The 142,363-nt window shown below is 42.1% G+C and overlaps 8 protein-coding genes across 17 annotated transcripts in view; 4 read left to right on the forward strand and 4 right to left on the reverse strand.

Annotated features, from left to right (window-relative positions):
* Nucleotides 1-14,954, forward strand: part of LOC146664728 (lysine-specific demethylase RSBN1L-like) — a 19,236-nt gene extending 4,282 nt beyond the window's left edge. The window contains exons 4-8 of the mRNA XM_085411953.1: nt 5,386-5,523; nt 5,655-5,797; nt 5,895-6,062; nt 6,364-6,475; nt 12,464-14,954. Of these exons, the coding sequence (XP_085268079.1) occupies nt 5,386-5,523; nt 5,655-5,797; nt 5,895-6,062; nt 6,364-6,475; nt 12,464-14,149 (2,247 nt within the window). The 3' untranslated portion in view covers nt 14,150-14,954. The remainder of the gene's footprint in view (nt 1-5,385; nt 5,524-5,654; nt 5,798-5,894; nt 6,063-6,363; nt 6,476-12,463) is intronic.
* An 884-nt stretch (nt 14,955-15,838) lies between these two features.
* On the reverse strand, nt 15,839-17,652 carry tmem60 (transmembrane protein 60). The gene is made up of 2 exons (XM_085411969.1): nt 17,469-17,652; nt 15,839-17,249 (listed from the first exon to the last, which is right to left on the reverse strand). Exon 2 carries the CDS (start codon nt 17,160-17,162, stop codon nt 16,758-16,760), a length of 405 nt encoding a protein of 134 aa, XP_085268095.1. The 5' UTR covers nt 17,163-17,249; nt 17,469-17,652; the 3' UTR covers nt 15,839-16,757.
* A 631-nt stretch (nt 17,653-18,283) lies between these two features.
* prr5a (proline rich 5a (renal)) lies at nt 18,284-26,588 on the reverse strand. Its single transcript, XM_085411960.1, has 12 exons — nt 26,571-26,588; nt 25,962-26,133; nt 24,676-24,806; nt 22,289-22,414; nt 22,124-22,204; nt 21,611-21,659; nt 21,434-21,491; nt 21,243-21,334; nt 21,017-21,157; nt 20,431-20,566; nt 20,064-20,336; nt 18,284-19,977 (listed from the first exon to the last, which is right to left on the reverse strand). The coding sequence occupies exons 3-12, from the start codon at nt 24,804-24,806 to the stop codon at nt 19,682-19,684; spliced, it is 1,383 nt and encodes a 460-aa protein (XP_085268086.1). The 5' UTR covers nt 25,962-26,133; nt 26,571-26,588; the 3' UTR covers nt 18,284-19,681.
* A 1,309-nt stretch (nt 26,589-27,897) lies between these two features.
* On the forward strand, nt 27,898-32,847 carry rad52 (RAD52 homolog, DNA repair protein). The gene is made up of 11 exons (XM_085411961.1): nt 27,898-28,187; nt 30,373-30,474; nt 30,598-30,691; nt 30,771-30,838; nt 30,916-31,034; nt 31,126-31,201; nt 31,288-31,520; nt 31,616-31,776; nt 32,194-32,265; nt 32,344-32,580; nt 32,658-32,847. The coding sequence occupies exons 1-11, from the start codon at nt 28,140-28,142 to the stop codon at nt 32,717-32,719; spliced, it is 1,272 nt and encodes a 423-aa protein (XP_085268087.1). The 5' UTR covers nt 27,898-28,139; the 3' UTR covers nt 32,720-32,847.
* A 1,247-nt stretch (nt 32,848-34,094) lies between these two features.
* Nucleotides 34,095-64,879, reverse strand: LOC146664732 (serine/threonine-protein kinase WNK1-like). 3 transcript variants are annotated; one of them, XM_085411947.1, is made up of 28 exons: nt 64,688-64,879; nt 61,700-62,954; nt 48,818-48,990; nt 48,012-48,232; nt 46,190-46,347; nt 44,579-44,667; nt 44,279-44,498; nt 44,056-44,157; nt 43,551-43,893; nt 42,895-43,028; nt 42,508-42,573; nt 42,099-42,134; nt 41,534-41,653; nt 40,360-40,439; nt 40,111-40,270; nt 39,906-40,022; nt 39,708-39,821; nt 39,577-39,625; nt 39,335-39,478; nt 38,278-39,230; nt 38,109-38,180; nt 37,878-37,970; nt 37,461-37,767; nt 37,122-37,299; nt 36,840-37,033; nt 36,586-36,726; nt 36,252-36,481; nt 34,095-36,122 (listed from the first exon to the last, which is right to left on the reverse strand). In XM_085411947.1, the coding sequence occupies exons 2-28, from the start codon at nt 62,483-62,485 to the stop codon at nt 35,760-35,762; spliced, it is 5,643 nt and encodes a 1,880-aa protein (XP_085268073.1). In that variant the 5' UTR covers nt 62,486-62,954; nt 64,688-64,879; the 3' UTR covers nt 34,095-35,759. The 3 variants fall into 3 exon arrangements, with proteins under 3 accessions (XP_085268073.1, XP_085268072.1, XP_085268075.1); XM_085411946.1 differs by lacking the exon at nt 64,688-64,879 and adding an exon at nt 64,234-64,345; XM_085411949.1 differs by lacking the exons at nt 42,099-42,134; nt 64,688-64,879 and adding an exon at nt 64,234-64,345.
* A 2,975-nt stretch (nt 64,880-67,854) lies between these two features.
* Nucleotides 67,855-88,869, forward strand: LOC146664733 (ELKS/Rab6-interacting/CAST family member 1-like). Of its 4 annotated transcripts, none has more exons than XM_085411971.1 (20): nt 67,855-68,035; nt 69,237-70,001; nt 70,126-70,314; nt 73,124-73,415; nt 75,488-75,615; nt 75,728-75,805; nt 75,895-76,050; nt 77,035-77,202; nt 78,723-78,890; nt 78,991-79,128; nt 79,220-79,360; nt 79,635-79,775; nt 79,881-80,074; nt 81,229-81,364; nt 81,482-81,613; nt 82,596-82,756; nt 82,952-83,099; nt 84,250-84,345; nt 85,654-85,839; nt 86,238-88,869. In XM_085411971.1, the coding sequence occupies exons 2-20, from the start codon at nt 69,456-69,458 to the stop codon at nt 86,373-86,375; spliced, it is 3,336 nt and encodes a 1,111-aa protein (XP_085268097.1). In that variant the 5' UTR covers nt 67,855-68,035; nt 69,237-69,455; the 3' UTR covers nt 86,376-88,869. The 4 variants fall into 4 exon arrangements, with proteins under 4 accessions (XP_085268097.1, XP_085268098.1, XP_085268099.1 ...); XM_085411972.1 differs by having other exon boundaries at nt 75,731-75,805; XM_085411973.1 differs by lacking the exons at nt 85,654-85,839; nt 86,238-88,869 and adding an exon at nt 84,544-85,072.
* A 738-nt stretch (nt 88,870-89,607) lies between these two features.
* Nucleotides 89,608-93,859, reverse strand: LOC146664734 (F-box/LRR-repeat protein 14-like). The gene has a single exon (XM_085411981.1). It carries the CDS (start codon nt 92,129-92,131, stop codon nt 90,920-90,922), a length of 1,212 nt encoding a protein of 403 aa, XP_085268107.1. The 5' UTR covers nt 92,132-93,859; the 3' UTR covers nt 89,608-90,919.
* A 25,680-nt stretch (nt 93,860-119,539) lies between these two features.
* Nucleotides 119,540-142,363, forward strand: part of LOC146664735 (genetic suppressor element 1-like) — a 39,852-nt gene continuing 17,028 nt past the window's right edge. Inside the window, exons 1-2 of one of the 5 annotated variants that reach the window (XM_085411975.1) lie at nt 119,540-120,219; nt 141,111-141,290. In XM_085411975.1, the coding sequence (XP_085268101.1) occupies nt 120,183-120,219; nt 141,111-141,290 (217 nt within the window). In that variant the 5' untranslated portion in view covers nt 119,540-120,182. Of the gene's footprint in view, nt 120,220-133,415; nt 133,545-134,356; nt 134,585-139,323; nt 139,481-141,110; nt 141,291-142,363 lie in introns of those variants that run through there. The other 4 variants (XM_085411976.1, XM_085411978.1, XM_085411979.1 and 1 more) reach the window with 4 other exon arrangements.

Below are 142,363 nucleotides of genomic sequence, written 5' to 3' on the forward strand. Positions count from 1 at the left end.
GGCACGATGTAAAAAGTTCAGAAGGGTGCACAACACAAACACCACCAGCTGACTCGGGTGTGTTCATTCACAATGGACTCATCCGAAACTCTGGCTGATTGGGACCCACACCCAGTTTCACACCTTGGCTCAGGCGATTAGAGGATCATCAGGGGGTCCTTTTGTCCCTCTGTGGGGGGTCACTCCCACTAGGTTTATATCTGGGACTCGCCACCATTTGACCTTAGAACTGAAGAAGCTTCTCGGATGAGAGGTGAAACGTCTTCAAGTAACTTAAAGAAGTCCAGACGCTTTTCTTTGCAAGCTCCTTTGACTACGATGACCTGGATGACTGAGAACCTTCACAGACATAAGCTAAAAACTAGTTTTCAGACCCAAAGAACCAATCTAGTGACTGAAGAAAGCTAAATCATGTATTTAAGTTGACAGTTACGTGAAAATTGTATGCAGAAAAAAACTTTTTCACTCTAACGTGGGTTTTATTCATCAGAAATCAGTCAAAAAATCCTCAAACAAAGAAACCGAGTAAAAGAGGAGAGAATACATTGTTTATAATATTATGGCAAAAAAAGAAAGATTTTGTCTAAGATATATGTATGTGTCTGTAAGTGACATGTGCAACAATGTAGCCCACACAACAAATTACAACATGAAAGTTCACAGTAGAGTAAGAAAACACAGAGCAACTAATAAAAATGCAAGCATGCAACATTAAATATAACACACATCAGCGTAAAGTTAATGGTCACAGATCTGGTTCTTCTTTAGCCATCATTTAAGATGAGTTTAGACTTTCTGAATGTCTTAAATCTCTAAAGGATACATATTACTGACAGTAAATTGATACATGTTATATTACCTCAGTGGTGTCAGTTGTAAAACTGTGTTAAAACTGTGCAACAATGTATTGTGGGCACTTTTGTCCTCCTGCCTTTATTTTGGTATTGCAGTAATTTGTGAAATTAATAAAACAGAGAAAATTATAACTTAAGAAATATTATAGAAATGAAATGCCTCTGGTTTCAGAACTTTGATAGCGTGATTAGAGAAAGATGTAAGTGGTTTGATAAGAGGCAGATGCCCGAGGCCAGGAGGTTATACAATATGGTGACGCCAATCTCTAAACCTGCTTACCAGCTCTTAACAGTGCTGCTCAGATTTAATTTAATTGTTTTTTATGCATTTGTCCATCGTTGTTAAACCAAAATGATTCCATTATGTTTGTTACTGGAAACACAAAGAAACTGTTTGTAAGCAGTGTACCTCCTGGTCCAAGCAATTTGTTAGTTTGGCTGCAGAAATGCAAATAAAACTGAAGTGTCAGCATGTGTTTGTAATCCATTACCTGTGTTACACACATTAATGTCATTAATATAGAAGCTAATTTGTCCTTGTGCAATACCTGCTTTAGTGTCTCAAGATGTAGGTTTAAGCCCCACTTTGAGCAGTAATAATTAAACCAGGTCACACACAGATCACCTTCAAATGCTTTAAGATCTTGAATGATACTGTTTCTTACTATTTTACTACTCTCCCTTTTAGCCATAACAATTATTTAATTAGATTATTATCCTCTGAATGTGTCAGTAATTGTTGAGCTGCTACCTCTGTGGAAATTAGAAATGAAAATTGGAAATGAGAAGCTGTTTTCTCCCCCTGATTTGAAAACAGGAATAATGAGAGCTCTTTTCTAGTGAACTGTGTAGGTGATTTTTTTTTTCTTACATACGATTAAAAAATGCTTTCAGCTGACTATAATAGAATAGGAAGCCTTTATTGTCGTTGTATTCATGGCACAGTGAGATGGTGAAGCCCCCCTGAGTAAAGTGAGCGATGTACTCGCGGCCGTGTCGCTGTCAGACATGTCGGAGTTTCTCCAGACACTAAGCTCACATGTGGGAGTAATGGATTGTAGTATTGCACGTGTTTTATTGCACGGCTTGACTTGAGAGTGCTTTGTGTCACAGACCGAGTAGACATGGGTCTACAGTTTACACTTTAGGAATCCCTGTTTTTAGATCACGGTTTATGATGTGACTTATTCTGGGCTCAAATCATTTTACATAGTTAACAAAGTGAAAAATGCATAAAAAATCTTTTAATAAAAGAAAAATGGGATACAGATTCTTGAAGGTTTTAGTGGACATGGTTTTGGCTGGTGAGAACATGTTTTAGGGGAACATTTGGTCTGTTTAGCTATTACACGTTCCCTCATTGCAAATCTTTGCACATTATGCTGAACATTTTTTTTAAACATTTAACACATGTACCTGTAAATGAATAAAAACTCAAATCGTCTAACTCCTGTTGCCTCGGTTATCACATCTCCGCTTTGTGGTGTGATGCATGGAGATGTACTTCTATAATATGCTGTTTTATGCATTTCCATTTATTTTCTGTGGTTGGTAAGACAACAGCAGAGGAGAGATGACAGGAAATGGGTGAAAAGTCCTTTGCTGGTTACAAGCTAGGGTCATTTAGTTAATGGTTTGCGCCTCGACATTGAAACCGCAGGGCTGCGTTAATTGATTGTAATTTCTAACGCTGTTATTCAGCCCTTGCAGGATGTTTAACTGTCTTCCCCTTTGTGTAAACACCGTTTTTCCTGGTTAATGGCCATTTGGTGGTTAACTACACCTGTATGCAAGATTAGGTCCTGTGGAGTTAAAGACGTTGAATCTGTTTTATTATTTGACAGAAATCTATGCAGTGTCCTGCCATTTCTAACTGTCTGATAAGCAGAATGACTTTTATGGTTCAGTGAATAATATTCCAATTAACAAAATAACTTTAAATAATTAATTTATCACCATGCAGCTGATTTTCCTTCAGCTCTGGGTAAAAACTTTCTATGCATAACATAGACACATGCATTGCTGATCTTCTGGGATTTTCCAACAAAACCGTCTTTAGGGCTTAGAGGATTCTTGGCACATTTTGGTCTCCTTAGTAGTAACTAAGCATTTTTTTAAAATTCCACAGCTTACCTGAGTATTGTTACTGACAATATCCAAGCCTTTATGACCACAGTGTACCCATCTGATGCCTGAACATTACAATGGATTCACTGTACTCAAATAGCCTCCATGGATCTTAATCCAGCAGAGCACCTTTGGGAAATGCAGCCAATAAACCTGCAGCAGCTGTGTGATGCTATCTTATCAATATGGACCAAAATCTGATGAACGTTTCCAGCCCCTTGTTCCAAAACCTAAAGCAGTTCTGAAGCCAAAATGAGGTCCAATCTGGTGCTAGTGAGGTGTACCTATTAAAGTGGCCAATGAGTGCATTTTTAGTGTCCTTAAGTATTACAGGAGTTATCAATAATAATGAAATACAGCAGGAAAATAAATCCACTAACAAAGAATAGCATCAAATGCAGAAAAAAAGATTGTTTGTTCCAAAAATCATGTAGAGAAAACCCAGAAAGTGCCGACTTTGTTGTGACAGAACAAATTACATTTTGGTTAAAAAAAGCCCCCCTACAATAGAAAATTAGTGCTATCGCTGTTTGGCTGTCTCAAAGAACAGAACTTAAACTCTTTGTGTGAAATGTGTGTTGGGAGATTACCTGTACTATCTCTGTGTAATGTATTTATCATATAAACATCATCTGTTTATGGTCTGTTGACATATTCTGACATATGTTTACTAAATAAACAAATCTTCTGCTCTAAAATTTCCACCAAGATGAATCCAGTTGGATCTTTTGTTAATGCAATGTGTTATCATTAAAACCTTATCACTACAAACCCTTAATGATTAGTTAGGGGTTAAAATTAGAAGTACTTGCGGTACATTACGATGCAGGAAGGAAACAAACAGCCTTGTGGCAGATTGTGACAAATGATAAAACTTTATGAAGTGCTGTACGTCATCATGTCTGCTCCATTGCATTTTGTGTTACAGATTTTTAAGTCTTCAGTCTGTCAGACTGTTTGTCCTCTTAATACTGTTTGTCTTCTTAATGAGGGCTTTATTAAGGGCAGGTGAAGTGGAAGGGTTCCTCCATTTATGTTATGAATGCATAGACTGTGTTAACCTCAGCTGCTAGATGAACATGCCTATAAAAGGTGTATATAATGTTTTAAAAGTAGGGCTGCCACTATTAGTCGACTAGTCACGATTGCGTCGACTATCAAAATCGTCGACGACTAATTTAATAGTTGACGCATCGTTTGAAGCTTTGCAAGATCCCAAAAGACGCAGGAATAAGTAGTAGGTTTTAAGAGTGTAATAACGGACTGAAACAGAAGATGGCAGCACTGCATGTACAAGGATGCCAGCTGCCGTTAAACCCCGAAGAAGAAGAAGCGGTGTCCTGTATCGTAGCTGTGTCCAAATTCAGGAACCGCATCCTCCTGTGCCCGCATTTGTAGGCCAATTACGTTACAGCGACACGACGAAGACTGTCCAAATTCGAAGACTCCGACAAATGAGCCCTTCGTTTCCCCAAATTTGAAGGATGGGTCGGATGTATACTTCGTGGCCCAACCTATCCCAGAATTCATAGCGCGGCCCTGCTCAGTTTCCAACAATGGCGGCAGCTAGTTGGTTTTAATATTACTCTTATTATTCTTTCTGGGTCACAAAATAAACGTTTAACATATTTTCAGACGAGTATGTAGCTGTGTAAACCTCAAATATCTGCTCAGTTTATCAAGACACCACATATTTTCAAAAGCGCTCCGACGTTTTCGGAGACGTCTGTTACCCACTAGCTCGATAGCTAGCCGGGGGCAATGCTCACTGCAGCCGGTGGGCAAATCGTTTTCAAACCACCGCAGTCTTTCGCTACTCAGGTTAAACATATGGAAGTCACTTAGATAAGTTAAAAATGTTATTGTTTGGCTTTTATCAGTATTTTATTTGTTCCTGAGTAAATCGGTTTGGCTGAGATTAAAGTTATAGTTTTTACACAGCTGAATAACGTCAAGCAGACAACTGATTATCAGAAGTGTGAGATGCTCGAGAATATACTCCGGTGTCCTGTTATACTTTAGATACCAAGGAGCAGACGGCTGAGTTTATTAAACTTCACCGAACAATCTGCAAATTTCATTAAAATGTAATAAACTATCATCTTGTCTTTATTTTTAGTTAGCACATATCTTAAACACTTAAAGCTGTAAACTAATGATAGTTATATAAGAGCAAATGCATGCTGGTGCAATAAGCTGTACGTTTTATGTCCAATGGATGCATGATCTGATTAGTCGACTAATTGCAAAAATAATCGGTGACTAGTCGACTATCAAAATAATCGTTTGTGGCAGCCCTACTTAAAAGCATCTTGTGCAGCAGTAAAACAGCGTGTCAGGTTAACATTTAGATTTATTATTACCTGCTGAGTCTAATCTGTGTCCTCTGCGGCGCCTCCTGCAGGTGAAGCGGACATATTCCCAGGGAACATACCGAGCTGGGGCCATGCGGCAGGTCAGTCTGGTCGGAGCTGTGGATGAAGAGGTCGGAGACTACTTTCCCGAGTTCATCAGCATGTTAGAGAAGTCTCCTTTCCTGGAGGTTTGTTTGCTTGCATCTGTATTTCTGCACAGCACTGGAGTCAGTGGCGTGTCAACATCTGTTTAACTTCTGCCTGTGAAGTGCTGCAAGGTGTTATGTAACCCGACGTTTCTCGTCCTGTGTTTGTGCAGCGGACCCTGCCCTGGGGAAATTTCTCCAGTCTGCGGCTGCAAAGCCCCACAGAGAGTGACGACGGCCCCATCATGTGGGTCAGACCTGGAGAACAGATGATACCTCTGGCAGACATGCCAAAATCACCTTTCAAAAGGAAAAGGTGTGTTCGCCCTGTCTTTAAAGCAGCTGCATTTATCTTTTAGGGGTACCTGCACATCTCGAATTTGTTGTGACTCTTGTAAATAAATGTATTTCAGGTCCACCAATGAGATAAAGAACCTGCAGTACCTTCCTAGAACCAGTGAGCCCAGAGAGATGCTGTTTGAGGACCGGACGAGAGCTCACGCTGACCACATCGGTCAGGGCTTTGAGAGGCAAACTACTGCAGCTGTCGGTGTGCTGAAGGCTGTGCGCTGTGGAGAGGAGTGAGTTCAAAGTGACATCTTCTTATGTTTTTAAGCTTATCACTTAAACATCTGTATAAGAACAGCTGTGTATTATATATTAGACTAACAGAGATGGTTACAAATTTTATGAAGGTAAAACGGCAGCAGTCAAGACAGGCAATGTAAAATACTGACATTTACAGTCAAGGTCAGCTTATTATTTGTGTGCTGTTAATTCCAAATATCATGATATTATATAATAATATGTCTACAGTAGCTTTTGCGTCTTTTTCTTTGCTGATTAGAGATTGATCACAAACGTTGTGTGTATTCTTTACAGCAGCGACACTGCTGCGCGGATCACCAAAGACGTTGTGTGTTTCCACGCAGGAGATTTTCCAGATGTGGTTATGAGGCTGCAGCTGGATCTCCACGAACCCCCACTCTCTCAGGTGGGCCGGCGTTTTTAACAGTGTCTAGGGGTACATGCCAGATATAAATAAATATTTTTTTGTCTCTCAGATCACGTCTTCTTTAAAAAGTGTGCAAATATAAATTTTAAAATGATAAAAAATAATAATTAATAGATTGCCTATATTTGCAGCCCATATCTTTCAACACACTGTATAGTAGGGGTGCAACGATACACGAAATTCACGGTTCGGTTCGATACTTTGGTGTCACGGTTCAATATTTTTTTCGATACAAAAAAAATGTTCATGCCTTTTGAATTTGTCATTTATTAAAATTATAAATATATATTTTAACTCAAAAGTACAGTTTTTAAATTTAACCCTAACCCTTGTGTAGGGCTGGGCGATATGACCCAAAATTCGTATCTCGATATTTTTTACCTAGATGGCGATATAAGATATATATCTCGATTTTTTTTTTTTTTAAAGCCATAAAGTAAGAACAAAAAGAGAGTTCTTAGTCAAAGCTGTGTCCCAGATGTCACACAGGCACTTTTATTAACATACAGCACAGATGTACATAAAATTTACTCAAAAATAAATTATGAGCATTTATTAAATAATAATGCTCCATAAATAAAAGAAAACAATGTTGTTTTTGTGCATAAAAAAAAGCTCACAATTGTGGAGTCAAAATGTAAACTAAAAGACGCTGAGCATAGTAACAAAGACAGATTTCACAGCTGCTCTGTTCCCAACTTGTACTGTGTGACTGACAGCTTTGAGTTTGAAATCCTCTTCGTAACCACGTCTCTTAACAGGTGCCATTTATGGTCCTTATACACACACAATACGGTAATATTACGTTGAAGCACAGTACGTATCTGACAAGCCATCAAGCGGTGCAGCTCCGTAGCTTACCAAAGTCGTACTAAAACATTTTTTGACAGATTGCTGAGCGCTGTGTACCACATAAAATCGGTTCATGGCCATCAAGCACAACCAGAATTCATACATAAGGCGCGCTGTCAACTTTTGAGAAAATGCAAGGATTTTAGGCTGTGCAGCACCTCTGGGCTGCATGGAGTTAGCGTGGTTAGCTAGCTAACACGTTGACGGCGTCCAGCCCCACGCACGGGTCGATGCGCAGTAACTCGTTAACGGAGATTTGCCGTGTTCATCTTGTCGCTTCCTGCAGGTAAAGCGATGGGGGAGGAGGGGGAGTTGTGTTCAGTGAAGGAGGGGCGAGGCCGAGTAACGTAAAGACAAAAGTGGACTAAAGAGAGGCAAACCTGCGGCTCCACAAGTATAGTTATGACGTAACATAGACTATATCGATATAAAGGATATTGTCACATCTTATATCTCGTATAAAAATATATCGATATTTTTTAAAAACTCGATATATCGCCCAGCTCTACCCTTGTGCGTGTTTTTTATTTTGACAGCGAATGCGCACCTGTGGACCACTTATGTGCAGCCCTGGTTATTATTTAGCTCGTCATATTGCAGCCACAGAAATTATTTTGTCCATGAAACTATAAAGCTTCACTTTCTTTTTGCCTTATAGTCTGATTTGTCATAACTTCTCCGTTTTGTGGTAAGCTTTTCTTTGGCTGTCACTTCTTCACCCTGACCTCTCTTATTTGGCTCAGCAGAACTGAAATGTATATCCTGCTGCTTTTACACACGCACTCACATAACGGTCAGCGATTCTCTGCGCGATCAACCTCTCACATGTTTAGCTGCGGGAGATTTCACTCGTCATGTTTGCGTAGTAAGCTAACGATTAATAAGACGATGTCAGAGGAATTGGTGCGCAAATTATCATCACTCACCAATCAGTGCTGTCCGAGCGATTGCAAAGTGAAAGCAAAAAAACAAGCGCAAATTCAAACGCGATTTCAATATGTCACATATTGACAGTGGCTCACCGATGCCAATGACATAATTACCCAGCTACATTTCCGAAAGAATGCAAAAGCATTGACATATATTTTTCCTTCCTACAATAGCCCGACGGGCAGGACAGAGATAGATTTTGGTAGCCCGACTGGAAAAATCGCTAGCCCCTGGACGTCGGGCTAGCGATATTGCGAGCCCTGTATCTGATTGAGGAATCATGCATCTTTGGAAAAGAGAGTTTATTACAGAGAATCAGAATCAGAAAGGGTTTTATTGCCAAATGTTGAGCGGGTTTACAACATTAGGAAATTGCTGCGGTGCTTCAGTGCAAACATACTGTTATAAATTAAGCTTAAATAGACATGAAAATAAAAATGAGAATAAGAATTAAAAGTGCTAAGTAGATAGATAGATATATACATGATATATACATGAGTGCAGGTGGTGATCAGTGCCAAACATGGAATGATGCAGAAATGGCTCTTTCCGAAATAAAAGCTATACTACAGCTTCTTCTGGGCTATATTCTCAGCAGCATATTAAACATATCAGGTCCCCATAAGGAGACTCATGTGCTAACGGCTGTCTAAATGACTCGGGTAAAGTTTGTAGCATGCATGCTTGTTGTTTTTGTACTAGGATGATGTAAATGTGCAGTCATATTCGTTGTGTTCCCACTAGTGCTTTCAGGTTAATCTCGTTGAAATGACATTAACGCCACAACATGGCAAATCTCCGTTAACGAGCTACCCCTGATTGCCCCGTGCATGGGGCTAGACGGCCAACACGTTAACGAGCTAACTGCGCTAACACACTAGTTCCCACACATGTAATTGAGCATTGCGTGGCACATCCAACATACTGTTTTACTTTAGTCCATGACGCGCTTACCTTCAGGGTCATACGTCACATGAAAACCAAAATAATTCCAAACGCCAGATCTGAATGAGGGTGGGGGAGGTTCAATTTGCCATGTTGCAAGGAGAGCTTAACTTCTGTCTCACTAGCTTGCCCTGCGCTCTTCCTTCTGACTATGCTGTCTGTGTTGAGCGCTCAGTGGATCTGCGCTCGACAGTGTAGCCTAGGCGGAGTAGTCGAACGCAGATTCACTGAGCGCTCAACACAGACAGCATCGTCAGAAGGAAAGTTGATGAAATAAATTACAAATTTTGTATTGTTCGATACATATGCGTACCGAACCGAAAGCACTGTATCGAACGGTTCAATATCGATACGAATATCGTTGCACCCCTACTGTATAGCTCATAAAATCAGCAGCAGTAATTTAAAAGGTCGTATAAATACAGAGTGCACCACCTGTTCTGCACTGAACAGCAGCCAGACTTGGTTGTTGGGCTATAAAACACATATGCTGGCTTTTTGGAATATCCCCAATTTTTCCCTCCCCGGGGCAAATGTAGATGTTTTAATTTGCTATTTCAGTGGTCTTCCTCTGGGAGAATTTAACTCCATAAATGATTAACCTGTAAAACACAATTCAGATCTTGCACTAATGGACACTGAGCATCAATAAGTCTCACCCACAGCGGAGGGGAAACAGTTCATAGCTCTCTGTTGGCTTTTTATTGTGTGACGGTGCCTCTTTGTCAGCTGTCTGCTAAAAAACCCCCACTGAAAATGACAAAAAGCTTTCTGTCAGATGGGATGCATTACTCAAAATTATAGAACCTAAAACTAGGCTTTTACAGGGAGTGCCGAATTATTAGGCAAGTTGTATTTTTGAGGAATAATTTTATTATTGAACAACAACCATGTTCTCAATGAACCCAAAAAACTCATTAATATCCAAGCTGAATGTTTGTGGAAGTAGTTTTTAGTTTTAGCTATTTTAGGGGGATATCTGTGTGTGCAGGTGACTATTACTGCGCATAATTATTAGGCAACTTAACAAAAAACAAATATATACCCATTTCAATTATTTATTTTTACCAGTGAAACCAATATAACATCTCCACATTCACAAATATACATTTCTGACATTCAAAAACAAAACAAAAACAAATCAGCGACCAATATAGCCACCTTTCTTTGCAAGGACACTCAAAAGCCTGCCATCCATGGATCCTGTCAGTGTTTTGATCTGTTCACCATCAACATTGCGTGCAGCAGCAACCACAGCCTCCCAGACACTGTTCAGACAGGTGTACTGTTTTCCCTCCTTGTAAATCTCACATTTGATGATGGACCACAGGTTCTCAATGGGGTTCAGATCAGGTGAACAAGGAGGCCATGTCATTAGTTTTTCTTCTTTTATACCCTTTCTTGCCAGCCACGCTGTGGAGTACTTGGACGTGTGTGATGGAGCATTGTCCTGCATGAAAATCATGTTTTTCTTGAAGGATGCAGACTTCTTCCTGTACCACTGCTTGAAGAAGGTGTCTTCCAGAAACTGGCAGTAGGACTGGGAGTTGAGCTTGACTCCATCCTCAACCCGAAAAGGCCCCACAAGCTCATCTTTGATGATACCAGCCCAAACCAGTACTCCACCTCCACCTTGCTGGCGTCTGAGTCGGACTGGAGCTCTCTGCCCTTTACCAATCCAGCCACGGGCCCATCCATCTGGCCCATCAAGACTCACTCTCATTTCATCAGTCCATAAAACCTTAGAAAAACCAGTCTTGAGATATTTCTTGGCCCAGTCTTGACGTTTCAGCTTGTGTGTCTTGTTCAGTGGTGGTCGTCTTTCAGCCTTTCTTACCTTGGCCATGTCTCTGAGTATTGCACACCTTGTGCTTTTGGGCACTCCAGTGATGTTGCAGCTCTGAAATATGGCCAAACTGGTGGCAAGTGGCATCTTGGCAGCTGCACGCTTGACTTTTCTCAGTTCATGGGCAGTTATTTTGCGCCTTGGTTTTTCCACACGCTTCTTGCGACCCTGTTGACTATTTTGAATGAAACGCTTGATTGTTCGATGATCACGCTTCAGAAGCTTTGCAATTTTGAGACTGCTGCATCCCTCTGCAAGATATCTCACTATTTTTGACTTTTCAGAGCCTGTCAAGTCCTTCTTTTGACCCATTTTGCCAAAGGAAAGGACGTTGCCTAATAATTATGCACACCTGATATAGGGTGTTGATGTCATTAGACCACACCCCTTCTCATTACAGAGATGCACATCACCTAATATGCTTAATTGGTAGCAGGCTTTCGAGCCTATACAGCTTGGAGTAAGACAACATGCATGAAGAGGATGATGTGGACAAAATACTCATTTTCCTAATAATTCTGCACTCCCTGTATAAGCTGCCAAACTTAAAAAACAAAAGTGTGGAGGCGACTAAAGTGGATACTGCTGATAAGACACTCACTATGCCCATGAGTGTCACTCTAAAGCTAAAAATTAACTTAAATTAACAGAAAACTAACACTCACAGGGTGCTAAACTTAGCTCTGGAATCTTAAATATTGAGCTGCTGGCAGGTATTTTGTTGGCGTTACAGCCTTCAGTTGCACCTTGTGGAGTCTAATGTTTTCCTCTTCTGCATATGACGTGTCGGCTCTGGCAATTGGCAGATGAAAGGCAGGGTGTTGCTCTTCTCTCCACCTTTAACTGTTTGGCAACTACACCAAAAATTGTATCAGTGATCGTTCACCCAAATAAGTTCATAGCAAGTTTTTTAGTGAGAAGCTCTCATGATTTGCTTCAGTTGACCAAATTAACAGCAAAACAAATCAATGAGTTTGCTTCATTTTTAGATAACAAGTTATTCCAAAATTCCGGTTCCTGAAGAAAATGGGATATGTGAGGTGGGACTAACTCACCTCACCCCTGTGCACACCAACAGAACTGTTCGTGAATATATTTGCACACTCTGGTTGTTGAGACCATATTTAAAACCCTTACATTTCATTTGTAAGTGAAAATTGAAGAGTGTGTTTCTAATCATGCTGTTTCTCCTGGTTGTGTTAAAAGCAAATGTATTCTAATATATTTGTTATGACAGCATTAAAAACTGTTAGGGGTTTTCTCAAAAAACTTTCAGAAAGAGTGCCTAATGCTGCTTTAAGTGTAAGAAAACACAGATCTGCTATCACCGCAGGCATGTTTTCACTCTCTGAGGGGTTGTTGAATATCATGTGCTCCTGTCCTTGCCTCTACAGTGTGTGCAGTGGATCGATGACGCCAAGCTGAACCAGCTCAGGAGGGAGGGGATCCGATACGCCCGTATCCAACTCTACCACAATGACATCTACTTCATCCCCAGAGGAGTTGTCCACCAATTCAAGACAGTGTCTGCTGTCTGTAGTCTGGCCTGGCATATCCGACTTAAACAGTATCACCAACATGAAGAGAAGGAGGAGGAGGAGGTGGTTAAGGAAGAGGAGACATGTTCACCAAGACAAGTAACATGTTATATTAAAAAAGAGGAGGAAGAGGAGGAGGTAGAAGCGACGGAGTGTGACCTTGCTGTAAAGGCAGTGACGAAGCTGGAGGATGAGGAGGACACGGGGAAATGGGAGGGGGCACCCCCAGACACTCCGACACAGATTTTCAATGAGGAAGAGCGAGAGAACAGAGCTGACATGAAGGAGTTGTCAGCGGCACTGTCACTACCTTTGGTCAAGAAAGAAAGAGATGAATCTGCACTCAGTCCCACACTAATTGAACCTCAAGCCGAGGAAGATGTAAAAGAGGAAGGCAAAGGAGCTGCAGACACCTGTCAGACACTGCAGATGGACCACGAGGAGGGCAACAGAGCGGATAGTGCCCCTTCAAAGCCATCACAGCAGATTAGGAAGGAAAGTGATGTGGAAGAAGAGCGGCAGCACAAAACATCAGGACAGGGCCTGAAAGAGAAAAGTAAAGAGAGTATTCTGAGCACTTATAACGCACCCCAAATCAAAAAGGACAAAGATAAAGGCAGAAGAGAGAAGGATGAAAAGGAGAGGGTGAAAGAGAAGGAGAGGAAGGAAAAGGACAGGAGTAAAGAGAAGGAAAAGGATAAAAAAGACAGGGGGAAAGACAGAGAGCGAGAGAAGGACCGGGTGAGAGAGCAAGAGAAAGTTAAGACTGAGGGAGGACGAGAGGGTTGCACAACGACGCAGATACTGCCGCAGATGAAGAAAAAAGAGGAAGAGGAACGGACGAGAGAGGGCGGTAAAACCGCCCCAACCAACCCGTCAGCTCAGAGAGACGAGAAGTGGGCCAAGGAGTGGGACTCAAAAACGCAACCCCATGTCAAGAGAGAGAAGGAGCATGACAAGGACCGGGCAAGCACGCCTGCTGCGGCTCACCCACGGCCAGACAGAGAGGAGGCTCGAGACTCCTGCACGCATAAACACAAGTCTTCCCATGGGAAGAAGGAGAAGAGTGGCCACAGGGAGGGCAAAGACGGCAGCGCGCTGGGAAAATGGGGGAGAGAAGACGGAAAAACTCACAAACCTGCGAACGTTCAGGTTAAGAAAGAAGTAAAGAAGGACAGAGATGTCAGCAGCAAAGAAGAGAAGAAGAAACCTGCTTCTGGTCCTGCCCAACTAGAACACAAACAACCACGGACACTGGTCACCTTTGACCTTTTTAAACCCATGGAGGCCCATCAAACTTTGGCTCTTTCCTTCACGGACAGTAGACCCAAGAGCCACCATCACAGTGACTCTCGAGGCTCCTCGTCTAAGCCTGCATCTGACAGTCGGACTGTTGCGCTCTGTAAAGGACCAAAAGTAAAGGACTCGGTGCCGGGTAAGCCCGGGTCAGCGCTACAGGATACAGCGGCAGTACAGCAGCACTTATTAAAACAGCCCCTGAAAACACACACCCCCCAAACACAGAAAGACTTCTTAATATGAATGTCTAGATGTCTAGTCTGCTTTTCTTTTCCTTTTTTCTTTTTACTGTACAATTTGCGCCAAGGCTTTGGTAAAATATTTCAAAGTGCATCCTTACTTCAGATACCACAAAAGTGAGCGAAAGCTGCTTTGACATTGCCAGACCTCCTGTGACGCAGTGAAACGAGGGTGCGCTCTGCAGGTATTTTAACAAGGTCTAAGAATGTAAGCTAAGTAGCTCACTTCACGTTTGTTAGCAGATGTACGTAGGCTTTATATAAAATGTTATGTGACCCCGTGTGTCAGTGCCTGTGCACTACTTAGCTTCGCTCTTAAAGCACCTATTTTAGGTACTGGTCTCGCCAGTCTGAAAACAACCATCCGTACTCCCCTGCTGTAAGAACGACCTTTGTTCAGTGTTTGAGACATCAAGGAGATCCCTGTGATCTCTCTCAAATCATCTGTTTATCGTTGCTCATGCCGATTTGGAGGTTTGTTATTTTTAAACCTTCATATCAGAGCAAGTAGTTGTTTTCAGACTGGACTGTTGGACTCACACAGGGCTGTAAATGATACTGTATGTACCAAAACTGTACAGTATAGATGTTATTAGCACCAATGTGAGAAAATGTATACAGAAATTGCATATATTTTTTGTAAGACAGGTTTTATTTTCCATAGAACTTATTTATATCATTTACTGTCTGTTTTTATTTGAAACCGATGTATGTGAAAATTCTGTTGTAAATACATTTTATTTCCTAAGAATTGGTAGTGTGATTTATACTCTGATCAGAACCTCTCAATAAATGGTTCAAAATGTTGACTTGGTCAGCGTTAAAAGTCTCGCCTGTGTTTTGTATCAATGAGGTCACAGTCATTTGCCTTTCTGGCTGCTGGGTCAGGCATGCAAAGCAACAGTCAGGGCACAAGGCAGGTAAAGAAGAATGTGGAGGCAGGGGTGGGGCAGAAGGATATTATGATAGTAGTTAGACCTGTTATAATGGTTTGGAGATGGTTTTGCTACATAAAGTCAAGAGAAGAGGTGAAGATGCTTGTGTTTTCACTGGGAGCAACCAGGACAGGATTACAAATGAGTAGTTTGTGTGAGAGGGCAGGATGATAGGTATAGGGTGAGATGGAGGCAGATGATCCACTGTAGGGACCCCTAAAGGAAGGGGCAAAAAGAAACCTCAGATTATGGCAGGATGTATTCCAAATATGCTGTGAGTGTGAACTCTAAGCCCCTCCCACCAGAGAAAAACAGTAAAAATAAGTCGCTGCTTGCTTTTGGCTCCATGTTGAGCAAAACTTGACTGGATCCTAGAAGAGGTGGTACTGTGGTGTTGTAGTCCAGGAGGAATCCCAAATGCGGATAAATTGAAGGGTTACATCAGGAAAAATCTATGCCAAATCAAACATGAGAATCCCAACTTCTTGGAGCATAAGGAAGCAGTACCTTCTTAACTTTAATTTTTATTTTCTCATCTAATACACCCTCCTGACCTGGAAATCAGTATGCCGTGCTGCAGGATCTCTAGGTTCCTGAAAATGCATCTGGAGCATAGGTTTGCTGGACAAGTTACAATAAAGGATACAAAGGTGTATAAGAGGAGTGTGACACACAGCTAGTGTAGTAGGAGGACTCGCACACAATCACAAGTTGTTAGCCAATGAGCGTGTCCAGAAAATCCACATCTCTGTCACATAGACAGCCCAAAATTTACAATTTTATTCAATATAACCTGAAACAGAGGTTATGTCTAAGAATCATTTTCACACAGTCTTTGTAGCATTGGAAGTGCTCTTGCAACCACATATATCACCCCCTGGTGGCCATTAAAAAGAATGCAGGTTAAACGTACTTCGACATCGGCTTCACTTATCAGCTGTAGATATCTCAGTCACTCTGAGATGACTGGATTTTTAAAAAATTAAATTCTATCATGAATTTTATGATAGAATTTCATGTCTCTTCATCCAGAGACACCACAAACACACTGCATCCTGGAATTCAGCCTTTTCCTGCTATGAAGGCTCAAAAGACTTAAATACTGACCTGCAGCAAAGGTTGCACTTACTCTTAAATCTCCCTGGGTCATTTTGTTTGCAAACATGACGTAAAACAGTCGACAAAAGGATGAACAGTGACATTTTTTTTCCTGGCTTTCAAAAAGATGTCTACAGGTTGTACAGTGCAAATTACATTTAATATGAGCAGATGGGGGAAGTTCTCATCTACATTCAAACTGTTGCTGACAGACTGCAGCTAATGTAGAAAAGTTAAGATCAGTGTTTTGTGTAGCACATGTTTGATCAGCCAGACTTTTTACCTGGCTCTTAAGTTTAATCCATTCCTTACTAATGACTAAAAATGAGCTAAAAGGCAGCAACACATGTCCAAAAACATGTCCCAAAATAACACTCTGATGCCGCCTGAAGCAGGTGAAGGTGAAGCAGAGCCTGCATGCCCCAGTGTGTAGATGTCACTAACCCAGTGAGTCTGCACTTACAGCAAAGGAACAGTGTTTTAAATAAAGGTCAGCATCTTCCTTCAGTGATGTATGCTTCGTGACAGATGCCTGAGTATTTCAACAACAACAAAAAAAAAGTTCACATTCTGGCAATTTCAGTCTCTCCTATAGTGGAAGACGCTGTAGCCCAGCTCTATCAGTGCTCCACCCAGCAGCACCCACAGAGGGATGCAGACCACACTGATCCACACTTTTGTGTGCCCCTCCATGCGGGAGCACAGAGTCAGACAGAAGGCCAGCTTTAGCAGCAGGGCTGTTAGGTACCACAGCCTGCTCTTCAAGCTCTGCTCACCCTCCCTGGGGTCAAAGTCTGGCTTGCAGCGGCCTGCCATCTTCACTATCAGCATGAGGATGAGGATACTGTCAAAGGTCCAAACAGGGAGGAAGATTAGAAACCAATTCCAGTGGATTCTGGAGTCCAGCTTGAGGACCAGCAGAATCAAGAAGATCAGAGCAAATATCCATGAGAGGAGCACTCGCTGGGCCAGGGACATCTTCATCTGTGGAGGACTGGCACAGAGCCAGTGTCACCCACACCCAGAGAGACTGAAGAAGGTGAGGAGGAGGAGAAGCACAGTCAAGGTGATCTGAAAACACAGCAGAAGACAGCACAGGCCCGTCACTCCTTAATTATAAACACATGACTGAAAACTAGACCTCCCCCACTAGGAAGCAGACCCTCACGGGTCTTGTAGAGAAATCCATCTCCTGATACTTCCACTCAGTATTAAAGCAAACATGAAGCTAATGTATGTTAGCAAGCTGTAGCTAACTTGTAAAACTGACCCCACTGTTCGCAGTCTTACCGAGTTCAGCAGCAGAGTCAGTTCGATGTCTTTAACTCGGGGTTTCAACGACAAACTCTTCAAACGAAGACAAATACCAAAATAGCAGACAGACTGAAAACAGCGGCGAAGAAATGCGACAAAACGTTAGCTTTCAGCTACATACAGCCGACAGTTACCCTGCATTTCCGGTTAGTCCTTTCAAAACAAGTGCACGTCCTAAATAAAATTACATTTATAATTTTCAAAGCAAAACCGTGATTTTGTCAATCTGTTTTTGGATTGGGGCTTCACCCACTCATAGCAACCTAGTGGGGATCTAACCAAACAAATGCTTGATTTTTTATTTTATTTTAAAGGTCGACTTACTTGATTTCTTCCCTCCAGCAACTCAGCAAACACCATCTGCTGTGCTGATAAAGATTACATGATGTAGCTGAAAGGATTTAATAGTTCCAAGATTAACCCGAGGGGAGTTAACAATAAAACGAAAGCTGACTGACTTCAGCATTTCACTTATAAATATAAAATGTAAATAATGTGTTCTTCCTGGTCTTTTTGTTTGTTAGTTTTTTGTTTTATTGAAGTGGTACAGGTTTAAACTAGGGAGGGGGATTTCTACAATCTTGGTTACAACCTAGATTGCAAGTGGAACTTGCCTAAACATAAATAAATAAATAATTTAATTAAATAAATAAATAAATAATAATCCAGCTTCAGCTGCAGAGCCCGCCCCCCCCCCCCTTCCTAAAATCCAACATATGTGTTGTACAAAGGCAGAGCAGACATTTATTTCTAATAAAATGCTTTTTTAAAACAGAAGAAGATGCACCATGTTTTCTTTTTATATTCCTCAAATGCATTTATTTCTCTTTTACTGGGCTAGTATTACAAATTAATACAAAGTACAACTCCAGAGACATCATAGATTGTCAAAAAAGTAAAGTACAAAACGCTTGAGGTAAAACATCATTGAAAAAGATTCAGTTAAAAAGCCCTTATTAAAATTTAAGTTCTTTTCAAGGTAAATGCTCACTTTACAGCTTCTGGAAAAAAAATACAAATAAAAACAATGCAGTTTTATTTACAAGATAGTGGTGGTGCAAAATACAGTGTGTGAGACAACATTCAGTCAAAATCTTCATATCTTTGTTAAATGTAAACAATAAACATTGTCCTGTTCGCCAAAATGCCGTCACACTGATGTTTGCTCTGAAAAGACTCTACGAGCGCCGCTGACGCATGAGAGCAGAGGAGCTCATTACTACCCGGCAAAAAATATGAAACTGTTCGACATTACACATTTACAAAGCAAATCCACGAAATGGATTGTGTATGAAAGGTTTCTCTAGGTAACTGTGGCAGCTTTCTCCTCTGCAGAGATAAGAAAATCCTTATCATTTCAAATTTTACTCTTACTTAAGAGCACCTCTGTGGGGCAACGGATAAGTCTGATAACACTCCGTAGTTTTATTAGTTTTTATATTGTTGACAAAACCCATCAAGAAAATAAACAGTGTATCAGTCTGGGTGTGACTCTCACCTAAGCTCATTTATTCCTAGACCCAAGTCTTTAGAACCAAGTTACAGCAGAGACGTTATAGGAGCGACACTTTTCTGCAACAGCAAACATGGTGGTAAATGTATAACGTCGGGGGGGAAAAAACTTTTTAAAACAATTTATTATTTAACTAAACTTTTTATGCAGTTTTTAAGGTAATATTTCAAAATAACAGTCTAAAAGATGTGAGTCAATGGTGGCTATGAAATAGTGAGACTGCTCTGTGGTTTCACTTTACATATAATATAAGCCAACACTTCTGTAGTGCATAAAAGTAGAAATGCAAACAAAAGAAATAAGGAACGTTACAGTCCAAGTGTGTGGCTTACTGATATGTTCAAAAAACAATGGAGCACTTGTTCATAATCATCAATTCATTGCTCATTGTAGTCTTTTTAAGAGATTTTTTGTTGATAACAGTGAAAATGTGAAGTACCATCAGATGCATCCTCGAGTCCTTTAATAGCAGTACCACTTATCTAACAATCGTGTTTTTCTTGTTTTTAAGAATGAAAATTTCATTCAAAAGTGAAAGCACTTGGAAGGAACTAGTTAGGGAAACTTATCATACTTCAGCAAAAAACCCAAAGCTAAACAGTAAGATGGTACCCATTCAAAATGTACGATTTCTTGCCTCCAGAATAGGGGGGTGCATCCCTAAAGGCAACCACAGTTACACAGTGCTCTGCCTGCTCTCGTGGCTGAGGCTGAGCCCCATCACCTCTGAGGAGTGAGATGGGAAATCAATAAATATCCCGTCTGGGCCTGAGTCTGCAGACTCTAGCACTTGTCCAATTATGGTTTCAGGGCTGGATGATTCACTGGGCGGCGTAGAGGATGCTCCCTTACTGAGATCAGTCATTGTTGTTGTGGCCTCGGTGCCATGGAGAGCTCCTGAGGAATGAAGCGGGAGGATGGAGGGAGACAGCAGAGGCAAGTCCATGGCACTGGCTCCAGCTTGTACTATACCTATGAAGGAGATAATAGTGGATTATTAAGGTTTAGCATATAATGATGCTTCATAATAATCAACACAGTGAGGACTACAGTCGTACCGTTGAACTGAGAGCCCACACACAGTCTGTTGGAGGAGGAGCCAGACAGTTCTGATCCTGGGGCCAGGTCAGCATAGGCCAGTCCTTGCTCCTCCAGGCACGATGTAATCTCACAGGCCGAGTGACGCCGAATTCCTCCACTGCCAACCGAGTTGGCATCTGGGTCATACTCAGCCACTGGGGTCAGCAGCAAAGGAACATTGTAGCTCTTTGATCGTACCACGGGGTTTTTAGACGGTTGATCCGCTGACTTGGACCAGCCCCAAGGCTTCTCTGAAACACAAGAGGGAAAGATGGGAAGACGTTATTAAGCTTCACCAACCCTTCAACCCTGAAAACTGTTATTTTTATCCCGCTTCTGCCTCACCCAGAACATTGCAGTGAGCTTCAGCATCATCTCCAGAGTAAAGCCCATGGGTGCCCAAATAGGGCGAGACCACCTTCTGAATCAGTGACTCCAACCTCAGGTATTCCTCAGTCACACCACGCGGCTCATGGACCCCCTAAACACAGGCATTAAATTTTATATTTAGCACCATCATACTCACAGATCACCCCTGTGGGCTGTTGGTGCTTAAGTTTAGAAGAGGAAAAAAAACTGTGTGACAATAAAAATATATATTTGTTTGAATAATGTTTGGGTTGCATGACTAAAAACTAATGCATTAACACAGTATGTCACAACCAATAACCAGCAGATCAACTAATAATCAGTAAATTTTATGAAGATACGCCCAACTAAAAGTAATTTACTCAGAAACAACAGCAGTGTAGTACTTCTTTATCTTCATGAACACCTTCAGAATAATGCAATACAATTAAACCTTATCATTAATGTTAGAAACAAGCTGGGCCAAAAATGCACAACAGCAGGTGTTTGGAAACAAACTCAGACTCGGTGCTGAGCAGCACATAAGGAAGCCATGAGCTTGGCTTGATGCCTGCAGGCCTACCTGTAGGATGAGCAGCATTTGTGTAACAGAGGGAGGCACACGGGCCCGCGGGCGAGACAGGGCGTCCTCTAGCTTTACGCTGAGCACTATGGTGTTCCTGAAGTGCAGCAGGGCGAGCTGTCGGACAGAAGGCTCCTTACCCTGCGCGCAGAAAACAGCAGACAGACTGAGCATCGATTCAATAAAGGGCTAGGACGGAGATCAGACTCTTGAGATGCTCGCCTACCTGAACCGGGTGGAAGATGGCCTGCAGCATTGAGAGAACATCACAGAAGAAGAAGTCCCAGGTCTCTGCCAGAGAGTCAAGTAACTTCTGGCCTGCATGGATCCCAAAGGAACATGCTCGAAGCTGAATTAAGCTGATTTCCAGTGAGATATGCTAATTTCTATTTATTTATTAATTTCAAGATTGCCTACCTTCATAGAATCTTATTTTGTCCCGCAGGATGACCATGCCTTTCGTTAGCAGCTGATTCTGTGAAAAGAAGCCAGTAATTATGAATCACTGTAGAACTGCTCTCCAATTCCCGTCTCAAAGAGCTCTGAATTTAATACATCTGAAATAAACGTCCTGTTTTCTTTAATGTGCATTACCTGAAGGTATTCTGTGAAGAAGGACCCCAGCTCAGTCTTTAAAAGATGTCTGAGGAAAAGGGACAAATGAATAAATACAGTTAGAAAGATAATAAGTGGTGTTGGGCTAATTATGTGTTTATAACTTTGTAAAAACAGTGCTTGGCAGCCATGTTATGTTCAGATCCGTCTGTGTAGTTATAGAAAAATGTGTCAACCTCCTTGTGACTTTTCTATACATATGTTTACCCAGCTATAATGGAAGCGGATACAAGTGATGGGTCTGGTTCAGAAAGATAATGAGATATCTGACGTGACCACATGACTCCCCAAGCCTACATGCTGTACACTACACACACAAACAAACCCGTTCACGAGAAAACATTCAGTCAACACATACAGCACACACGGTAATTACAACGATTACAGCACAAAATGACATCAACGGTCTAAAATAAGGAAGTTTTCTGAGAGCAGTGTTTGTGTGCGAGTGAGTGAGTCAGTGAGTGGGTGAGTGTGGCTGTTTACACTCACCGGACACCCTCATTAAGAACGTAAAGTTCATTATCCGCCAAGCCCTTCTTTTGGAAGACTGCTATCACAGCATTATGGATGCTGCAACATAACACACACACGAGCTGGTGTAAATTAAGAATCTCCACACACATTTAAACACTACCTTTGTCATATCTTGTGTACCTGTTCCAGGTGGCGTTGGCTCCTGCCCTCTTCTGCTTCTCCCCTCGGTCCTCCGGCGAACTTTTCTCACTCTTCCCCAGCTCACTGAGGCTGGGAGAGCTCATCAACTTCAGCCGGTGCAGAGTCCTCATGAGGCAAATGTAAAGGGAGAGAGACAGAGTATTCTAAGTACAGGACGGGAGAGAAAGAAGGTCAGCCGATGAGCCGACACATACAGAGACACACAGAGAGGAAACACGAGGAGGCTGTAGCTGTAGGAGGAAGGGAGGAGAACATAAAAGGAGAGAGTATGCACAGGAAAAAACCCAAAACATAACAAGCACAATGACAATACAAAGAGCAACCAGTGATAGAGGAGGAGAGATAAAGGACAGAATGATGCATGGTGAGATGGAAGCGGCACATTAAGAGCAGGATGGGTGGAGCTCAGCCGAGAGGTGGGCCACAGTGTCGCTGTACTGCCTGTCTCAGAACAGCAAAAAACAATAGCACGCACATGCTCGGGTAGAAGGGGGGGGGCGTGCAAGCTCTTCCTCCCTCCCTGGCTCTCTGTCGGTACAATACAGCTATTGATGCAAACAAATATTTATGCAGAGCACAGATACCAGAAGGAACTGCATGGTAAGCAGCCGGGGCTTTGTGAATATTACTGTACGCAGATGAGGTGGAGGAGGAAGTCGTCCGGCTTTTAAACAACAGCAGAAACAGTGATAGGAAGCACGGACACAATACAGAACAATAAAAGAGGCTTTTCCTGCTCTCCCACAGCTGGTGGCGAGTGCAGCAGGATAAAAGTAAAAAGTAGCACAATATGTGAGACAGGAGCTTGACCAATATTAGATTTCTTATCTTCTTCTTTTTTTCTTTTTTTTTGTTGCTGTGGGGTCAGATGAGAAGATTGATATCATATTTTTAACCACTGAAGCTAAATATGCAGCTACAGCCAGGAGTTGATTAACGTACTGCAGAGATATGAACATATGAAGATATATAGATATGAAGGGGGAAGGGGGGGGGGGGGGTGATTGCATCTTATCAAAAAACAAGGAATGCATTTACAAGTTTAAACTTATTTTGGATTTTTTTCTAATCAGGGTCAGAAATCTACATATATTCCCTTAAATTTTTAATAAGTGGTGCTAAAGGTTCTACAGTGTTTTTTAACTTTAAAAAAAGCCAAGGCCTGTTAACTTCCTGTTAGTTGTTATGATTACATATTTGGAGGAGTAAAGCTTAAGTTTTCAAACCTAAGAACACAGAAATAGCTGTCAAGCATGGTGGTGATAGCATCATGCTGCGGGGTTGGTTTGCTGCCAGTGGTACTGGCAGTGGTAGTTTAAATGAACCAGTTTAAATGAACTATACGAATTCTGCTAAGAAGAGTGATCTAACATCCAGGCATTGTTATGCCAGAAGCTTGTTGACAGCTACCAAAAGCATCTGGTCAAGGTGCAACTTGTTAAGAGACATTTAATCAAATATTAGTGAGGGAGTATACATGTATTTGAGTGTGTATGTATACTTTTTGCCTTAGAGAAAATAGTCCTTAAAGATGTATGGTGTATCATTCCAACCTAGAAAAAGTTCAAAGAAATTAAAATTCTAAAATTACTGTGACATTCGTGTCCATGATGAGTGTTTGTAAACTTCTCTGCACAACTGAAGGTTTTGGCGTCTCTAATTTAGAAATCATCTGTTACCACCCTCAAAAAAAATCCACAAACCTCAGTGTGAGCAGTTTCATGTAGGAACTACACCTGCCAGCAAAGGAAGCACGTGTGCTGCACATTAAGATTACAGCTCAGTGAAGGGAAACACTGATGTTTCCATCTTGTAATGCTGTCAGAAGTACCAGCTCTGGGTGAACCCCCCCCCCTTTAAGAGGCACAATTCCCAAAATGTAATGTAATTCGCGTATACCTAAAATTTAAGTGCATGTTTTAACACATTCATCAATCTAAAATATCCTAAAAGTTTTTAAAAAGAGAGAGAGAGACAGAAAACACTGTTTGCATATTTTTAGGAGGACCTGGTGAAAAAGAAGAAATGATGAGTTCAAACCCACGCAGTCCTGAAACTCTCTGCTGACAACACAGCAGTAAACAACAGAGCCCCCCCTTTCACACCCACACACATGAAGACAGAAAACATGGAAAGCAGAGTGCACAAACGAATGAGGTGCCCATACATGAGGAAATGAGTCAATTAAACATCCCACCAGGACATCATTACCATTAGACCAGCATGTGTTTCAGCTGGTTAATGAAATCTTCTGGGACAGACATGGTGTGATTTCTTTTTTCTTTTTGTAAATGCTTATAAATATTTAATGCATTTTCCAGGAGGCTGCACGCTGTGAAATGCTAAGCCCAGGAACTGAGACTCACCTCCTGATTGGATGCTCATTGCTGCTGTCCAAATCCGGGCTCGGAGGAGGGGGCGAGAAGGTGCTGAAGTTGAGCGACAGGGGTCGAGGGGAGGGCCGGGAGGCGTGCCTCCGCCGCAGTCCATCAAGCATCTGAAGTTTGCGTAAAAGTGGAAATGTCAACAAAAGCTAGCAGGAGGGATTAAAATTGGATCAAGGAGCTGTGTGAGGCATCGATGAGAAATGTCTCAAGTGCAGTCATGAGCCATCTCCGCCCTTTACTTTGAGAGAGCAAGTCAAGCAGGGAACATTAAAGCGGTATAAGAGACACAACACAGTAAAGCGAAATTCACGGTCAAAGGGGTACAGGATAAAAATCAAACCCCACATCTGAGACTTCCTCACAATGAGCGCTTTCTCTTTCTTTATTCTCTACCTGACTGTCAGTTCAAAACCACAGAGGAGTGTTTTGCAATCAAAGCTGGGCTGACCTCCAGGGTTTGCACACGCATTACATCAGAGGAAAGAGAAAAGAGAAGTGCATGTGTGTACACGCATCAGTCTGCGCCAGTTATTCCTGTAAAAGCGTTACAGTTGCTCTCAGTTTGGGTGTCTCCCTATAGAAACGTACTGTACAAAGTAAAGCACCATCCCCTGGTCAGAGGGGAGAACAGCAGTCTGGGTTGTCACTCTACAGACAAAAGAGCCAACACTAGCCTCAACATGTAAAGCACAAAGAGAGGGGGGTGCCTCGTGTGTTTTCAGAAGAACCGGCCGTGCAGTTTAATTAGAGTAAGATCACATCTGAGTCAGCAGCGCTGGCTGCTCACTGTCTACCCGGAATGCCATGCCACGCCAGTCTGGGCATTTCTGCTTTTGTTCACCCCTCCTCCTTGGCTTGTCTTTTAGGGGCGATTCCAATAAGATCGATGCCTCTTTAAAAAATTCAGAAAAATTATCCGTATGAACATAAATTTATTTTCTGCTGTATGGATCTCTCCCCGTGCTTCCGAGCTGAGCCATTCCACATCATACGGCCATTGAATCGGCCAGACACGCAATCAACAGTCCACGTTTATCCTACTGGGAGGAATGCACCGCCAGTCGTGCGTACGTGGATGTTTTATGTTTTTAAAAACCTGTGCACAGAACACAATGAAGCAAAGTGCCCCGGTAAACAAAGCCACCGTGTAACGAACACATGCAGATGCTGCATTTGGTCCACCTTTGGATAAAAACTGTATCATAATGGCCACAAAGTTGCCGTATGTCATGCGCCTCTGCCCGCCCACTGTAGCCCGCACTCACCGTTCCTGATCCTGTCGTGTAGCTCCTGCTGGGATGAAACGGTCATGTAGTGCTGAGGGGAAGTGTTTACTGTCCGGGTTCATCAGCGGCTGCCTCCTGTTCTGTTACCCGCCGGTCTGCGCACCCTCACGGGCATCGGGGTGCGGGCGGGCGGGCGGTGGAAAGGTCCGACCTGCGGGGACTCATTCAGTAAGAAGCCAGAAGAAAGAACCGCCGCTTGCTCGCTCCGGCTCGCCCCCGCTTTGTTTTGACGAGATGCAAACGCGAAACCTGGACGCGTGGACGCGGCCACGAGCAGCACGTGCACGTGCGTCCGTGGTTATAGCTGTATGTAAGCGGGAGGGGATAACTCCAATGGGAAACAAGAATAATGGCAGAGTTTAATTCCGGAGGGATGATTTTATTATTATTAAGACGAAGACTGTAAGGATTAACACACAAACCGGGGGAACACTAATACGCAAACAGTGTGCTAACACTGCAGTGCACAGGTGTGCAGTCAGTGGTGAGAAAGGCCTTGCTTTGCAATATGGCCATAAACAGAAGATAGTAAACACAGTTTCCAGCTCTGACCCAAATCCACGCAGTTGCACACAGGGGGAGCCTTACCATCTGTGAGTGCAGATGCGTGTGTTCTCCGGATAATCCCCTTTTTCCGTGGATGAGATGTTAAAAAAAAATAAGGGTGGGGGTGTGGGGGCAGTCTTGTGGGAAACTGTAAGGAATAAATTTTGTTTTCTGTCTGCAGTGCAAAAATCCTGGCACTCCTATACATGTGACAGAAAATGGCTCTTGTTGGATCAAAGAGGTGCGTTATAACTTATAACACGGTGCGTTTAGCTCAGATTGTTAATAAAAGGGAGATTGTATTGTCCCATACAATCCCACGAGATTTAGTGCAAACACACACCAGCCTGATCAGCCTGCTATTCCAGCTAAAACAGGGAAAACAGGTAGAGATCTAGAGCTCTTGCAGATATTTAATTAACTGCACAAGGAAGACTAAACAACAAATGCAAAACCTTTAGCTTCTGTTAAAATTTTAACTGCATTAATCAAATCTCTCATAGCTACTTACATTCTTTTGCAAATCTCCTCTGAGGTCACTTTAGTGTCTGTGGATCAGAGCTTGTTGAAATAGAGGTTTGGCGAACGGAAAATGTTCCCTGTGTGCAGAATCCAAACCTGTTTAACCGCTTGCATGCGGTTTGCATGCTGTTATATGCAGGCTTTGTGTGTCCATGATAGCCGATTGAGTTCTGAAGCTTGCATTATGTTTTTTATTTTATTATAAAGCTGTTTTCCCTACAGTGCTATTGTAGTCATTTCATTATTTATTTTAAAGCTTGGAATCATTACAGATAAACAGTCCACAAGGCACACAAACCAGACAAGGGCCAGCGTAAAAGATCATATCAAAAGCAGTGAAAAGTCTCCCCTCTAATAACCTCGTGTTGTAAACACTGTTTTATTATGGAATAACGAATATAATGATTTCAAAGATTAATTAAGGAACTCAAAACCAGTGTCTGTAGAGACCTTGACCTGAGGATGTGAGGTGAAAGAATGTGCCTCTAGCCACACCCTACGGGTAGTATCACCTGCCTTTGTCTCTTCTGCACACCAGTTCCAGTCATTAGATGGGGCATACTCAAACATAAATATTATTAGATATTTACAATGAAATATGCATTTAAGCCCACCTCGTCATTTTCTATATCTAGCCCTCTGAGAGGAAATATGACTTTCATGGCGCATCGTTTATGTTTCAGTGGATGTATATTTTTTTTAAACTATCATAAATAAAATAAAAATTAAATAGTTGATTCTGCCTTTAAAATATATAAGTTAATAATTAAATTTTGCATGTAAACCCAGTAACCCCTAGATTTCAGTTACTTGTTTATTTTCCAATAGGCGTGAAGGCATCATAAGCTCCTCCTCCGGTAGTCCGAGCGGGAAGTTCAGAAAGATGGCTGCCTCTTTGAAATAATATTCGTGTTTTCTGTTGCTCATTCAACACAGAAAGCAGTTTAGAGGGACTGTAACCGGCTAGTTTGTATGCACTGACTTCTATCGGGTGTCTACGGAGGTGTCAGGCTCATCTCGTGTTGTTTTATCGATAAGTGAAGCCAGCTTAGCCTGTTTTTCCAGTGACTGAAGAACATCTCGGCAGTCATGTCCAGTGAGGAGAAGAGCAGCTCTGCGTCCAGGTGCTTCGGACAGGTATGTGGGCTCCATGAGACTTCTCAAAAGCTAATTATTCTAAATTGGACACAGGTGTGTTGAGTTAAATTAGAATGATAAAGCACACCAGTTTTTGCTTCCAGTCCCACTGCTGATAAAGTTTTGATTGAAACGGGTTGAAGCACAATGTGTGTCAGTCTGAATGTCTGTGACTGGACACTAGAGGGGACCGAGTTTATTTATGTAGTAGAGTATCATAGTTTTGTATTTTCTACAAAGTTTGTAATTTCTTTTGAAAGTTTAGTTTTTATTTTTCTTCCGGTCCTATACACCCTAAACCCCCCGCTATGGTCTTTCCTCTTTTGTCTGGAAACTCCATCTTCAGCATCCTTGGTCCAATATATCCACCATCCGTCCTCTGCACACGTCAAACCGTTTCTAACCTGAGATGTCGCTCTGATGTACTCATTTCTAATCCTGTCTATTCTTGGTCAACCTCAATGAAAATTTGAGCACCTTCACCTCTGTCAGCTCCAGTCACACCTCCTGTCTTTTTTTTGTCAGTTCACCTTCTCCAAACTAGCAGTTCTCACGACCATCTTCTAAACCTTACTCTTCATTCTTGCTGCTATTCTTCTGTTAAAAATCACTGCCACTCCTCTCTATGGGCGCACTTTGATATAAAGAGGGCTGGAGCAGTGAAACACTCCTCTCTATTATTGTAAAGGACTTCAACTACACATTTAATCACTAGGCGATCTTAATATAAGAAGAAGAAATGCAATTTCAACAGTGTGTCTCAGTTTTTCTACATCATAAAGAAGATGCTGTCAGCCCGACTCTCAAATTGTAAGAAATAAATGTGCAAAATTAGATAAAATGGTCCAGTAGCTCACTGCCTAGACTCTCCTGTAGTGATAAAACAGAAACCCCCAAAAGTTGATTCAGTTCATCTGGATGTAGCGTTTTCAGTGGGAGAAACGTTTCGTCCTTCATCCAAGTGACTTCTTCAGTCTATGTCCAGATGAACAGAATCGACTTTTGGGGATTTACTTACCTGGATGATTGAGCATGCATCAAGACGATAAAACAAAGTTTTAATTCACAGAAAATGCCTGGTTTCTTTAGTAGATGGTGAAAAAATAGTTTTCTGTCATTTAAATGCTTTTCTATTGCTTAGTTACTCTGATGTGATATGAATGGCGGTAGGGGAGATTTTAATCAGTGGGAACATTTTTTCAAACACATGAAAATACCGTAATAATTCCAAAATCTATGCCCTGAAATGGAGTCTTTGCCTAATTTTTGACTCGCCTGCCTTATAAATTGAGGAAGTGCAATTTTAAAAATATTTACAACAGTGATTGAAATTAAAGAATACATTTAAAGAGGAAAACAAAGGAAAGAGGAGCAGGAAGCCATAATACAGAAGTGTGTGAGGAATCTTAATAAGTCTGAGGGAGGAGAAGCTCTCCTGTGTCTGTGCAGTAGAGTGGAGCGTGTTCGATGGGTTGCCGATGATGGAGAGGTTTGTTCAGAGACCTCCGGTCTCTCACTGATTCACATGCCTTCAGATTCTGGGCAATAATTGATCCAGTCTTATGGATTAGTTTGTTGATCTTGCTGGCATGTCTGTTTTTGCAGAAGTCTTTCTATTTTATTATATTTTCTTTAACCTCCTAGGACCTGGCGTCCACATATGTGGACATCACATTTTGGGTTATTTAGACCAAAATACTCAATTTTGCTCTACAGGGGCCTGATATCCACTTACGAGGCCATTATACTGCTGCTGTTCGATCGAAATTTTATACGAATATCCTCATATGTGGATCTCATTTTTGTTAGAAACAAAAATCAGGTACCGGTAAAAAAAAAAAAATCTGGTAATTCTTTGTCTTTACATTCATCAGGTCCCAATCAGCCCAAATAGCGAAGAGAAATTAAAATTGCATGCCATGAAATAGTTCGGGTCCAAAGGCTGCCGAGAACAGCTTGTACTCTCGGTGGCTTTTTAATGTCTGAAATGAAGTAGAACACAAAGCATCAGTGATGAATCACTCTTTATGTTATTAGTGTAAACCTAGCTTCCTGCACCTCCAGAGGATAATAACTGCCAGCCAGTTTCACTCAGGTCATAGAAATGTGACAACAATGTAAGCTTGTTTTCATTATTAATGGTGTTTCCGCTGTGTGCCTTGCTGACACTGGGGTGTGTGGACAGTTTACCTACACAGCTGAGGAGTACCAGGCGGTGCAAGATGCTCTGCGACAGAAGCTGGGACCGGAGTACATCAGCACCAGAATGGCCGGAGGAGGACAGAAGGCAGGTCTTTGTTTTCCTCTGCAGCTAGAAAAGCTGCCTGCACCTCAGACTGGGGATGTTTCTTCACTATAACATGTCATAATTTCATTTTTCAACTTCAAATAGCTACTCTGATTTCAACAGGTATGCTACATTGAAGGCCATCGTGTCATCAGCTTGGCCAATGAGATGTTTGGATACAATGGATGGTCTCACTCCATTTCCCAGCAGAACGTTGGTATGACTCGTTTCACAGCTTAGGATCCAGGTTTACCTTCTCACGCTCAGACTAACAGTTTGATGATTTTTGTTGGCAGATTTCGTAGACCTCATCAATGGGAAGTTTTACGTCGGCGTCAGCGCGTTTGTTAAAGTGCAGCTCAAGGTTGGGTAAATGAGCCTCTTTTATTTTTCTGCCTCCCTCTCTTCCATCCATATGAGTTCATGTTGCTTTTCCTCCAGGATGGATCGTTTCATGAGGATGTTGGCTACGGAGTCAGCGAAGGACTAAAGTCGAAAGCTCTGTCACTGGAAAAGGCGAGGAAGGAAGCGGTCACTGATGGCATGAAGAGAGCTCTGAAGTATGGGAATTTACTTATATTTAAAAACATGCTGGAAATATTATTTTATTTTAATCATTAAAAAGTTTGTTTTTCTTTTTCCTATGTTTAGATGTTTTGGTAATGCTCTTGGTAACTGCATCCTGAATAAAGAATACCTCCTAGCCATTAACAAGATCCCCAAGCAGGTCAGGATCAACATTTAAAGTATCATTTTTAGTTTTCAGTCTAGTCGGTTTTTGGAAGCTGATTCTTGTCACTTCTCTACACAAAGCCGCTACCTCCTCTAGATCCAGCCCGGACTAAGCGTACTGAAGGTGAGCCGTCGGTGGAGAAGGCCCGGCTTGGCAGTCTGCTCCGAGAGGAGAGTCTTATATCAGCACCGGTTCCTGTCAGGACGCCGCTGGAGCCCAGAGTCATCAACCAGAACCAGAGTCATTCAGAAGTTCACACTCCCAATGCTGCCGACGCTGCACCTGGCATGAAGAGTGAGAACATCAGCTCCGGGTAGGAAAAGCTCTGGTTTTCCTCATCTTCTCGACATCTCCTAATTGCTGTCCTCTTCTAAGCTCTGGTGTCAACTCTGTGGATGTTGTTGTCAGGTCAGAAACACACACAGACCCCAAACAGCTGAGAAAACTCCGACAGCAGCAGCTTCAGCAGAAGTTCAGGAGAGAGATGGAGGCCAAGAAGCTGCAGCAGAAGCAAGACCGAGCCAAATCTGAGGAGGAAGAGGTCACTATAGGACAAGGATCCAGTGAAGGTAGAGAGAATATTTTGATTTTCTTTTATCGGTTTAGTTTTTATTGTTATGTTGTGATTATTGTATGGAGGGTATATGTCAGAGGCAGGATTTACGATTATGAATTTTAATTTCCTTTTTAAGTCTAGTTTGTAGTTTTAGTTGGTTTCAGTTTTTAGTTGTAGTTATTTAACTCTAATAACCTTGGTATAGAGTGATTATAGACTGGTAAAATGCGCTAATCGGTTTTTACACTTTATTACAGGGGAGAGATTAAAAGTAATACAGCAACACTGAGGTTTGGGGTAGATTTCTACTCTGAGATGGAAGAAAAAGTTGTCAAAATAATCTCACAAAAATAGTTCAGCATGTCTTGCAGGTTGGTTTGGCTCTTACAGTTTGAGACATCCTTTCCCCCCCCCTCTTTCTGTCATAAAGGGATTCCTATCTTCGCAGGTGCTGAAGCTGAACTCAGGAAGTCCACCAGCAGCAGAGACGTGTATTTAGCAGGTGCTGTAAAGGCTCCACATACTTGGACTGTGTGATGAGGAGGCCTGCATCTCATTTCCAGTTGGTCTTGCTGTGCAGATGACCCTGAGCTCTGGGATTTCACTCTTTATGGGATTGAGGATCTGGATGTCCCTGCGGCTGCCCCTTCACCCAGAGGAACCCGGCCCAGTACGCCTGGGAATCATCAGATGCAGACGCGCAGTAAAACCCCTCAGAGGACGACGGATAGGCGACCAGAGGCCCTGCCGAACAGCAGAGGACGGGAGCAGGCTCAGTACAGACCTCAGCAGCAGAACCAGTATCAGGGCAGACCAGGTGAGTCAGATCAGTCAGTGAATGAGCTTCAGTGCTAAATTCTGTCTGAAACTCACTACTACTTCTCCAATTTTCAGGTGAAGCCTCGAGTCCGTACAGACAAGGACAGTTCATGAAAAAACGCAGGCTGGACACCTGACATCCAGCCACTATTTTGCTTTTACTTCACTTTGTACATTTGAAATTGTAAAGAATTGCTGCTTTATATACATCTGGATACATGTTTTCTGATTTTGTTAAAAAATAAAAACATAACCAAACTGGGAATCCTGCTAGATTTATTTGAAAAAGTGAAATTTAATTTCAGATAAAACAAATAAATGATACTTTTGATACATAACTTCTTAATTATCTTTAGAATGTAGCCTTTTGTTCATGTTGAAAGATTAAGACTTTGTTCAAAAACAAAACAAAATCATCAAACATAACAAAAACTAACCATGATCTAATTTTTGACAAACACACATAAACGTGCCTTTTACCTGATTTCTTTTATTTATTTTTTTTAAGTTTTGTACAATGTGAAAAACATACACAAAACAGACACTGGATCACAGGAAGTCAGTAAGGGGGGATCAGAAATAAGAGTATAACTGCGTGTCAGTAGGCTCAAACAGTACTGTAGAGATCTGTGATAATTACTGATATAGCAGAGTAGCATATGGATGTTAACTTCTTGTGGGGAGCTTGTGCTGTACAGTGGTGCACTGGCTGCCATTTGTAAGATTAAACACCAGTAAAGTCGGCATGCAGAACTCATACACTGATAGTCTCATACTGAAGTTGTGCCTGTGATATTAATGAATAGCAATTGAGCAGATCAACACTCATAAAAAGGCAAATAATAAAAAAACAAAACAAATAATCCAATATCAAAAACATTGAAATCCGTAACAACCCTCATCAGCATGCAAATGTGTCCAATACCCCTCAGTCCCTACAAAACTTTGAACATTGCATATTCTGCATTGCAGTAACTTGTTTTTTTCTCTAGAGAAGTTCAACTATTCATTCAATCTACAAGCAGGCAAAAAACCCAAAAATCACGATGACAGCATGGCACTCGTGAGGTGGTGAGATAGAAGTCGGGTTAGCGTGACAGAATTTTAAACCTTTGCGCAGCTCGCTCACTGCCCAAACAAGTTCTTCTATGAAAAGGTTTAATGATAAATCTGGAAAAACAAATACCATCCAAACCCGCGTACACATGTGCCAAATACAAATACACAGCTGATCGAACAACCAACACAAAGGTAACTGTAGAGAGGAAAGAAACTGTCCACTTTACTCAGTGTGCTCTTTGTCCTGCATGCGGCACCTACCTCAGTTTTGCATGCTCTGAGCTGGCTGCATCTGGTGGTGTTTAAACTGTATACTGGTTTAGTAAACTGGTTTTCTGTAATACAGTCACAGCTACAGGACTGGATGGATCTGGAACTTCTCATTAGTGAGGATGCAAGGCACTAAAGTGTTCCTCATGTTTACAGGTTAGAGTGCATGTGCATTTAGAATGGGTCACAATGAACATACTCTAGTGAGAGCAAACTGAAAGCATTTACCTCACAATTATATTTACAATAAGAAAAAAAGAAAGAAAAAGCCAAAAAAAGGAGGGGGGCAGGGCAGTCATAAAGAGACAAGCTTAATAAACTGCAGGATTATTCCTGCATGGCGAGTATGATACCAATAACAACCCTGCAATTGCACTTTTTTTTAATATTCCTTTACATGTTGTTTAACAACCTTTAATAATAATTACAGTGAAACAACATCAAAATCTGATGGCTGAATACAAGTCCATAAAGAACGTTGTTGTTTATTAAATATACGCATACAAAAAACAGACCACAGAAAGAGAGAACCCCAGACACTTGTGATTTCAGAGGCCACAGCTAGATGTTATGGGTAAAAATATTTTGGGACATATGAGTTCAGTAACAAGCTGTTTATACATGTACTGTGCACCATCTAAGAAAAGAAAAATGGATCAAGAAGTGGTCTCGCTCCCCTCAAGAGTATGAAACCCTCCTCAAATACTATCCTGACAAAACTCTTACTTTGTATGATATGATAAGCAGATTATGAACTGCACATATCTCACAGCTAAGCACTAAGTGAAGTGGTTTAATGTGTCCCTTACCAAAAAAAAAAAAAAAAAAAAAAAAAAAAAAGGGGGGGGGGGGGGGGGGGGGGGTCACCCTGCTAACACCTAATACTCAGATTGTGATCTACAGCAGCATCACCTCTTCAATTCTCTGAATGGTGGTCAACATCAGGACCACGTGTTATTATCTCGCAGATCTACTCGCATGAATAAATCAGTATGATAGACAACTCGAGTCACACAACACCAGACTTTCACAGAGACATAAATATGTTTAACATAGAATCATAACCCAGTCAAGAAATGTCTATGTACAAAGCCAATGTGTTTCTTTTAGATTAAGGCCACAGTTACAAGGGGCAGTTTGTCGATTATGCTATTATTGCATTTTTATTGGGATGTATTCGTACTGCTACCCTCCATCACACTCCAAACTTTCCAAGTCTTTCTTCTCCTAAGCATCATTCACAGTAATTATCCATCAGGGACAAACCAACTATCCCACTCTCTGTAGACTCACATTCTCTCCTCCTCCTTAACAGACAACTTAACCTACCCTCCAAACCAATCCCAGCGAGTTCGATGTATAGTCTGTCTGTGTGCACACAGATTTCTGTGGTGGACTACTGGAACAATCTTAAGTCCCAGCTCAGCTTAAAGTCCAGACAAATAAGGATATGAACCACAATCCCTCACCAACTTCTCCCCTTCAAAGATCGGCTCTCCAGCAACATCTTTGGCTGCTGTTCGTTGTGCCTTTGGGCCAATACGTCACAGCTCGTTTCCACAGCTAATGGCAGGATAAGTGTGAGACTTTTTGTGCTGTGGGTGTGTATTGCACTTTCCCTCCAATTGCCAGACAGACTTTGTTCTGCCTGAGATGACTTGAACCACACAGGTCAGCTATTAAAGAAAAAAAAAATACACAATGATAAAAGTTAAAAATAAAATGCACAATACCAAGCCAGTTAGCCAGTAAGCCACAAAGAGAGGCTGTGATCTCAGTCTACAACTGTCTGGTCCCCTCTGCCCTGTGTGGCCCTTCATCTCAGCCTCAATCAGGGCTCAGACTGGGTTACGTAGGCCTCAGGTTGGACCCTCCAGGGTTGACTGATTTCTGGGGGGTTGATGTAGTTCCCACTTGGTAACCTTGGTGCAGAGACACTGGAGTTGCTGTAGATGGCTGGTACTGTGTTAGTGGCTGTCCCGGGTTAACCATCTGGCATGTTGGTGTGGGTCCTGCCCACTGAGGAGCACTGTACGAGACTGAAGTATATCCGTACCCCTGGGCAACTGGACCCAGGGAGCCTTTGCGAGGACCCAAAGAAGCAGAGGGATTGGTTGGGTTGGGGAGGTGAGTGGACGTGGTGTTGGAATGTGGTGGGCCGAGATAGCCTGGAGCTGAGAATTTACGGCCAATGTTGGCTGGAGGGATGATCTGCATTGTTAAAGAAAAATTGTTATTGTTCAATATGCACGATTAGTACTAAAAAAAAGTGAACATTAAAACACAGTCATGAAATACTTTGACTTTTTTTTAAACATTCAAAGAATACCAAATGCTTACATCAAGTCCCAACCCTCCCTGTGCTCCAGTTTTAGGGCCTCTCTTCCCCTGGGATTGGCTGATGGCATCCCTGGCCCAGTTATCCACCAGTTGGTGCAGGTCGTCAGTGAAGGTCCCCTTACCCTTCTGGGTGTTAGAGCCAGCAGGAGGGGCTCCAGTGGCCTGGGACAGGGTAGAACACTCAGCCTGCAAGTGTCCTGAACCATTTGTGGAGCTAATCCCACTTGATCCTAAATATATAGACAAGAGGCATCAGATGTGCACTAGAAAATTCAGTTTACATCATAAAATTCAAATGAAGCAGCTGACTGTTAAAAGCTGGAGTTGCACATACCTGTGGAGCAATTGCTGAGGCTTGGCATGGATGGAGAGGATGTGAGCTGTGACCGTGTTACAGACTCTGCTGCAATTTCTGAGGTCTCTGTTACTGAGGCTGAACTTTGCTTTGGAGGGGACTCTGAACCTTGGCTCTGAGCTGAAGATTACAATACAGATTACAATCAATATTTAAACAAGAGAACACTGACATACTCAAAAAAAGAAAAAACAAAGGACGCATAACAAGAAACAGATTGTGTATCATATTACCTGAGTGTACAGGGCTGGGCTGTCCACTACTGCGAGCCGATTTGTGACTTTTGCTTTTTAGCCTTCGTCGTCCTCCAGGCATGGCCACAGCAGGGGAGAGCACAGAAGGAGGAGGAGTTTTTCCCATGCGAGTGAACAGGCCCTCTATCTCCTCTTTCTGACGAGCCTGCAAGGCCTGAATTTCCATCATGTGTCTGAGGAGAGACAGAAAATTAAAGCCAAATTTCCCCTGAGCTGTGAAGCAAAGTTTACATAAGACAGGACAACAAATATGTAACATACTTCTCCCTCAGACGACTGATTTCTTTTTGCAAGGCTTCATCATCAGTCTCCGAGTCATCATCATTCCCACTACTATAATGTGGATGTGTGACATGAGAATCAGAAGTTGAGGATGATGGTCCATTCTGCACGCTGCAGTCATGTGTTGGACTGGAGCTAGCTGCTGGACCAGGGGTCACTGGGTTAAAAATAAATAAATACATGAAAAATAAAAGGTCATTACTGTGTTATAATAGGTTAATCTCTATCAATTGGTGTGATTAAAATAACGGATTATTAACATCAGTAGTTAAATAATTTATTACTTAATTTCACACTTTTTGTGAACCTGCTGCACACCTGTGACTGAAAATCGTCCCACTTTAGAGCCAGTGGCAGATGTCGCACTGGTGCTCGTGGACACTGTGAAGCGCCCAATAGTGGTGGGCTGACTCTCAGAAACAGAAGAGCCCCCATCGACAGCATTAACTTCAGTGAGTCCTTTAGGCAGAGGAGATGATCGGTGAAAGGTATTTTCTGGACTGGAGGGAGAGGAAGAGGTGGAAGAAGAAGAAGAGGACGTTGAGGACGGCGTCTGGGAAGAGGATGAAACAACACTGGATGGATCTTGAGCACTGCTGGTTGCACCATCAGGAGCAATAGAGACCTAAGTATGAAGGAAGAGATCATTTTAATAAACTGAGCTTGATGTTTTATGGGATTTAAGCTTCTAAGAATGAATTAGGCACATTAATTTAAGCTGGAACTAAAACTTACTTGGAAACGTCCTACAATGACACCATTGCCTTCCTGAACCGTCTCTGGACTTAGAGCTCTTCTCAACTGGGCATCCAAATTATCTAGGGGTTGCTGTGGTTGCATAAAAGATATAAGGAACACGTTAAGTAGTACATCAGCATCCTATGCTAGTTTAAAAAAATAAAATAAATAAATAAATCAACAGAGCTAATGGCACAGGAATCATTGCAGAGACAATATAGCCCTAACCTGATTTGGTCCAGGAAATGGGGGCACATCAGACGAAGCTGTAGAAATTTGGTCAAAACCCCCAGGTAAAGTCTGAGCCAGCATGGAAAATTAAAACATAGTTGTTATGACACATCATCAGAATAAAACAGTGAGTGATTTATTTTAGGATGGTGCATTATTCATTAACCTGTGCTCTGGGCTTCGTTGGAGGAGTCTGGGCATGTCCTGCCACAGTTACAATCTGCCCTGGAGTGGTTGTCGGGCCCAGAACACTTTGTGCCCCAGAGGTGAGGGGAAGATTAGAAGGGGGCACAGAGGCAGGTCCGGGTGGAGGGGAAGAAGTCCCAGTGGGAGGAGAGGAGGTCCCTGCATTCTGACTGGAATCCAGTGCTTGGGAGGCAGAGCTCTGGTCTTTAAAAAGAGACCGAAGCTTCTGCTCAAGGGCATGGATGTCATCTCTGCCAGCGGTCTTTGTCTGAATCTCAGCCCCTTCTGACTCCACTGGCTGCTGCTGGGCTTGGCTTTGGTTGGTGGGGAGTGGGGGCTGGGTGGCTGTATTCTGTGGTGCATGGTTGGATGAATTCACCGGCTGAGAACATGCAACAGCACTATTAAATGGCTGCTGCTCTGGTGCAGGAACACTTCCAGTAGTACTGGATGAGCCAGAGGAGATAGAACTATTGCCCAGCTGAGATCCAATTACAGCAGGGACAGAGGGCTGTGTAGATGGAGGAGAAACAGAGGAAGGAGGGACGTTAACAGCTATTGGATACTGTGAAGGGGTCGTTTCATGGGAGGACTGAGGTGGTGGACTGCAGTCACTCCCAGCAGTTTGGGGTGGCACAGACACTGGTGTAGGGGAAACCCTCCCAGGTGAAGCTGACGAAGGTGGCGAGGATGCTGCACCAGACTTCAGAGAAGGAAATGTGGGAGTAGTGGTGGAAGCTACAGACTCGACAGAAGTCGTGATATTGTTAGAGCTTGGGACAGCCTCGGAGTGGGGAGTGACTGATTCTTGCTCAGCAGCAGAGGCATCAAATGTTTTGCCTTTCTGAATACGAGTCTGCTTTACTTCATTAAAGGCCTGCTGGAGAGTTGCTGATGGAGCAGAGAGAGACAGGCCCAATGACACCAAAGGAGCTGTTAAAAAAAAAAAAAAAAGAAAAAAAAAAAAAGAGGATGAATTGTAAACAAAAAAGACATTTAAATCGAAAGCTACAAATAGATAAATAAGCTCCTTTCACCTGTAACAGGCTCTTCTCCAACTGAGGTATTGGTTGAAGCGCCTCCAAAGAACTGCTCTCTGAGTCGAGACTCTGGCACTGGGCTGACGATGAACCTACGTCCTGCTGAATGCACCACCTGGGCTGTAGTGCTGGGGGAAATACCTGGGGGGTGTCGTCCAAATATGAGTGTAAAGTCAAAAACAAAAAGAAAAAAGAAAAAAAGAATTGAACAAAGCTATATTTCTGACACGTTTGCTTACCTGGTAGCATGGGAACAGACAACTCAGGTTGTTGTTGGAGGTCACTCATCTGCAAAGAGAAAGAATCATAGTGAGGGTTCGCAGGCAGTCATAGTTATTCACCTAACAGGAGACGTGTAGTGAATAAATACCTGAGGAAAGCTGTCCTTCATGCGCTCTCCTTTCTCATCAGCCATTTCTATGACCTCACGGATATGGTCAATGAATGATTCTCGCTCAGTCTCCAAGATGAACTCACTTTCAACCTGGAAGAGAAAACGGAAAAGATCAATAGCTCTGAATAAACTATGTGAATATCTTTTGAGTGACAACTAAAGAAGCACTACTACCATAATCTGGGCAATTTCTTCTGGATTATCTCCATCAAGATCAAATCTGAAGGTCACCATCTTCCTGTTGTGCGTTTCCAGCTGGCACTCTGCTACTCTGTCTCCCATATTAGAGATCTGTGAAACATTTACTTATATTAAAACTGTTCAGTGACTAAGAGCTTAAAAAAAGAATGTAAACATTCTCATTAGTTAAAATTCTTACACTAAGAACATTTAGCTTGGCCTTTGCCGTCTTCTCGTGGCGAGAGCGACTGCGTACAGATCGCCGCTGTTGCCGCTTCAGCGAGCGTCCCTCATGGCGGCCTCCTGATGTAGAACCATCATTGCCATCACTAAGACCCGAAGCTGCATCTGATGGACAGCTAAAACACACAAATCCACAAAAGGAAGGTTTTACAAGCTGCGCAGTGCTGAGAAAACCAGACTTTTAAAAAAATAACTTGCATCTTACCTATCTACAGACGGTGGTGCTAGGGAAGAAGATCCCACTGGCTGCTCCACTGGTGTGGACTGAGGAACACTCACAGGAGCCTGACACACAGGAAACATTAAGAAGTCAAACACTTCACCTCAAAAGCAGGTTCTAGTGCTGTTTGGCACAATACAATTTTCAAGTGGTTACACAGCATTAACTGTACACTAATTTAAATCATATCATCCACTAGATGGAGCTCTTTAATCTGGTGAAACATGCAACTGGCAGTTGCAAGAGACTCCATTTTTTAGCTTTCAGGTGGAGTGTAAATACTGCTGTGATATGGAGCTTTTATTTCAGCTCCTATCTGAATGTAACCCTCTGTCACTGCTGTGTTTATATGGATATTAATTATGTTTAATCCCACTTACAGCTAGGGCTGTGTGATATGAAGAAAAATATCAGATGACAATATGAAAACATCTATCATTTCATATTACACTCCATTGTTTGTTTCATGGTGTCGCAAAATACACTGTTTATGGCCATTTTCTTTTCTCTCTCTCTCTCTTCTACCACCTATTCAAGAATCACGTGAAAGAGTATGGAGAGAGTTCACAGATGAGAAGCAAAAAAGAGCCATGAGATGCTCAAAATAAACTATTTAGTTTCATGCATCATTAAGCAACACCCTACTTAAGATAATGTTAACTGATACTATGACAGAAACTACATGAATTTACAGCAACAACAAAAATAAATACTTTTAAAAAAAGAAAATGGACACAGAACATTTAAAGGAACAGGAACCAGGTCTGAACCAAATGGTTCACGCCTGACCAAGAAACATCAGCATACACAAGTCAGAGTACCTGCACAACAGAAAGGCATGAGGCCTGATAGAGGAAGTATAGGTGCTCTGCGTTGAGTGGTGGAGACAGGATAGGAGTACTTGGATCATTGGCCCAAGACTAAGAGTCATGCAAAATAAGAAACATGCAAAGGAGAAGAAATGGGGGGCAGTTGTGGTAATTAGAGCATTCAGAGAGAAGAAAAGGAACAAGAAAAAAAAAGAAAGAAAAAGACATAAAAAATGGACAGAATCACATTTATACTATAGTTTGGTGAAGCAAAACAGGACATGTTAGAATGCGTCTTAAAATAAGTGAGCTGCTGCATGTTAAAGAGCAGCAAGGGAGGGAAAAATCACCTGTAAATGCTGAGCTCCTGTCTGTGCCTGTGATTGTAGAGAGCTCTGTGGAGCACTGGTGCTCTCTGACTGCTGCTGCGGGTGAGAAGATGGGGCCATTGTCGATTGTTGGGAGGGAATCTAAATGAACAGATCACATAATGATACAGGGGAAGAAACAGGATTTAAAAAGGTAGGTTGAGATAAAAGCTGATACCATCAGACTGGCATTAAGGCAACTTCCTGAAAGTCTGGTTTCTCTACAATCTAAACCTTTCAGAGATTTCCTTTGGGCTCTTTTGCTGAGTGACTTGTACTTACCTGCTAAGTAACATAGCTGTATGAATCAGGTTAGTTGAATCAGATGTATTATTTGCCACCACTGAGGTGTGGATTAATCAAAGTCAACTCTAAAGTGAGTTTTGCAGACATGTTAAAGGTCTAATATTTCACATTATTTTTTCTCTAAAAACCCGCTACATCAACCCTACCAGAGCCTGACGTACAGACCAGTACTGATAATAAGTGCATTTTGTTTTCTACAACAAGTTGTCTGAAATACTGTGGGTGTATTGTATTCATCTACCTGAGGGGGGAGCGATGATTGGTAGTAAACTCCATACTATAAGAAACAAAGCATAGCAAAGTGTAAGAGTAGAAAACCCGATAAAAGAAAAGAGACCTAAAGGAGAAAAAAAAAAAAAAAAAGATCAGGCCAGGAAACTCTCAGCTCTGCTTTCGCAGCCACCCAACCGAAGAATATAGGCTTTAAAGTTTAACTTCACACAATGTGAGTGAGTATCTTGTTTTTGCTGACTCTGACAGGTTGAAGTTCAGATTTGCAGGTGTGATACTGAAGTGTATCCAGGGTGTTATGCAGAACCTGATATTAACACAAGCTTTGCTTTTATGGAGGATGTCAGTGAAGCAAAAGTTTTCATGTAGTGTGAAGTTACTCTTCAAAGACATTTAGACATACACTAATAGATATATACCTGTGCAGGTGTCAATGGGACGGTCTGGTTGGCATTTGGAACAGGAACAACTTCAGACTGACCACCCTGCAACAGATAAAAGCACATGTTCTAAAAATTAGAAAAGCCTAGGACCCTAAACTGTATCATGAACACATGCATGTGAATTCTAGACACACTGCAGGTAGGCCATGTGACAGCTGTCTACATGTAACAGGGAAAAGTACATTCAGCAGTGGTGAGGGCAACAACAACAACAACAACAAAAAGGGCCATTTGGGATATGGGAAAAATAGATAATCAATAAATAGAACCCCAATCTGCAACTTAAACATTTGGTTTAAAATACAGACAATATTCCAAAACAAAATCACCCACAACACACATTATTATGCACTAATGTCTCACCACTGCCAGCTGCTGTTGCTGCATTTGATCACTCTGTGTCTGAGTAGTGGAAGAGCTGTAGGATACTCCAGACTGAGAGGGCTGAGCCTCAGTAACAACAGAGGAACCTGCTAGTCTATCTCCCATGTCCCAAGCTGTGAAAAAAGGACAAAAAGGTTAATTTATGAAGACTCAAGATTGTAGAATTATTTAAAGTAACAATGTTTTAGCCAGTTCCCCTTAAACAACAGATTCAGAATATGTTTTAATAAATTCACTTAAGTACAACAACTAGTATACGTAGTGTATGCACAGGGGAAATACAATACTATTCTGAGCTCCTGAAAAAAAAAAAATCATTGCTTGGTATGCTTGTGAAATTATGGTTATGTATAGGCTCTGCAGCAGGGCACTGGTGCAACAAGGTGTGACTGCATGGAGTCATGAGGACGCAGGAGCGCAAGTGGGGTACTAACTAAAACCAAACTGGTTATTATTCCTCTTTATTTTAAGCTAAACGAAAAACAAACACACAAACCAGCAACTTCCATGTTTTGTTTTTGTTTGTTTGTTTTTGGGGGGGGGGGGGGGAGAGAGAGATTGCTTGACTCAGTTTTTATACTCAATATTTATTTTCAATACACTGAAGTGTTAAGTGTTGTTACTTTGATACATACCACCTCCAGTGTGCTGCAGCTGCTGGTCACTCTCGGGCTCTTCGGACTCTGGCTGAACAGCAGCTAAGCTCTGATTCTGTACTGGGATTTGCCCAGTTGACTGGGGAACATAAGAAACGCCCTGCGATTGAGTGTTGTAGTTAGACGTCTGAAGGCCCTGTTGAGCTGCTGGTTGGACAGACATCTGTGAGCTTTGTTGGTTAGGCTGTGGAGGCATGTAAGATGCATGCTGTGAAATGGGCTGTGACTGAGTCGCCTCTATGCCAGACTGTTGGCCTGTTTGCTGTGGGGGCTGTGATTGCTGTTCTTCTTCAAGCCTTCTCTTCTCCTGATCTTCTCTGACCTTTAAAGACAGGAGAGAACACATAAAATCACCCAGAAGAACCCCACCTTGAAAACACTAAAGCATATCACCTAGATCATGTGGCTGAGATTTTAAAAAAAAAATCTAACAAAATCATGCACGTAAACAGTGACCATAACAGTAGATGGGCAACGATCATACCTGCTTCCGCTGAGCCCTCTTAAGATTGATTAGAGAAACTCTGTCTTTTATGGCTTTCGCAATGGTCTTGTGGTCACCTTCACACACATAACCAGAGTCAACCTATAACAAAAATGCGACAAAAGGTTCATCAGTAAACGTTTAAAAACTGCAAACAAACAAACATATTGTTTGTCATGCACCAACACAATTAGTCTGCCTAGAACATTAAAGCTCAATTCACCATTTCCTGAGCCACATCCTCTGGAACATCTTTGATGAGGTCAAAAGAAAACTCAATGGCTTCGCTGTCTTTGTACTTCCCCTTGAGTTTTTTTACATCCTCAATTCTCAACCACAGCTTAATAGCTTGCATCTCTCCATCCTCCTCTTCTGCCAGCTCCACACGCACGCCTGTATCCTCCTGGAAGAAGGCATGGTTCAGCAAGTCCTTGATCGAGTACCTAGGCAAATGAAACAAGCAGTGAGCAAAAAGACATTTTTGTAGTGAGGCAGACCACCCTGAACTTGCTCAGTAAGAGACCTCTCGTCCTTGTTCTGACGAATACATCCCTCGATGATCTCCTTCACTTCAGGAATGGCCACCTTGTCAAAGCTGCCTGGCTTCACCCCCTAAAGGAAACACAGAACTCTGAATGAGAATGATTGTCTTCACCGCATCTTTTCTTATACTGGATAATGCCCCATACCTTGTTGTGTTTTTCAGCTCAGAGACCTGATATCACTACCAAAAACAGTTGGCATTTGAAGTGACAAACATCTTAACCCAACTTCCCCTTTCACTTTTGACAAAGAATGTGAAGAGAAAGAAATTCTTTCTGCCTGGAAAGTTAAAAGAACCCCGTTTGGAATTTTCAACAGCTTTTAATAATGCGTCTTTTGTTTTCTTTTTTCCATTTCAAAATTTATTTAAAAAAAAAATTCTTTAAATGTCATCCAATCCTTCCTCATTGATAAATTTAAGTTTTACAAGTTATACTTCCCACATTCCATTTGTGCCTTAAAAACAATAAACTTAGTATTATATGCAACGTAGGTGTACAATCTCAACACTGGTGCAAAATGCCTACTGGGCAAGCAATAGCTTTTAAAATATTTCTAATGTCATACTGCTAGCCTGCAGACTCACTTGCCTTTAAGCTCTGAATTTAGCTGAGCTCAGAGAAACCTTTTCCTTTTTAAAGAAGAGCATGAACATGCAGATACTTTACTATGTTCAGAAAAGGTCAAACATCAAAAATAGGGGGTACTGACCAAGATGCACGTTTGAGTGGAAGGGGAAATATAAGTGGTTGGAAGAAACAGTGCATAAGAAAGTAATGGACGGCTGGTGAGAGGCGATGAATTGAAGCCATGACAAATGAAAGTGCCGGAAAATTTAAGACTGAACTGAGCAGTTGAGTTAAAAGCCAGAAAAAAAAAGAAAGAAAAAAGTCAATTTTTCCTGCAGTTAACAATACAGCCAGAGCATGTGACACTACATCCTTAAAAGCTTTTATAACTCCAATGACTCAGCGTAGCACAGGGGTAAATGTCAAAGAACATGCTCTGTTCAATGGAGTGGAAAGACCATTTTTATTTTGTGGTTAATGATAAACTGAAGGTATTGCTATAGACTTCAAAAGAAATTTTATAGCTAGCACTCTCAGAGTGAGTTCAACTGCTTTATCTCCAAGTGTCCAGTGATTGCATGAAAATGAACCATAGGTGACTGCGGATTGCCATCTATTAGTATGATCCGTATGAATAAACAAAATGTGTTTTTCCTTTTACAGTCACTGCCCCTCTGGGATCATACAAGACTCATGCTGGTTATTCAGAAAACAGCAGGTCTGAACTTGTTTAGTGTTATATTAGTCAACTCTAATGGCTTAATTAACATACAGGAAAGAAGGAAGACAAGGGAGGATTATTAGGATTAATAGCTTCTGTTCTTTTTAAACTTGTAGGTTCTTCAAACAGAATAAGAAGATAAATAGTATTATCAGAGCAGAAGAAATAAAAGTAATGCAAACTAAAGACATGTCAGCAGGAACATGAAATGATTCCAGAAGTGGACATTAGCCTTCTTGGCACACAGGAAGAGGTGAACGCAGGGCAGAGGGGTGACTGGAGGGTTGAAAAGACGACTTACGCTGGTAACTCTGCGGTAGATCTGTGCAGCATTCTGGCACTCTGAGTAAGGGTACTCTGAGGTGGCCATCTCCAGCATGCACATTCCAAAGGCATACACATCCACTGACTCGTCGTACTTCTCCTCATACATCTCAGGCGCCATGAACTCAGGGGTACCTTAAATCAAAACAACTATTCAGAACTCCCTTACTGATTGAGTGGGCTTCTCACAACCCATTGCTCCTCTGCTCCTCTAACCCATGAGGGGTTGAGGAAGAGGAGGATGAGAAGATTGACCAGCCTGTTGAAATCCCCTGGAGTAGAACCTGTGAGATGAAAGTTGGAAGAAAGAGGAAAAAGAAAAAAGAAAAAAGGGGGAGGAAAGCAAAAAAGAGAGAAAACAAAAAAGGAGGGAGAAGCTGGGCTCAGTTAGACTGTTGAGAAGAAGGCACGTGTTTGTCTGTGTAAGACCTTAACATGATGGGATATACACGTGTAGCTGAGATAACCAATGTGCAGGACACACTGGTTAGCCTGAATAAATAACATTGCACCATTCAAATATTACCTCTAAAATGAACCACTCAGGAATAATACCCATGCCGAAGTGGAATTTGTTCACAGTAATGCCAATTGACCCTGTAATGTAAACAGGACTAGCTATGGAAATAACTTTTGTCAAGACCTTACCTTACAGCCACAATAACATTCCCTTTTATAGTACACCCACCTTTCGATGTCTGACTTACCATTTCATCCTCCCCTGCAGGAAGAAAGTGTTATGGTCAAGGCTGAGAGAAGCAGATCCCATAGCTAGTAACAGTGCTTAACAGTGTGTCCGTGCACATAAGCCTTTTTATATTAGTAGATTATTTTATATTCAATCTCAGGTCTTACACAGAAAAACTCATTTGGTTATTTGAATGTATTTTTCTGATATTGATGCGTATGACAGCACACTGTCAGACTTACCAGGCCCATAAAAGATCATACTTACTCAATGAACAGCAGTACCCTATTCATTCCAAACAGCAGAATGGGGCACAGCTGAGGCTAGAGCCTACATTTTAAAAGCATACCCAAGACTGTGAAAGGGAAAAGAAAAAGAAAAGAAAGAAAACAAAACAAAACAAAACAAAACAAAAAACAAACAAACTGCAAAATGCTGACAGAGAGAAAGTGGGGAGAGCTCCCTGGACACAAAGATGGAGCAAAAAGATTCTGCAGTCCTGCAAATATTTTCAAAAACATCAAGAGACAAACACCAAAAAAATAAAAATAAAAATAAAAAACCTGTTGAGGCAAACCCATAGAAAGAGATGTTAAACATCATTGGTAAAACTGGCAAACAGACCACATATTTCCAAACCACAGAACAAAGACCAGTCTAAGACAGGAGCAAAGGCCATACCTTTTGCCATGGCCAGGTTAGCCTGCAAGAAGGCACGACAACTACCATAATATTAATATTTAACAGTAGTAGAAATGTTAGGCGCTACTTACATTCAGTAGATGCCTGGGAAAAAAAAAAACCTCTCTCTTTGTGGAGAAACATAGAACAGAAATACTCTGTACAAAGACCAAACTTGATTAGTTACTGTATGAGTGCAGAGAGAGAAAACCTTGTGGTTATCTTCCTAAGATTACCACAGTATTTGGCCTCCTTTTGAGCTGTGGTTTGAGAGACAGCTGAAACGCTGTGGTCTGTTTTTGAACCACATCGTCAGAAAAACAATCTCTTATCTACACACCATAATTTTCCATAAAACATGTTATCATGGCCCCAGAAAAGGTACTGTCCCATTGCAGGACAGAAAACAGAAAACCCACTGGATTCGTACCTATAACACTTTTGGCAAAGGATGCGCGTTTGAGAGTGGCCAGTCCCAGGTCTCCAATCTTGACAGACCCTGTGGGGCCTGTGATGAAAATGTTGTCACATTTAAGGTCTCTGTGGATGATTGGAGGAGCCCGAGTGTGAAGAAAGTGGAGGCCCTTCAGGATTTGTCTACACCAGCTCCGCAGCACTTTAATTTTCATCACCTTGAACCGCTTCAGATATCTACAGGAAAGCAGATCATATTATTCACTAGGGTAAAATACTTTCTATACTTTCAGCTTAAACATTGGGCTTTTTCTTGAGAGAAAAAACACTTTAATAAAAAAAGAATTGGTTATCCTGTGAAATTAACAGTCTGTTAATGTTACACACATGCTGGACTGATCATGTTTTCACATTAATGTATCAGCTGCTAACTACATTGCTTCTGTGGTTATCGGCTAATTTCTAGTAGTTAAAAAGCTAACACTGACATGCGGACCAGCCAAGTTAAGATTTATGAATATATAACAATTTAATACTTCAGTGTCAACTACCAATCATGTGTGTTCAGCTGCAAGTTGTTCAGAATGCAACTGCAAGGCTTCTAACTAAGTCTTCTAAGTTCTATGTCACTTGCACTGGCTCCACATCAACTTCAGAGTCCACTTTAAGATTATGGTTTTGAGGTTTTTTTGTTTTGCTTTTTACATCTGAACTTTTACATCTGTACATCAACTGTAAGTCAAAACAAGATGAACCCATCCTATTACAGTGTGTATACTGAATATGCCCTGCATCTACAAATCCCCTGCCACCGTAACTCACGTTTTGAGTGTCCCAGAAGTCATGAGCTCTGTGACCAACACAATGCACTTCCTGCCTTTGGAGGGTCCTTCCCAGGAGTCGTAAAAGCGAACAATGTTGGGATGTTGTAGTCCCTTTAACATGCCAGCCTCCTCCTTAAAACGCTGCCGTTCCGACTTCGAAAGCTTACGATCCTACAAGGGATGAAAAAGGAAGATTTCACTCAGTGAGTGCAGCACCATTTATACAGATGCACATGTAATTCGGAATAATAAAAAGGTACAATGTACAGTGTGGTAATAAAAAAAATTATCATTAGGAACACCTGAACTCTACATCTGTTCTTTAGTATCTGAATTCACCCATTCCTACAAAGGCTAAGGGGCTTGGAGCTTCTAAGCTGGATGAATGAAAACCTACAAAGACACATTCATACAAAGTATTTCTTAATCCACTAGCAGTTTAACTAAGAAAAGGTTTTCAAGATGCTTTTAGTTTTTCAAAAATTTCACATATGCTTTGATAAAAGAGGGGCAGGGATAGCTCAGTAGGTAGAGTGGTGGCCCCATGATCGGAAGGTCGGTGGTTCAAATCCACTGAACGGCTACCCTGCGGTACCCCTGAGCAAGGTACTGTCCCTACACACTGCTCCCCGGGCGCCCAATGGCTGCCCACTGCTTCACTGAGTGAATGGGTTAAATGCAGAGAGGAATTTCCCCAAGGGGATCAATAAAGTATACATTCTTCTTCTAAAAGGAAAAATACAGTAGGATATAGGAATGTGGCTGCCTGTTTTCTATTGAAGATGACTGCATACTAAAAAAACGCACCCAACTCTGTTTGCCCTTGGGTAAAGAAAAACAAAATGCTAGAAGAGCCAGTGCTCAGTAAGAAATATGGGATATCAGCACAATGAAGACAATCATGTCAAAGAAATAATGCATCAAGCTTGGCTAAAATTTTTTTTAAAAAATATACTTTAAAAATACACAGTTAAAGTAAAAACCTTGTAACTAAAGATTTAAGACAGATAGTGGCATTTAATTTACTTTAGCCCAGGGCTCCTGTTACATTAATTGAATGGCCCAAAATAACAGGGAAATTTAAAAAACAAACAAACCCAAAACATTACGTCAAGTATAAGAAAACGATCTGTACTCATGTGCAGAGTCATCTTTTTTTGAGCAAGAAAACCCCTATTCCACCACTATCAAATCGTGTTAACACGATCAATATACATGATTCCATGTTATGGTTTCAGATTTTCACTGCCACACATCCAAAGATGAGAGTAACTATGGTAATTTAGTCAGTAAGACAATTTAAAACGTGAACAATCACAGATAAACAACGAATATATAGAGCCAATTGCGCAACTGAGGCTGACGCTGTATTCTCAGCAAAGAGTCAAGTGTCTGGCAGCTGATGAACTGTCAATGAATCATAGCAGTATGTATGTACACCTGATAGCATTGTTGGTCAAGTGTGACTTAAAATTCCATCAACTGACTGATGCATGCAGAAGGAATGACATTAAATCCTCCTGTAGTTTCTGGGTATTAACAAAAATGTTGCAGGGTAAAAAACTCTAGTTTCCTGTCAATTGCTAGCATGACCTACATTTATAGGCTGTATGACTACAGAGCAGTAAACCCATAGAAGTTAAACAAGCCTGGTAAAACTGGCCATAGGCCAGGCTGTCCAGGAAATTCAGCCCATTGTTTTAGTGCAGTGTGAGCTCTTGACTGCAAGTATGTGATAGCAAAAATGTTCCAGTAACTGACATCACTTGAACAAAAACATAACTGACCAAAAAGCCTTAACGGGAGATATCTTGGATGTTTGCGTAATGTCTGAGGGAAACAAATTGATAAACTGAGGGAAAAAAAATTTGAGGAGCAACAATAAGGAGTAAGGAAGGACAATAAATCTGGAATCACTGAAAGGAAACACCAGTGACAGAAGATGGAAGAATTAAGGTTCCACCAACTGAAACTGCAACTGGACCTAATGACCTACTTTCCAGAGGATTTATCCATTTATCTAGCTGGACAGTAATTTTCCCTCTGTCAAAACAGTCATGCAAAACATCAACAGCAGTATTCACAGCCTCAGAGCAACACCCAAACCTCCACCCGCCCAAATATGAAACCTTTGTATGAATACAAGCATTTGCATTGTAGGGACAAAACCACCCCTCTGGTACAGGCTTAGCAGCCTATGCCTCTGAAGGAGTGATCACCATTCCAGCCCAGAGAAAACACTAAGTGACAACAAGTTGTCTCAAAACATCCTATATTGTAGGGTAAAGACCCTACAATAATAAAAAGAAAACCCCTAGGCAACCCCTTATGACCAAGCACTTGGTGACGGTGGGGAGGGAAAAACTCCTCTTTAACAGGAAGAACCCTTTAGCAGAACCAGGCTCAGGGAGGGGGCAGCCATCTACTACGACCATCACTATGGAACATCACTAGGACCAGGGAGGAGTTCAGGATCATCTGATCTAGCCCTAAAACGTCCAGACTTTACTGAGGTACTTTTGTTTTGTTTATGCAGCGCTCTCTCTATGTACATTATATTTATATTTAACTTACTTTGATTTTACTATAGGCCATCATTTATCATTTAACTTTTTTTTTTTTTTAAATTAAAAAAAAGAATGAAAAAAAAAAAAAAGGTTGGCATCAGTAGGTGGTGGGCAGGTAAAGGCCATGACATGCTGATGTACAAACTGAATAAAAAGACAAAGCCAAAGTCTAATACTGCCTTCAAAAGGGCCACATGAAACTCCTTAAAACAAATAGGCAAAAACAAGGTCCAGTCTGGAGCCAGCATGCTACAAGCCTGCCACAACTGTGCACAGTAATTTGAGAGCAGTTTGGGTGGGGTGCAATCTTTTAAGAACAGAATAGTTTGCAGTTAAGATCAAATTTAACTTGCTTGAAATCCCCCTAGCTCACTTTATAGACGCACAAAATTGATCGGTCTATAGAAATCCCCACTCTAGCATGTCCTATACACCCCAAATTGTGTCCAGGTGAAGCGTGAAGCACTCAATCTCCACTGCATGCACTGTGTACAAAGCACTGCTTCCCCTTTCTGAAGTGTTTGGGTTTTGCCAGAATTTCTGCCAACACTGAGTGAAAGCCATCCTTTATGTCCTTGCTGAATTCAATTTTTGAATTCCCATTTTTGCTTCTACAGCTGCCAAAGCTACATTCCGTTTGGTCCGCTATTATCCGTGAGCTGATTTCAGAGAGGTACAAGGTAACCAAGCTGATTCGACATGTTCCTTCAGCTTGAGAATTATTTATCACAGGTTCCCACCAGAGAATTTGGTGGTACAAGACCCTCAGCAGTGGGGCTGTGCAACATGGTCAGGGACATGAAGATCTTCCACATACTCCAGGCACGCCTTTCCCTTGCTTTGTCAATGAAAGTTAAACGAAAAAGGGACGACAACACATCACACCCTCTTTTGACTGTTACTTTAAAGAGCTCTCTGGTCTGTGTCATGTCTTGCTTATACTGTCACTGGGAAAGTACCCAACTGTCTCCAGAAATCCCGTGCAGTGAGGTCAACTGAAATGGTGTCAAAATAACTCTTTCATTTTTAAGTGACTTTGTGTCAATAGGAACTTTAAACAACGCATTTCTCCCCTTATATTTAGTTGCCTTTAGGATATTTACAAATTAAATAAAATAAATATTCTTGGGTCAAAATTAGTGACTGACTAGATAAAGAAAACAGCAGCGATATCAGACAGGGACTTTCCAAACAGTAATAACCCATCAAGAAAAACTGAAAACAATGGAAAAACTAAAATGACCAACATAAACTATACTAAAATATCAATGTCTTCCAGAATAACCATTCCTAGTATGTTTAATTATTCTGGATGTAGTTACTGACCCTTTTATTCTACTTGTACCTAATCAGTTTTATCACAGTAATAGCACAACATAGCTCTTTCAACTGATTACTGAATATGCATAAATGTATCTTCTGAGACTTATGGAAGAATAACACTATGTTGAGTGATGATTTTAGTTTAAAGGTGTTTGAAGCGGACTTCCGGATGGTGAGGAAACTGGTTGCAGCATAATCTTTCAGCTCCTGGGCGGTCTGGTTACCCCTTGAAAATTGACATGTTATAACACAACTAAGAATATTCATAGTTGTATGCCAGGGGGTAACAAGAGAAAGAAGAGGAATTCGGCAAGAAAGTGCGGAGGAAGGAGTTTTTTCACCGAAAGAAGTTGCCGGTGCTAGCAAGCTAAAGCTACACGGAGCTATGGAGGCAATTGAAGCTAACATTGTCGCTGAGCTGAAAGAAGTCCAGGATAATTTGAAAAGACAAATAGCGGGGGACTTCCGGTGGCTCGTAGCACCGCATGGCCGCATAGAGAGTGACCTCCGGCACCAACCGTGTGTTTCCCTGGACTCGAGAGCTGTATTAGGGCTACATTGCCATTTTTCGACTCAAGAATGAGTGGGGATAAATCTAAAAAGGGAGGATACGGGCTACGAAACATTCTTGACTGTGAAATGGAGAAGGACGCCGCGGCTAGTGAGGCAAGCCTCGCATCGGGACAAGATGGCGACCGAGGTGAAGGTCTGGGTTGGCTTCGGGATGCTGTGAGTAGCGTACTGGTGGCCGAAATGGCTACATTGCGAACCGAATTGAAGAGTGACTTCAAAGCATTCGGTACGGAATTTCGGGAGGATGTAAAGAAGCAAATGGCCGAACTCTCTAAGGAATTGAATCAAAGATTACACGAGATGGCGGATCAGGTGGAGGAGATGACTGGTCGGCTAAAGCACGTCGAGGACAACATGGCTGACTCGGAACGCTGGGACATTGGTGTTAGGGATACACTTGTGCAGCTGTTGGAAAATCAACGGGCGCTTCAGGAAAAGGTGTCCGATATGGAGGGCCGCGCTAGGCGCAAAAACATCCGGATCTACGGCGTACCGGAAAACTCGGAGGGCTCGTCGGTGACTACCTTTGTTGAAAATCTGATCAAAGACCACCTAGGCGAAGATTTCGGCCCGGACCGTGCTCTCGGCATTGAGCGCGCACACCGCGCGTTGGGACCGAAACCACCCCCGAACGCCCCACCACGCTCAATAATAGTGCGCTTCCTCCGGTTCTCTGTTAAAGAAGAGATTCTCCGCACGGCGTGGAACAAAGGGGTACATATCCAAAACAAACGGGTGTATTTCGATCATGACTACTCCCTGGAAGTGCAGAAAAGGAGACAGGAATATATCCCAGTTAAGAAGGCTTTGAAGGACAACGGGATCCGTTTCCAGACACCACTAAGTAAGATGCGAGTGTTTTATGCGTCAGGCAATGTCCTATATAATACCGCGAGCCAAGCTGCCGAGGATTTAAGAAAGCGGGGAATAGCCGTGGGTAAGATCACCCTGGGGAACCAAACCAACAGGATGACAGAGGACACGATAAAGCAGCTACTTCCTTGGGAAACGCAGACAGCACACTGCGGGGGCGGCTTCCAGCAGCACGTGCGGGAAAAACTCCAAGCATTCCGGAGGGAGCAAGAAAAAGTGTCAGCAGACGAGTGAACAGCTGATGGCGGGACAACGGTGAGATAGCTGGCGGTAGAGTTTTGATAATCTAACCGCAGGAACACTGACTTTCGTATCCTTCAGAATTCATATTTCTTTAGGTTGGTGCCTACGGACATGGTTAGAGAACCACCACGTTATGTCTAGTAGCGATAAGAGACTGTTTCGTTTATTTTTTGCCCTTTTTTGGCTTTTTTGTCGGTCACTCCCCTCTTGTCGGATGAGGGGCCCCACCCTGTGGCCAGTCCCCTCAATGTCAAAGGATGCTGTTATATCCTTTGTATTGGAAGCTCCTGTTAATGTTTTGTGTGTTTGTTGTTCAGTGAGTTCTGGTTGTGATGTTCTGAGGTCTGGGTTGATTATGTTGTATTCCACATATCCACTTGATGGCTTATAATTTCTATAAAATGCTGTCACTAAATGTAAATGGCCTGAATAGCCCTATTAAAAGAAGCAAATTAATTGCCAAATTGAAAAAGGAGACAGTAGACTTGGCATATTGGCAAGAAACTAATGCAGAACATGAGAAATTAAAAAAAGATGGGTTTCAGACATACATTTTATTCATCGTATAGGGCCGGGAAAAAACGAGGAGTAGCTATCCTTATCTCAAATAAAATAAAATTTGAACATATATCTACTATAAGTGATAAGGAAGGTCGGTTTGTTTTAGTAAAAGGTAGAATAGAGAATAAGACGGTCACACTATTAAATGTCTATGCACCCCCAGGAAGCAACGCAAGCTTCTTTAAGAAGATATTTGATTTGATCTCTAAGGAAATGGTGGGAACTCTTATTTGTGCAGGAGATTTTAATTTACTGTTAAATCCCAGATTAGACTCAAATAATAGGGACAGGAAAAGCACGTCTGGAGGGAAACGGGTTAAAGGAATGTTAACGGAATTAGGGCTTATTGACGTGTGGCGATCTATCCATGGGTCAGCGTCAGGATTCACTTTTTACTCTGCTCGACACTCAGTGTATTCGAGGATAGATTACTGTTTTATGTTTAATAGGGATTTACACAGGATAAAAGATTGCAGAATAGGTCCAAGAGATGTCTCTGACCACAGTGGAATTTATATAACGTTACATTTGGACGGGACACGGAAGACAACTTTGTGGAGACTAAATACCGGTATGTTAAATGACCCCGCTTTTGTGAAACAAATGACAGCCGATCTTAACTTGTACCTGCAGGACAATGATAATGGAGAGACAAATCACAGTATTGTATGGGATGCAGCCAAAGCTGTCCTCAGAGGAAAAATAATTGCGTGGTCGACCATGATTAAAAAGAAAAAGTCACAAGAATTGTTACAACTGCAGAATAGATTAATGGCCTTGGAACAGTAAGGTCTAAAGGATAAAAATACTACAGTAACCCATCAGATCAGACAGATTAAGCAGGAGATAGATAAGATATTGAGCGAAGAAGTAGAGAAAAACATAAGGTTCATGAAACAGAGGTATTATGAGGCGGGGCCTAAGGCGGCGAAGCAGTTGGCGTGGCGGATTAGAAAACAGCAAGCTGAAAATAATATTTATAAGATTAGAGACCCGGTTGGTAACAATGTTGTAACTGACCTGGATAAAATTCAAAAAGCGTTTGAAAAGTATTACAAATCCTTATATAGTCAATCTACTCAGGGTGATGTAAATAAGATGACTGACTTTTTGAATTCCTTAGACCTGCCTACGATTGGTCGAGAAGCAAATAGTAAGTTAACGTCCTTAATATCTCGGGAAGAAATAATTAAAGCTATCTCCAGCCTTAAATCCAATAAATCACCAGGTACCGACGGGCTCCCTGCCGAATGGTACAAAACCATGAGGGAAAGCCTTCTTCCCCTGTTGGAAACTAGTTTTAACTACATTTTGAAAGGAGGTCTGGTACCTCCCTCTTTGAAGGAGGCCTTCATATCGGTTTTGCCAAAGGGGGGACAGGATAGACTAAACTGCAAATCTTATAGGCCGATAAGTGTCCTGAACTCAGACTATAAACTATACACAACTATTTTGGTGCGAAGAATGGATGCTGTAATGCCTTCTTTGATTGATGAAGACCAAACGGGTTTCTTGAAAAATAGACAAACCCACGATAATATTAGACGAGCTTTACACATCATCGAACACATTAATAATAAGAAAAAAAGCTCAATTATTCTTAGCTTAGATGCTGAAAAAGCATATGATTCAGTGAATTGGGACTTCCTCTTCCTAGTGATGAAAAGATTTGGTTTCTGTAGCGAGTTTATAAGATGTTTCCAAGCTCTTTATTCTCTCCCTACTGCCAGAATAAAAATTAACGGTAGCCTCTCCGATACTATTTTTTTAGAACGAGGATGTAGACAGGGGTGTCCAGCAAGCCCCTACCTCTTCAACTTGTTTATCGAACCTCTAGCCCAGGCTATACGTCAGGAAACATCGTTGAAAGGGATTGTAATAGGAGGGGACGAGTACAAGGTGTGTTTATACGCAGATGATGTCTTGGTGACAATCATGGATCCCAGCTCAGGTATACCAGTGTTAATGGGGATGTTGGAAACATATGGCCTGTATTCAGGGTATGTCCTTAATGTCAAAAAAACTCAAGTTCTGTCATTTAATTTTTCTCCGGACCAGACACTACTGGCAAAATTCAAGTTTAATTGGGAGGCAACTGCTATCAAATATTTGGGAGTGTTTCTGCCTAGAGATCTGACACAACTGTACGATATTAATTACAGTCGTATTAATAGAGAAATATATAGCGATCTCAACATTGAATTGCTGTAATTCACCTATTTGATTTGATTGTACCATAAATGGATGTCTTTTTTTTCTTTCTTCTAAATGCGTCTTTGCTAGCCTAGATGCTCTGTACTTGTTAAGGGTCTGAATGTTTTGTAAAAAAATATACAAAACTACCAATAAAAATAAAGTGTTAAAAAAAGGTGTTTGAAGCAATGTGAAGGACAGTTAACTACAGTATCTCAAAAGCAGAGTGGAAAATGCTGCTTCGAGGCAAAGGACGGTATAAATAACCTAACAGGCCTAAAAATAGACAAAGGAAAAAATGCTAACGATAATGCCGAGGATCGGCTCTATCTCGGCTCTAACACTGACACTAAGGTCAAGATGGAGCCCTCTGGCTAAGATGTGACAAACAGCTGAAAGCCATGTTAAAAAGTGTCACCGTTTGCTATTTAGTTGCATTAAATGCAGCATCTGTGGAAATATTTGGTGTTCTCTTAACAATGTAACATGACATCGAGGTCAAAGATCACGGTGACTGCCACGCAAATTATCAGGGAGTAAGAAAAAAAAAAGTTGCCAGATCCAGGCTCTTTCACAATCTAATAGTATTATTATCACATTTTAATTGACTTTGAATTAAAAACAGATATCCAGTCAAATTAGAAGAGAAACCAATACAGTGCTTACTGAGTATATCACCCCTCACCCCACCCCAAAAAAGAAAAAAAGTTCTTAAACTATATAGATAAACAACCACTGAAAGGTCATCTGTCTTCCTTCTTATTTGTTAAAATCTGAAACTTAAGCAGAGTTTAACATTAAGTTTGCAACTGTATTTAAAACCTTCATCCATTAATAAACAACCTTAACATGTGGGGAATATTGTTAAAATGTTTCTGATCAATACTACTACAGTGGCTGCTTTTATTTTCTACAAACTAAACTCAAGCATGTGGTGCTTTAAATGTATTTTTAAATTTGATATGTTTGATAGTATCACTTTGAAACCTATGGAATAAAATTTTTGTTCAGAATGGCATTCAAAGAGTGAAAGTCCAACCACACAATTAAAAAAACAACAACTGCAAAGTTAGTTTTTCCTCACCAGCTCCCTACAGGTTAAATAAAAAGCCACCCAAAAATGTTCTTTCTGTGAAGAAATATTCTGCATGACCCTGACTGAATAAAGGTTAGAAATTACCATAGTGTTCTCAAAATCTAAATCAGTGACTCAAGCTAAAAAGGACATGACCTTTATACAGTAAGAGTGAGAAGGGAACCAGTATCACACCAAGTATTTCTGTTCTACTGTTGTTTGTAAAACTGGTACAACATAGTTGTTCCTCGTGTCACCAATCTTTGACCTCAGGCTGAGATAGGGTTTACCGCCTACCTTGTGCTTTTAGTGAGCAATCCCATTAATGCTTTCCTCAGTGACATTTCTATCCAAATTTGTCACAATTAGAAAATTAAACTCTTACAGTAAACCTGAAAACCTTGATTCATGAAATGTGATGAGGTCTCTGTTAAAATACTTGTAGCATGTCACTTCCAGCGGATGCCATCGGCCAGCTGGACAGAGGGCTGCCATAGTTTATACAGGATGCCTGGAGTATTCTTACTCATCTTTCAATCTGTATTTGAGAGGAAGGAGGCGTGGAAGCAGCAACTGGAAGACTGAATAGTTGAAAATGCAATAGTGAGCCAAAGGGGGAGGTTCCTTAATTTCTTCTTTTTTTATTTTTGGTCCCTCCTCAACTTCCTCTCTGGGGTGACCTACTTATCCTTCAGACATGTCTGCAGTGTGAAACAACTGTGGGGGTTCATTAGTGGGTGAATAAAGGTGAACAAATAAAAATTCTCAGTCAATTATAGCACAGATTGCCTTATAGGTTGAAAAAGCCAGGGCCACTTCATTAAAATTTCAAAGACAGTTTTCAGGCAAAGTTGCTGCATATCCTGCAATTGCTGCCTTTGGTCAGAGTGAAATCAAACTGCAGAAGAATTTAAGGTTTATTTACATCTACATAATCTCTAAAAAAAATGTATGAATTTAAAAAAAAGATTTACATGTTTATTTGTGTGTGTATGTGTATATAAAGAGCATTAAGGCATGGGACTACAAATGTGACCATTTCATTTTAATCATGTTAGAGATAAACTGAAGGTCCTATAAGGGGAAACCTGCCTGGCTCGTTTCACCAGCAAGCAGCCACAAGATACGCTATTGCTCATAGCTGGCACGCCAAATTCTTAACAAATATGTTGCAAGCTTTATTGTGCATCAATGACTCAAGTATTAGCAGGACGCCAATTAAATTAACTTCTTGGATCTCTACTCCTTTCTTAAACAACTCAATCTTAAATCTCATTGTAATTGTTACGTTAAATATATGCACCTCTAGTATCATCAAATGCCCCTAACACTGGACTAATGAAACTAGGGTAAGATAACATATCTAAATAAAATAATGTGTGTAAACATATACCACCCAGTGTTACCATCTCTGTACATCTTGAAGGCATGCTAACACCTGGATGACCGTGGGACTACATTAAAAACCTCTGACGTGTAAAGGGGATTTCAGCTTCTCACGTACAGCTGAAGTTTCTAGCTCTGAAACTTCTGAGGTGGCAGTGGAAGGAAAAAGCAAAGAGGGCCAAGTGAACAAAAACCTAACTAGAATTCAGTTACATTTATGGGTTTCATTACTAATGAAAGCAAAAGTATTGCGATAAAACCCAAAAGGTTGATTCTGTTCATCTGGACATAGCATTTTCAGTGGGAGAAATATTTCGTCACCCATCCAAGTGACTTCTTCAGTCTCATATTGAGATAAAAGTTTTTTTTTTTTTCTGTTTTAGAAGCTGTATCTTTGTTCTGGTTTTTGTTTCTGTCCTTCCATTGCAGCAGTTCACTTTCACTCTTTTCTAAAACCCCAAACTGACTTCTCTCTTAGTAGGTTGTGGCAGATTTAGCTCAACTAAAGGCAGAATGACAGAAAGAGACTTTAACAAGAATAGTACAACTCAGCTGTTTGGAAACGCTTTTGCTGCTCCCTTAATTTCCCAAAGGGTCGCCACAGCGGATGGATCTGCATATTTGGCTTGGGAAGTGACAGACCCCGAAACCCCCCCTCTTCTGAATAATTCAACATAAATTTACTGGGTAAGATGTTATGTTCACTCAAATTGCAGATGTGATACTAACTGAGAGCTCAAGAAAAAAATAAAAATGTTACTATGAACAACCTTAGTGGAAAGTTCAGGGGCTGCAAGAAGTCTGTCTTGAGGTCAAATTAAATTAAAAAAAAAAAAAAAAAAAAATCACCACTAAATGCAGTTTAAACCACAACTAAAAATGTATCCCATCTTATACTGCACTAACACCCAAGTATTATACATAAGATATTTGAGATTTAGGAAAGTAAAATGTGAGAAAGCTGAAAGAGAGTGGGAGGTGGACTGATGGTTCACAAGCAGGCCTTGGCAGGTCAGCCTGCAGGAGATTCCTCAGTGAGGAATTTGACCCATTTTACATTCAGGCAAGCATTCAAAAAAGGAATGCATTGAGCATGCGTGAGATTGTGTGAGAGGGGGAGGGGAACTTGCCCGTAATCTTCACATTGTTCTGAAACCAGTGAGCATGTGTTACTGTGGTTCTCTCCGCAGCCATGTGAGTCCTACTGCTCTCATGGCAGGGTAAAGCATGACAGTGAGAGCAAACATTCATGTGGTGAATGAGGTTAAACTTTGCTCTGGGCTATATAGTTGCTATAACTGGACAGACAGCAGAACAAATTTTTTACAAGCCAAAAAAAAAAAAAAAAAAAAAAGAAAAAAAAAGGGGGGGGGGGGGGGGGGTAAAACAAGTCCACTCAAAAGTAGGTCAAAGGTCAGATCTGTGACTAAGAACGCTGAATGTTAATAAAGTCAACTTAAATATTCCTGCTGTTGCCATTATTAGCCGAGTAGTAGTAGCAGTAGTAGTAATGGGATTTCTGAGATTTATAATCTTTTATGTAATTTTAGTCAAAGCTTCAAAAGGTCCCATTATCTGGGAGTAAAGTGATGTTTCAAGAATCTGCTCAGTTGCATTTTCTATATTTCTACACTAGATACCAGAAACTAGATTTAGATTTTCTAGCAGTATCCTCTAACAGTGTGAACAGTAAGTGTGGAAAATCATTATCATGACTACAACAATTCTGCACACATTTGGTCAAAAGGTAATTTCCTGTGTTCAAAGAATAAAGGAATAATCATTTATCAAAGAAGCACTGATAGCACCAAATAACTTCCCAGTCTCTTAGAGTGAAGTCAAATCAGGAAATGGGAAGTTTTCTTTGGCTGTTTTGATGAAAAATGTAGAGCGAAACAATCAGGAAATGCTGGCTATGCTTGGTTGAAAGGAAATGATAGTAGCTGCAGCTCAGGTAACAGGGTGAACGGAAATTATTTTGACTCATACAAAAAATAATACAAAAACAAAAAAAAAAAAGCGGGGGGAAATGAGGCAATGTGTGTGTGTTACAAAGTACAATCGTTGTATACAATCGTTTTCATACCTGCAATTCACACCAAGCCACCTCCACAGTGGTCTCGGTGTCCAAGCCCTTGTAGACTGTCTTGAAAGAGCCACGTCCAATTTCTATGTCAAACTTCAGGAACCGTCCATCAGGTGATGTGCCCACTGCTTTGGTTTCAGCCTCCTCGATGTCTTCTTGGACTTTTTTCTCAGCTTCCCGCTGCTCTGCCTCTGCTCGGGCTCTGGCGTCCTTATCTGCCTCCTCTCCTTCCTCGTGTTGTACCTTCACCTCAGTGCCGCTTTCAGGTTCAACTTGAATTGGCAATTCTGTTTCCAGGCTGGGTGTCGTGTGAGCTGCTACTACTGCCTCTCCATCACAGATGTCACGCACTCTAGCAGGCTCTTGCTGTGAAGGCACTACAGCCACCCTGGCTATTTCTATATCTTTTCCTTCTCCCTCTTTTCCATCATCCACAGACTTCTCATTTTGAGATAAACTTGGTTCAGTCTTGGGTGAGTAAGTACCAGCAGTCTTTTGCTGCTGGAGGACTGCTTCCTGTGGCTGAACCAGCTGAGACGTAGGGATGGGGATCTTGCTGGGTAAAGGAAGGGCCAAAGCTGTGGCATTAGAATCACTGATGACACTGCGACGTAGAAAACGGTGTTCAGGGTTACATCGATCGCGTTCCATGGTGTGATGCCGGCGTCTCACTTCCACTGGCCGACCCTCACCAACCATCGAATCTGAACCAGAACTAGGGGCATTTCCACTTTTCTGAGGGGGAGCCAGGAACTTCACCATTTTGTCGTCTGGCTTTTCCGACATCCCACCACCCACACTAAGAGTTAAGGAGGTACGATAACTGAAAAATTAAAATAAGGATATTTTCATGCTTGCCATTTTGGCTTATGTAAGCAATATCTAGCTGTGCTTCAAAAAGGAAAAAAAGAGAAAGATTTACAATGTCTATCTCCAGCTCTCCCTTTTTATTGCTCAAAGACTATCTTTATAAATATATTTCGGGGACTGAAGGTGTAAGACGAGATGCGTTCTCTTACAAATGGAGAGGGACTGAACACTGCAGCAGAACACAAAGTGCTGATGTTGATATACAGGTCTCTTCAAGTCCACACCATCCATCCTGTACGACACAGGGTGCAGCTTCGATCAAGCATAAGGAATCACTGGTGAGGAACAAACACACACAGCCTACAACAGGCACAGGCACTAAACTCCCCAGTCCAGGCAAAGGCGGGATGAGCTGACAGTCTCAATTTGTTCCAGTCCAGTATTACTGCAAGAGAAAATACAAAACAAAAGCTTCCTGACATGTTTTGAAAAGTAGCCAAAATTATGTCAAATGTCAACAAGACTTGTGAAAATCTAGTCTAATCTAGTCTTGCAGACAGAATTTACAGTGTATACAGTTTAACAAAAGTTTAACAACTCTGTTTTAGTGCTAAGTACAGCTTATAGACCAGAATCTAAGAATTAAAACATGACTTCATTTACAGTGCAATACACTTAACCACCAGATCATTTATGGTTTAGAAATAAGATCTACACTCAAAAGATTTTCGGTCTTACCCTAGCACATGTGACACATGGCAAATTTCCCTTTAAAGTGGTATTGTTCAGCTGTGCTCCATTAAAATACAATTCAACTGACAGGTTAACTAAACAAGCTATTATCTATAACTACTGCACAGCAAAACTAAGCATTTTAACTATATGACAAGGGAGGCGACAATGACATTTGATTCTGCACCTGAGATTTGTTACAAAATGCAAGCAATGTTTTCAATATAAGCGAAAAATATTATTAGCATTTTTAATTCTGCACCTGAGATTTGTTACAAAATGCAAGCAATGTTTTCAATATAAGCGAAAAATATTATTAGCATTTTTAATGTCAATTAATATTGTCAGAAAGGCTAACGCAGTTTATAATACACTTCTTAAAGCCGCATAAGGCCATAAACATTTTTACTGTATCCGCAAAAGACAGGGGCCATCTAGCATTTTATGACAGCAGTGGCAGCTTGGCATTCCTCTCCTGCTTTAATCATGCAACCTTGCGTTGAAAATTTTGTTACTTATTCATCTTTATCCTGCCACGGCTGCAGCCATTACCTGACCAGGCAACCATAATGTCAGAACTAAACCGGATAACGTTGGCTGTAATAACATTCAGAAAAATAAAACAAACGGCTGCGCAAATTAACACAATATGAGTCGGAGTTAATTTAATCCTCTCATGCACACACATCTGTCCTCATTGCGTATGTGCGACAGCACATCAATTTGAAATAGCTACAGCGACTTTCTCGTTCAAAGCGAGGAGGAGGAGAGGCTCTTTGTTAGCGAGCTAACGAGTACGGCTAGCAAACAGCTAGTTAGCTGGCGCTGGCTAATCCTTAACAGGGAACCGATAACCGACGGTGACCAATTTCCGCGTCACGTCTTTAAATATATTCCCTTTTAATAATTTACAATTTCACATTACTGGCACCACTCTCGTCGTTTTAACGCCGCTGTAAGCGTTAAAAATAAGCTATAATTCGCAACTTTACCATATTCGGGTCCCGTTTCCATCCCCGAGTGGTTAACATCACACCGGATGCGCTAGACCGGTGTAATAGGTTGAACAGCTACCAAAGCAATGACTGTTACCCATCTACTCAAAGCTAGCTAGGCGGGTCTTTCTTGTGGCCTAACGCGCTTAGACCCGCCTCCTGGCTGCTCCATTCAATTTAACGCCATCTGATAACATTAGCGCTTGTTTGTTGTTGTTATTACGCAGTTAGCGATTTTATTTTGTTTGTTTGTTTGAATTTGTTGACTCAAGTCAAATATCCATAGCTGAGTGGTAGACTATCTTACGTTATTTAAAAAATAATTTCTGTTTGATAACGATAAGCTGAGTTTAACTCCTTAGCGCTTGTGAGTTTAATATTGCTAGTAGCTAGCAGGTTAGCTCGCCAAGCGCTAACGTTGAGCTGTGCCGGGTGGCAGATAGCGACCTACCTCAATAAGACAAGTGACGGTCAGTGGCGTTTCAGCGGTCCTCACAGCGATAAAAAACAGAACACAGGTAGATTACACGTGTAGCTAAATGTCAGGTAGATACGTTCCCCAGTGTGAGAACCGAAGCTGCGATTATTGGGGCTCGCTTTTCAAATAAGCAGCGCAGTTAGATAGAGAAACGGTTTCAGCACAAAGCGCCTGCGCCGGCGGAGAATGACCTCATAACCATAACACACACACACGCTCACAAACCGATCGCTTTGATAGGCTTTGATGCTGTTACATTTGCTTTTGATTTTACCATGAAACTAAATGATATAAGCCTTAAAATCATACGTAATAAGCATATTCAAAATTAATTAATGATTTTAAATTAATAAAAAGACTTAGGTCAATATGGACAACTACACAGAGGGCCCCTCAATAAATGAGCCCATTTCTGAAAGGTTAAATGGAGGGAAGATAAAGCGGACTAATGTGCACCCTTGAATTTAATGAGCTGGATCATTTTACTGAAACGATTGAGCCAGCCCCCACGTTGTTTTGTGTTATGGGTATTACGGTAAGAGAAACTAAGGTCTGGTTTCAAAATTAAAGGGATCTCCAAGTCAATCTACTCATTTAGTCCGTCATTAATGATATATGTAAATCATAAATGAAATCTAGAAAACAAAAACAAAATACTATTAAAACAAATATATTCCAAATTTAAATAGAAATAATAAAATATGAAAAGTATATGCTGTTTTAACATAATAATTTCACTTTAGATCCACAGTGCACACCCCAACAGTGTTTACCACCTGGGTCAAGTCAGTCTGAAATGAACGACAAAAGTATCGTCCTTTGAAATTTGATTACCCACGGTTCTTGACTAGAGTTTTGTTTTTTGTTGTTGTTGGTTTTTTTAAAACCTGCATTCAGAACACCAGTATATAGAAAAATCCTCTTGTCAATGTTTAATTCCAATTTTGAGCCACAGTACATATCCTCTCATTATTATACAGTTAATATCAGGTCAATCTGACAATCGGTCTGTGGAAATAGCAAGTTTCCTTATAATAGCATTTTAAATTCATACAAAGATAGCTCATATATGACATCTCTGAAGGCCTTTACTTTGAAATTCAAAATCAGACAGTCTTGACACTGACAGAGTTACACAGTGAGGGTGCATACTATTGATCTAAAGTGAAATTAGTCCAAATAAGTCTGTGGAAACAGTTTATTTTTTATGACTGTGCATGTTGTTTGAAATTTCCTGATCTCTTTGATCTGTAATTAGATTTTTTTTTCACATCAATTTCTGTATTTCATTATATGTTACGTCATCGATGATGGCCTAGATCTCCAGAAAAATGACAGATTAATGATTGGTTATATCTTTTGTATACATGTATTTTAGAGATAAATATAGACTATCTTCTTGTCACATGTGTTACCTTAATCTTTTGGCAGTTTTAAACCCTTTTAGGAATTTATTTCCCTCAGATTTTTCAGCCTTGTAGACAGAATGACAGACTAATAATAACAATGATCATGCAACACTTCAGGAGATTATCTTTATTATTTTCACTCACCTTTGTTAAAACTGTGTTTTTGTCCATTTGTGCAACCATTTATTTGCTATAACAATGAAAATAAATAAATAAATAAAAAAAACAGTTAGAAATGAGTAATTAAGTATGATGCAATCTTTTATATTTTAGCTCTGATGTGTAACATAATTCAATGGATGTAAAATTATTACCTTGTCAAATATGTGAAATAAAATAGAAAAATTATTACAAACTTGAGCAATCATGACCAATTCTTTATCAGGCTTTAGGAAATATGTAAAAGGAAGTCACTGTGGTGTTTTCTTTCAAAATAATAGCCTTTTCATACAATCTAATGTAGTTTATCACATTTACAATTGTAAAATTAATTAATTAGTAAAAATAACACGGTGTTTATCGACAGTACTTGACCGTGGGGATGAGAACTCCTGTAGTGCTTGGATCTCTATAAATTGATGGATCAAGAAGGTGTAATTGTTCAATTAACATATTATTTTATTTGAACATAAAAATAAATTGTAACACCCAAAGCATGTGTGGAGTGCAATATTTCTGTAAATGTTAGGGACAGAAAAATGGAAATTTCCATTTCCATTTCCATAGAAAGGCTCACAAAGGAACAATGGACCAAAATATGTTTTAGTACACAGAAAAACACGACTTATCCCACACACTTTCATACTTCTAGTTGCTACTATATTTAATAGTTCCTTTTATATTGTTCTTGTATAAATTAGCCTATATTCCTAAATATGTAGTAATAAGTATAGTTATAATAGAGATTTGTTTCAGCTTTTGTGGTCACGTTTGTACGTGACCTAAAAGAGACATCACACGATATTTCCTGGGGACATTCCAGGTAATTTTTTTTTTGGGGGGAATATAAACCCACAAAGTATTCTGTTTTAAGGGATTTTATTCTCACTAAAATGGTTATGACCTGTAAGACTTTTAAAACATTTTGCAAAATAATATAAACAGTATAAGCTCTATACGTAAATAAAGTTGTAATATTCAATCTACACATTTACCATTTACATTGTCCTAAACATCTCTTTTGATAAAGAAAGAAACAGTCTGATCACTAGTCTTTTGTTGCAATAGCAGCCTATAAAGTGCTATATTTAACTTTTTAACCATAATGGGTAAGATGAATTGAAGAGTTGCAATTTTCTTTTTTATTAACGTTTCTTTATTAAAACATTTCCTGCAGGTATGCCCTGCCCCCTGCTGGTGATTACTCCCTAAACCTACCACATGTATTTGCTTTCATAAATTTCACTCGAAATGAAAATGCTCTGTTTATCATCAGCCCATCATACCTTCATATCTGAATAATACTTGTTGTTAATATCAGGAGGACCGATTCTTTATCAAATGGTGGTAAACTACTTTTTCCTATTATTATGTGAATGTTCATTGCATTTAAGTTCAAAATACTCCCCTCACCTCTGACTTCTGTCCTTATGTTCATTTAAAGCTTTGTATTTTTCGAGATGTCGGTAAATTTCTTGCTGTCCACGTCCCCTCCTTCTAACGTAGAATCGTGACCGCGCTTTTAAAATCCAAGCGTGGCGAGGAAGGCCGCCGTGAACGCGCGCCGGAGGCTTGACGTCACTGAGGCGCCCTGGCTCTCCTGAGCCGCTGGTACTGCTGGTGAAAAGATGGGAAAATCTGATAGACATTTATCGAGGAATTAACGTAAAATGAACGATTTTTGCAGCTGACTTATTTTTGACAGAGGATCCACTATTAGCAAGGATTTGGCTTCTACCAGACAACGACAAAGGTAGTTTGTTCGGAGGGTTTTTCTCCTCTGTGGCTATTGTGTTAGCGAGAAAAAAAAAGGTTCTTCTTGACCACATAAATTGGATATACTAGCCTCCATATGTAACGGCGAGCTAACGTTAAGCGTTTGTCGTATTTCCCTTTCTTTTATAATTAGCAGTATCACAGCTACATATATGTAAACCGGTGAATGAATAACCGTAGCTTGAAATGAAAAACCGTTGAGCTGAGGAGAAGGAAAATGGATATGGTTTGATATGGGTGTCTCCAAAGCAGACACCGTACGGAGTCGATGGGATTGTGCAAAAAAAAAAAGGAAAAAAAGCTTTGATTCCCGTTAAACGTGTCACATTTTGACGACACTTACGATTAACTTGTCACATTAAACATCTACCCAGCTATCTGACAAACTGTTATTTCCGTTTGTATACAAATTTTCACGCTCAGACATTTTTCCCCCCACAATGTCCAGCATGGACAGTCCCCTCCTTCCCTCCCTTGCTAGTTTTAATCCATAGCGATAGCAAATTAGAAGAATGAATCGGAGAGCCAGCATTTATTTTGGTGGCAAAATACACAATGGAATATAAAACTCAGAAGCTAACAAACGGGGTTAAAGCGTCATTAAAGGCACAAGTGTCATGCTTTACTGTTAGCCGGCGTGTTAACGTGACATTAGCAGTTAGCAAGGCCAAACACACTCAAGATAAATGTCTGTGGTGGACATATATACATACATGTATGTATGTATGTATACACACACACACACACACACACACACACACACACACACACACACGTCAGACTACTTAGACACATTACATTACTACCAAAACCTTGTAACATTAGACTATATGTGCAAATTATATGGTTGTGACCTGAAAGTACTTGTTACAAGATTAACATTTTGTTGAAAGCTAACCTAAAATCACTTCTACCTTTGGCCTTTGGCCTCAAGTAGATTAGAGCAAAGATTTCGCTCCAAAGGACCCTTCACTAGAAGAATTTTCTTCTTAGACATGACTGTGTACAGTTGCGTAACTGTCTGTACTGCAGGAAGGTATTCAGTTAAGACAGTGAAACCTTCAGTCTGTACTGGTACTCTGTTTTCAGTTTTGCATGCATTCAGTTGTTTTATTCATGTGTTATTTTGTGTGCTGTTGCTATGCAGTTAACTGGGAACAATTGTGTTTTCTTTGCAGATTGATGTCCTCATTTGTAACAGTGGCTAGTTTATCTTTGAGGTCTGTTAGCATCAGCAACCCCTGAGAGTGGAGTGTTTCAGACCTCTGTTGTATCATGAACATTGTGCTCACCAGTTTAAGCTGGATCTCTAACACTAGTAAAATTCATAACGATATAACCAGATACTAAGGGTTGTTCTTCAGATTTGGTAGTGCCTCCCTTCTATTTAGTCAAAAATGTACGGTAGTGCTCGCTCTGTTGGCAGAGGGGATACAAACCATAGCGGAGGAAGAGATGGAAGTGGTACTGGTAATCAGGGATCTGGCCGTTCCCCTCGGCTCCCCCGTTCTCCTCGGATGGGGCACCGGCGTACCAACAGCACTGGAGGCAGTGGGGGAGGTCCTGGAGGAGCAGGAGGCAAGACCCTTTCAATGGAGAACATCCAGTCCCTCAATGCTGCGTATGCCACCTCAGGACCAATGTACCTGAGTGACAATGAGGTCACCATGGGAGGTGACCACCTTCCCAAAACTGGTGGCACAGTGACCACCATGGGGAGACAGAGGGTGACTTATGGGTCGAGAGGTAGCAGCAGTGGAGTTGTAGCAGCAAGTACTCCTAATATCTCCACCACAGTGCCTGCCAATGCTGTGCTACCAGCAGGCATGATGGCTGGAGATGCCCTAGCTTTTGGAGATCACCACATGGCCTCCACAGTGCCCCATTCTCTAAGGCAGGCAAGGGACAATACCATACTTGACCTGCAGGCCCAACTCAAAGAGGTACTTTGCCAGTTTTTTCCCACGATTTTCTCAATTCTGAAATTTTGATGAAGAGGTTAATTTATGGCATTCACCGGTCATATGTTGGGTTGTCATGTACCTACCATTTATCCTGCGTTCTCAGGTTCTGCGGGAGAATGAGATGCTGCGGCGAGAAGTGGAAGTTAAGGAAAGCAAACTCAGCTCCTCCATGAACTCTATTAAGACCTTCTGGAGTCCAGAATTAAAAAAGGAGCGAGCTCTCAGAAAAGATGAGGCATCCAAGATCGCCGTCTGGAAGGAACAGTATCGTGTTATTCAAGATGAAGCACAGGTGAGCGTTGCTTAATGCTTAAATAGACTTTTAGCCTCTGTTTTGTTTTTTGTTTTGTTTTGGGGGGTTTTCCCTCTAATTTCATCATATGATGTCTCTCAGTCTGGATAGATTTGCCAAACTTCCAGAGCTTAACATGTTTGAGGAGGGGGGAAAAAAGCATTTCAAGCAGTGTGTCCGCTTTAGTACAAATGCTTTTCTCTTTTTGTTCTCTCTCTGCATAGGTTAGTGACAGTTTTTGAGCATCTAGTTAATCCTCTTATATGCAGCTATATGCTTGTGCATTTTAGATGAAAAAGGGTGGAAGTCTCATCTGAGGAACAGGATGAAAAATGTGCGAGGAAAAAAAAAAGAAGAGATGAGAACATTACAAAAGGTAGCAATAATAAAGGAGGGCTTTGCAAATAGTGCAATTTACAATTTACTAATACTGCGTCTATGCAGTATGTAATGATTAGTGTTTAGATGTTTAACTAAGCACTAATCATCACATACTGCATATATGCAATTTGAAGATTTTATCAAATCTCTCTTTTTAAATTTTTTGTCAACATTTTAGTGAAGCAATCACACCTTTGTGACCTACACCTGTTAAAACTAAGTATATAGCAATACACCGTACATATTTTGGCACCGTTAAATAGGAGTTCATCTAAGCAGGTATTTCTGTCTCGACTCCCTCTTTCTTAATAAATAAGTGTAGTGTCGACAAACTTTGCATAGGATGGTTCTATGGTTTAAAATCTAAAAGTGTAATTGGATAAGTGCAGATAAGGTCTTTTTAAATACTCTACGGTAGGTTGTTGGGCTCGTGCAAATTGGGTTTCGTTAATGAAGAGGCATCGTCTTTGTTTCACTGTGGTTCTTAATGGGTGGGCAGACCTGTATAATTTGCTGTTTTCACTCCTGCTGAGTCACAGAATCACACTCTGGACTAATTCCCAGTAATGCCTGACTAGCACTGCGTAATCAGCGAGTGCTTTAATTTAAAGATGTCTGCTTTTGTATGTCTGCCTCCGCCTCCCACACTGGCACACGTGCAATGGAAAGCATGGACACGCAAACATGCACACAGCAGTGTACTGACTCTTTGCATTAACTTACGCTTATTACATTTACTTACTATAACCTTAACCCTAACTACTACTTGCGTAGATCTTAGTCTTAGGCCTAAAGATAACTTTACGTTGGTGGTTCTTAAAGTGGAGCCATTTTAAGGAGGTGACCAGAGAGTAACTAAAAAAAGGTTGACTGAATATGATTTTAGTTTTGTCGAGAAAATAAACTGCCAGAAATTTAACCATAGATATTTTTAATTAGTTATCGCTTTTAAAAATTGTGAGGTGTAGGTGGTGTGAATGATTTTCCGCTTGCAGAAAAATGAGAGGAATGCTACTTAACTATAACTTGAAACCTGTCTTGCTTTTAAAAGCATATGATTTAAATTATTGCTACTTGCTTTTTGTCTGTAAGAGTAAGCTGCCTCCCTTCAGGTCCTCATTGGAGGGCATTTGTTTAAGTTTCATGTAAAGCTGTTTAAGCAGATGTCTACATTTTTATGCATATATTTAAATGGATTACTTTGAATTTGAACACAGTGTTTCCCAATTCATACCACAGGCGAGTCTTCCTCTGCTTTGTTCTTCCTCTGTTTTGTTTGCTGTTGTAATATTAATGTTATATACTGCCATATGTTGTAGTGTGAATTGACCATCTTCATCCCCTACATTAAGTCAGATAATAATAGAATAATCACCAGTTATTTCTTGTTAATGATTCCTTGCCGCATTGATTAAACGCTGCTTTTTTTGTGAGATTTGCCAAAGATGTTTAATTATTGGATGTGGTGATGGCGGTGCCACAGAGTTAAGTTACACAAAATGTTTGTATCACATTATCCAGTGTGGAAGATAAGCTGTAGATGATGTGTTGACTTCTTGTTATATCAATTTAGAAAGTGCATCATATAACCGCAATGTTTTGTACTCTTTCAGACACCTAACTCTTGTCTTTTCTCAGAAGAGAGTGAGAATATGGGGGCTGAGGAAGGGAGGTGTGTGTGTGTGTGTGTGTGTGTGTGTGTGTCAGTTCTTGTCCGCACATGCATCTCCCCATGTGTGTGCGTCTGTTGTGTCGGGGGGGTGGATCGGTGCAGTCACAGCAGTGAGTCAGCCTTAGTCACGGGGTGGAGAGGGTGATGGAAAGGGATGGTTAGTGAGAAGAGAGGTGAGAGTATCAGAGGGAGGTAGAGAAGGAGTGTAGACTGCTGGTGGAAGGAGGGAATAACAAAGGAAGGAAAGGGAGGGGGCGCGGGAGGTGGAGGATGGAGAGATACGAAGGGAGGCAGACACTGACTTCTCTCTTTGTTCTGTCATCTGAAAATGCTCGCAGCTGGTTCAGACCAGAGTGTAACACAGCCTTGTGTTACTGTCTCACAGCAACTCTGCCAAGAGTCTGTGGCGTCAGATGCCACAAACAATGCAATACTATACGGGGCTTATTGTGTTTCACCACTTGCATCTCTCTGGCCATGAATTGCAACAATGCTCAGAAAGCCTCCATGTTTTGGATCTATAAGTTGTGGCGCTGCTGAATTTTCAGTTATGATTAGTTTTTGTTTGGCTGGATGCAACGCAATACTCTACCAGGAGCCATTCCCAGAAAGTAGCCCGTGCATCATTCATAAAATCAATAAAATTTTCACCTCGTCTCCCTTGTCATATAAATAGCCTTGCAATAAAGGCTAGAGAACAAAGAGTAGAACCAGTAATTGTCAGCAGTTATATGTGTGTCTCTCCCCTGTCCCTAGCATCTCCAGATGACTGTTCAGGCTCTCCAAGATGAGCTAAGGATCCAGAGGGACCTGAACCAGCTGCTCCAGCAAGATCCTGCTAGTCAAGGAAGGGACCTGGCCCTGACATCCGAACCTACAGAGGAGAACTACCGACGGCTACAGGGTGAGCATGAGAGGCAGGCCAAGGAGCTCTTCCTTCTTCGGAAGACCCTGGAGGAGATGGAGCTGAGGATTGACACACAGAAGCAGACCCTGGCAGCCAGAGATGAGTCCATCAAGAAACTACTGGAAATGCTGCAGAGCAAAGGTGGGTTTAAGCAGGAAAAACCAAAATAGTTTAATGAAGTTTACAGTTGATTGATTATTAATGACTGTTTAGCTGTTTGTTGCATGTCTTCTGGTTCATGTATAGGGTTCACTAGGAAACAAATAAACTGTTTGAAACTGTAGGCCAATCATATTCATCCATTAACATTTTATTACTCAGTAGGTCTCAGGTTACCACTTGTCCCAGCCTATTTTCCTCAGCTCCTTTAATGCTCACACAGCTGTAGGTCAATTGTGGCATTCACTGCTCCATTTTCTAGACATGATTTCTCCTTTAAACTCAAGCAGGAGCTTAAAGACACTCCAAGCCTGTGCTCAGGTGTTTTTAAAAAGTAATTGCATGCCGTCTTCCCTAGGGTGTAAATACAAAGGACATGAAATCTGAAGAACCCAAAGGTACATGAAATTAAAAGAAACCTAAAACTCCTTCCAGAAAAAGCTTAAACCCATTGAACCCTCAGCAGTTTTGGGGCTTTCTTTTAAACTCCTGTCACATATGTACTCACTCTGGGCTCATTTTAACAGGGCAATCATAACTAGATTTTTTTTTTGCACAGTATAAACACTCAGGCCAGTCCCCAGAACGGTTGGTGTCCTATAACAGGTGCGGTGAAACACTCAGACTGTATGTAAAAGATGGATGTCACCTCCATAATGTCACCTGTTGCTTAACAAAGTTACAAAGTTCTGTTGGGAAGTCTTCGAACTGACCGTCATCTTGTTTTTAAACTGGACATGAGTGAGGCGGCGAATCTGAAGATGACTGTATGTTCATAGGTTAGCAACTCATATCCTGCTTTATCCTCCCTTTTGAGTCTAATAGATGACAGTAATTACAAGGGAAATATTTAAGGGGGAATTTGCTTGGAGGGATAGAATAGATAGGCAGGTTTAAGGCACTTCTACCTTTGGTGCTTGTTTTTAGAGCTAGAAACTACACTATATTGCCAAAAACATTCACTTGTCTGCTTTCAAACACATACGATCTTGTTCATACAATATGATGTCAGCACACCCTTTGCAGCTATGACAGCTTCAACTCTTCTGGGAATACTTTCCAGAAGGTTTAGGAGTGTGTTTATGGCAATTTTTGACCGTTCTTCCAGAAGCACATTTGTGAGGTCAAACACTGAGGTCTCCGCTCTGATTGATCCCAAAGGTGTTCTCTCGGGTTTAGGTCAGGACTCTGAAGGCCAGTCAAGTTCTTCCACACCAAACTCGCTCATCTGTGTCTTTTTGCACCTTGGTTTGTGTACTGCTGTGGAATCATGCTGCAACAGAACATGATTCCAAACACGAAGTTGGGTGCATGAAATTGTCCAAATGTGTTGGTGTACTAAGCATTAAGAGTTCCTTTCACTGGAACTAAGGTGCTGACCCCATCTCCTAAAATATAACCCCATGCCCTAATACCCCCTCCACCAAACCTTACACTTGGCACAATGCAGTCAGACAAGTACCGTTCCCCTGGCATCCACAAACCCAGACCATCAGATTGCCAGACGGAGAAGCATGATTCATCACTTCAGAGAACACATCTCCACTGCCCTAAAGTCCAATGGCGGCATGCATTATAGCACTGCATTTGGTGATATAAGGCTTAGATGCAGCTGCTTGGCCATGAAAACCCATTCCATGAAGCTCGAGCTAATCTGAATGCCGCATGAAGTTTGGAGGTTTGTAGTGACTGACTCTGCAGAAAGTTGGTGACCTCTGCACACTACTTCCCTCAGCATTCGCTATGATTTTTTTTTTTATTATTATTATTTTTTTTTTAGGATGGCAGGTTTTTAAGGCTTCAGGGGTTCAGTAAGTTAAATTACACTGCCCATTAGGTTCAATGTTGTGTGCTTTGTTTGTTTGGTTTTTCTTTTACAGTAGATGTGCAGAGTCTATCCTCGGATATCCTTACCTGCTAAACAATTGTGTGCTTTTGTTTCTTTGTTTGTCTCTGAGAGTTAAACACAATTGGCTGTTGTAAACATCTAGACTTCATAATAGTCTTTTTACATACATCAGAATTGTAACAAGTTGTTATGTTTGCTGTGTTAGGACCATCTGCCAAGGCATCAGAGGAGGACCAGGAGAGGACAAGGAGACTGGCTGATGCAGAAATGCACAGGCATCACCTTGAGAGTTTGCTGGACCAGAGAGACAGGGAGATCACTGCTCTGAGAGAGGTAATCTCCAGTTTATTAATTTTGGCATGCATTACTTTTAAGGCTTTCCATCATATTTGGTTTGATTGGTAAGATATCGATATTCATCAACCGTGTTTTACATCTGACATAGCAGGAGCTGCACCGTCGGTATGAAGGAACTCCAGAGTCCACCAAAACTAAGGCCCTACAAACTGTCATTGACATGAAGGTGAACATTTAGATAGAGAAATGTGTGTGTGTTTATAGTGTATTGGTGACAACATGCTATTGGTGATAACCTTTTTCCATTAACTCCAGGATGCAAAAATCAACTCAATGGAGCGGAGCCTCAGGGACATGGAGGAGGAGCTGCTAATGCTGAAATCGAATGGACTTCTGAGCTGTGAAGAGCGTCAAGAAGAGATGAAGCAGATGGAGGTTTACCGCAGTCACACAAAGTTCATGAAGAACAAGGTCAGAGACTGTGTAATAATTCTTATGGGGTTTTTTTGTGTTCACACATAAAACCCTAGAAACTACCTTTTTCTCACGGTAGCTGTAGCTTGTAGAGGTGGGAATCACCATACATCCCACGATACGATATTATCACAATACTTAACGCACGATACGATATTATTGCAATTTTTTAAAAATATTTTGCGATATTGAGATTCTGTACATAAAGGTAAACTTTATCAATATTCATTTTATCTAATATCAAAGTCTCACACTCAGTCTTTCTCTCATTTCAGTCAGTTTTATTGTTGACAAACTGAACGGTTTGTATTACAGTCTAGTCCAACTTAACTGAATGCAACCATCTGGTACAATTATAGCTATTCTGAACTATGCAATTTATGAAAACTATGCAGCCCATTTAGCAACTGAAGAATTTGAAAGTAAATTAAAACAAAGTATAATTTTACATTAAATAAAAAAGTTTTAAACTTAAAATAAAATATGTTTATTGCTGCCAAAAAAAAAGTTAAACACATTTGGACAGTGAAGGAATGTCAGGATTCTTGCTCAGAAAAAGGAGCTGATCAACATGCTCTGAAGTCAGAGCATGTTCCAGTCCACAAAAACTTTTTTTTGTAACAAAATATCGATTTCTGCTGTCCCTGTATCGATACATTATTAGCAAACAAAATATCACGATACTACACAGTATCGATTTTTCCCCCCACCCCTAGTAGCTCGGGAGGTAGAGCTAGCCATCTACTGATCAGAAGGTTTGATCTGCATGCCAAGTATCCTTGGGCAAGAAACTAACCCCAACTTGAATGTCTGTGATTGGTAGATAGAAAGTCATTGTGTGAATGGGTGAGTGAGCCACGTTGTATACAGTGCTTTGAGTGCTCCGCCAGTAGAAAGGCGCTATATAAGAATCAATTTACCATTTTACAATTAGTCCAACCCTTCCTCTTTCTTTCTGCGCTCGGGCTAATCTTTTTTCAGATGGAGCAGGTGAAGCAGGACCTCTCCAGGAAGGACACCGAGCTGCTCGGTTTGCAGACAAAACTGGAGACGCTTACCAACCAGTTCTCAGACAGCAAGCAACACATTGAAGTCCTCAAGGAATCCCTCACTGCCAAAGAGCAGCGGGCTGCCATCTTACAGACGGAGGTAGAGTATCCATACTTTCTCACCCACTGTATTGGTATAGACCAGGGGTCGGCAACCTGTGGCTCCGGAGCTGTATGTGGCTCTTTAGTCCTTATATTGCGGCTCTGCATGGTTTGGAAAAATAAATCTAACTGAAGTGTATTTTATTTGTGTTAGTTCTAAATTGGAAGATTATTCTGATCTTGAAATATAAAAATAAAAATAAAGTTATATTTTATTATTTTTCGTCGCTCAAAATAAGCGTCACACTCAGGGAAGCCGGTATACCTGCCGAAATGACGTGCATTTACTGAGACCTTCAACCCCAGGTAGGCCAAGTATGGAGAAATGTAAGAAAAGAAAAATATCTGAAGAAAATACAACATTTAATGATGCCTGGGCAGATTCATTTGTATTTACTTCTGACGAGAGTGGCCTACCAGTATGCCTAATTTGTGGAGTGTCGATCTTCGGATCCACATACGTATGTGAACAACTATTCTCCACCATGATCTATGCTAAAAACAAACACCGCTCACGCCTCACAGATAACAGCTTACAGTCCTGCGTAAAGAGGAAAGTGACTTTGTACAGCCCCGATCGTACAGCATGCACTGTGCACAGAGGTTCAGGAGCAGAAGTCCGATTGTAAACATATCACGGCAGACCCAACGATGTTTACATGAACATGCTCTTCAGCATCTCTTTATTGACCACTTTTCACACACACAGCCGGCTGTAGCTTTGCAGCTCACAGCCCGACACATACAAACAACAGCAGAGAGAACAAGCCGGTGAGGCGTGATTGCGGATGCCACTCAGGTACGTCACGCCCCGCAAAGCACATTAACCAGGTAAAATAAATATTATGCAGATACTTAATATTTATTTTTAATTTTTTAGGAGCATAGTGCTTTTTTCCAATTATTTTTAAAATTCTGGTCAAGGCTCCGCTACACTCCGATAGCCCAGAAGGGATGACGGCTCACAGTTTTTGTTTGCTACATGGATAATTTGAGTTCAGCTTTTTAATTAATTAAAGCATAAAGGTAAAAACCAATATACACAGTGTTGTCTTCATTTTAGATGTCAAAAAGTATTTGCGGCTCCCAGTGTTTTCTTTTCCGTAGAAACCGGGTCCAAATGGTTCTTTGGGTGTTAAAGGTTGCTGACCCCTGGTATAGACTGTAGAGGCCTTTACACACCGGACTCATAACCATTCACACCGATTGCATAATTTAACTGGGTGACTGTGCAGCTTCTTTTTTTTTTTTTTTCTTTCCTGAACCAAGCTTGATTTTTATTTTTTTAAATCTGGATAAACAGGCACACCTCGTATCTCAAAACATTGATAGGTACTGAATAAACAATGACATGGAAATAGTAAAATAATAGTATTTTTTATCTCAGAAACACAACACCGCTCTGAAATCTTCCTCAGAAGTTTAAATCTTTGCTTTTGTCCACACTCATTTTTAACTTGTAGCAGGACACGTCTGTAGTTCATGTCCGTAAACTGCTAACCCATCTTGTCTATCTAGGTGGATGCCTTGCGCCTGCGTTTGGAAGAGAAGGAAGCAACTTTGAATAAAAAGAGCAAGCAGATACAAGAAATGTCAGAGGAGAAGGGAACCCTCAATGGGGAAATCCACGACCTTAAGGATATGCTGGAGGTTAAGGAGCGCAAGATCAATGTGCTTCAGAAGAAGGTAACGTTAACAGAGAATAGTGCAATCTTATTTTTGAAATGGCAATATGTGTCCAACGCAAGATCAATTTTATTGATGGTTACTTGTGTTTTCACTGCAGATCGAGAACCTGCAGGAACAACTGAGGGACAAGGAGAAGCAGATGAGCAGCCTGAAGGAGAGAGTAAAGTCTTTGCAGGCTGACACTTCCAATACTGACACTGCTCTCACAACACTGGAGGAATCTCTTGCAGAAAAGGTGGATTAATTTCTGCAGACTTGTATTAGTCCATAATAGTTGATAATCTGTATAAGAATCTTGCTTGATTCTTTCCTCCACCTCTTTATAGGAGCGGATCATCGAGCGTCTAAAAGAGCAGAGAGATAGAGACGACCGGGAGAAGACGGAGGAGCTTGAATGTACCAAAAAGGAGCTGAAAGAGTTGAAGGAAAGGTTGAGCTTACTGCAGGGAGACCTGTCAGACAGAGAGGTGAGAAACATATGCAAAAAAACACACAGGCAAACTCTTGTTTACTGTGATTCTATTAATATAATAAAACAGTGCTGTCAGACACGGGCATCAGTTTTTTGTTGTTTTTTTCCCCCCTGTTAGTCCTAACTTTGCACTGAGGCATGGATGCCTGCATTGGTGTTAATGTATTCTTAGTCTGATGCTCTGTTAGTTAAAGCTGGAATGGATTCACCTTTACGTGTGTGTGTGTGTGTGTGTGTGTGTGTGTGTGTGTGTGTGTGTACGTACACAGACCTCTCTGTTGGACCTAAAGGAGCACGCCTCCTCCCTGGCCTCCTCAGGGCTGAAGAAAGACTCCAGACTCAAGAGTTTTGAGATTGCCTTGGAACAGAAGAAGGAAGAGTGCCTCAAACTGGAGAATCAACTTAAGAGAGTGAGAAATACATTAAATACGTATTAAATACAAATACATTAAATAAAGCTTCAGGCACCTCACGTGGCCTGAAATGTCTAAACTACAGCCTTTGTTCTCCATCAGGCTCAGAATGCAGCGTTGGAAGCTCAAGCCAACACTGAGCTGGCTGAGCGCATTAGGAACCTCGAACAGGAAGTGGCCCGCCACAGAGAGGATTCTGGGAAAGCTCAAGCTGAAGTGGACCGCCTCCTGGAAATACTCAGAGAAATGGAGAATGAGAAAAATGACAAAGACAAAAAGATCAGTGAGCTGGAGAGGTGGGTTTGTGGATCTTGTCAGTGTGCATGTGTACATGTGGTGGATATTCAAGGGTGGATGCACCATATAAATGTGTATAACAAGTATTTAATGAGGTATAATGTAGGTCCACAGTTTGTCTCTGGGACTTCTGACCTTTGTTCGTCGCATGCGATGTAAACATCTGACGTGGTATCGCTGTAGAGACTGTTGTGGCTGGCACATTAAAAGCAGTCTAAATTGGCTTTCTGCCATTTGACATCCTGGCAGGAGTGCTTTGAAAGCTGGTGTTTGAGGTTTTGTGAGGTGGTTTGTTTCAGTGTTGACATGCTCAGCAACAGGCAGCTTCTTTTCATGTTCCTGCAATTGTTTTATTATTATTTTGTGTAACATGACCTTGTTAGATCCAGAAAAGATGCTGCATAATCCGTGAGCTGATATTTTATGAGTGAAACCCCTTCTGTCTTGTTCTCCATGTTTGCTTATTTTCTTAGTCTGAGTCTGCTTTTCTCTTTACTGCTTTCTTGTCTTTTCATTGGAAATTTCCCACCCCGCCAGTTTGGCCTCAAGGTTAGTGACAATGCTTTTCTCTCCTCCTCACCTTGACACATTTCTCTCTCTCTCTTCCTGTGGAGCTGCAAGCAGTTGTCTTTTTCTTACTTCTGCTCAGGCTCATTTTTCCTTTTTTGCTTTATTGTTTTTGGGTTTGTTTGTTTGTTTGTTTGTTTGTTTTTTCACTCAAAGTCAAAATGATGCCTGAAATCTCACCCAAGCAAGTCTGTAAGATTGTGAATGTTTGTTTAAAATGGCAAATTATACCTCTTTATGTCCATATTTGAATCAACTACATTTACTTGGTGTACAACGATTAATGACCTAGAAATTGTAACGTGGGAATGTCTGAGTCATCAAGCACATACCTAATATACAATATTTGTTTTTGGTCCCATGACTTTATTTGCATGAGTTCCTTTATTTAGTTATGGATAAGCCATCTGTGTCACGCATCCGTAAGCTCAAAGTGGTAAAATACAGCGCTATATCTTGAAAATGCTTGCTGTTCACTTGTGTGTAAGACACATTTTCACTGTTCTAGAGGAACTGGAGCCCAAAATGAGGTCTGATTTGTCCTCTTGCTCCAAATAGAATATCTAATGTAACTGACTTCCTGTAGGCAAATGAAGGATCAGTCGAAGAAGGTGGCATCACTGAAGCACAAAGAGCAGGTGGAGAAGAGCAGGAATGCTCGACTTATGGAGGAAGCCAGGAAGAGGGAAGACAACCTGTCTGAGAACTCCCAGCAGGTGAAGGTGAGGCTTGCCTGTGGATGATCTGCACTGTGCAAATTCTGTAGGAATGCTACTGCCTTTCTCAGTCAGGGTACAACTGGGCGAATCTGACATCTCCTTCCTTCTTCTACTGTGAAGGACACTTTACGCCAAAAGACAGAGCGCATAGAGGAGCTGGAGGAGGCCTTGAGAGAGAGCGTTCAAATCACTGCTGAGCGAGAGATGGTGCTCGCACAGGAGGAGGCTGCCAGGTCACTTCAGGAGAAACAGGTACACAAACACACAAATATAGCAAAGCAATATTTATGACCCAGCACCGCACGGTTAAAAGAAACTGCAGTTCTTCCTCTGTCGCCTTTTTCTGCTGCCACTGTGCTGTCGCTCATCCTTTCTCTCCCTCTCTGCCTGTCCGTCCTCTTACTTCCTCTTCTTTCATCTCTGCTTGTCATTTTCTCTTGTTTTGTTTTTTTCTCCGCTACACACCGCCTCTCAGAAGCACTCACTCAAAGCAATGCATGAGTCCAACCTCGCCAACTTTAAGTGGTCTAAGGTATGAGCCCAGTATGTGTCAGTGAGCAGCGACTCTTACAGGGGGTGGACACAATAAAAGCAACACCTCTACAGTTCATGCAGTCTCATGCAACAACCCTGCACAGGATACATGGGTCAAGTTTTAGTAATTGTTGGAGGGACTGCATGTGTGTGAAATGTGCTGGTGTTGTTTCCAGCCCATGTAATTTATGCGCCTTTGTTTACCTGCTGTTTGCTTTTAAAACGATGCTCATTAAAGTTTTCACTTTAATGAAATCCAAAGCCAAGTACATTTTTACTTCGAGCATGAATTATTCATTAATTCCCCTGTTTAGTCTGTTGTGATTAAGTAAATGTTTAATAAGGAATAACTGTAGTGCCTGTTTAAATTAAATAACAGGTAAATGAAATCCAGTCTTGATCCCTAGTCCTTCCCATCAGACCACGTGAATTCTGCTGTCCCTCCCTCTTATAAGAGACTGACAAATCATCCAGTGTCTTTTCTGGAAAAAAAAGCTCCATCCTTTTCCCTGGTGGATTTCAGGTAATCCACTCCAATCATCATTGAGCTGTTTGTGTGTGTGTGTGTGTGTGTGTGTGTGTGTGTGTGTGTGTGTGTGTGTGTGTGTGTGTGTGTGTGTGTGTGTGTGTGTGTGTGTGCGTGTGTGTGTGTGTGTGTGCGTGTGTGTGTGTGTGTGTGTGTGTGTGTCGGTGTTCCCAGATGGAGGAGCTGCTGGGGGCCATGGAGAAGGTGAAGCAGGAGCTTGAGTCCATGAGGGCTAAGTTGGCCTCCACTCAGCAGTCTCTGTGTGAGAAAGAGGCTCACCTCACAACCCTGAGAGCCGAGCGCAGGAAACACCTGGAGGAGGTGCTGGAGATGAAGTAAGAGACACACACACACACACAGTGGGATTGCATAGACTCTGGATTATTGATCACCGCCTTAATCTTGTAAAATGTCATCCAATTCTGGCTTTTCCCAGATGGCAGGCTAATGTTGTGCAATGAATAATAAATGATAATCGAGCTATTTACTTTTGTGGGTAAATGCCACATTGTTACATCTCCACCTAACAGGCAGGAGGCGCTGTTGGCGGCTATTAGCGAGAAAGACGCTAACATTGCACTACTGGAGTTGTCATCCTCTAAGAAGAAGAAGACCCAGGACGAAGTGGCTCAGCTGAAGCGGGAGAAAGACAGACTGGTGCAGCAGCTCAAGCAGCAGGTGAGGAGGGGGCTGATGGTGTTCACAGAGAGGGTGATGGAGTGAAAGATGTAACGCTGGTACCAGAAGTTTTTCCAGGTTTCCAGCTGCTATATGCAGGAAAATAAATCCTCACAGGACTGATGGGGAAATAATTTTGATCTTTTCTTTAAATAAAAAGTAAAAGCTCTATGAAACTGATGGATTAGAAGTAAAACTGTCTATGTCTAGAATGTGCTGCAGCTGTGTTTTTAAGCACAAAGAAACGGGTGTTACCATGTATTGTTAGTTAAAGTGAATGGCTCTACCTTTCTTTCACTACTACTACTACTCATACTTAGGTCTGACTTTCACACTAAAAGCACTGTGGCATTAATAATTACTGAGCAGATGTGCACGTTAGAGCTCATCTTAGTTCAATCTGTTAATTAGTCTTTGAAATCACATGCTTGGGATGCCAGTGCCAGATGACCATATGCCAAATGGCTGAAATGCAGCAGCTCGGGTTAGAGTTGAGAAAGACGTGTGGCAAAGAATTCTGTCTCCCCACATTCCTGTCTCTCCTCACTGTGCTTGCATATGCTTGTAGTGTTTCTACCTGTGAGGAGCAGATATCTTTAAAATTTTTACTTTTAATTTGGCAAAAACTGAAATAACTACAGGTTAAACTGAACACACGCTGTCAACCAAACTGGTTTCTTTTTATATGCCAGTCTGAAAATGCCTGTTGGAGCCTGTCCATGTTGAACTTGCCTGTTTTATCAAACCCTGCATAGCATGAGTTGATGTCGCATCTCCATCATCTGAATCTTTGGAATTTCTTGGGACAAATCTGAGATGATCTAGGGAGAGGAATTCAATGAGTGTAAATAGCAAGAGAAACTATGTCGTCTTAGATGGTAAATCAGACTCATTTGCTCTTACTTCCTGGTGCACCTTCTGTTTCCACACGCATCTGTGTGTGTGTACAATAACATGCAAATGACGTCTGTGCACAGTGGTGAAAACTGAGCCAGGCAGTGTTCATTAAATGATGAAGTAAGATTAGATTTATCCTGTTAACAATTTGTTTTCAGGCTGTACTCCCAAGATTTCAGCAGTTAGCTATAAAACCTTGGCCATAATTACGATTTCCTCTTCATCTTAGTTGGATGTTTTTAACAATTTGCAGACCCAGAACAGGATGAAGCTGATGGCCGACAACTACGAGGATGACCATCTGAAGACTGCACCTGACCAAACGAATCACAAACCCTCTCCAGATCAGGTAGTTTTCTTAACTGCCATAAACTGCTTTGCTAAATTTTTCTTCAGTCGATTTGTGGCCACGTCTGTAAGTAAGGTTGAACTCACGGCTTGCTCTCTAAAACTCGGAAGTTTTCTGCTGCTACTTTTCTTGTCTGTTTTGCACACTAACCAGATGTTCCTTCCTAATGCTGCAATTGGCTTACCTTGTGGCTAACAGGATGACGAGGAGGGTATCTGGGCGTAGCCAACCTTTTGCCCACCCCCTCCCCTCTCTCTCAGCCATTTTGTTCAGAAGGGTGAGCTTGTATGAAAAGCCGTTGCTCCATTGGCATGTTTGCTTGTCTTCCATTTCTCTGTGGGGTGCTTTTGATGCACATCTCTCCTCACAAACTCATCCTGTGCTTCAGCATTCATATACTGCTTTTTTTTTTTATGGGTGGGGAATTCTGTGTGTGTGTGTGCGTGTGTGTGTGTGCGTGTGCGTGCGCCCAGAGTGTCATCACTTCAAATGAAAGCAGCTTAGCTTTGCATGTCACTGGTCTGATGCTAATGATTGGCTTCTGACGTTTGGCTCAGACAAACAGGTGTTGGATAATGGCTTTAAACTTGATCTAATCAGTGGTTTAGTTATTTGCTTTGTAGGACACTTTGTTTAGCGGCACAAATCTTTACTCTGTCAGAGTGGCTTTCTTTTTCTTTCTTTTTTAAATGCCAAAGACACACCAAAAAACCCCCCAAAAACGCCCAGACTCTTATGGCACAGCCAAGCTTCTCTCAGAAGGGATGTTTTGTTTCTAAGTGCCTCTCTTGGCTCACTGGGCACCATTCACTCAGGCTTTAATGATACTGTCTGCTGACCGTTTTTCTCCTTTGTTAGTGGTTAGTTTGCTGTACTTATTTGTCATGACTAGCTGTTATAAATCAAACATGTAGAAATTGCTCAGATGTACTGAGCTCTGCTATAATGTGCTATCATTATTATTTATATTATGTACAGTGCTTTGCTACTCTAACCAATCGTCATAAAATCGCGGGGCAGATCAGGACTCGACTCGCTGTATCTCAGCATGGCTTGAAACACTATTTGGGAACCACTTTTCTAGCTTTAGGGGTTTAGCAGGAATTTTGGCTGTCATATGAGCTGGTGATGGGCATGCATGTCAAGGCTTATGCTTTCTTTGTTTTTAAACACAAGTGGTGTCTCGTGCTTGGTTCCTTTCATTCTGTTCAACCGTTTAAACCGGGGTAAATTTTATCGTTTAATTTTTTTTTTCGTGCCATTTCCTTCAAATCGCCTTTCTCACTTCTTCTTCCTCACATCTTGCAGATGATACCCCCTCTTCTAGCCCTGTCCCAGAACCGCAGTAAGCTCAAACTTTACATCGCCCACCTGACAGACCTCTGCCACGATCGAGACCCCAGCATCCTCAGCCAGCTCACGCCGCCCGCTCACTACCACCACAGCGACCCTGAAGACTGGGAGGAGGACCTCCAGAAAATGAGCGCCGAACAGGTAATGAAGAAACTCTTAAGTCATCGTGACATTCATCTCTGAGCCGCTTCTTTGATACATATTAAGCTTTATTTTGCGGGAGCATTAAAAATATGCTTTTGGAGAGATTTTATTGGTGGCGAGGCAATTCAAAGAGGAAATCAGGGAATCGGTTCAAGAGACAAACAAACACACTTCCAGTGCAGTAACATGACTTAACATGAAGGAAATGGAAAAGGTGCAGCAGGGAAAACTGATCACAGACAAAAGAGGAATGGAGTAGATGCAGCTGTGTGTTGTTTAAGAACCCTCTTTTAACCTCAGATATACCTAAACATGCACCTTTTTGTGAATTGTGCTGATGGCTGTGTAGAAATGCAAATGCTATTAAAAAGCTATTCCTGCCCTTTCTCCTGCAGTTGGAGCGGGAGCTGGAGGTGTGTGAGAAGGAGAGCGGAGAGCTGCAGGAATATGCCAACTCTGTTCTCCAGCAGATTGCAGACTACTGCCCTGATATCCTGGAGCAGGTCGTCAACGCCCTCGAAGAGTCTTGCTGAAAACTCTGACCTCAGACACAACCCGTCTGAGTCCAGGTCTCCCTACCTCCACCCCCCCAAAAAGTGAAAGGTTCCTGGAGAGAAGAGAAAGTAGGGGGCATTATCACATCTTGCTGGACTCCTCTTCTTCGTGTCCCTCATTCTACCCTGCAACAAACTGTCAGGACCTCTGGGTGCTTTCCTGTCCCACATGTTAATCTGTCAGGCTGGCAAAATTAAATTAGGGATGTTCGTGCTGTTAAATATGGCACTTGACACAGGTAACGACAGCCGCCGATAGATTTTACGTGCACACCTCATCACTGTCAGGCAGACAATAGCACACTATCGGTTGTTGCAAAATAAGTAGCATTTGCAAACACCCCTAATTTGATTTTTGCTTTTTAAAGGAAACTAAAAACTGAACATGGGTGAATTTGGAGGGGAAAAAAAAGCAGACTTGCACATAGTTACGCACAACGGAGAATACTGCCAACCTTTTTCTCCTTAGATAGCTTTATTGATAACAGGAGCACTCGGCTTGATCTCAGTCTTTAACCCCTTGGATTTCTCTCACAGAACTTTCAAGTTGAAGTAGTAAGTTTATTTGTTGCTCTGGACAGGAAAGCACTTTTTTGGTCTTGGAGAACTGGGGAGCTGCTACATCTCGAGGGAGCGGAGAGGAGCTGGGCCCAGTGGGTAAACCATGGATCTGTGTAATAGTTTGGTCCTTGAATAGTAACACTGAATGCAACATTAATATTCTCAAAAGCCTTGGGTCTGTCCACGTAGCTTGGATTAGGATGTAGGTGTGTTACTGTCATCGTCTGTGGCTGGGTCATTAGAGGGGGAGTCAAGGCCTGACCTTTGACATAAAACAAAGGTCAGATTTTAGTTAGTATGTTCTCAACAGATGAGAGAGAGGATTTAAAAAGAAAAAAGAAAAAAAAGAAGCTTTTTTTATTATTGGTGACGATTAATAAGTTTTAGATGGTTTTGCACACTTGTCCACTTGTTTATAGGGTATGCAATGTTTGTTTTGCGAACGTTTTAGTGGCCTTGGAGCATGCACAGAGATAAGTACTGGACCTAACGCAGGGATATTTATTCCTCTGTAATACTGGTGCTAAGGCATGATGTAAGAAATTACAATCTGAACATTCAGTCTTCATCCAAAGTTCCTTTAGATGGTACTCAAAGCCCACCTGATCCTAAGTTTGTCGACTGAATCGCTGACAAAAACGAGCGATGCCTCTGCTGTTGTGTTTTTTGAACTCTTCAGGGCTGTGGTTTTTAATTACTAAGTGCATCTACATTTCCAGAAAGGTCACTTTTCAGCAGATTTTGACTTTTTAGATAAGTTTGTAAATAACGTGATATTTAACATGTGCAGTGACTGAATAAAGGTACCTAGGTGGAAGGTGTTGTGCATTCTCTTAAAAAAAAATATATATATATATATATATATATATATATTGGAAAAGTTAAAGCAGTGCAGTTGTCATTGTGTCTTATTTTGTCTGCAGGACAAAATGTGCGTGTGTGTGTGTGCGCGCGCGCGTGTGACACAGTACTGCCACAATTTGCGGAAAGTCGCGTTCAATAGAGATATATAAATATAACACATATATAAATATATAAAATGTTTACTGTATCGATATGCATTGAATGTTTGCACAGAATCTTGAAGGGCAAGCTGCTCTGAACAACATGACTGTCGAGTTAACGTCCTCAGCAGAAATGGAGGAAAGAAGTGTCAAAAAAAAAAACGTGTCAAAATAATGTGTGAACTACAAATGTTTCAAACCGTGTCTGTGTGATGGGAGAGTACTTTTCTTACTTTTATTTCTAATCGTTCACCAGAGGGTGATGTAAATGTATTATCTGAGATTCCAGTGTTGTCTTTTCTTATGTCAATGGTTTTGGCTGTTTGATGTCAAAGGCAGACCGAGCCTGACGGATAAAAATACGCCTGGCTCTTCTGCTGTCATAAGAGAAACACAATGTTACACAACAGTGTGAAACTGCGCCAGTATACGTCTGAAAATGGGTGATTTTTTTTATTTTTATTTCTATGTATGTTGTAAATTTACTGGTATATTTGAGAGGGAGGGTGTACTTCAAAAAAACAAAAACACCCCCCTGTGTTGGAAGATGTTATTTGGATGCTTGTTTTTTTTGCTCAGTAAATTCTCCTTAATATCTGTAACCTGTCATCACTACAGAAAAAGCATTTTTCAGAATCCCCCCCCCCCCCCCCCCCCCTTGCTTTGGCCTGTGTGTCCCTGCCCTTGCCTTAATGATTTCTTTTTCTCAATTCCTGTTTGTGGAACACAGAGCTGCTTAAGGGGCTTCTGTCAAAGTTCATGGTGTTAGTTTTTATTTTGCATTTGTATAACAGATGTACTGCCTTCTGTTTATTCATGTCAAGAATCAAACTGTGTAAAAAGAAAGCAACATGTTAGTGAGTTATTTGGATTTTGTATGTATGTAAATAAATAAATTATAAGCCTTGTTTTCTTGTTATGAGGGCTTTTTTTTTTCCTTTTTTCCCCTTTAATTTTAAATTCCTACTTTGATTCCTTTCCAATCGCTTCCTACCTTTGAAACAGAGGAGGGAAGTTGACTAACAGAAGAAAATAAAGACTTATAATGGACATGTAGTGTAGCTGTCACATCTGTCCTTTGTTTGACCTTAGCTGTAACTAGTGCGTATTATCCTGTTGCCATCCTGTAATCTGTGACCTCTGACATAAACAAGGCATTTTCACCCATAGGGTATTTTGTTTTTTGGACCTTTCTGATTTTGTGGGGAGAATACCAGTATATCAGCAGTGCCTGAAAGACTCAGACCATCCCGTCTGGCACTAACAACCATGCCACATTCAAAGACACTCCTTCTGATACTCAGGCTGAACTTCAGCAGGTCATCTTGACCATGTCTGAAGGCTGTGGTAGGTTTACTTCACCTTTGGTCCACAATAAAGTTAGGTTGCTTCAAAAAGGAATAAAATAAATATATTTTGTTGAAATACATCAAATGCATGTTCTGTGGTTCAGATTTTGACCATAGCAGTTAACAAATTTGACTATGCAGCATTTGTATTATGCCAACTTCAGATATAACTCAGCATTATACTATAGAAATATACCAAAAACTGATCGAACATACTGCACAGCCAATAGAAGCTGTACAAACCACAGAAATAAAAGCTTATAATCATACACCTAATCAAAGTTGGTACAGCTGTTACAAATAAGAGACAAGAATCAAACATATTTGTCCTCTTTATTCATAAATATCACTCCTGTATGAATATAAAACAATCTTAAATTACTGCTTTTTTTTCTTTTTTTTTTAAAGAAATACTCTGGTGTTATCATTGGAAGCGCCAGTTGAAAGTATTGCATATAGTCTTGGTAGTTGCTAATGACTACACCTCGCTGTATATGTGATGATAAACCTTAGACGTGATACATAACTTACTTCCTCAGTAATATGAAAGGGAGGCCACTAAACATAGGTAAACAAAGACAGGAGTGATTCACCCACTTCAATTTGAAGTACAAATTTTAGTCATTCAATTACAAAAAAAAAAAAATGTTACAGGTAAATAAAAAAAACAAGGAAAAAAAACAAACAAAATCTATTACAAAAACTTCAAGCACTCGAGCACTTCTGTTTAAAGTTAAATGCCTAGCTGTTACTCAGAAAACCAAAAAAAAAGGATGAAAAAGAGAAATCAAAATCTCCATTGGTATGTGAGTCACAAAAATATAAACTCTAATCTAGTATTTAGCAACAGCAGGCACTCCTGTGTTCAATGAATGAGGTAGCTAGACAGTAGGAACTGTACACAGGCTGAGATTTAAAGTGCCCCTATTATGCTTTGGGTGGTTTCCCTCATCCTTTTTTTGTGTTGTCTATAACAAATACAGTTTCTCTTTTCCCACAGAAAACATTGCTGCTGGACCGAAATACCTCATTCTGGATTTTGTTGCCTCTGAAATTTACATCACATTTTAAAAATACTCATATCCTTACTCTGTGCACAAATACACCATATTTTAATACAAATTCACAACCAAGCTTCTTTTGTTTCCAAATTTTTCTGGTTTTGATGTTAGCCAGCAGACTGAGCATAAAATAGTGGAGACTATTTAGACTAATCTAAAGCGGCTGTCACTCTAACAAAACAATCACTTAGAAAGTTGAAAAGCATGCGTTTCTACTGTGGCTAAAGCCTTTTCTTTCTTTTTTTTTTAAATCAGGCAACAGATTGTGGAGGGCTAGGTCAATGCAACCTGAGCAGCAATGACAGCATGAAATAAATTCTGGTAGATCCCTAAAATAAAAAATTCAGACCCTCTAAATGAGCATAATTGGGGTACTTTAAGGAAGGAGAGGACAAGACTGAAATAAAGTCAGAGTATTGCAGCAGAGGTGAACAATATTCCAGTGATGAATGCCGAGTCCGGCTCCTCGTTTTTAGTCGCAGCATAGAAGGTAAATTTAAGAATGGAAGCAGAGTCTCCTCTGAAATGTGGACTGAACAGGAGAGCTTTCACCTCACCCTCTCACTCTCGGTCATCTGCCACAGTCCCAGGTTTAACACTTTAAGGCACGGGAGCTGTGTTATCCTCTCCAAGCCCCTCTTGGTGATCTTAGTACAACCATACAGATCGATCCCTGTCAGCTGGCTCAAGTGGTCAGCTATCAATTCCAAGCCTTTGTCTGTGATTCGCACACACTGTCCAATGTTTAGAGTCTTGAGTTCGTGCATCTGGCGTACCATCCTGTTAATGCCATCGTCACTGATGTGACAAGAGCACAGAGACAGAGACTTCAGTTGATATAGCCCCTGGGCAATGTAAGCCAGGCTCTGGTCAGCAATCTTATCACAGAAGGAGACGTCAAGCCCGGTGAGCCGGAGGGAGCCCGTGGCCAGATGCATTATCCCGGTGTCACTGATGTTATCACACGACCGCAGGTTCAGGCTGCACAGGTGGGTCATGTGTGACAGGTGGATCATCCCCGCATCAGATATCCCCCCACAGAAGCTGAGGTTGAGCACTTTGAGCTTGTTTAGGCCCTTTGAGATATGTTTGAGGGAGAGGTCGGTGAGCTTCTGGCAGTCCTGCAAAGTTAACTTCTCCAGGGTGAGGCAACCCTCCGCTGCACTGCGGGTCATACCAGACAGGTGGCCGATGCCCACGTCAGACACATGCCTGCAGCTACGCAGGTTAAGGCTCTTGAGTCTGTGCAAGCCCCAGGCAATGAGCAGCAGGCCCGTGTTGGTGATATTGCTGCATCCCCCGAGTTCAAGCACCTCCAGGTTTTTGAGGTACTGAGCGATCCTTCCCAGGCTGGAGTCAGTGATCTGTTTACAAAGGCTGAGGTTCAGCACTCGCAGGGATGAGATGTCCTGCACAAAGGCATGTCCGAGACCGTTGTCTGTGAGGTTGAAACACCCACACAGGTTAAGGCTTTCAATGTGCGGCATCCCCTGAATCACGTAACTCAGACTTCGCCTCAGGCTGAGAATCTGAACCTTCTTGATGCCCCGAGTCTGCAGGCTGGGGAACAGAGACGGGTTGGCTCGCCGCAGATGGAGCTTGGCTTCCACCCCCCTCCACACCGACTTGTGGTAGGACGCGTCTCTCCAGGCCGTGCACACTTGGGCTACTCTCCCTTTGTCCTTAACGTCCAGGTAACTGAAAATAATGGCCAAAATTTCCGGGAAAAGGCACGAGATATGCGTCTCCATTTCAAACATGTCTGCAGGCGGACTCCTTTTGGCAGCACAGGCTGCTTGTGAGCGACAATACTCCCCCGAAACTCTGCTGCCGAAGTTGCTGTCTGGCCCGGCAAACGTTAGCTAACGTCAGCTAGCATACAGACGAGCTACCGGACAGCTTCAAGTGTAGAATGACAAAAAGAAACATGCTCTATTAGAGTCAATAAAAAACAAGAGCACGCAAAATGACCACTAGCTGCACGGTACTGCTGACAAGGTGGAGACAGAGGCAGGAGACTCAGAGATGGAGACGTAGTAGTTACCTAGCAAAGCTAGGCTAACAGCAGCGTCAGCTAGCTGTCCAAACTTGAGAGCTTCAAAGTCGGACAGCCCGTTCGTCCAAGACGCCCGGAACAGCTTATTCTTTACTCCAGCTCATGGCGACGCTTAAACTCTCTTGTGTAGGAACTTTTATCTCTCGCGCTGTTTTCTCGTACAACGACAGCTGCCCGGCTCCTTTATCTTCTTTGGCATTTCCATCCCGGATCTCCCCCATGAATAAACCAACTGTTAGCGCACGGCGACTAGCGACTCCTACTGGATCCATGAACATTTTTTTCTTTTTAAAATAAGATTGTATGGTTAAAAAACAAACTCAATAGTGCTTTGCGATACTACAAATTTAGGTAGATCCGATACCAAGTAACCACAGGGCCAGCATTGCCGATACCAATGCCGATACTTTTAACTTACAAAAGCAGCTTATGTAGGGGAGAGCAGTGTGTCATGATCGAAGTGATTAATCATAATCGATTTGCAAGTTCTGGTCACATTTCAATCACCATTAAATAATTTGCTACTTTCCAAAAATACCATGTTAACACAACAAAACATTCCTTTCAGTTTTTCATGTATTCTGAAATGCATGGACTGTAAATGTGCCTGTCTCTAAAAGGACCAGGTCACCTTCTGTTGTTTTTATGTGCTATGGGCTGCAAATAAAATAGATGTGTCAGTCAGCAAAAAAACAGGGGTCAGAAATTATTCATAAACTATGTTTGAGTTAAATTTGTCCATTTCCAATTCAGTAATTAATTTATCACAATGAAGTGATAAAAACACTGAAAACATATCAAATGTTTAAACTGAGAAAATGCAACATTTAAAGAAAAAATAAGGTTATTTTGAAATTGATGGCAGCACCATGTCTCAAAACAGTTGGGATAGACATACAAGACCACTGATAATCTCCCTCGATCTGGGGCTCCACGCAAGATCTCATCCCGTGGGGTCAAAATGATCATGAGAACGGTGAGCAAAGATCCCAGAACCACACGGGGGGACCTGGTGAATGACCTGCAGAGAGCTGGGACCAAAGTAACAACGGTCACCATCAGTAACACACTACAACGGCAGGGAATCAAATCCCGCAGTGCCAGACGTGTTCTGCTGCTGAAGCCAGTGCATGTCCAGGCCCGTCTGAAGTTTGCCAGAGAGCACATGGATGATACAGCAGAGGATTGGGAGAATGTCATGTGGTCAGATGAAACCAAAGTAGAACTTTTTGGTATAAACTCAACTCGTCGTGTTTGGAGGAAGAGGAATACTGAGTTGCATCCCAAGAACACCATACCTACTGTGAAGCATGGGGGTGGAAACATCATGCTATGGGGCTGTTTTTCTGCCAAGGGGACAGGACGACTGATCCGTGTTAAGGACAGAATGAATGGGGCCATGTATCGTGAGATTTTGAGCCAAAACCTCCTTCCATCAGTGAGAACTTTGAAGATGAAACGAGGCTGGGTCTTCCAACATAACAATGATCCAAAACACACCGCCCGGGCAACAAAGGAGTGGCTCCGTAAGAAGCATTTGAAAGTCCTGGAGTGGCCTAGCCAGTCTCCAAACCTCAACCCCATAGAAAATCTGTGGCGGGAGTTGAAAGTCCATGTTGCTTGGCAACAGCCCCAAAACATCACTGCTCTCGAGAAGATCTGCATGGAGGAATGGGCCAAAATAACAGCTACTGTGTGTGCAAACCTGGTAAAGACCTATAGTAAACGTTTGATCTCTGTTATTGCCAACAAAGGTTATGTTACAAAGTATTGAGTTGTATTTTTGTTATTGACCAAATACTTATTTTCCACCCTGATTTACGAATAAATTCTTTACAAATCCTACCATGTGGATTCATGGATTTTTTTTTTTTTTCACATTCTGTCTCTCACAGTTGAAGTGTACCTCTGGTGCAAATTACTGACCTCTGTCATCATTTTAGGTGGGGGAACTTGCACAATCGGTGGCTGACTAAATACTTTTTTGCCCCACTGTATACTCGTTTTATACCCAGTCATGCCAGTTAACCTAATTAACTACAACATGTTACTCCAGTTGTTGTTGTTGATTTTGTTGTTGTTTTGTCTTTTTTGTTTTTTAATATTTTTCCTCATGAATTAAAATATCTCAGTTTAAACCCTGGATGTTGAGTTTTCAGATTTGCAGATCACTGCATTGTGTTTTTATTCACAATTTAAACAGAATGGCAACTTTTTTGGAATTGGGATTGTACAATTAGGTAAAGTTAAATTACCTTATTGTTAAATAAAACACACCTAAATTGCCTTTCTACAGTTATAACTGTTAAAACTGGTATTTGTGATTCGGCTCATTTCCTATCAGGTTTCCAAGTGAGGCCTTTTAAAGACGGATATCTTCTGGTCTCAATACGTGAGGTGGAGAGGACAACTGATAAAAACCCTCTTCCATCTTAGTCATCATAATTTAACCACTTAATCTTACAGCAAGCCTTTGTACATATACGAACAAGCCTTTATACACCTCAGAATTTATCATACATGTGTAAATAAATAAAGACAAATCTAGACAAAACAGGGCTTTGTGTCTGAAGTTCTGTCATGCATATAATGACCACATGCACACAGACATGTGCAAAGTATACAAGTGTATGCTTTGTGAGTTGTATTTGAAGCGCTACCAAAACAACAGTGTAGGACTGTTAGTTGAAAATGCAACAAGTAGTTGTTGTTGTTTTTTACATGTATAATTAATAATGCTGACTCTGATGGCTCAATATTTGAATGGCAAGTTTACTGGGCAGACAAACTGACTCATAACTTTTATACACAGAAGAATAAGCATAAGCATACAGCTAAACAAAGATAGCAGGGCAAAGCCAAACATGAATAAACATATCTATACGGCTTCCGTGTACAGAGAAAGTTGATGCACAAATATAAATTTAACCTAGATACACAAACATTCTTGTTCTTTGGCAGCTACATTAAACATCACACAGGAGCAAAGCACTAAAGAGCAACAGCAATAACCTCGGCACAGTGGCCAATATGATTTCCTAATTATCTTAGTTCATTATTTAAACACCCTTAATCAGTTTAGAAAACAAAAAAGCTCTTCTGCAATACATTATCGACACATTCTACATCCATGTGGAAGGCAAATGCAAAGCTGGAAGTTCTGGTAGCCTATCACCACCACACAAAGACGACAGAAAGATGTAACCTGCTCCCAGCTGTGACTCATGAAGGGATGCTCCAAGCTGCTGCTCAGTGAAAATAGTAAATATATATATATGTATATCTTATGACAACTTAGACTGAAACGAGTCAGTTTAAAAAATGTGTGTGTATCCAAATGCTTTGTGTTTTACCTCAAGTAATTATAGTATTATTATATTATAGTTAAGTAAAAGTAGTTGCCATGAATCATTGGTGTGTTACATACGCCATCTTCCTGAAATAGTCACACGTCCATCATCCTGTGTGGACTTGTTACTTTGCCTTAATGCCCTCAAACTGGCGGGAAGCCCAGAGTTACTGCAATGAGGCGTTCACTGACCTGGTCACCTCTGGCTGCCTGGAGGACACACAGCGGGTGCATTACACTGATTGCTCAGTGAGGAAAGGACGAGAGAGGGAAATCATTTTACTGATTTACACACTGACAGTGACCCAGTACAGCAGGATTAAAAAAAAATCTTTTAGCCTCCTGTCAGTTTCATGCTGTCTCACTTCCACTTGGCTTATGGAGCAATAGCAAAACAGCTGCTGCTAAAGGTCTACAGCTTTGTGTGAGAACTAGCAGAGCTTATAATATTCTCTTTTGATATGAGAGTTTCAGATGCTGTGATGAGCCTCATGTCTCTGTAAAGGCTTTCCTGCTTTGGAATGACTTTTCTGTTCTGTAGAATATTCTAATTATTCTTAGATGTTCATGCATGTGCTGTCCATGCAAATATATTTGTTGTTAATGATTCATTAAACTGACAATATCTCTTTTTTCTTTCTGCTGAAAAAGCTGAAAAAGGTCGATTGAAATCCAACACACACAAACTTCTGTGTATTTCTAATGAACTGGGTTTTGTGGTTTGTCAGACAAATGGAAGATCCTTTTTTGTATTTATTTATCTAAACAAATGTGGACAACAAGATTCCCAACTATCTCAGTATTAGGTTTGTACCGAAAGTCTCAAAGTGTAAGATTTCATGTCATGTGCTTGTGCAGCGGTGAGAATGTAGCGTCCCACCTTTGACCTTTACTGCTAGAAATGCAGGGTCCACTGACTGCAGTTCTCCCAAGACCCTGAAACAATAAATATCTGTAATTCCTGGCATATTTCTGGGCTCCTGACTGTCTCTGGGCCTCTAAGTCGCTCACAAGGCTACCCCTTCCCCAGCTTAACCTCCACAATGCACACAACATAGACTCTTACAGGTTATTTCAGAGCATTTCAAGGGACTGAAATACAGAAACTGCTCTTATACAAAGAAGGCTATAGTAGGTTTTAATGGGAAAAGCGTTGCAAGCCCGGTAATCAGGTACAAATGCAAAATGTTCTTCTGTAGTCGAACAGATAAGGTTACTCCTGTATGTGTGCAAAACGGTTTGGTACTGCTTTACATAGTTTATGTCATGATGTCAAGTATTGTTTACTTCCTTTCTGGTGGTGAAGAAAATGAACTGTTTATTTGAGTGATTAACTTTTTAAACTCCCCTCCGCAGTTTAAGGAAGTTTAACTGCACATTTAATCCCTGAGATATTTTAATATAAGAAAAAAAGAAGTGCAATTTGTATACAATAAAGAAATGTTGCTCTGTCAGCCGGACTCATAAATGTGTTACTTCGGTGTTGTATGAGTGGCCATTGGGGTCGTCTTTTTCAGCAGGAAAAGCTGTAAAACGTATGAAAACACAATTGGTTAAAAGACCAAAATTTATGCTCTTCTTGACATTTCTCAAAGTCTTCCACTGGGGCCGGTTTAGAGTCTTTGCTGGGTCGATTTCTCCCCCCCCCCCCCCAACCCGGCCTCATGTTTGACACCCCCGCCTTAGAGCAAAGCTATAAACCCCCAAAATCACAGTACAAGCTATACATGCGTGCTCTGCACTGTTAGACTGATTTATGTATGTGTATATTCCTTAGGTTGTGGGCTACAGAGCAGCAGCCTGTGGTGAAAAGTCGGTAAATCAAAGAGGAGTGTCAGCATGAGTCATGACTGTATTCATAAACCTCCACACTGCATTTCTGTTTTCAAGTGGACAGATGAAAGACCCCTTTGAACATTTAAAATTATATATATATTTACATAAGAATGTATCACAACTTTAAAATGAAAAAGACGTGTACACCGACCTGTTTTGTTTTGGGAGATTATGATATGAAAAGGAAGAGAAGCTGACACTGCCTTTGAGTAAGAATACTCAACAGTCCTCTACACTGTCAAGCCAGCAACTATCCCTCTTACCTCCACACTCACTCATCTTCTTCTCCTTCCTCATCATTAATTAATCAAGACCATTTTTAAGATCATGTATGTTTCTATTTTTAATTCTATAAAACACACCAGTCATGTTCTCAGAGGGGTTTTTTTCTTTCCTCCCACAAAGCAGATAACGTTCTGAAGTGTATAGAAATAACTCTGTAAAGCCTGAACCATTAAACAATAGCCAGAAAATTAAATATGTTTTGAAACTGGAGTGTTATTTGAGTTTTAATTTGCAAAAATTTTGCTACAGCTGGCATTTTTTTGGTGCAAGTTATTTGAGTTTTCTTGGGAAAAAACATCACACTGATAATGTAGTGACATACACTTGCCTTTACAGGGTTAGGTACTCTATGAATACATGTATGAAAAGCTTATTGTGGGTTGCAGTGTAAAGTACTTTGAGGGGTCAGGGTACATAAAGAGGGACATAAAATCAACCAACCGAATCTGAACTACAGAGAACTGTTTAGCCACACAAATGAATAGACATCACTCAAAAAATGTAACTTAATTTTGTCTTACTGTATAATGTTGCACAGGCTGTCTGCATAATGTGAGTTGTAGCATCAACATTTAAAGTGCACTGTGTGGCATCTTCTTTAGCTGAAGGATATTTGTGTATTTATTTATTTTTCTTCTGTCTGAAGTCTCTGTGCTCAGCTGGGACAACCTCAGCCCAGCAGAGGGCAGTGCTGGACCGGGGAAACAAAAAAAAAAGTGGCACCGTACCATCACGGTACACCAAATTAGATCATAAACATTTCAAAACAGAATCGGTAAGTCAAACAAACAATTCAGATGATTTTACTTTTCATCTTATTCTTTACAGAGGGACCAATGTTTTCACCAGGAGTGTACAGACGGTCCAGTCGTAACATAACAAGATAACAGTCATAAGTGCAGAGTGACATAACAAGACAGGAAGGAAAGGAGCACTAAAGGCAGCAGGAGAGCAAGTGAGGGATGGTGATTCCCCTCTCGGCCTCCCCTGTGGCTGGACTTGTCTCTGCTAATGACCCTGTGTGCTGGCTCACACAGACAGATGGTGAATTAACTCCAATTAGCCCACTCTCACCAGATCTTCTCTGACAGCTCTCCACGCACCCACTCATACACACGCTTTGTCTTTTTTCTATTATAGTCATTTCATGGAAACACTAGCACAAACCACAACTGATACCGAAGTCTAGTGCACCATAACCAAAAACCAAGGCTGATACACACTATGTGGACTTCTGCTTTTTGCTCAGAAGTCCTCATGAACAACATTATGATACCACAGCATAAGCAATGCAGCACAATTCTTTGCATTTATTTGTGTCACATGTTGTCCGAAAGAAACAGGCCAACATCTGATTTCTCAAAATAATATTTGCAATTCTGCATCTTAACTCACTCTATAGCAGTTGAAAGCATCGACAAGAATTATTAATCAAAAATATAAACCAAATCACTGGGTGCAGATAAAACAATTCAACAAACAGTAGAAACTGATGTGTTACACACTGTCACTGTGGTTAACATATGCACTGTTTCTCACACTATTTTAGCCACACACAGAAAACCAAGCAGACTCACCAACCGGTACTGTGTGACCACCAGTCATTGTGTTGAGACCCAGCAAGCATGCCTATGCAGGCCCACAGTGGGTAAAGTTTAAGGCTCTGTGGTCAGGGCAAATGTGCACTGATCCCACATGGTCCTCAATTGGGTGCATCTGTAGTTTTCTTGTAGGTAAACCAATGAAAACCCATCTGGGACGGTTTGCAGTTTTGCCATTTTGGGTCCCAGGGAGCGTTTTCTGTGGGCAACAGATAGTGGGCTTGTCCGTGGAGTCCCAAAGCATGAAACTGCTATCGACCCTGTGTGGGTACACCAACTCGGGGCCCAAGTATAGGTTTGTCCAGCCCACGAAGCCCCAAAGTTCACCCACAGATACCCACTGTGGACCTTCCCAGTCACGTTTGCTGGCAAGGAAAACATCATACAGGGAAATTACATACATGCATTAATCTTTTGGGAGGTTGTATCAGGAAGGACATGTAGTATAAATACCTGCCAAATCAAATAAACTTAGCATAAAAAGTAACTAAATTTATGTTTGCTTGATTATTGCTTTGCTGTAGCATTGCTTCTTGGCAACAAATCTTATACCATTAGAAAGCCTTTTTATTTCCCTTTAAAAGGTCCCACGTTTGTAAGGAAAATGCATTTGTGGCTTGAGCAGCAGATTGTTACGCCAATAAAAACTTGCCAAATCTGGTCTAGGACAGAGTGGGGTTTATCAGAAACTTCCTCCAGAATTTAGAAGTGGAGAAGATGGAATGGCCTCAACCCCTCTGAACACTTGCGGGATTAGCTTGGGCGTGCCAGAGTGACCCACACAACCAGTCTGGCTGACTTGCAACAAATGCTGGTTGGAGAATGTGATGCCATCCCACAACAATGTGTGACCAATCAGGTGACCAGCATAAGGAAGAGGTACCAGGCTGTTGTGGGCTTGTATAGTTCTTCCAAATGCTTCTGAGACCCATGTTTGCTGAACAAATATATTGTTAAATTGACAATATGTCTTGTTTCTTCAGACTTCTGTTACGTCCCTCTGCAGCTTTTAATCGTCTCAGTGTTTTCAGCTGGTGCTAATTGGCCACACCTAGTCAGGTGTGGATAAAAGCATACCTGAGGCAAGCTTTCCGGCAGTGCACTAGTCTTTGCCTTGGTGGCACCAGCCATTTTAGCCAACCTGGTTTTCCATTTTAGGATGAAACCTCTTCTCACCCACACTCTGTTATTCATCTCCTTTTTTTTATGTTGCGGCTTTTGAGCCGGGTCGTAACATAAGTGGGGGCTCGTCCGGGATCCCTCATAGGGGGTCTTTGTTCCTGGGAGTGGGGGTTAAACAAAAAAAAAAAAAAAAAAAAAAATCACTAGAGATTAAGCACTATGTCGGCTGCGTTTTGTTTACAGCACTTTATAGCTGCCCCATCTCTTGAGATTATTAATAGCTGTCGCAAAAATGATTTGCTGCAAATTGTGGATCACTTTCAGCTGCAGGTTTCAAAAACCCTCCGTAAGTGTGATATAAAAGCCTTAGTGGTGGACAAGTTGGTGGGAGCTGGTGTGCTTCAAGTGCCTGTTTCACCTGTGGTCTCTGGTGTGCCAAGCCAAGCTGCCGTAGTTGAGGAGGGCCAAAATGGTTCTAGTGGGGATGGTGAGGGGGATGAGCGGGGAAAAACGCCGCGCACGCTTCCTCGCTATGACCCACTCTCTTCTGGGAGTTCAGAAGGCAGAGAAGGAGCTCGGCTGAAGGTGCGGCTGGCACGTCTCCAATTGGAGGCTGAGGAGAAGGCTCAGAACAGGCGGGTTCAGCTCGAAATAAGAAGGCTGGAAATAGAGGCAGACAAAGCCGTTAGGCTCCGAAAGCTTGAGCTGGAGTCTCAGTCTCAAGCCTCATCTGTCTCTGCTGACAATTCCGGTCCCACCTCCTCGTCCGCTTCTGCTTTTAAAATTAATAAGTGCATTTCTTTAGTGCCCACTTTTAGAGAAACTGAGGTTGATACATACTTTGCAGCATTTGAACGTATCGCTGGCGCGCTGCAGTGGCCTAGTGAGATTTGGCCTCTTTTGCTACAGTGCAAACTGTCCGGCAAAGCCCAAGAGGTGGTGGCTGCACTTTCTTTAAAGGACAGTTTAGATTACGCGTGCGTTAAAACAGCTGTCTTGCAGGCATATGAGCTAGTTCCCGAGGCCTATAGGCAGAGGTTTCGCCAGCAAAAGAAATTGCCAACTCAAACTTATGTGGAGTTTGCAAGAGAAAAGGGGGTTCTCTTTGATAAGTGGTGTGTTGCTTCAAAAGCGAGTGACTATGACGCTCTGCGCGAATTAGTTTTGTTAGAGGATTTTAAGAAGTGCATTCCTGAGCGTATTGTGCTATATTTGAATGAACAGAAAGTGACGTCACTCGCATCTGCTGCTGTTCTTGCTGATGAGTTTGTACTCACTCATAAAGCCTCGTTTACTGACAGTGAGAAGCCACGGGTTAGCCCTGTGCAACAGCGCCACACAGCTAAAGTGTCTGGGTCTAGGGAAAACCGTGAATGTTTTTACTGTCATAAAACTGGACATGTGATTGCTGACTGTTTAGCCTTAAAACGCAAAACATCAAATGCTCAGCAACCCAAAGGGGTGGGTTTTGTAAAAGCTGAGGCCCGTCATGAGGTCCATGGTTGTGGTGGTAGGGTGCCAGACCCCTGTTTCGAACCATTCATTTTTGATGGCTCAGTATCGCTAACAGACAATCCATCTGAGTTAAAACCTGTGCGTATTTTAAGGGACACTGGAGGTTCTCAAACTGTCATCCTCTCAAGTGTATTACCATTTTCTGCTGAAAGTGAATGTGGTTTTAATTCTGTTCTACGGGGGATAGAGATGGGTTACGCTCCCAGACCAGTTCACAGAATTTTTATTAAATCAAACCTTGCTACAGGATTTTTCCCTGTTGCTGTTTGCCCGGCCTTGCCAATAGAGGGTGTGGCCATGCTGTTGGGCAATGATATCGCAGGAGGGGTAGTGCTCCCTCGTCTGGAGGTTTTAGACAACCCCCTGAATCAGAAAGCCTCTGATGTTTCTATGCACCCTGGGCTGTATCCAGCCTGTGCAATTACTCGAGCACAAGCTCGTAAAGATACTGATATTGCCCTCTCTGATTCTGTGTTGATGTCCTCATTTTCCGGGGAGAATGATGTGCCCACTAACAGAAACAATGTTCTGTCACCCCCAGACTCTGTGAAACCTGAGGAGCCTGATCCATTTCCTAAGGTCTCTTTGCTGCCCTTGACTAGAGACCAGCTATCAGCAGCTCAATTAGCTGATGAAACACTACAGAGCTGGTTCAAACGTACGGTAAGTGCTGAGCAAGTCGAGAAAGAGCAACAAGCCTATTTTGTAGAACATGATGTTCTAATGCGTCAGTGGTCTCCACCTGGTGCAGAAGGTGCAGATTGGAGTAAGGTCAAGCAGATTGTAGTTCCCTCTGTGTACCGGCAAAAGATCCTGGCCCTTGCCCATGAAAGCCAGTGGTCGGGACACTTGGGCATCACGAAAACATACCAGCTACTATTAAAACATTTCTTTTGGCCTGGTATGAAGCGTGATGTTTCTAAATTTTGCAACAGTTGCCATGTATGTCAGGTTGCAGGTAAACCTAATCAGGTCATACCCCTGGCTCCGTTGTGTCCCATTCCTGTAGTGGATCAGCCATTTGACCATGTCATAGTAGACTGTGTGGGTCCACTACCTAGAACAAAATCAGGAAAGCAATACCTTCTCACAATCATGTGTGCAGCTACCCGTTTCCCCGAGGCTGTCCCGTTACATAAGGTTACAGCAAAAGCAGTCGTTAAGGCGTTGACAACATTCTTTTCAGTGTTTGGCTTGCCAAAGGTCATACAGACCGACCAGGGCTCAAACTTTCAGTCTAAGTTGTTCAACCAAGTGGCTAGCACTCTAGGTGTCAAGCATGTCGTGTCCTCTGCGTATCATCCTGAATCGCAGGGTGCATTAGAGCGGTGGCACCAGACCTCAAAGACGATGCTACGCAAATACTGCCTGGAGAGTGAAAAGAGCTGGGATGAGGGTGTTCCATTTGTGTTATTTGCTGCCCGTGACGCCGTTCAGGAGTCACTTGGTTTTAGTCCTTCTGAGCTGGTATTTGGCCATAGGCCACGGGGACCCCTCAAAGCTCTGAAAGAGGCGTTTTTAAGCCCACATGGGGTCTTCAAAGTGAATGTCAGCAGTTATGTAAAGCACTTCCGTGAGCGTTTGAATCAAGCCAACGCTCTGGCTAAACAGCACCTTGCCGCTTCACAGGGAAAGATGAAACGCCATTATGATAAGGCTTCTGTTAAAAGAACCTTTCAGGTGGGGGACCAGGTTCTTGTGCTCTTGCCTGTTCCAGGCTCAGCCTTGTCTGCGAGGTATAGTGGCCCCTTTAAAGTTTGTGAAAAGAGAGGGGAGACAGATTATGTAATTTGCACTCCCGACCGCAGACGCAAAACACGCGTCTGTCACATAAACATGTTGAAACTGTACCATCCTCGGTCAACGCCAGAGCCTGCTGGGTTCTGTGCTCCTATTGTAGCCTCAAGCCACCTAGAGGAAGGAGGGGTGGACGAGGTTGATGGGTTAAAACTACGTTATCCCACCTGTTCTAGACCCCGTCTGCCTAACTCTGAAATGCTAAAGGCATTGCCGAGTTTGCTTGAGCATCTGTTTTCAGAGCAGCAAGAAGACATAATTGCCTTGATTAGGGAACACCCCTGTTTATTCGGGGATGTGCCAACTTCCACTACGGTGCTGGAGCATGACATCGATGTCCAGGGAGCTAAACCTATTAAGCAGCATCCTTATCGAGCCAGCCCCCATAAGCGCTTGCTCATGAAACAGGAGGCTGACTATCTGCTGCAACATGGCTTAGCGAAGCCCAGTCAAAGCCCCTGGAGCTCGCCTTGTATAGTGGAATCTAAGCCAGATGGCTCGCCCCGTTTTATTACAGACTTCCGGAAGGTGAACTCTGTGACTGTGGCTGACTCACATCCTCTCCCAAGAGTTGAGGATTGTGTGGACAGTATTGGGACTGCTCAGTATGTCTCAAAGTTAGATCTTCTTAAAGGTTACTGGCAGGTCCCTTTAACTGAACGTGCCTCTAACATCTCTGCCTTTGTTACACCTGATGATTTTCTACAATACACAGTCATGGCGTTCGGCATGTGTAACGCTCCTGCCACCTTCCAGAGGCTAGTAAATAAAGTCCTCCGTGGCCTGTCCAACTGCAGTGCCTACCTAGATGATCTAGTAGTTTACACTGAAACATGGCAAGATCATTTGGAAACGTTACAGCAGGTATTTCACCGTTTGGCTCAAGCTACTCTAACTCTCAACTTAGCTAAGTGTGAGTTTGCCAAAGCTACAGTGACGTACTTAGGCCGGGAGGTGGGACGTGGACAGGTCCGGCCCATAGATGCCAAAGTGGCAGTGATTAAAGAGTTTCCCACACCTACCACCAGGCGTGAGTTGCGTAGGTTTCTAGGGATGGTGGGCTACTACAGAAACTTTTGTAAGAATTTCTCCTCTGTAGTCAAGCCATTGACTGACCTACTCAGCCCGAAGGTTGAGTTTGGCTGGTCAAGTGAGTGTCAGGATGCTTTTGAGAGTGCAAAAGCCCTCCTCTGCCACACTCCTGTGTTAGCTGCACCTGATTTGACGCGACCATTCAAACTTGAGGTTGATGCCAGTGCTGTCAGGGCTGGGGCAGTGCTGTTGCAAGAAGACTTGCAGGGTTTGAACCACCCCGTTTGTTACTTTTCCCGCAAGTTCAATAAAAATCAGCTAAACTACTCCACCATTGAAAAGGAGACCCTGGCTTTGTTGTTGGCTCTTCAGCACTTTCACGTGTACCTGGGGTCCAGCATGTTGCCTCTTGTTGTGTACACCGACCACAACCCACTTGTGTTCCTTGCTCGTATGTTTAATCATAACCAGCGCCTTATGCGCTGGGCTTTGTTGTTGCAGGAATACAACTTAAGTATTCGCCATAAAAGGGGGTCTGAAAATGTTTTAGCTGATGGTCTGTCCCGCTTGTAAACATGTTTTACTGTGTTTGTTCTTTGTTGTTGTTCACACTCTGCAACGTCCGCTTCTGCCCGACCTAGTTGGTGTTTTAAGGGGAGGGGTGTTACGGCCTCCGGCCTCAGGTGGCCCCGCCTTCCTCTAGGTAAATCAATGTGTTCCAGGACTCGTGTGTGATTGGTTACTGGGAGACCCGTGCCAACCCTCACTTATGCAGAATGAAGTGTGCCAGACCACACGGACGATTGGCTGCCCCGGGATCCCATGATGCTCCAAGAGGCAATCAGTGGCTGATCGTACCCACCTGTGGCTACAAAAGGCTGGAGGTCCTTCACTCAGTGGCGGCTGCTTAGGACTGAACATGCAGTTTGCCCTTCATGCCTCCCTCGTCGATCTTTGTTGAACTTATTCATATTGCTGACCTTTGTCGAACCTTGGTGCATGCTTTAAACCTAGCCTGATTAGAGTTTTGAGCTGCTAGCTGGCTGTGAGTAGGATTGCGTGAAGCTGGCTTGCCTTAGTTAAAACCCTAGCTTTTATTTTGTGTGCGGCCAGCCTGCCTTAGTTACCCTTTAACTTTTACTCGTGACTGTTCTTTCTTTATGTAATAATTGTCTGCCCAGTGGTCTGTTGCACAGCCCTGTCGGTTTTCTGTTTAAAGTTTGGAATTAAAACCACCCAATCCAATAAACAATAACACAGAGTCAGTAGCAGAATAAACGGTTTGGCCCTGGCCGAGAAGATTTGGCAAGTTTCTCAACCTAACTCTGGTGCTCAACCAACAAATGCCCTTGTAGGACAGCCCACCTAGATGACAAGCATACTGTGGGTACACTGCAACCATACAATAGCCCCCACTGTGGACTCTGTTCTGCTTAGTGTGGGCAACCCACAGTCTGCCCACATGGGCATTAAAGTAAGCATTCTTGCTATAGAGTATGTGCGGTCTGAATGGCCATCATTAATTCATTAATAAGTGACTGAAGTTGCATGTGTTTGCCAGTATTATTAACAAGGCTGCTCAGTTTATCACACTGATGACAATATATCTCCAGTGTGTGTGTTTAACAGGTGTTGTCCCTGCCATAAAAAGAGCTCCATCAGGGGGTTTGACTGGGCAAGTCCTCTTTGACCTCTGAACCTTCCTGTAAACAGGGTCGACAGGTGCTGAGCGCAGGGCAGAGGTCGGGAGGCTAGCTAGTCTGTGGCCTGACACTATCGAACTCAAAGCAAACATTATGAAAAAATGCAGCAAAATTGCCGCCCATAACCTTTTATCTCTGTGCAGTGTGAGTATTGTGTACGGGCTGTATATGCTACTGCAGTAAAACTGTGTTAAAATATGTGTGTGAGAGAGAGAGAGTGAAGTAATCCCTTAATTCTCTTTAGCTGTTCTGATGCATACTTCAGAGCATGGAGGCAGTATGGACAGCAGCTGTCTGTGAGGGCTGTGTGACCCCGCCAGCACAGAGGGTACAAAAGAAATCGAAACACCACCTGACCCCTGACCTCAGCTCAGAGCGTGTCACACACACTGTTTGTTGTTGAGGATGGACTGGAGTAGACTTATCATTACTCTCCAAATCTCTCCCAACTCTCTCCTGTGTTTACGAGTGTGTAAGTGTGTGTGCTCCTCCTGTTGGCATAACACTGAAGCGAAAAGACAAGTGTCACTGAATCATTATGTCGAGAGAGTGAAAATATGAGGGAGGGAGGTAGCTGGGAAGAGAAAAATGAAACAAATGAGAAGCGATGAGTGAGATGTGGGTTGTAGTGTAGAGGTGTTGATGTGTGCATCTATGAGTGGCGGAGGCAAACCACAAGAAAAGCAGGGAGACGAGATACAAATGAGGAAAAATGGATAGGAAGATAGAACAGGGATAAATTAAGATGAAAGTTCAGGAATGCAAGCATTCATGCTCATTTCCAGAGCTACTTTATTAGAGTAGCTTTGCATGATTAACATGCCACAATGATCCATGTCTATCTTATATCTGGTCTTCAGCGTCTGTCTTAAACGTGCTGTTTAAACAACCTTAAGGAAGCTTATTGTGATTTGCTGCCCCTTGTTTACAGATGGTTTAAACTGTAGGTGGGAGGACAGCTGTTGAGTTGACCATATTAGGAATATCCCCTTTTTTATATCATACAGTTCCACAAATTGTCTAAAACTGAGGCCTTGTTGCAGAGTAATGTCTGAATTTATTCTGATGGATGTGTCTCTTTTAAAGGATAATTCTGTTTATTTTCTTTTAAACTTATTGTATTATCCATTACCCACAATATGTCCAAATTGTCCATTACCCACAATATGATTGTAGTGCTTTGGCTCATGGTAACTTTACCACCTCTTTTAGACATTCAGGGAAATAAAGAGTAACATATATCACGGCAATTGCAACAGTCTGCAAGGATTCTGATCATTTTGTCTTGTTTTTATTTTTGAAATTACTCACCAGGGGATGCACTATGAAGCAAGATTAATCAGTTTGCGAGCCTCCTTTTCAAGCTTGAAGTCAGAGTTTTCTGTTTTACCCAAGTGACTCTTTGTTTTTTTGTTAGCTAGCTAAATTACCATGGTAACTTATGCAAAAAAAATTGACGTGGTTGGGAGCAGGTTATGTTCAGGGTTTCAGTTTAAAATTCCCCGGAAGCGCCATGTTTTCAATTATTCTTTTTTATTTCCAAGTGCAATCATGATCATCACCTGATGATGTCTCTGACTGGAGTAATGGGGGACACTTATAGGGATCGTTTTTTCACATGCACTATAAAATACCACTTGTTATGTGAGCGTGCACAGAGCCTGAAGCAAAAAGCTCTGGTTAACAGAGGAAGTTCATAACTATTATCTCCAGCTGTGTTTTCAGGTTTTGTCAAGTCAGTTAACACAAAGGAAGCCACGATGTGTTGAGCTTCCCTCATAGTATCGTCCTCTAGCTCTAGTTTTACTTCCTCCCTTTGTTCTGTTTCCCACCAGTTTTCAGCTACACCTGTTTCCCACCAGCTAATTACCCATCCAGTATTTATACAGGTTCCTTCTGCTCTCTGTCCGATTGTCTCAGCATTTTGCTAAGCTTGCGACATTCTCTTGTGACCATGTGAATCTCTTGGTATTTTTTAACCACTGTTTTTGCCTTATCCTCACAAATTTAGCTTTTTGGAGTTTGGGGATTTTTTGACTGCTTTTGGACCTTGACCTTTTAGTCAGTTTGCTTCCTGGCCCACCTACCCATCATATGAGCCAAGCTTTGAACTTTAAAGATGAATTACAGACTTATACCTTGCTTGCGAGTCTGCTTTTGGTTCAGCCATTACAGCAACAAGCTTGAACACAATTTAACATAACTAGTGTAATGGGAGCAGAAGTGTGCTAAAAGATTGGAACCAAGGCAAAATATTTGTACGCTCAAAATCTAAAATGAAAATTACACACTATGAAGGGTGTAGCGTATGTCATATAATATATAACAATATAATAACAGAAAATTATGCACAGTTCTCCGCAGCTTTATTGTAAGTGGCTATTTTCAGTGTAAACCTGCTCAGTACGACCAGAAAAAGCTGGGGAATAGCTGGTGAGCAGCTAATTTAGGAGCTAATCAGCCTGACCTGGTGGAGATCCAAAATGGAGCTAAAAGAAGACTGAACGTTAGATTTATTTTTATAGGGTAAATATGCTGCATGTGCCATTAAATAATAATTTCCACCCAAGGGCAAAGTTGTTTAAACAGTTGAAACACAACCTATTTCCCCTAAATAGACTAAAAAGTAATTAATTAATTAATTCAAATTGTTATTGTAGGCTTATTGGTTCTTCACGCAGGCATTTCTCCATTTTAAAGCAGAAAGAACAAGAAGAGATTGAAAACAGAAATAACAGGTGAGGAGTAAAAGAGACTTTAACAACAACATGAACATGCAGACATAGTGTCTGGGAGAGAGAGCACAGGGGAGATATTTCATAGTGATATATGTGAGAATATGAGAAATATGAATATATTATATCTTTATGAAGAATATGGTACCATAGACATGAATGAAGAAAATAATGTTTTCGAAAGCTGTGGGGGAGAATAATCTCCTCTTTAGTCAACATTTCACAGTTCACAACCAAAAACTCGTTCAAAAAAATTATTTCAAAGCATTAACTGTGTCCTGCTCTTGCTTGGTCTTTCCTTGGTCCTTTCTTCCAGGAGAGAGCTGCGCATCATTGTGTACACCATGGTTACCAGCACACATGTAGGTTTTAAACGCTCTCATCAGTGATGCTTTTAATGCCTGCCCGGCAAATGTCTTTTAATGAGTTTTTGCAGATCACAGCAGTCACAAATAGATAATCGCTCGCTGCACGAGGAAACCCTGCAGTCGCCCAACCTAAATGTTTTTCACCTCTCTGAAATCACCAGCTCATTGCAGTCTGCTCTTTGTGAACATTTTCTATTGTTAGCAGTGTGACTTTAGTTTGAGTTAATCAGGTCCTTTCAAAAAAACATTGTGACCAATTGACTGATATGAGGATTATGGGGCCTATGGCTGAGGGTTTGGTGTATATAAATAGAAATTGTTTTCTTTTGAAAGTTGAACCAGGAATTTTTGGTGTAAACAATGATGGCATTTAAAGTGTTTTTATTTTACAATTTGAGGAAGCTAAGTTTAGAGAGTAATTTCCTAGTAATTTCCATTTCCTTTTTTTCTTTTGTAAAGGTGATAATAAAAGGCCAAAGGACAACCTTGAACTTTACTGTATAATCCATCTGACACTCTAACTGGGTGTGTTTCTTCTTCTTCTTAAATGATGTAGCTTGGTTAACCACTAGGTCTAAAATACAAGTCAAATAAACCTGATTTTGTGCCGCCGTTTGCTCAATTCAGGTGAGGTCTGTTTTTCCCAGTGTGCTCTGGATCATGTTGAGTTTTTCATGTTGTATACTTCAGCACTGTAATGTGCTGCTTTTTTATAAAGACAGAGAAAATGAGTCTGAAGACACGTATAGACACATATGCTCTTCTCTCCTCTGCTTGTGTGTTCCTCAGTGTGGGAACTCTCACTTAAAACACCAAGGATTATTTCTAAGCTGCATGAATTGATACGTTTTTGTAATTTTGCGTGTATTTTACCCATACGGCACTGTTGTAGTTGTTGTTGTTGTTGTAAGAGGTAAGCTTCCCCCCCTCTCTTCCTCCTCCTCCTCGGTCTTCATTTGCTTCCCCTCGGGGCTGATGTGATTTAAGGCTGTGCTTGAAGACTGAGGACTCGGCTGTTATCTGCCTGTTATTGATGCGAGCTGTAAGTCTCACTGTCCACACTCCACAGGCAGGCAGAAAGAAAGAGGACTGCCGCCGCTGAAGGATGGGCGAATGGAGGAAAAAGAAACAGATAATGCTGGCAGACTGATGGCTATTCCCTGTAATACTGAGACCTCAAACAACATGGCATTCTTCATGGATGCGCATTATTAAAAAAAAGTCCCTTGCAGCTCCCTCCTCTCCTTTCCTTTCCCCCTTTCCTTCCACTTCCCCCTGCTTTCACCCCACCCCCCTATGCCATCTGTACATTATGTAAATGTCAATAATTTAGCACAAGATTCAAGAATTCACTGCCTAACAACAGGTTATGATCTTTGCTATAAAAGCTATAAAATATGCGTTTGTGAATAAAATATGATTCAGTCTCTTTCAAAGCAGCTGAAACCTGTCAAGATTGCCATTTGTTTTCTGACAGTATCGCAGTGAAGTGACAGTTCAAAGGCGGGGGTTTGTCTTTATCTTGGCAGGTTTTCAATCTTTGCTCTATTTCTGCACACCGCTGAGCATTATTTTGTATCCATTGTTTTGTAGACTGTCTTTCATCTCCAGGGCTTTGTTGTTTTCTCACTCTCTTGCCGTCTCTAACTCTCCCCCTCTTGCATCGTGACTTCTTCTTCTTTTTCCCCCCCCACACTTTTACAGTTTCATCTTGTATTGTACAGTTACAGTATCACTGGGCTTCGGGCACATAAACAGCTAACACTTCCCACTCTAATGGCCCCGACAACCTTCAATCACCTGCCTCAAATGCACCACCTAGATCTAAATGCACCGTGGCTTCTTTCTCCTGTTTTCTTTTTCTCCTGCTATCCCTCCTCCTTCTCCTTATCTTCCCCTTTTCCTCCCTTCCTCCTCCCTGCTTTACCCCACAGGGCTGGAGATCGTTCCTTTGTTCTTGACATCTGTTTTGTTTGGTGATTAATTGAGATGAGCATGTGGGGTGAAGGCCCATAGAGGGGGAGCTCAGACCCCCCAGGTAATGTGTCTGTCTGTGGACATGCGTGTGAAGGTGTAGAAGCGTGTGGGTGTTTGTGTTTGCCTTGATGTGGTTAGTTAGTGCAGACTGCCAGGATTTCCCTCAAGAGCCTTGGAATATGAGACATTTGAATAACTATTATTTTGATAAAAATGTTTAAAGAGCTGCTCTCCGTCAGCAGCAAATCTCACCAGTCTTTCCTCTGTGTTTTAATTCAGCAAGATGTTAAGTGACAGCTGACCGACAAGTGACAAGAACTGCACACACCAGCATGCCAGATATCCTGGAAGGCGCGGTGGTGACTTGCAGAAAATTTGGAAACAGTCTGCAGTTGAGTCCATAAGTATTTGATACAATTTTTCAAGCTATCTACAGTGGATTTGAAATTAAACAATTAAAAGTAGGCTCAAAACTAAATCAATAATTGACTGACAATCAGTTTCATGGCTACGTGAGCCCAGTTCCCTTATTATTTCATGACAGATAAAGAATAAAGAACATGGAGTATTTAATAAAAGTTCAGCTTTAAGTTTATTAGCTTTTCCCTGGAACTGTCTGTAAGAAATTCATAGAGATGTTCATACAAGCACAGGAGGTCATCATTAGACTGAAAATAAATAGGAGTAAATAGGAGAAAATGTTTAGAAAAGAAGCCATAGGTGTGCAAAAACCTGCTTTTTTATTCCCAGTATTGTCACATTTACTTATTGTCATGAAATTAGACATGCGACCCTCGGTACAGCTGACTAAACAACAACAACAGCTGGTTATAAACGTGAAAGCTAATTTTAGGCATGAGTATTCTGAAAAATCACACTTTGCCTCTGATACATTCTCACATTGTATGAGAGTTTATTCACCAAGCGTAAGAATTCTGCAAGCTCCGGTGCACTTCAAAGAAAGTTTCGTTAACGTCAACGAACAGCAGCTAACACACATAAATAACAGCTAAAACACACTAACAGCAGCTAACAGGGGCTAACAGCGGCAAAAAAGGCGGACTTTAAATGTTCCACATATCCTCTAGCACTCACCTCAGCATAGCTGTCATTGGTCAGAAATGAGCTTCTGACTCTTCTGACTCACTGACCCATATCTGACTTGTTTAACAAAGTTTCACAGCCTCCTTCAAAGTAAATACAGATAGAATCTTCTAACCCGGGACTGACAGCTGAGGTAAACAGCAGACTGACAGCCTGCACAGAAAAGGAAAAGCTCTGGGGTGGATCCAGATCTAATCCACACAGTAGTAGAAACACGCTGGCCGACAGTTATGGGGTACAGCCTAAATTTAAGGTTTTGATCTTTCTTGGCTTGGAGGGTAGGAAAACAGAACTCACTCGACTGCAATCTGCAATTTACTGACATCTAGCTTACCACTGTAACTTTAAAACACCTAACCTGCCAAGAACACTCTTGAGGAGATAAGTGTAACATTGTCAAAATCTACAATAAAAAGTGTAAAAATTTTGAGTATAAGGTTTTACAACAAGGTGTAATACGCTGGTTACACTCAAGACAAGAAATCCAGAGGAGACTTTGCCAGAAAGCATCTAAACGAGCCTGCAAAGTTATGGAAAAAAAAAATCTTTGGACAGATGAAACCAAGATTAACTTTTACCACAGTGATCGAAAGAGAAGAACATGGAACAGGGGAGAAACAGCTCATGATGTGAAGCAAACCACATCATCTGTCAAATATGGCGGAGACAGTGTTATGATGTGGGCATGCAGAGCTGCCAGTGGAAGCGGTTCACTCTGTGTTTATTTATGGTGTAAGTGCTGATAGCGGGATGAATTCTGGACTGCACAACAGTACAAAGTATAAAAATATTTTTCATTAGTGTTAGCACAGATTTAAAAAAAACAAAAAACTATTTAATTGATTAAAAAAACTTTCACCAGCACAGTGTCTAAAATATCAATCTTCACAACAACCTTCAGTAAAAAAAACAACAAAAAAACTACTGACAGTAACAGTCCTTTTCTAAGGACTTCAGGCAAAGGTGTGTACTACTCCCATCACAGAACAGTGGCTTTACAGAAAAAGGGGAAGAGGGACGATCTATGTAAGCATCCATCCCCTCAGCTGACAGCTTCATTAAATAACAACATAAACAGTGAAACGGTTTATGTTGGCCATCTGGGCAGCTTTTATCATTCTTGAAGGGAGTATTACATGCTAGTGTATAAAAATGAATGGATTTTGGCCATCCTTAAATGTTCAGCACTTGCAAAGTTTTAAAAATAAATGTCAAGTTGGATGGTTAAAATGGTCTTGGTAAAAAAGAGGGTAGGGAACCTTGAATATTGTATCACACCTTATGTGCAATGCTCCAAATATTCATCTATTATATTTTCAGCCAGTGGGACATGCTGTAATATTTATAGTATATTTCCCCCTTTGAGCTATGATTCATAACCTTTCATCCATACACTGTATGCGGCTTTAAAGTATGTTAAATTCATTCAAGTAAATAATGCATGCCACATAGACATCCCCATCACCACTTTTCGCCGCCTTCATACGCCACTTTGTTCCCTATCTTCCTTGTGAGGGATTAGAGTGGAAGATGTATCACTGAAGTAATTTAGAGGAATATATCAAGAGATCACATCTGATTTTCACAAAGGAAATTTTTCACAATTTGAGTGCAAGACGTCAGAGAGAACGGCTCCAGAGTCAGTATGCGCCTGAGGTGATGATTTACAATCCTCCGAGGTCAGAAGACATCAGCAGGGACAGACGCAGGTTTGGAGTTCACACGGCCAGGTCAGAGATCGCTTCAGTGGTTAGATCAGAGCAGGGAAATATGCTGAGAGGAGTTTAAATTCTCCTAGGGGAGCTGTGTGTGTCTGTCTGAGTTTCCTGGAGGAGCAAAATCGATGTAGTGCTGTGGTTGGTGGGACCTGACCGACCCAGAAGGGCTGCAGGATGGAGGAGGAGATACATACAGAGATAATCACCAGATATCACCATCTGTGTAAGCAGAGCCAGGCCAAACAGAGGCACGCACAGCAATACATGTATCTTACACACACACACACAGAAGGGCAGTTTCTCACTGTGTGTGTGTGTCAGTGTGCTTCTACACTTGCAGATAGATAGATAGATAGATGCCCCAGTGTCGCAGCAGCAGGCTAATTTCACACTTAGTATGTGTGTCGTCACTGTGCAAATGGACAGATGGACAAGAGAGAGGGGGAGAGAGAGAAAAAGAGAGATTTTGGAGGTGGAGAAGTACAGTGAAGCCCTGTGGCTCAGGCCCACTAACAGTCTTGATTTATGCTGTGGTGGGAGATTGTCCGCCTAGTCTGTGTTGCGCTGATTCAGGGCTTCAGCAGGCCACGTTCTGATGTCTATGTAAGCATGCATGAGTGTCATGTTTGGGATATTTTCGTGGGCAGACAGGCACCAGACAGCCTGAGTCCAGAGTTTAACTTGGGGGTTGAAATGCGGGCCCAGAGAACACACAGCATACTTCCCTCCATCAACTCCATCAGCCTGACACCGTCACAAGTGTGCCAGCAGACAAAGATACACAGACCAAAGCTATCTAAATAATCCCAGACCTCAAAGAGACTGTAGTTTAGGGCTTATTACTGGTTGTCTGGGGCTGTGTCATAACTTTTAGGGGGGATAGGAGACAACCTGGGACTGTGCTGCTTTCTACTTCATTTGAAAATTTTACTACATTAGATTAATGCCAATAGTCATATGGATTCATTTTTACGTCCCAATAATTCCTATCCCAGCAATGCAAACTTACTTTTTTCTCTCTTGAGGTCACGGCAAACCCATCAGCGTCCAATTAAAATCCCTGATGGTGTGGAAGACCACGAGAGGCTGATTAAGAGGACAGAAGTGATGAGAGGGATTGTTTGAAAGAAGCGACTCCTCTATACAATATGTGCATAATGACTCCCTCTGACAATTATCTTTGATCCAATGCAAGCCACCCCCTCCAGCCCCTCCACCTCCAACCATCCATCCATCCCCTCATCTCTCCACCACTTCATCCTCCACTCTGCCCATCCCTGTCTTTTAATCTTTTTTTTTTTTTGCTTCTCTCTGTGATGACGCTCATCGTCTGTTGTCTTTTTAAACATTGTTCCAGAGTGACTCCAGGAATGACAAATATATTTACAATTCCTCTTGTCATTGCATACTTGTGTACACACAGATTTGTTTTTTCAGCAACAAGAGTAGATACAGAGTAATGAGGCTCACTCACTCGGGGTCAGCAACCTCACTGGGGCTGGGATGAGGAGGGATAGAGAAAACAAGAGAAGGGGGAGGGAAAGCAGGAACAATGGCATGATGAGGAGGGGGCTTATCTTTTTTTTTTCATCATTTTCCTCCATTTATTTGTCATCTTCTCTGTGCTCCTTGTCAGCAGTTGGAGTGCTGCATGGACACAGGGGAGCGAAGGGGGAGAAGCAGCAGAGAGAGAAAATGTTTAAGTGCTGATGGCAGCCCCTGGTTGCTGCTGGGACCGGGGTGTCAGCTCTTATTCTGCCACAGCATGCATCTGACAGGCAAATGATAGAGAAAGAAGCAGGGAGGAGAAGGGAAGAGGGTGTGTGTGTGTGCGTGTGTGTGTTTGTGTGATAGCGTCTGTTTTGAAGGCAGAACAAGAGCTCCAATAAGGGAAAAGGAGGGCTGTGACACGAGCGAGGCTGGTATTGCTTTGACCACATCATCATCTGTCTCCTTCCTCTTCACAGTCTTTTTTCTCTCTCTCTCGCACACACACAGATACACCCACCCACTCCAACCCCCCTCACCTTTTGTTGATAGATTGAGTTAAGATAAGATAAGATAAGATAAGATAGAACTTTATTAATCCCTCGGGTGGGTTCCTCTGGGAAATTCGATTTCCAAAAAAGCACAGCACCGACAGAAGTTACAGAGTTATACACACACACACATATATATAAATACAGAGACAATATAAATAAAATATACAAAGGGGATAAATAGAATAAATAGGAATAAAAATAAAAATACAAGTGAATTGCACATTTCAAGTATTGAGTCTATTGCACCGTTGACTATTTACAAAAGTATTGCACAAAAGGTATTGCACAGTGAGGTGAAGAGGCACTACAGCTTAGTTGTTCCCCCCTCCTTTGTCCTCCTGTTTCCCCTCCCTCTCCCCTCCAGAGAGGAGTTAAACAGTCTGATGGCGTGTGGGACAAAGGAGTTTTTAAGTCTGTTAGTTCTTGTCTTTGGGAGAAGCAACCTGTCACTGAACAGACTCTTCTGGTTGTTAATGGCCGTGTGCAGAGGATGCCCAGCATTGTCCATAATGTCCATCAGTTTCTTTAATGTCCTTTTCTCTGCCACTGTCACCAGAGTGTCCAGCTTCATGCCGACCACAGAGCTAGCCCTCCTGATCAGTTTCTCCAGCCTGGATGAGTCCTTCTTTGCTGTGCTGCTCCCCCAGCACACCACAGCATAGAAAAGTACTCCAGCAACCACCGACTGGTAAAACATCCTCAGGAGCTTCCTGCAGATGTTAAAAGACCTCAGCCTCCTGAGGAAGTACAGTCGGCTTTGGGCTTTTTTATACAGGTGCTCTGTGTTGCATGACCAGTCCAGTTTATTGTCCACCCACAGCCCGAGGTACTTGTACTTGTTGACCACCTCCACCTCCTCCCCCTCTATCTGAACCGGCAGTGGACCTGCTCTAGACCTCCCGAAGTCCACAACCAGTTTGTTGATAGATTGAGTTATACTGCTCCCTCTGTGACAGGCATTCCCTCACGTTTCCACAGCAATGAGGTCAGAGGTGGATGCTCGTTATTGGCTGTTGTCTGTAATCATCACAAACTGTGCTGGCTGGTTTATCAGCCCTCCTCCTTCACCTCCTCCTCCCCTTCTTCTCTTGACCTCGTCGGCCCTGCATCACGCAGCAGAGCATGACCCCCCGGGGGGCAAAAGGTCTTGATTGTCTTGACCCTGAGGTCACTGGTGTTTGCAGAGCGATGATATATGATATATAAGTGTATATATGATATATAAGCTTGGGAAGATACAAAAAAGTGCAATAAACTGTAAAAAAATAAAAATAAAAATTCATGCCCATCACACCTCCCTCCCTCGTTCCTCCCCCTAGTCCCCACCATCTCTCCATCCTCTTCGCTGTTTCTTAAGTCTTCTTTATCTCTTCTCTCCAGTCTGCCCCCTCTGTCAGTTTGTGGTTAGCTGATGTTTCACAACTGCTCTCACAGCTGTTGATCACTGTGTGTGTGTGTGTGTGTGTGTGTGTGTGTGTGTGTGTGTGTGTGTGTGTGTGTGTGTGTGTGTGTGTGTGTGTGTAGTGTATACACGGTGTCCTACAGTCGTCTCTCTCCATTGATTCAGTGGTGGCAAACAGGGTTATAGATAGCTCTGTGAGACCCTCACAATCAATCTTATCACCAGCGTACTTCCTCCTCACAACTCCCAAAGAGGAAGGAGATAAGTGAAGGAAAAAAGAGAAGAAGAAATAAAGAGAAGAAAGATTAAGAAAAATGAAGAATGGGAAAAATAGATGTAGGGTAGAAAGGAGAAGATAGAGGTTAAATAACTGAGGTAGGAGGCTCAGGGGTCTGTGTGTCTGTGTCACAAATGTGTGTGTGAAATGAAGCAGAGCATGTGTGGCTGCATAGATGTCTGCACCATATGTGTGAGAGAGGAAGTGACAGAGAGAAATGAAGGCTACTGTGCATAGATGGAGACGATGATAGAGCAACCGGGTTCCTCTGGGCCGCCATGGACGCTGACATTACGGAGAAAACGCCAAAGAGCCATCTCAGATAATTGTTCCTAATTGTCACCCCTGGATGAGGTTCGGTTTGATGCCGTGTCTGCGTGCGTGTGTGTGTGTGTGTAGGCAGCGATTTCTGGCATCGTCACTAACGTGATAGAATTGGGTCTTGGTGACAGTAGAGGGGACGTTTGCTCACCGGGAGTGGACAGTAATTGATGGAAAGCTAGGCTAACGTGATGTGTCAGACATATGAGGCCTGTCTAATCAGTGGGAGCAAGCGAGTGGTTTAGGGGGCTGTGTGTATGTGTTTGTGGTACAGCTATGCCGGTCACATCATGGTACGCACCAGCGTGCCTGCGGTCCAAAGAAGCAGACTGTTGATTTTCAAGTGTAGAAGAAGAGGAGAGGAAAAAAACTAGAAGAGAAGAAGAGGAGAGCTGAATGAAGCAGATGCTTAAGGGCAGGTTTTAACCCCCTCCCCTCCCTCCCTCCTCTACACACTCACACTCACATGCGCACACTCACACAAAAACACACTTTTCCTCCCCTTCACTCTCCCTTCCTCTCTCTCTCCCATGATGAATCAGCTGTCACTCAGGCACCAGTCCAATCTACTGATAATGAGAACTGCATCAACACCCTCTCGCCTCTCTTCCTCCCTCTTTCTCTCTCTCTCTCCTTTTACTCGCACCAGCTAAATCATCCTTCCTCCTCTCTTCACATTTCTCACACACACGCACACACACACAAACACGTGTGCGCACACTGCACTAACATAAACTCATTCATCTCTCCCTCACTCATCTGTCTTATGATTCTCCTCCTCCCCTCTTTTTTCTCTTCCTCCCTCCCCTTCACCCTCTTTTCTCTCTCTCTCTCTCTCTCTCTCTCTCTCCCTTCTCCTCCTCCTCCTCCTCTGTGCTCGCTGAGCTGAGCAGTCAGTGGTGGGACTGAGGCAAAGGAGGGAGGATAAAGCAAGAATAGAGACAGAAAGGAGAACAGAGGCACAGAAAAACAGATCATTATACAGCAAACGAGCAAGAGGCCGCTGAATGAATAACAAGGAAGGGATTACAAAGCGCAGGACTGAAAAAAAAAAGGAGAGGACACCGACTGAAGACTCTCTCTCTCTCTTTCCTTCACTCCCTCCTCCCTCTCTATCCTTCCTGTCACCCTCCCAACTCTCTCAGAGGCTCTCCCTCCCAGACGATCTCCTCAGTAAAAGATGGCATGAGCACACTGTCTCCCATCCTCAGCTTTTGGAGTATTTTTTTTTTTTTTGCTTCACCCTCCTCTCTGTCACTCTTTCTGCATCTTTCTCTACTTCCTCTTCTCTCTACACGGGTTGAGTTCAGAGGCTGAAGAGGAGGTGAGCGAGGTAGACAGAGGCTGACCCCTCTCCCTGCCTCCTTTCTCACACCCGCAGGGCCCAGAAAAGAGAAAGAGAGCGTGCGCGAGAGAGAGAGCTGGAGCAGGGAGTCGTCTGATGACTTACATTAACAACAAACTCCTTAACCCAGCCGACCGCAGCCCATTCCCTCTGCCCGACCCCCCCTCCCTGCCTCCTTTAACCCGGAGTCTTACTCTCTGAGTCAGTGGAGGAGGGATCCAGGATCATGTTCGGATTAAAGACCCCACACTTCTACCTCCCAGGTAAGACCAATTATACTCAGTCTTTGATGTTCCCGCGGATGGCTCTGTGGTGGTATTTCTTGTTCTGTCACATTGTATCAGCACAGAGGGTGGTCACAAGCCGCAGAGAGTGAATCTCCCTTTTCATGCAGTCATTCTTTCAAGACGTAATTAATGGCTCGGGTGATGTCACATTGATTTACCGTTTTCTGCCAGGTAAGGAGGGCTACGCTGTGCTTCTGCAGGAGCCACTTCTCATGATGTTTTCGGTGTCACAACATCATTTTAGATTTTTCAGAAACAGAAAGACAGAGAGACAAAATTTAGTTTTCTTTCATGAAGAAGTAAATTTTCTGAGTCTTCTTGCTCAGTGCGTTGACCTACTGAAGCACTCCCCTGATACTTTAGTTGTGCTTTTTTTCTCTCTTGTTACTACTGTGTACAACTGGGAATGGGTCTTTTTGTTATTTTTAGGCTTGATCGACAGAGTGTAGTCAACCTCACAGCTAAATGACCTTAAATTATGGGTGACAATTAATTGTCACCTAGGTAACTGAATCACTGGTTACCCATTTAAGCATTTACTAGAGTATAAAAGGAAAATTTTAAAATCTAAAAATTCCCCCCTCCAAAAAACCTGAACATTTTCAGCTTTTAATTTAATTTAAGGATCAACTGATCATTAGAATCCATTATAAACAGTTACTAATAGTAGAAATGCAGTCTAAATAAACATAATCCTTTAATGTAATTCAAGGGATATTTTGTGCTTGGCATCTACAGTAGCTCTGTGGTTTATCACTCAGTTTCAGTTGGGGCTTTTGCTGCCAGTCAAACAGTTTTCATCTGCAGTCTTTCGAGCAGCTGTGTGAAATGCAGGAGAGTGCGGCCGGTGTCAGTGTGGAGACAGGTGTGAGGTTACCTCAGAAAGGTGCTTAAACATGCCTGAGAGCAGAGTGACGGGGACGGCACCAGGGAGGTCAGTGAAGAGGCGGCGGGAGGAGGAAGAGAATTAAGACTGACACACTGAGGTAGGAAAGGAAAGCCGAGTGTAAAGTAGGATTTTGTTCATTTAAACGGTAAGAGAAAGGATGTGAATGATAATGCTTGACACTGAGCGCTGTCTGTGTTTTCCCTCTGAAGTCGAACTCTGACCTTTTAGTTGTCTGGGCCAGGCGGCGGTCAGTGATTAAAAACCTGCTGTGGTAAAAGGTGAAATGTGGGAGAGAGAGAGGGGTGTGATAGAAGTGAGACGGAGGGAGAGGGGGAGGGAGTGATGGGGGAATTAGAGGGTGGAGGGCAGATTAAACAATGTTCTTTGCCTTGTGAATCTTTCATGCTGCTTTTTGAATTATACATCTGCTTTCATAAATGATTGAGTGATTATGTGGCGCTTTGTCATTGTTTGTATATTCCTGTGTGTGCGTGCGTAGGTGTGAGTCTGTGTGTGTTTGTATCTGCATGTGCATGTGACAAGAGAGAGGAAGAAGAAGAAAATCTCTCCAGGAAGCAACAGCCCCCCCTCCATCCTCCCTCCCACCCTCCTTCCACACTTGCTTTCATCCTCCTTTTTTTCAGTTTCCTAGGTCTCGCTTAATGTCTGTGTAGTGTGTGTGCACTTGTCTGTGTGTTATTTGATTGTGGTTTTGTGCATGTGTGTGAATGGGTTTTTGTCATAGCTGCCACCTTTGTTTGTGTATGTGTGTGGCTGTGTGCACCTGTCTGTGCTGTATGTAGGTGTGTGTGTTCATTGTGTTTGTGTGTATATGTGTGTGTGTGTCCTCTCACCACTCACACATTGGAAGATGCCCCAGCCCCCCTCCTGGTCCTAACTGCCGTTGCTGTGGAGACTGTGTCAGCCACACACTCGCTCCTCAATGATCATTTGACAATGTAGGGGGTGAGGGGTAAAGGATGTGTGTGTGTGTGTGTGTGTGTGTGTGTGTGTGTGTGTGTGTGTGTGTGTGTGTGTGTGTGTGTGTAGCGACTGCCATGTGATTAGCCAAGGTAGAAGAAGTGGAGCAGGGTAAGGATGACAGAGGAATCTAGATTAGAGGTAACAATTGAAAATCAAGATGATGATACATGCAAAATACATGAAAATCTTTCCTAGATCCTGGAGCGGGGGAAAACATGTGACATAGGAGACATGAAGATGTGTGTGTGCATGAGAGCAAATCTACACCTTCTCACCCAGAGCACACCATGACCTTACCAAGGTATCATAAGGAAAAGAAAGTGACATCTTTTTCTAGCTTCCCACTCTCTGGACCTCCCCTGGTGAAATGTGTCACACACATTAAGGCAATTTACTGTTTTCCCTCCGTGACTTGTCAGCTGATCACAGTCCAGGTGTCTTTTCAAAAGTCGTATTTTTCTAAAATCAGAATGTGTTCCCAAGAGAAGGTGCATCTAAGCTGTAGGGAGGCGTGAAAAGAAAAAGAGGGGAAAAAACAAAAGGGAAAAAAGGCAGCTTTTATGTTTAAATTATAAAGAGGTTGAGTTTCTATGTTTTTCTTGCTGTCAAACAAATCCCCATGAAAAGACCTAAACCGAGTGTTAGCCTGTCTCTCAACAATTTTCAACTTTCTTAGCCTGATGCTGGCTCTCAGGACAAAGTAAATTATACTTTTAAAAAAAGGCCAAATGCTTTTTAATTGTAGTTTTTAGAAGGTAGTAAATTTGCATTTACTGGGGGTTAATTTCAGAGACATTTGTTTGGCTTGAACTTTCTGCGCAGCAGGATCCGACTAAACTAGTGTGTCCATGTTTGTTATAATGAAAGAAAATTTCATCCAACCCAACACTGGGGCTCACTCATGTGTTATCTGGATGGCATTGGAGCTCCTTTGGATATCAACAACGTCAGGAATCAGAAACAAAAAGCTGCTTTAAAAAGAAAACAATTATTTATTTATTGAAAAAGGTCCATCAGTTTAAACCTGGTGCAAGTGTCTACATGATGAATGGACACATACTCTGTGACATTTGTGTTTCTGCCCATACATGCACTCGCTCACGTGTGCGCACACATTATCCGTGGTAAGTCGATAGGGTGAGAAAGCCAAGGTGTTGACGTGTGTATTAGCCTGCCACATTTATTGGCTGCTGTGGTATTTTCTGGGGTTGGGTAGCTCTGTTCAGCTTGACCTCAGCATTGATTTCCATGATATGTGTTAGAACTGCAAGGACACTGTGGCTTGATTTATGGCAGATGTCACATGAACACACAAACACACGCTCACATAGACAGTGCAAGGCACACCCTTCTCATTCAGCCTCCGGCGCTCACGCTGTGAGAACGGCATTTGGTAACTTCACTCTAAATATTTTCCCTTAATTGTGCGGCAGAAGCACACAAACAAATACTAATTTCTCAGGCTGCAGAAAAGTAATGACTTCAACGGCCTTGCAAAATGTTTGCAACAGCTGCAAAAAGAAGATTGTGGTTCATGCAAAAAGCTGCTGTGGCGTTGATGAGAAAGACACCCAAGACCGAGTTTGTTTCTCAGTTCAGTTATGTCCGTTAGTAGCCTGTATAGGCTATAATACGTACTCATCAGTGTAGTTCATTTTGACAGGGTGGTGTTGACTTAAAAGCAAACGGTATATATTGTGCACCTTCACAACTTGTTGAGCTTGCTGTAGCAGGCTAGCTAAAGTGGAGATACATTTCAGTGCTACTTGAATACTAAGTTACACATAAACACATTTAATTCTAAGTTATTTTACAGTGACGACAGGCAGCCATGAACAAAAAACAAGAATAAAGCACGTAACATCACCACCTGAAAAAACTGCAGCTGTTAGTAGACTAGAGCTGATGTAGCATTCATGTTGATGATGTATCTTCCTCCTTTCTGGCTTAAAACCTGCTGGCGATCACTCACCTTTTTCTCTGTTGCCAAGAACCTGACGACTGAGGGTGAGACTTTTTGACCATCCAGGGACTCGCAGTGCACTGGACTTCACCTTGTTGGTATTAACATGCTTATGCACTCAAAATAACAAGTGAAGTGCATAAACGAGAAATCTGAGAACGGTGAAAAGCATCGCTCCAATTTACTGTGAATGTTTACAATATCCAGCGTGGTTACTAGTTCAGCAGTAAAGGCGCATTAAACTCAGTAATGATAGACTGTGGATGTCTTTGTAGTGAAGAAAAATCTTCTGTGTCCTTACTTTTGAGTTATTTTTCTCTTTTTCTCCAAGGAAATATAAAAACCCTCACTGTTTTCCAAATGAACACACAGGGTGCTACCCTCTGTTTGTTTTGAGATCAGCTACTGCACATAATATTATAATCTTTAAGGATTTGAGTGTCATGAAAAAGCGGGAGGAGTTAGGAACAGACATATAATACATGCATCATAATGGTACTAGGCTAGCATTTGTATAGCATTTTTCTAATCTTACTGACCACTGTTTATCTAACATCTGCCCCACTAATCCACTAAGGCTACGTTGCATTTTAGTCATGTGATGTAGTCATGTGACCAATTAAACAAAGATAGCGAGTGCTTATACAGCAGTTGTTTTGATTGCTCTCAATTTTGACAGCTCTAAAAAAAAATTATATCACTTTGTACATGCTCCAGATAGCTTTTCTTCAAATTCTTTAATTCGCACTCGCTTTTGCGCATGCGCAGGACTGGAACGTAAGCGTTTTGGGCCTTTTCAACGTGGATGCACAACTAACGACTGAAAACGTTAGTGTGGACGTGGAGCGTTTTTAGACGAAAACGCCGTTTTCAATCCGGGCTATTCTGGACGTAGCCTAAGAATACAACACAGGTACACAGGGAAACCTGTCAGAATGTGTTTAATGTTTTTAAAACCAGTAAATCTATAAACTTCAAATCTATAACTGAAATAAATATTTGTATTTGCACTGGCCAGAACGTCTTCTCATAACAAACCTGAATAAGTCTGAAGATTTGCAACTTTTAGTGCTTGGGAACATACAGTATATGTAAAGTGCATGTATGTCCAAAAATTAGCCATAAGGTTTACTGTATATCTTTTTATGAGAGTATAAACTTGGCCTATATGTCTAGTCAACCACTGCTCTTGAGTCCTTACTTTAAATAGCACAGAAATAAGTGTTTACGAGAATGTATACATATATATGTGTGTGTGTATACACACACACACGCACACATGCTGTTTGTTTGGCTATAATTCCTCTCAGTATGTGTGGAGAGTCTTTGTGTACTCACACGGAGGCTGAGATGGGTGCTGCCTCAAAGGAAGCTGCTGTCAGGGCCTCTTGCGCTTTTAATTGTGTGTGTGTGTGTGTGTGTGTGTGTGTGCAGGCTTGTGCTTACTAGTGTGTGCCGATGAAAACAGGGTCGCGGTGCTCCACCTCAAGGGCACTGTTATTAATGAGATGAATAAAAGACCATGACAACAGCTTGATAACACAGAGGAGATAAAAACCACACGCATGCACACACACGCACAGGGAAACATCATGTGGGAGCTGGATAAGTTTCTCTTGCCAAAAAAAATACAAAGAATAAAACCCAAAAAAAAAAAGAAAGAAAAAAGGAAAACAACATTAATCTATTTTTTATGATTTCTAACCTCCAGAGACAGTTGATATAAACTCAAGGAAGGAAGGGATGTAAAAGAAAAGGAATGAATAAAACAGCGTGTTTGGTAATGTCTCCACCAGAAAACAAACAAGTGAGCAAGTAAGCAATCCACCCTAATTGGTCAAAGAGCTGTTGTCACTAATGAGGTCTTAATTAACACAGGATTCACTTAAAACATGTGTGGACCCAGCAACGCACACACACGCACGCACACACACACACACACACACACACAAACATGCTCACACGAGCAAACATGTCTGCTCTGTGATGTTTACATTCATTTAGAACAAGCAGAACACTTTGATGTGAGATCTCACGCATTCACACAATGAAAACAAATGCATGCACGCACGCACACACACACACACACACACACACACACACACACAGACACACATGCATGCAGCCTGTCTGCTCACTGAGCTGGGGAGATTGGGATAAATGCCAGCAGATTTTAACCTGAGGTGATAACAGCAACTCCTAGTAGCGCTCTCTCATTTTCACACACACAAACACACACACACACGCAAAAAGGAAATGCACAGACTCAGAGTACATGCAACACACACACACAGAGCGAGAGAGAGAGTAAAACTGTAATAAGCAGCTCGGTGTACGATAACGAGCAGATGGAGGGAGGATTAGCCAAATAAAAATACAGCAACTAAAATTTGCCAGCATTCATATCTTTTACAGGACGGTGAACTTCTTAACACAACCACACACACACACAGGCACGCACACACACACACACCTACACAACTGAGGCTCAGAGAGAGAGAGAGAGACATCCCCAGTCCTCTGCTCCTGCTGGTCCTGCACCATCTGCATGTTCATGAACCATGTCAAAACATAATTGATTGAATGTGCCAGTGTGTGTATATTGGTACATGTGTGTGTGCACGTGTGTGTGTGGAGTCTTTACAAAGAGCTGGTTAACTGCGGTTAGACTGGGCATGTATGCTCCATAATGCAGATATAGGTTTGGACATGTCTCCCTTTGTGCTCAAATCACACACACACACACACACACACACACACACACACACACACACACACACACACACACACACACACACACACACACACACACACACACACAATCTATGATGTCACTTTACTGAAGAGCCTGTTGATTACCCATGGGCATTGCTCTGTCTGCCACCTGGCCGCACCGTGTTAGCAGGTTCCAGTGAACTTGCACATGTGACTGCACACACACACACACGCGCACACACACACACACACACACACACACACTCACACATGCATGCACACATACACAGGGTCACTTATAGCCCTCTCCTCTCCATCTCATTAGCCCTTCTCTGTCTCTGCACTTAATTGTGTTTCAGCTGGAGTTAACAAGCAGGTACCACAAATAAAATCCGATCTAAAGGGCAATTGAGCCAAATCGGACAGAGACACAGAGATAACGCTCGGCTCTTGAGAACCAACACCGCACTTATCCCAGACAGTCGTCACTTTGAAACACAAGTGGAGTGCAAACCAAACTTTTATTTTAATCCCAGCTAGATTACACGAGCACCAGATTCGTGAATATGAAAACTGATTCCTTTTATGAATTTATTAAAATCGTTAATTTAACATCGCGTGTAGAGGGAAGCCATATGTCATGATTTCAGTGCATCATTAACAGGCTGCGTTTAATTAGCTCCAAATGTCGAGGCAAACGCTTAAGCATTTCTCTTCTCTGTTCATCACTTCACTGCTTGAGTCTTGAAACAGAGAGATTTTAATGTTAACGAAAAGAAACAGAGAAATATTGAGCGCCTCCCGAGAAGCTAGTGTCCAAAACTTGATCTAGTGTGGAGGACAATTTATTTCCGGGGTACTAAGCATAACTGATGTAAGCATCAATAGACAAAGCAGATTTTGTGTTGGCTGCTTTAGCTATGATATACAAAACCCATTTGAATAAATAATGACTTCTTAGGGGCGGCACGATTCTCCCTCTACCTGTGTGGGTTTTCTCCAGGTGCTCTGGTTTCCTACCACAGTCCAAAACATGCATGTTAGGTTAACTGGAGACCGTGCTGAGCATGAATGGACGTGCGTCTCTCTGTTTACGCCCATCCACGGTGTAACCCATCTCTCGCCCTGACAGCTGGAACAGCCTGGCTGGTTGTGCTACTAAGGTCGAACAACATTTGAGTCTTAAAACTTAATTTTCTTTGTATGTTGACCTCTGTAAACCAAAAAAACCCTTCTTCTTCATTGTTTGAAGGCTGGTCACATAAAAATCTCAGCTCATAAAAGCAAAGCTGCATCAAGAACGAAAACTGAGCGCCACCTGTGAACATTTAGACAGTTTGTGGTCAACAAGTGGCACGAGAAAAAAAATACAATTAACAAATCAGAAAACTGACAAGTGTGTTCCCACATCCTGCTGCACACAGCTGACACACACCAACAGAGCACGCTCACGGTTACAGGGCATGTGTTTGCTCACATGAGCTATCGCCACCTTGTTCTGCTTATGACTGCATTTGCATAATCTGCATAATGACGGTGGCTTTAATTGCCCACGCCCAGGTAAGGGATCATGTGGTTAAGTGGGAGATCATAATTATGTAAATAATTGGCCTGACCACGGCAAGCTGCTGCTCTCTGCCATGCCAATCTGGAGAGAGAGAGTGAGGTAGAAAGAAAGAGAGAGGGTCAAGGGGGAGAGAGATGGACAAGAGAGAGAGAGAGGGAGAGAGAGAGAATGTGGGTGGTTTAAGATGAAGGTGGAGGAAAGTACAAGAGGTGGAATTGATGCCTAAAAGAGTGAAATAGAGGAAAATGTGATTACTTTGCTATGATGGTGCACCTACATGAAAAGAGCTCGGCTCACTCTGAAACCTTCGAGAATAACCATAAAAAGTCAAAAAATAACAACAACCAAACAATCATCTATCCTCTTTTCCAGCTGCCACAGGGGGAGAGGTGGGCTACATCCAGGACCAGTCGCCAATCTGTCACAGGGCTAACACACACAGACAGAAACCCATTCACAGCTATAGACAATTTAGAATCGCCAGTTAGCCTAACCTCACTAACTGCATGGGGAGAACATGCAGAAAGGCCTCCATCCAGATGATTCAAACCCAGGACCTTCTTGCTGTGAAGCAACAGTGCAAGCCACTGCTCCACCGTGCTGCCCAGAAAAAACAATATCAGTTTTTAAAAATTGTGCAAACATTTCAAGCAAGTGGAAGAGAAAGAAAGGTTTTTACATAAATTAGTTAGCAAAATCAAGCTGTGGAGTGCATTCCAAACGCACTTAGAAGCAATCTATGAAAAAAAAAAAAAAAGCAAAATAAATAATGATTTGTACCTAGAAAACCTAAACAGGATGTTTATTCAAGGAATAAAACTACTAAGAAAACTGAGAGAACTAAACTGAGGAAGTGACCATGCAAAAAGAATCAACTGAGCAACTCGGGCATCAAGTGATTTGATCAAAAGTTTGAGGTCAGCCACCAGAAGGATGCTGACTGTTTTTTTTTTTTCAGTTTCTGCCTCCAAGGTCAAAAAAAAATAACATGAGAACGCTCTGAAAGCTCCCAAACAGCACTATTTTTTCAGCATTAATATCACACACATCAGATGAATGTGATGGCACTCATTCTGTGACCCTTACACACAATTCTTATCACGAAGCCTTAACTCCAAACACGCCCCTCCCTCTCTTTTAATACATCAGATTCTGCAAAAATGTCTTTATATTAAAGGATTACTCAACAGTCTTACAGAAACATGCACACACGCATGGAAACACATGCACATGCAAGGAGGCACACACACACATGCACACGCAGACACACACGCCTGCCACTGTATCCGCTGCACAGATGGTAAAGGCAGCAGCCCCTTCACACAGACAAAGGGAAGGTAATTCTCTCTGCAGGACGTGAACAGAGCTGGAGCTGGAAAAGAGCAGCACACATCAACACTCCCCTCCCTGTTTCCTCGTCTCAGCCCCAGGCCAACAAACATCACAGGAGTAAACTGACAACGTGTGTGTGAGTCTGTGTGTGCGCGCGACCGCTACTAAAATAGGCTTGAGGAGGAGAGACAGGAAAAATAAGAGAAGAGGGGAGCGAGGGAGAAAATGAGAGAGAGATAAAATGAAAAAGAGAGGGAGAGTGCAGAGAGGAGGGAGGTAATAAACAGGATTAGTGCTTATCTTTACAGCACTGTGCGTGTGTGTGTGTGTGTGTGTGTGCATGTGGCGTGCATGTGTGTGTGGGTTTGGTTTTTCCTTTGCCCGAGGACAGAGTGACTGACTCCAGCATTACCTTTGCCAATGTGTCTCCATCCCCAGGTATCTTTTCTCTCTGGACTCCCTTTGAATTGGGTGTGATAGTACATACAGTACATTGCATGACTTTGTGTGTGTGTGTGTGTGTGTGTGTGTGTGTGTGTGTGTGTGTGTGTGTGTGTGTGTGTGTGTGTGCGTGTGTGTGTGTGTCGATATGCATGTGCCCATATTTTTAAAAAAAGGAACTTTTGCTTTGCCTATAGTCTGCATACTTTGAGGGTGTGAGTTTTGTGTGTGTGTGTGTGTGTGTGTGTGTGTGTGTGTGTGTGTGTGTGTGTGTGTGTGTGTGTGTGTGTGTGTGTGTGTATTCGTGGACGCTGTTTTGCATGGCAGTTATGAACATACCATTGTACAGGATGTGTGTGTGTGTCTGTGCAGCTGCCTGAGGATAAAGACTGTACTCATCTTATTGTTGTCTCTACAGTTTGTATCCACTGTTTGAATTGCCAGTAAATCTCCCTGCAGAGAGTGTGTATGCACACATACATCTATGTGTAAGAGAGAGAAGGCTCAGAAGGTGGATTTAGTTGCTATTATAATGCTTGTCCAGCCGCGTAGCTCCATTGTATGTGACAGTGTTTCTGTTTGTAATCTCCTACCTGACCGCGGCTAACAGGCTGCTACAGCATCTCACTTTCACTGGATGGGGAAGGAGGAATACATTTAAATAATCAGGGGTTTGGGTTCATGGCTGATATTATGCCTCGCTGCTTTTGTAAATGAGCATCTGTGTGTGTGCGTGCGTGCCACTGGTTTGTGTGCGTGTGTTTATGTGCGAGCGGGTGCATCTGTTTTCAAAGACATCTGTGGATGTCTTGGTGGATTGCTCTTGTAGCAGTATCCCCAGCACTATTCCCTCCTTCACCAGAGATGAATAGACAGAGAAAGGGAGCAGGAGACGGAGACAAACGGTGCATGTGCTTGCGTGTTTGCGTGTGGCTGCGTCTGCATACAAATGTGTGTATGCTTGCGTGTGTGATGGATAGAGGGCTTTATGAGAGAGGAATAGGCTAATGACCGGGTCTCCAGAGGCAGTAAGATTCCTGGAGCTATTACCGCTGGAGTTCATAATGGCCTCTGTGCTTGGCCTCTTTTACACGCTGCTTAATGGGGGATCCAACAGTCCAACCGGCAAGTGTAACCCACCCGGAGAATACACGCCGCTGTGTGCAGTGACCCCGACAAACACACACACACACACAAACAAGCAGAACGGGCAGCCCATTTTCAATCAGGTTTGGATTCCCTTTCATGCACCTGCACGTGTATATTTTACAGTGTGTCGTCCTCCCGCCTTCCTTTTTTTCTTTTTCCCTGTCTTTTTCCTGCACACACACAGACACAGCTATACAACCTGTATAGGTCACAAAGGATGGAGGTGAGACACCCACCTCAGAGAAAACTGAGAGTGTCTGCTTGCAGTGCACAGCCAAACCATAAATCATGTCAGGCTACACTAGTCTCTGCACACGCGCACACATACAGACACACTCACTCCCCCTCTTTTCTCTTGTGTAGGTTTGAGTACAAGAGAGGGGGATTTGAGGATTATAGGGGAGCCTCACTTTTTCTTTTCTTTTCCATTGCTTCCTTTAGTACTTGTTGTTTCCATAGAGAGAAAAGTAGGGAAGTAGGGGGTGGCTAATCTGTGTGCATATGCATATGTGTTTATGTGTGTGTGTGTGTGTGTGTGTGTGTGTGTGTGTGTGTGTGTGTGTGTGTGTGTGTGTGTACAAATGAGTGTCTTTTCTGCACTTATGCAGGCTAGTGTGTGTGAGAGTCTTTCATCAGTGAATGGAAAGGGAAAGACTTGAAGGAGAAAGTCTATTCATTGAGGAAAACATCAAGGCTGTTTGGTGCTACTGTGTGTCTGGCATCTTAGAAATGCAAGAGGAAGACGAGAAGGAAGGAGAGAGAGAGAGAGAAAGAGAAAAGTGAGAGGGAGGAGAAGGATGGACAAGGTAGAAATCTGCACTCTGAAGCGCAAATTGATGCAAAACAGCTGTTAAATAGCTGCAAAGTGGAGCAGCTGCTTGGGAGATGAGGAGAGAGGGATGAGGAAATGAAGGGATGAATGATCAAGAAAGACGGAGACAGAGAGGCCCAGGGGAGATGTTGAAATATTAGACTAAATGAAGCTGGCTGAGCAAGCTTATAGCACATCATGATAGATGAATGGTATTAAACATGTTTAGGACTTGATACTTAACATAGCATATTTATAACTTCAGCAAATATTGTAGAAAACCAAAGTGAAGTGTATTAATGGTATTTTCGCTTCAAATAACCCATCTATCTATCTATCTATCTATCTATCTATCTATCTATCTATCTATCTATCTATCTATCTATCTATCTATCTATCTATCTATCTATCCATCCATCCATCCATCCATCCATCCATCCATCCATCCATCCATCCATCCATCCATCTATCTATCTATCTATCTATCTATCTATCTATCTATCTATCTATCTATCTATCTATCTATCTATCTGTAAATAAGTAACTGATTTGCTACATTACCTGTTTAACGTAACCACAAAGTTGACACAAAGCTGGTGAAAAATTAACCCACAGAGCACTTCACAGAAAAATGTTATGGTGACAGCGATTCTACTAGAAACAAGCAGCACTTCCTCTGTTTTTTTCCACAAGCTGCTACAAGCCTCTTTGTCTCTGCTTTGTCACCTTTTGAAAAACAATCCTTGGCTGCATGGTTGAGGTCAGCGTACAGTCAGGTTGGAGCATCACTCAGAGTCCAGGGTGTCTTCCCAGACTTCCTTTGCAGATACTTGGAAACATTTGAATTTATGACACTTTGCATGTCTTTTGCTTAGCATTCATACATAACAAATCATAAAGTAGCCTTTAATATCCACTGCAATAAGACTTGTTGCAATTTAACTGCCTCCCTAAGCAGTATTTTTTACATTATATCGGAATGGCTACTTTAAAGAAATAGTATACAAACGTAAATCAGTTAAAATGAGCCTGATAGTGATTCTCTGTATGGTGTGAGTGTGCAGTAACAGCAGGAGGAGCTGACTTGAACAGATCTGATTGTCTCCAGTGGACAGTAAACATGTCCGGGCTGTGAGGTATCAGCAGTCTGGGGCCACATCTTCCTTCCCTCCATCCCTCCATCTCTCCAGGGAGCATCAGAGGAGCAGGTGCTTGCCCTCCTCCTCCTCCTTACTTCCCCCTCCCATCTCATTCCCCGCCTCCCTCCCTCCTCCCCCCCCCCCCCCTCTCTCTCTGTGAGGACAGTTAATGTGTTGTCCTTCTCCTTCCTACATCTCCACATCGCTGAGTGTCGTACTGCTCTCTGTGAGATCAAGCCGTGCGGCAGAGCCGTCATTTATCCACACAAGGATGCGCGATAACCAAGGATTCTGTTTTCTTTAGAGTGGCGGTGAGTTGTGTGTTTTCTGCAGTTTCAGTACAAAAGTCTTTGTTTACTCTGTTCTTACCTGGAGAAAGTGATGAGGTCTTTCATTTGAGCCTGTCTCTGTTGAGTTAACATTGCTTGGATGTTGTCTGCGGGGCTGAGCAGCTACTGACCCGACTTCTTTTACAGTATTTTATTTCTCTTTGTTGTAGCCATCAGTGCCTACACCGACTTCAAGGTGTTATATTTTCTCTTGCGTTAAAGCTTTGGTGTGTGTGTGTGTGTGTGTGTGTGTGTGCGTGCGTGCGTGCGTGCGTGTGTGTGTGTGTGTGTAGGTTAGGTTATATCCTGTTTGTTATTTTCCTTCGCCAACATAAGTCGGATAGTTAGAAGTGAAGAGTGAAACTGAAGTTATTTTTAGTCATACCGCACTCAAAGGCTGAATAAGTTGAAAATATGTGATAGGGAAAACTGGTCCATCTTGACAGACAGCAGGTGCGAGCCACTTCTGGTTTCCTCTGTTAAAATACAAGCTTATAAAATCTTAAACTCTAATGCTGGGACCAAATACTGGAACCAAATAATCCCTAGTGTCACAAAGACACGTTAAAGGCTCAAAATTCAAAGACATTTAAAAGCTACTTAATATACTGTCCTGTTGGGAATCTCTAAATGCTCTTATTTTGAAGCCAGACCGATCCACTTCCTGCTCCGTGCGGTGAACTTGGGCGCAGCTGCAGGGTGGGTATTTAAAGGTGTTTGTGGTTCCTTGTTATGCGTCTTTCTTGCCAAACTTGTCAGTGATCAAACACTTGTGCTGTTTGCGCTGAGCAAACTTCATAGACAGGAAGACAGAGGGAAGCGCTCACACAGCAACAGCGGCGGTGTGGGACAGTTTCCCTCTGATAGTTCATCTCACAGCACCCACGGGAGACAGAAGAGTCGCTCTTTAATCCGGGACCTTTAACAGCGACTGTATTGTTTGGCTGAGATAGATGCCGCCGGGCGCATTAGCAGCAGTCAAGCGGATCCCCTTCGCTTTTGTGTGTGTACACAGCCCGCAGGTGGAGTTCAACACACACACACACACGCGCACACACGCACATACGTGCACGCGTGCGCTTCATGCACCATGTGCTGCTCCTGACCTGCCGTAGACCAGCTGCTCAGCAGGGGTGTTACTGAGTAAACCTCCAATCTCTTTAATTACCTCCTTCTCATATAGATGCTGCTCATGCTGCTCATACTATGGCTTCCCATTCACATCAGTGTTTCTGTGTAATCAGATTACAAAACCTACTCTGGTATTTTGTTGACTTGTTATTGTCATCATTATTATTATTATTATTATTATTTTAGATTTAGACTAAGTGGTGTGTCCTCTGTGGGATGAGATGTTGTAATTTTGCAGGTTCAGCCTGTCGGTGCCAGCTGTGATTGGCTGCTTCTTCTGTGGCGTTCTTCGCCTTCAGTGCTGGTTAGTTGTGTTAGAATATTTTCTCATGATTGCACAAGCGTTTGAGTGCATAATCTGACCTGAGGGCTATCTGGTGTTGTTCTGTAGCTGAGCAAACAGTTGGCTACATGAGCTGATATGAAGGGCAGGTGCTGATGGTAATAAATAAAGTGCCCCAGCCGTGCAGCTTTGGCCTAATCTGTACAGTGATAATAAGCAAGGAAATAATCCATAAGATCCATTCAGCTTAATTTACTCCTGGGCCAACAAGTGTCGACTTTGCTCTGATTTGCTGAACATCTTCACAGTTTGAATAATACTCTCTGGGCACCAACATGATTGTTTACTACAGCAACAGTTGTTTAGCAGGTGTGTCTTTGTGCACCTTTGTGCAATGAGACTGCGTGTGTGTGTGTTCTCTTCAACCCATCCCCCCTCCATCCTCCTCGTGTTTGCTCAGATGGTCGACGTCTAACCACGACAGTGTCGGCACCTGGTAAAACAGAGCGGGCCTCGGGCCAGAGGAGGAGTAACTGAGGCTGTCAACCGTCTGACACGACCCTCTGTGTCTGCACCTCTGCCACTGACGCTGAGCACATGAACACCTGACACACGCCGAGTTTAAAAAAAAAAAAAAAAAAAGGCTGCAGGCAGGAGTCAGGCGCTCGCCAGGCGCCAAAATAAACTGAGACGGGAGTAAGATTGGTTTTCCTCAGATTGTTTTATTTTTTATTGTTTTTTTCCCATCATTTCTGTATCAGAGAGGTGAGACTGAGGCACAAGCTGTAGAAGAGATCGATGACACAGATGGGGGAGAAGGCAGAAACGCAGCAGACGTGATCGGAGAAGCTGTCGAGTGAGTGGTAGGAGGCTGAAGAAGAGATAGCGAGGGGGAAATGACAAGCAAAGAAACTATAGTATGGACAGATAGAGGAACGTGTGAGGCAGGAGAGCAGCCACTATTTATATCTTCTTTCTGTATGTGAAAGACAGTGACAAGAGGCTCGTAGACACACTGAGAAGAGGGGTTCACCCAAAGAGGAGCAATGCCTTGCAGCCAGAGGAAGGTGGAAGGGAAGGCCCTAGGTTCAAGAGGGAAAAGAAGAGGATATGTAACCATGAGGCTTTTTTTTACCCACTGGCAGCCCACATTTCAACTCTAAGCTGAGGCTGTGATAATTTATAGACCTTTCACTAACATCTTGACTCTGTTATTATTGCACAGTAACATGGCTCTGCTCTGGCGGCCTCGCTGTAAAGCATAAAGCAGAGTAATGGCTGCTGCACTTCCCATGCTTTCTTTGTTATTCATATACCTCTACGTGCTTCTAACAATCTGCCCTGGCGTGTTTTTGGATGCACTTCCCCTTTTTTGTGTGTGTGTGTGTGTGTGCATGCATTTGTTTTTTGTTTGCTGGAGGTGTCGGTTATTACAGTACGTGGTTTTTCTGCTCCACTTATCCCAGGACCATAAATGCGTGCTGGCTGTTTGGTCCCTAGGGGTCACATGCATACGTTTTGTGACGCACAGCTCCCGACTCCTGAGTCAGCTAATTGTGAATGTGCCTTCCTTTTCATGTACTCGCACAGACGGCCTGCATGTGTTTGACACTGTTTTTTGTTATTTTTTTTTAGTTCCTTTTTTTTTTTACATTCACGTTAACTTGTGACCCTTTCCTGTGTCGGGTGAGTGTGTGTGAGTTGCTGGAGTCGGGGAGAGTGTTCGTTGTTTATGGATTGTAAGGATGTGTTAAGTGTTTCTGTGCAAGCTGCAGAGTGACTGGAGCTAGTAAAGCCATTTAGCAGCCCCTGGAGTAACCCAGGAGACTGCTGTGTTGACGCCACTCTGACTGCTATTACAGACAAGTTTAAGAGGCTGTAAAACATTTGGCTACTTTTCCTCTCTCTCGTTCTCTCATTCTTCGTGTGTGTGTGTGTGTGTGTGTTGTGTCAGAGGAATTTGAACAAGTCTGCCAGCTATTGTAACAACGGCAGTAGCCACTGTTGTGATTACTATCAGCCGTAGGGGTCCAGATAATAACATCTTAGAGCTTAAATGTAGCATATTTAGTGTGTGTGTGTGTGTGTGTGTGTGTGTGTGTGTGTGTGTGTGTGTGTGTATATACACTTATTATTGGTCTGCTGTTGGGTAACAGTTTGTAAATAGCCAGTTTAATGTCTTAAATGTTAAAATAGTAGCTTGCACAAGAACACACACACATATGCGGTCATATACCAGTGTGATGGGAGTTAATAACTAGGTAGTATGTTACAACCCAACGTCTTCTTCCTCCTAATGACCAATCCCTGCTTGCACACACACTCTCTCTCACACACACACTGCTTTTTTTTTTTTTTTAATGAGCTGACGGGGCAGAGCAGGACCTCCCCCGCTGTCCTCACAGTCCCCCCGAGTCGTGTGTGGTGTGTGTATATGTATATGTGTGTGTGTGTGAGAGAGAGAGAAAGAGTAAAAGTGGAAGAGAGGGGCAGGGTAAAGGTGTTAAAGACGCAGGCCTCAACATGTCTGATATCTCTTGCATCATGCTGAGCAGGGTGGGATTCTGTATGTAGGTGTGTTTGTGTGCAGATGAATTTCGTGCAGTTTCCATTTTGGCAGCTGTGGGGAAGTCCTGCTAGTTTCTGCTTTTCGACAGGGTTTCTTAGGAGCTGAGGCATCGCTGGTCACTTAGGTCAACGCTGAAAACTAAGTGCACTGCAAAGAAATGTTGTACAGAGGGTGCATTTATCTATCTCTAAAGCTCAAGAAAGGATTGAGTAAAAAAGTGCATTTTACAATCTGCGTGGTGCAACTTGCTGTTGTAAAATTGTGTAAATTACATGCTATCAGTAGCGTCATGTCTACTGTACTAAGCTCACAGTTGAGCCCAAATACACCGACTCTGAGCAAGTAGCAACTGTAACAACAGGATTTTTTTTTCAAGTTCACCTATTGTGCTTTTTCTTATTATTTGCCTATTATATGTTCCAGTGGTCGATTCTCATTTAAAACATAACCAAAGCTTCTAGTAATAACCGAAAGTTCAGGCCACCCTAAGTGCTTTGTTCAAGCTTTTTTTCTAGTTTTCCCTCAGTATGATGTCAATGAGAGCAGATATCCCTAATATGGTCATCTGCCAGTACAGTAGTCCCACCCACCTGCTGTTCAAACCTTCTGTTTATGAGGGGCAGCCAATGAGAAGAAAGTTGGCTTAATTAAAGAGAGGATGGTTTAAAGACCTGCATATTATCCCTATTATTTCACGACAGGCTTAACAGTGATCATTAGGAGTAGATATGCATAACTGTGGGGGGTGCTGTAGCCAAGCCCATTCACACATGCGGCCGACTCAGAATCACCAGTTAACCCAACATGCAGGTCTTTGGGCGTTGGAGGCACCTGGAGAAAACATGCAAACTCCACACAGAAAAGCTGACAGCCAGTGGATTTGAGCCTTGCTAATATGTTTATTTTTAATGTGATGTCAACATGTTTGCTTGATATCAGCGTGTGTGTCATAACTGTAATGATAATCTTGTTCGCAAACACACTCTATTCTTTTAAATGAATCTGCGTGGTTATCTGAAATGGACAGCGCACACAGGGTGAGGCCTATTGTTTGCTGATAATAATATGGTCTTTCGTATAGCACCATCCTCAGGCAAAAATTCCCATTTTCCTGCCTAAGGTTGTTTCTCCATTTCTTCTTCTTCCTCTTCTTACACCCAGCTGTTTTCTGATGCAGTGAGCAATAGAGCCTCACGGCGCCTTTTAGTCATGTTTACTCAATCTGTCCTGTTTTTAAAAAAAAAAAAAAAAAAAGATTTCTAGAGGGAGTTAAAAAAAAAGCCTTAATTTGTATTTAGGGCTGTTGTGTGTTTCATATGTCAGCCCTCCCGCTGTCAGGAGCAGCAGTGGTCAGAGGTGAAGGGTTAAAGGTCACTGTAAACCCCACCACATAACCTCCTGCATCCCAGAGCAGACAGGACTGACTAACAGAGAGACAGAGTGATGGATGGAGGGTTAACACTACCCTGTACCTCACACACACACACAGAGCTCAAATCACACACCCTCCCCTTCATCACCCTGCACCCTCCCTCCCTCCTCGTACTCATCCCCTTCCAGTCACCACGCCACCCTCCCATGAGTGCTAGCCAAAAGGAGGAAGGCTGAAGAATGAAGAGAGGAAAGAAAACGACAGAAAGCGCTGTCTGAGGAGGAGAGAGGGTCGGGTTGGTTGGTGGGGGGGTGGAGGGTGCGTCTGAGGAGAGAAAATGGATACAAAAAGTGAGAGAAGAGAGGAGTAAAAGGTAGGCTGGAGAGGGAGGGGGGCAGTAGATGGCGAGAAGGAGGAGGAGGAAGAGGTGGAGGAGGTGGGAAGTGGATAGAAAAGAGGTCACGTGACCATGTAGCAGCTGCAAGGCTGAGAGGGGAGAGAGTGAAAGAGACTCTCATAGGAGCAGAAAGACGACAAGCAGGAGGAGAACAGTGAGCGGCAGGGTGAGTGCTTGCATGATTGAATTATGCGCATATGCACACGGCAGCCCGCGTGTCTCTGTGTTTGTGAACGACATGGATAAATATCAGAGGGTGTAAGAAAAGATTGTAGAAAGAAGGAAGAAAGAAAGCAAGAGACAGAGAGGAGATTATGTGTGTTGGCTTTTGTTAAATAAGCTCCAGTGTGCTGAGATAAACGGGAAAGAGTGGAGAGAAAGAGAGGGAGAGATGGGGAGGAAAGAGTGGAGAGAAAGAGGGGGAGGAAAGAGTGGACGAGTAGAGGGGAGAGGGAGGGAGAGAAGGAGTCGATAGAAACTGTCTTATCATCTCTCCCTTGACTGCTGGGCTCAGCAGGGACAGAGATGTAGACACACACACAGCCTGTCAGGATCTGAGCTTTTGCTCTCTTCATCTCTCTCGTTCCCTTTCTGTCTATCTGATTCACAGTTTCAAGTTCAATTTTCTTTAAGACGTGTAAATACATGTGTGACCGCAGACATGAAGAAATTAGGAGGAAGGACTGTATAGAAACAGGTTCTGTTAGATAAGAGCGTGGCATGTCAGAAGCTACATGCATGTCAGTTGTATGCATCACACACTGTCTAGCTTTTTGTCAGCTTGCAGGGTCATAAAACCTGAAACGGCACATTTCTCTCTAATCTAGGCTTCTATGTTTGGGAGCATGTGCAAAGGAAACCTACCTAGAGTTAACCTCTAACCAGCTCTCGTTTTTTTTTTTTTTTTTTTTTAATTATCTCTTTCAATCTTAACCGAGTTTAAATCTGTTTTAATGCTCCTACATACTTTTTTAATCACTCTGCTGTTTTCCCTGTTTTGGAATCTGTAAGTCTGAGATTTCCAAGCTCTGAAATCCACCGTTTACTTTATTCTTCCACTTTATCAAAGTTGTCAGTGTGACGAGCGGCGCGTTGAATTTTTCATGAGTGTGTTTACTGCTCTGGCCCTTTTGTTTGCTCTTTTTGTGGTTTTATGTGTCTGTGTGAGTGTTCTAAAGGTGTTCGTGTGATTGTGTGTTGTGGTGCTAATGAGGTCAGTGCTGTAGCAGCCAGGGTGGGTGGAGGGGTGCTGGCTAATTCCAGCTGTAATTAACATTAGTGGGTCAGTAAGAGGGTAGAGGGTGAAGACAAAGGTTACCTTACTTGTGTTTGTTCTCAGTGTGTTCTCTGTCCAGTAGATCGATGGACGCTCTGTGTGTGTTTCTGTTTTCTGCATGTATGTGTGTACATGATTGCATGCTCCACAAGGGTGTAAAAGCGCAGTGTGGTTTGTGTGTAGACGCCCCTGCGGTCTTAAGATGTGTTGGGTGGCTCCCTTGAGGAAACGGACATGTGTGCACTCATGTGTGTGATTTGCTATTAGGGTCACCGCTCTCCTGCCTCCACACTGTCTCTAGTGGAGCTGACCCCCACGTATGCACTCACTATCATCCCCAGACACACACAAACACACACTTGTCAGTTGAGTTTTGTTGATTCAGAATGACTCTGGTACCAGCTGTGTTCAGAAATCTTTTTTTAGGCAGGAAGTTAGCCGAGTGCAACGCTGAGCGAGGCCTTCGCTTAATCAAATCAATAATAAAGTTCCTCGCATCTTTTCTTTCTGCTCTCGCCAGGTATGAACCATGAGTCCAATAAGTCACCATCATTAGGAATGATCTCCACGGCGAGTCGCACCACGGCTACAGTCAGTCCCCTCAGTCCACTAACCAATGGGAACGCAGTTGCCCAGTCTGCAAACTCTGGATTCGCTGCTGCCCTTCGTAAACTGGCCAAACAGGCAGAGGACCCCAGAGGTGAGCACTGGTTTACCCACCCTGCACACACCCAAACACAGCTCCAGCTGCCTCAAGCCCTGGAGAGCTAACGTATTTTTGAGCACACACACACACAAACACACAAACAGACTCCTCTTTGTGTGTCACACCCAGTCCAACCTTTACTGCTGGTGTCAGGTTTGTACAAAATCCTGTTGACTTTCCTTGTTTCTCTCTCCTCTGTGGAATACTTCAGCTTTTGCATGGAGAAATGGGAATCTTTGTTTGCACACGGACACTTTAGCAGGGCGTAGGAGAGTGGGTAATCTTACGGTTGATGGTAGATTTTAATTTGTTGCCTCTGGACAGAGCTAGGAAAGCTCTGTCCTTATTCTTCCAGTTATTATGTTAAGCTAAGCTAACTGACTGCTATAGCTTCGTATTTAGACTACAGACACGACGGCGGTATCAATCTTTTATGTAATGGGGGAGAAAAAAGCGGTTTCTTGAAGACAGGAACACAATGTTAATGAATGAAAATTGGACAGCGTATTGAAACACAGTGCCAGTAAAAGTGAAAGTAGATCCTTTCAGAGTATGGTTGTATTTTGTGAATTATTGTGAAATGTTTGGCTGCCTGGTAGCTATTTGGTTGTGTGTGTGTGTGTGTGTGTGTCCTCACTCAGCTCACTGCTGTCCTAATGAAGGTGCTGGATAAGAGCTGACCTATCCTGACCTCTCCCTCTCTGTCTCTTCCTTCCTTCGTTTCCATTCATCTCCTAATAATGAGAATCTAATTACAGCCAATTATAACAAGCTCCCTCTCCCCTTCTCTCTCTCTTTCTGTGTCCCCGACTCTCCATCACTATCTCATTTTCTCTACCTGCAGCTCTACATGAACTCATTGGTTCCTACCTTCTCTGTCTCATTATTTCCTGCTTGTTTCCGAGAGTGAATGTTACGGAGCACGCACATACTCCCTTTATCACACCTCCCCTTTGGTGTCACACCCCAGCCTCTTTTTAACACAGTCATTTATGACATGCTTCCTTCGCTCTTTTTACAGCAGTTTTTTTTTTTTTGGTGCGTGTCACACACCTACTTTCATCTCG

The sequence above is a fragment of the Rhamphochromis longiceps genome, linkage group LG7 (assembly GCF_057381845.1).
Source record: "Rhamphochromis longiceps isolate RC_006_pf linkage group LG7, R_longiceps_female_GT1.1, whole genome shotgun sequence".
In the NCBI taxonomy this organism is placed as follows: Eukaryota; Metazoa; Chordata; class Actinopteri; order Cichliformes; family Cichlidae; genus Rhamphochromis; species Rhamphochromis longiceps.

What these genes read in the sequence shown, in the direction of transcription:
- tmem60 (XM_085411969.1), bottom strand. Translation starts at nt 17,162, where the DNA reads ATGAAGATGTCCCTGGCCCAGCGAGTGCTCCTCTCATGGATATTTGCT.
- prr5a (XM_085411960.1), bottom strand. Translation starts at nt 24,806, where the DNA reads ATGCTTGATGGACTGCGGCGGAGGCACGCCTCCCGGCCCTCCCCTCGA. An exon ending in GCCAACGCCACCTGGAACAG is followed by an intron (nt 22,205 to 22,288) that starts GTACACAAGATA and finishes GTTATGTTGCAG; the next exon opens with CATCCATAATGCTGTGATAG. An exon ending in GTTCTTAATGAGGGTGTCCG is followed by an intron (nt 21,660 to 22,123) that starts GTGAGTGTAAAC and finishes CCTTTTCCTCAG; the next exon opens with ACATCTTTTAAAGACTGAGC.
- rad52 (XM_085411961.1), top strand. Translation starts at nt 28,140, where the DNA reads ATGTCCAGTGAGGAGAAGAGCAGCTCTGCGTCCAGGTGCTTCGGACAG. An exon ending in AGGACAAGGATCCAGTGAAG is followed by an intron (nt 31,777 to 32,193) that starts GTAGAGAGAATA and finishes TCTGTCATAAAG; the next exon opens with GGATTCCTATCTTCGCAGGT. An exon ending in CCAGTATCAGGGCAGACCAG is followed by an intron (nt 32,581 to 32,657) that starts GTGAGTCAGATC and finishes TCCAATTTTCAG; the next exon opens with GTGAAGCCTCGAGTCCGTAC.
- LOC146664732 (XM_085411947.1), bottom strand. Translation starts at nt 62,485, where the DNA reads ATGTCGGAAAAGCCAGACGACAAAATGGTGAAGTTCCTGGCTCCCCCT. An exon ending in AATCATCGCTCCCCCCTCAG is followed by an intron (nt 41,654 to 42,098) that starts GTAGATGAATAC and finishes CTGTTCATTTAG; the next exon opens with ATTCCCTCCCAACAATCGAC. An exon ending in GCCCAGCCCTGTACACTCAG is followed by an intron (nt 36,727 to 36,839) that starts GTAATATGATAC and finishes TGTAATCTTCAG; the next exon opens with CTCAGAGCCAAGGTTCAGAG.
- LOC146664733 (XM_085411971.1), top strand. Translation starts at nt 69,456, where the DNA reads ATGTACGGTAGTGCTCGCTCTGTTGGCAGAGGGGATACAAACCATAGC. An exon ending in AAACTGTCATTGACATGAAG is followed by an intron (nt 75,806 to 75,894) that starts GTGAACATTTAG and finishes CATTAACTCCAG; the next exon opens with GATGCAAAAATCAACTCAAT. An exon ending in GGTCACTTCAGGAGAAACAG is followed by an intron (nt 81,614 to 82,595) that starts GTACACAAACAC and finishes CGGTGTTCCCAG; the next exon opens with ATGGAGGAGCTGCTGGGGGC.
- LOC146664734 (XM_085411981.1), bottom strand. Translation starts at nt 92,131, where the DNA reads ATGTTTGAAATGGAGACGCATATCTCGTGCCTTTTCCCGGAAATTTTG.